At 42.6% G+C, this 139047-nt stretch overlaps 1 protein-coding gene across 1 annotated transcript; it reads left to right on the forward strand.

The window, feature by feature from the left end:
• The first annotated feature begins 7422 nt into the window (after positions 1–7422).
• On the forward strand, positions 7423–87102 carry LAPTM4B (lysosomal protein transmembrane 4 beta). Its single transcript, XM_075828043.1, has 7 exons — positions 7423–7734; positions 35356–35467; positions 40184–40257; positions 44318–44440; positions 62218–62316; positions 68664–68759; positions 85999–87102. Exons 1-7 carry the CDS (start codon positions 7636–7638, stop codon positions 86071–86073), a joined length of 678 nt encoding a protein of 225 aa, XP_075684158.1. The 5' UTR covers positions 7423–7635; the 3' UTR covers positions 86074–87102.
• The last annotated feature ends 51945 nt before the right edge of the window (positions 87103–139047 follow it).

Genomic DNA, 139047 nt, shown 5'->3' on the forward strand with positions numbered 1-139047 from the left:
GATCTAGCGAATGTATGACCAGTTCCTATTCCACTTTTTTATTTTTTTCTCGGCTTAACTAGGATCGTCCTCTTCTACTTTTGTATTAGGTTTAGCTTTATATGGCGTGACCGTGCATTGGTTTTGTCTCCCTTTTTTCATCATCCTGTTCTGTCACTTTTTCATCATTCTGTTTGTCCCATGTAACAATTGCACTCTAGCCATAGCGTGGCTAATAATGGTGTTTTCAAGGATGGCTGTCGCTGTGGGTAACAAAGCAGTATCATTTTAGGGCTACCATTGGTAATTGACGAAGCCGCCATTTCTGACCAATGACGTGAAATATACTGGATTATACGTATGGGCATGGTGGCCTAAGACAGCTTTAATTGACGTTGTCAAGTCCTCCAATAATCAGGAATGTTTTTTTTACTGCCTTAACCTGTAGTGTTTAGAGTTCATGAACAGAATTTAGTGTTTTTATAATACAATAATAATAAAAATGATACTTCCGTAGTCCTGAAAGTGCCCCCCCCCCCCCCCCCCCCCCCAGCTTACAACCTGTCAAATCGTGTGGATTTCAAAAAAGACGTGTGTAGGTTTTATCACCATTTGCAGGCAATGTACAACTACATTTATTACAATTGACAGCTAACTTTGCATCTATACATTGTGCATGGTAAGTTGGACATTGTATATCGAATTACCAAACAGGACATGATACTACAAGACCAGTATGGATCAAAAAAGCCATGTAATATTTATGACACCTGATCGTACAATGGAAACTGCAGCAGAACAGATTTAACCCATGCTGCTGATCAACTGCTCAATATAATCCGGTTTTATAGGGTTCTGCATGGTAAGCCCCTCCGGCTTCCTGGAGAACTTTTATCTGTGGGCTTTTTAGATTCTGAATCGTTTCAATACATATTTTGTAGGGTGAAGAAGATGCTCCCTTTTTAAATGCGTTGTATAGGATTAGAAAAAAGGGTCCAATTCCTTTCCAGGAACAGCACCACTCTTGTTTATAGATTGTCTGGTATTGTAGCTATTGACTTGAATGGAGCGGAGCTGCAATAACATGCACAACCTATGTCCGTTTTTATAATGAAATCAGACCCTATTTTCTGATCCCGAGCAACTCCTTTAAGAAGGTGGACCTGATAATAGTACAGTGAGAATGACGCCTGCCTGTTCACTGGCTCAAAGCCAGAAGTGCTTAGTGCCACATTGATACGACTAGTTCCCAGTGAATAGACTGGCTGCAAAGATGACTTTACTGATAATTGGATCAACTTCAATATTTTTGCAATTTTTTTTCTGGGTGGGAGGGGGTTATTTCCTGAAGAACTATTCCTAATTTTTACACAAATGTATTAAGTAGAAAAAAAATTCCAGTTGCAGGAACATGTCAAATAAGTTTACATGTTCAAAACATTTTGTTTAATTCAGTGATATTTCTAAGTTGATTTTGTTTAAATAAATCTTGCAAATCCAGCATGTCTCAACTGTTGTAGTGGATTTCAGCTTTTTATTTTAGCTCGACAATTCTTACTGACAATGTATGCAGTATTAGGGGTTGTAGTAGACTAGAAAAAGGAACAGCGCCACTCTTGTCCACATGGCTGTGTCTGGTATTGCAGCTACTTTTAAGGTTACGAATAACAAAAAAAATATTTGTAGAATGGTGTAGTCGAATGGAATGTAGTTTTGTATTTAAGTCCACATTATACAAAGTTTTAATATTTCTGGAGGGTCCCATTGTACCTATTTAGCTAATCACATGAAAATATAAGCAACCCTCTGTATTTTACTGAAAAAACAGCAAGTGTGAACTAGGGTCGGACTTCTTTTCCTGGGATCTGACTCCAATATAGAGCAGCTTATAAAATAAAGTTAACCCCTGGCAATGGTGAGTGTTTATACACCGCACTTTGTCTACTTCATTATAAAAGTGATGTCTGACGTTTTTAAACTGGGTGCCTGATCCGTTATGGTCCCACCCTCACCATGACGTCCATTTGGATTCTCTTCAAGAGACAGCCCCTTTAAGCAATTAAAAAAGTTTTAGGTCTTACTTTTTATGTGTCTGTTATTAATGTGAGGCCTGGAACAAGAAATGACTGATTATTTTTAGGTAATTTATCGCCAATGTCTACTGACTTGTCTATCGTCCCCATTCTGTAAGGAGATTCTGATCAGATCTTCCTACTCCTCCAAATCACCAACTAAAATGTTTACTGTAAATTCTCTGTATTTCTCGGATATGTACAAGATGAAGATAAAGTAAGGATGTCAGAAGTGTGGATCCCGAGAATTTTACCGATCCTTAGAATGAAGGGGCTGCAGAAGTCTGACTGTTGTGACGCCACTCCTGACGACGTGCCAAAAAGCATTGGTGCCGACCTAAAGACAAGATTGTATCCAACCGTATAAGGGATAGCACACGCACACGCACACGCACACGCACACGCACACGCACACGCACACAATGAGAATTTACAATTGACTACAAAGAAACCAGCACAACACTAAAGCAGATTATGCCTTTAATCTCCAGACAGTTTAAAATCAGCCACAGTATATTATTGGATTAGTGTGTTTATAGACAAGATCACAATACACACTGGCATAGTAGGTCAGGGCTGGGCAAAATATGGTCACCATAGCAACTAGAAAAATCAGCCCTGGCGAACATGTTTTCTTTGCTGCCCTTCATGTATTTTCCAGCCATGTGCTGCCAACTGGTGCTAAATGTATGGAGCCTGGCGATCACCGTCTGCATCAAGCTCCATGTTTCATGGCAGAAAGTCACAGTCCACTCTTGTAGGGCAGAGAAAAAAAAAATAAGTATCTGAAAGCTATGTACAGCAGCCGGCAGGGGTAGATCTTATATCCCCCATCCCCTCTAAGGGTATGTTCACACGCAGAGTTTTCAAGCCTATTTTGGGGTGTAAATGCCTCGAAATACGCCTGAAAAAATTGTAGCTCAACGCCAATGAACATCTGTCTGTTGAATTCAATGGGGAAAAACTGCGTTTTGTTCAGGCGGAGCTTTTTTTGCGTCACAGGTTTAAAAAAACCGCACGTAAAAGGGAGAATGTCTCTTTTTGAGCCATTTTTTTTTAGCTGCTTTTCATAGTGTCAATAGAAAAACTGCTGAAAAAAACGCCTCAAGAAACGTTTTCAAAACAGCTCCGTAATGCTCGTCCGTTTTTTATTTTTCGTGTGAACATACCCTAGGCACCAGAATGGAGAGCTGCTCTGTGGACTCCAGCAGTATTACAGGGACAGCAATTCATTTGAATGGCTACAATATAATACTACATTTCTCCTGAAGCGGGGTCATGTATACATGTGTACATATGACATCCCTGGCGTTATATCCAGGGATGTCATGTTCTTTCAATACCAATACTGTTAAGAATTGTATCAAGCAAAACGCCTGCGACTGTCCCTTTGTCAAGTTTAAGGGCTGGAGATTACAGTTACTAACAGGACTTTCATGTAGGACCCGATACTTTAAGGTCTATACTTCAACCCCTGAGCTCTGCTTTGGCAGACCAATGAATCCACATACACAAAAGTACACCTTTTTAATCATTGAATTCAGGTGTTTCATTGAGTCCCATTGCCACATATGTATAAAATCCAGCACCTCATCATATAGTCGCCTTTACAGACATTTGTGATAGAATGGGTCGTCCAAAAGGTCTCACTGAATCCCAGCGTGGTCCTGTAATAGGATGCCAGCGTTGTAACAAGTCAGTTCGTGAATTTTCTTTCCTCCTTGGTATTCCCCAATCAACTGTGAGTGATATTATTGCAAAGTGGAAGTGTTTAGGAACTACAACAACTCGGACACAAAGTGACAGACCACGTAACGTTACAGAGCGGGCTCGCCGAGTGCTGAGGCGCATAGTGCAAAAAAGTGACCAACGATCTGCTGACTCAACTGCAGAGATTTAAACCTCTGACATTAACATCAACAAAAAAACTGCCCTGGGAGCTTCATGGCATGGGTTTCCATGGCCGGATGGCTGCACGCAAGTCTTACATCACCAAGCACAATGCCACGCGTCGGCTGGAGTGGTGTAAAGCAGCCACTGGACTGGAGCAGTGGAAACGTGTTCTGTGGAGGGATGAATCACGCTTCTCTATCTGCCAGTCTCATGGACGAGTCTGGGTTTGGTGAATGCCAAGAGAACGTTACCCGCCTGACTGCATTGTGCCAACTGTAAAGTTTGGAGGAGGGTTAACGCTATGGGGTTGTTTTTCAGGGGTCGGCGTAGGACCTTTAGTTCCAGTGAAGGGAAATCTTAATGCTTCACCATACTAAGACATTTTGGACAATTTTATGCTTCCAACTTTGTGGGAATAGTTTGGGGTTCAGCCCTTTTCTGTTCCAGCATGACTATGCCCCAGTGTTCAAGATCCATAAAGACATGGTTGGTGATTTTGGTGTGGAAGAACTTGACTGGCCGCACAGATCCCCGACCTCAAACACCTTTGGGATGAACTAGAACGGAGATTGTGAGCCCGGCCCTCTCCTCCAACATCAGTGTCTGACCTCACAAATGCTCTTCTGGATGAATGGGCAAAAATTCCCACAGACACGATACAAAATCTTGTAGAACGTCTTCCCAGAAGAGTGGAATCTGTTTTGGTTGCAAATGGGGAACTTACTCTATTGCCTGTGAATTTAGAATGGGATTTCATAAAAGCTCCTGTAGGTGTAATGTGTAGATGTAATGTGCAGGTGTCCCAATACTTTTGTCCACATAATGTATGTGAGGTTTTCCATTTTGTTTCACTGCAATCTTTGAGGGAAAATTAGTTGTCCTCCTTTATCCCTCTGATCTTTGCCATTTTGGAGGCCCTTCATCACCGATGTCTTTACCAAAATAGTTTTATCCTAGTCTTGTGTCTTATAACAAAAACTCTCACGAAACTGCCAGGATGTAGATCCACCCTATAGAGTATGTTCCTGTTGCTGATCACCACCATGTTTTTTCCCCCCTCATAGGCCTTAGATAAGTTTCCCTTGCTTTTTATTTGCTAAATAGCATATACTCCCCTGCCACACACCAATACGCATACTATTTATAATACACAAAATTTGACATTTACACTTTTTATTTGTTCCTCTATTCCATACCATTCTCTTCCCATCATCCTTCTTTGCTGGTTTTACCCTTTTCTCCCAACTATAAAATGGGAGGGTCTAGCCATATTTGCCCACGATGTCAATGGGGCGATATGTAACACAGCCTATGTTCCTCAGTGTGTTTTACTGTTACTTTTTTTTACCCATTTACTTGCTATAATTGTTGTCCATTTATACTCCATCTTTGGCAAACATTGCATTGTACACATTTATATCCAGTTCATCTTTTTTTGCACGCTTCTTATTTACTTTTTGACTGTATTTGTCCTTGTAACTAACAAATAATTGCCTAATGTTTTTTGTGGCTTTGTTCTTTTTATTTTGTCAAAACCCAATAAAAGAATTGAAAAAGGATCAAAATAAAAAAACATTACTGCAATACATTGCCTGTCATAAAGCGCTCAAAAAACGTTGCTATACAGTGCATGAATAATGCCGTCATATAGTGCCAAAATAATACAGTGTCCAAATAATTCCACCATGCAGAATTTAATCAATAGTAACCTTTATAACCCAACCAATACCACATACAGTGCCCAGGATAGAGTGCCATACAATGTATCAGAGCACAAAAAATACTGCCACAAAGTGCACAAATAGTTTTGCCATGTAGAATAAAAAAAATATCCTACATTACGCCAATGACACCCAATACACTGCCTATATAAGTGTCATACTGTACTCAACTATCTGAATACGGAGCCCACAATGTCCAGATAGGAAATGGAGGCATAAGTATGGGGAGGATGGGACTTGAGCAATGGGATCATTGAGGCAAGGGGGAAGAAGCATGTAGGGACTTACTTAAAGAGGCTCTGTCACCAGATTTTGCAGCCCCTATCTCCTATTGCAGCAGATAGGCGCTGCAATGTAGATTACAGTAACGTTTTTATTTTTTAAAAACGAGCATTTTTGGCCAAGTTATGACCATTTTTGTATTTATGCAAATGAGGCTTGCTAAAGTCTAACTGGGCGTGTATTATGTGCGTACATCGGGGCGTGTTTACTTCTTTTACTAGCTGGGCGCTCTGATGAGAAGTATCATCCACTTCTCTTCACAACGCCCAGCTTCTGGCAGTGCACAGACACAGCGTGTTCTCCAGAGATCACGCTGTGACGTCACTCACTTCCTGCCCCAGGTCCTGCATCGTGTCGGACGAGCGAGGACACATCGGCACCAGAGGCTACAGTTGATTCTGCATCAGCATCAGCGTTTGCAGGTAAGTCGATGTAGCTACTTACCTGCAAACGCTGATGCTGCTGCAGAATCAACTGTAGCCTCTGGTGCCGATGTTTCCTCGCTCGTCCGACACGATGCAGGACCTGGGGCAGGAAGTGAGTGACGACACAGCGTGATCTCTCGAGAACACGCTGTGTCTGTGCACTGCCAGAAGCTGGGCGTTGTGAAGAGAAGTGGATGATACTTCTCGTCAGAACGCCCAGCTAGTAAAAGAAGTAAAAACGCCCCGATGTACGCACATAATACACGCCCACTTGGACTTTTGCAAGCCTCATTTGCATAAATACAAAAATGGTCATAACTTGGCCAAAAATGCTCGTTTTTAAAAAAATAAAAACTTTACTGTAATCTACATTGCAGCGCCGATCTGCTGCAATAGGAGATAGGGGTTGCAAAATCTGGTGACAGAGCCTCTTTAATGTAACTCACTAGATGTAACTAGAATTTGAGGGCCCAATAGCAAAATCAAGAATGGGCCCCCACCTTGTTGACAGTAAGCTCAATTGTAATAAAGTAAAGAGCGGCATGACTACTTTTACTTGCGCAACAACCAAAAGATGGACAGAAATCTTATATATCAACTTTTTTCCACAAAGAAGAAGCCAAATAGTGGATCTGCACAGGAGAAAGACACCTCTGTGTTTTTTATCCCATAACGGGATGATTGTACACCTGAATGGGGCCCCTAAACCTCGGGCCCTATAATAGCTGCAAGGGCTGCTACAGCTGTATTGACACTCCTAGTGTACCTTCTTATAAGGTATGAATTAAATTCCAATTTTGGCTAAAAAAAAATGAACTGTATGAAGAAGGCCTTATGATGGAAGACCAGCCCTGATCTGCAAAACACCATTAGACAAGTTCTTCATATCCTAACACATTTTAGTCCATGTTTTTTTAGTTGAAGGTCTACTACTACAGTGTGTTATCAGCGTAATGCACCATCATATACCCTCCTCTCCACTAGGGGGTGCTAGCACACAGCTTTCAGGAGATCCTTATGATCTGCTAATCTCTTCTTATAGACTGTAGTGGCAGTCTGGATGGGAAAAGCCTGCAGTCCTGACTAGTGATGCTTTCTGTCTATGTTATCCTTGTCTGTGGTGCTGAAGCTTTGCTGATCATTCCCATGCATTGAAGGAGCCTGGATCTCTGCTACTCAGCAAGAAATAGCTGTAGTCTTTCCTCTGCAATATTAAAGACTATACTTCCTGGCAGTGAGTTCGGTTTATTAAAATCTCAAGACATGAAGATGCATTCACCATGGGCTCGATTTTACTCAAACAGCTGTTGCTTGTGTTGCCATGTCCGCACCGGAACAATTATCCTTGGTGTGTGGTACCTGGTAAGTAGCATCTCATTTACCTACCCCTTAATCCGCATCGTGTAATGGATGCAGATTTTGGAATTACCTGTACTGTGACAAGACAAAATTTCCATGTATTTTCTTTAACCATTTGCAATGGACATCATTAAGCCGGGCATCTTTATATGGCTATTTTATTTGATTTGCTTTTGCATTGACTTTTGGCATTTATTGTATATTATATAGGTCTGTCCATGTTTAAGGTGGATTGTACCTAAAAATGAACATTAAGTCTGTATAATAACTTAATACTGAAGGTTACTACTATGGGATCTAAAGAAGGATTCAAAGCTGAGGTCAATGTAGATTTGTTGAGATGTGCACATTTGCTGGTATTGCATGCTTCCCTTCATTATAGTCATTGCTATTATAGTCACTGTCAGTATATATACAATTATACTCAATTAGGTCCAAAAAAGTCTCATATATTGTTGGTCTGATGTATTGTGTTATTGAAGGCCTAATAATGTTTTCTAGATGGTTCTCTATAGAAGTGTTTTCCAACCACGGTTCTGGTTAGGGGTTCCCCAGAAGACAGGAACATCAGCTGTGGTCACTTTACCAGTACACACGGAAGGCAATATTCTTTAGGGGTTCCAACATGGCAAAAAGGTTGGGAATTACTGCTATCTAGGCTCCTAAGTAAAGTCATTCACTACATTATCGGCCATGACAGATTATGGACTGTTTCCAACGGAGGAACCTGTCAGGTGCACATGATCAGAAGAAAGACCTTACACCATCTCAGTGATCGGGAATAACTGTAATGCCTCATGCATACGACAGTGTGCGCCGTCCGAGTCCCGTCAGTGATCCGTGGAATGATAGGACATGTTCTATCTTTCCACGGATCGGAGAATCAGGTCAGTTTTCACTGACCCGATTCATCCGCTGAAGTGAATGGGTCCGTGAAGACTACCGGGTGCCACTTGGATGCCATTAAAAACGGCCCAAGTGGCACATCGGTCGTGTGCAACTGGCTTTAATATTACTGTATGCCACAATTACTGATATACCAGGAAACCAATGGACTATTCTCCAGGTAATTGCTACCAAAGTGGAATAGATTTAAGCTAAGTGCTGATTTGCTGCTATGGTTGCTCATAAAAATGGGTATATTTGGAGAATTAGAAAGTTAGGTGATGAGGAGCAGCCATATTAGTAGTCACCCAGCTGTCCTAAAAATGAAGAAATTATTAAATAACCGGACAGAAGAGGACGACCCAAGGATCTATATTAATGAGTACATCTCATCCAAGTGTTTCACCCTGTCAACCTCAGGTGACATCCTTTATAACTGGTAAATCGGCTTTAGTCCTAATATAGAACCATGCACCGTTTCCTAACAGATAATAGTTCACTACCACTAAACAAGTAATGTACAATGAGAAAAACAATGCATTATACTTTATATCAGGACATATTACACTACATGTGGCTTCATCGTCATACTTGTTTCATTCATACCAGGGACAATATGCACAGTTGGCTAACAGGTCAGTGCCCAAGGTCCCAACTGCTGAGAGTGCCCACATAGAGGAGCACCTTTTAAAATTGGTGATTACTTTCCACTTTAGCCATCGTATTTGACACCTGGCCAGTCGATTATCTGAGCATCTTACATCACCCCATGACTTGACCCACTCCGGCCCAGTGTAATCTCAGTTCATCTCTCCAAAGGATATTTCTACCTTGGGCATTATTTAACACGTGTGGTCCTGAAATTATTGGTGTATTACGATCCTCATCATGGCATTCTTATTAAAAAATATTACTGATAAATGTTTAACGTCTTGAATGTTGTTTCTAATAAGTACTTATAGAACAGGAAAGATAATGAATAATATAAGTATATGACCCCCTTAGAAAGGGCTGTGCTCAAAATAATCATATTATTGCTGCATTTCAGAAGAATGAATCATATACTCAGTAATGAGTCAAAGGGACAGCATGAGATTAAAAAAAAGGGTGTACTTATTTATTTATTTTCTCCGCAGAAACAGGCCCACGCTTTTCTATGGGCAGTGCCTGGTATTATATTTCAGCCTCATTCATGTGAATGAGGCAGGAGCTACAATTCCAGACAAAGCCAATGACCAAAAGAGGCGCTGTATATGGCGGGAAAAAAAATAGACCCTTGTTTTTCTCATTTCTTATCTGGAATTTGGAAAAGGAAGTTTTCTTTTCTTTTGACTTTACAGGGACTTGCTCTTTAAATATTATTTTTTCTGGTTTAGAACCTATGTTAAAATAGGTCATTCTGAATTTATAGAGGGTATCCACAATTCAGAATCTTCATCTATTAGCCAGAGTGGAGAACAACTACAGTGTCTTTCTCGCTGGAGGACCCATCCTGTCCATGCATTTATATGGACAACCCATTGTATTTCTTCATTTCCCCTGTGGTGGCGCTGCAGGGGAAAGAAACACTTGCTGCTGAATTTACCTAAAGATTGCAGCTGATCGCTGGTGGTCCCAGCGGCAAGGTACCCTGTGATCAGCTTATTTTTGGAGGACCCTTTTATTAAAATGGGATAGTCCAAAGAGGAAAGGGAATAAATGTTTAACGAAGTATTCTATAAAAAAAAAAAATGCACTCTCTAATGTCAGATTTTGTTTAAACTTGTATTCACCCTGAATTGTAAAGTGCTGTAAAATGTATATATAATAATACATTTATAAATCGAGATTACTATTCTAATTTTTATTATTATCTATATCCAGTACTGAGATCAGACTTGTGGTGCTTATGTATACTGTATGGCATCTCTCTTTTTTTGTTGTTTTTGAATGATTTGACACATCCTCCAGCTAAATTGTTTCTGTAATTGCATTTCTTAAGGTTTAGACCTCATGCTGCCTCTAATCTTTATCTGCTTTGTTGTGATCAGCTTTATGAGATCTGTCCCCTGTGATGTAATATCTAGAAATACTCTTATTGGACCATTACACAGTGTCATCTCTGCTATAGGGATGCACGACGCATCGAAACTTCAATACTGTTTCGATGCTGTGCATCCCCAAACGGTTCGATACCGTTATTTGATGTATTTCGATACTTAGCTGTGCGTCTTCACAGCTCGGTATAGTAACACATGAATGTATGAGAGCGGGGCTGCAGCTTTGTAATGCAGTCATTGCCCTGCTCCTGAGTCCTGATATGTGCGCGCTGTCAGGATGATTTGATGTGGCCGGCGCTGCACTAATGAGCGCCGGCACTAAAGGCAGAACATGTCGTGCGCACTGCAAAACACCCCCTGTTCTGTCCTCAGTGCCTGCGCCGCCGCTTATTATAGTGCAGCGCCGGCCGCATCACCTCAGGCTGACCGCGCGTGCACTTCCTGTCAGGAATGACTGTATTACACAGCCACAGCCCTGCTCTATAACGGCGGAGATCAGAGAAACCTCTCCTCTCCGCCGCTATTCCCCTGAATGCTGCAATCAAAGCTGACTGCAGCATTCAAGAGGAAGTGAGAAGTGGGGATGCCCGTTGGATCGCGTCACAGAAATTCCCTATGACGCGATTGAGGGACATACCATATATGGGCAGACAGCCCAGGGTCCATTGAAGGCCCCCAGGGCTGTCCTACCTTATTTCCTGTTGTTAGGGCATACTTAGGTCTGTCCTAACAACTACCTGTGTACTATCATTACACAGGCTAATGTACTGGCATATAGATATATGTCAGTACATTAAAGTTTAAAAATAAAGTACAAACATAAAGTCATGTTAAATTAAAAAAAAATACACATACACCTTTTTACAATAAACATTAAAATAAGTCTCAATACATAAAATATTCACATATTGGGTATTGGCGCGGCCGTAATAACCTGCACAACGTTTTTTTTTCCATCATTTATGATTTGTACGCTGTAAAAAAATAAAATAAAAACTGCTTTCTTTCACTTATTGTGGGGCACGAGGTGCGATGATGAATTTAACCTCCATGTGCCTCACATTAATAGTAATTAACCCCATCATGTACCTCACACATTAACCCATTATGACTGAGAAACATGATGGGATTAATTACTATTAATGTGAGGCAAATGGAGGTTAAATTCATCATCACACCACGCGCCTCACATCAGAAAATGGAAGAACTTTTTTTTCTATTACTGTTGGCAAAGTATCGAATTGGTATAGAAATCGCAATACTAAACTAAGTATCGGTATCGAAGTCCAAATTCTGGTATCGTGACATCCCTACTCTGCTAAATGCTGAATTTTCTTTTTTAGATAGATCAATGGTAAAGACGTTTTTTTTGTGTTTTGTTTTTTTAAATCAAATACTTTTTATTGCACATTTTCAACAATTACAACAACAGTCCAGAAATAGGACCCCCACCCACCCCACACAAAATTTTGACCATACACCATACAGGAAAATTAACGTATACATTTGTTATACAGAAAATTCGCCACACAGGGCAGAAACCGTTTCTTTTTGTTTTTAAACGTCCGCTATCAGACATAATCTACACGTCATACACACAGTTGTAGCAGAGGATATTATGACCCACTCCCCACCCAGGTAAGCATTACCCCAGAAACACAGACTCAAATCAAATATGCAAGAAGTTATTTAACTCCGAATCCCAACAGCCCCAACCCCCTAGAATTCCGGCACTTGCCAACCCAGCAGTATTTAACCATGGAAACCACAGTTTGTCAAACCTGGCAGACGCACCTCTTTTAATAAATATCGCCTTTTCATTAATGAGCAACTGGTTCACTCTATCCACAAACTCCTGAACCTTTGGGGGAGAAGGCTGAATCCAATGCTGCGCTATGAGCTTCTGGGCCGCATATAGCACTCTCCCCACTGCCAGTTTCCCATTAGAGTCCACAGGCAGACCATCTACAAAACCCAATAGACACACCTACGGATGCCGAGGCACAGATATAGGGAACACTTTCCCCCACAGTCGCAAGGAGGCCAGACCAGTATATATCAAGTTGCGGACAATCCCACAGCATATGGAGGAGGTCGGCAGGCTCCAAACCGCATCTTGGACAAGTAGCATCAGGCCGAATTCCCATCCGATGTAACACCTCAGGGGTTTTATACACCCGGTGGAGTATATAGAGCTGTGAGAGCCTGCCGCCCTCACTCAGAGAAACACCCGGAACAGCTTCCATTATAGTGGACCACTGGTCTTCATCAATCCCTGGTATATCCCTATCCCATTTACGCATAGCTACCAAAGGATAATCATCCAAAAATTTAGTCAGCAGGAGTTGGTATGCCCACGATATAACCACTTTCGTAGCCCCAGAAGGGCCAAGAGTTTGGACAATAGTGTCGTGTTGTATATTCACTTGAACCTGTGGGAACTGCGCCTGAAACGCATTCCTCAATTGTAAATACCTATAAAACCCTCTATGCGGAACATAGAGTTCCTCTTGGAAATGCTGAAAGGATTTAAAGGTAGACCCACTTGTCAGTTGAGATACCCTCGTAAGCCCCGCCACCATCCAGTACTCCGAACTATCTAGGCCCACGAATTCAGGAAGCAGTCTGTTTCCCCATATGGGTGTATATTCCGTGTATCCTGTCACCCCTCTCAACTGCTTAACTTTCCCCCAGGTTCTATGATAAGATCTAATGTTGGAAACAAAGATCGCCTGCCCGAGAGACGCCCACTCTCAACAGCCTCCAATAAAATGTCACATTTCAAATGATACTGCAATATAATCGCAGAAGCATTATCCCCAGAACGAGCTCCCCATCCTTTAAGGTGCTGACACGGAGCTGCCAAAAAATAAATTGATGGATTCAGGAGAGCCAGTCCCCCTTCAGTTTTGGGCCTTTGGAAACTTTCCAGCCGCAGTCTAGGGCGATTCCTTCGCCAAATAAGGTCTCGGAAAAGAGCGCTTATCTTGTGGAACCTAGTGAGCGGGATCCACACTGGTGCATTATCTATCAGGTAAAGCAATTGCGGCATCAGAATCATTTTAATAAGATTCACCCGGCCTACGACAGAAAGAGACAGTTTACACCACGCACCTATTTTACGTTTAAATCATGGTAAAGACGTTTAATTAACCAATGGGAAATCTTTCAGCATGTGAAACTCATGAAACCTAAAAAGGCAAACCAAATTCCACCATTTGTTAAGATCTTGGCTTGCTGTTAGTGAATTCTGGTTTTCATCGAGACGAGGCTACAATGTATCAGAGTTAGGGCTTATTCAACGGGATAATCGGCTTGTGACTGCCGTTTTTTTAATGGCCGTCACACGGCTGCATTAAAATCAATGTGGTTTTATGGGGCTATTCACACGACCGTTTTTTTAACGGACCGTGTGAATGGCCTGTGAAAAAATAAAAGGACATGTCCTATTTTTGCCCGTTTTCACGGATCCCTCAATAAGGGATCTGTGAGCTCGGGTCCCACATGGGTGCAAATTGGCTGTGAAAAATGTTTGCTTTGACATGCATTCCTGTGACCTAATGGGTCACAGCAAGGTTCTGTGACAAACTGAAATGTCGCTCTCTTGCGGTGAATAAATCCACCCTGTTTCATCTACTCTGAAGTCCTGGTGCCGTTACTTTGTTCTATGGTTGTTTTATATTGAAGCCTGGGAACTGATTCATCCCCTGGTAACGAGCACATGGCCTAATTTATGGTATGTTGGAGTGCTATGTTTATCTGTTTTTGGACTGTATATACATATATATTCGACCATATATATGTCGGCCGGCCTTAAATATGTTCGACCAGTGCGGTCGCACAGGGCACCAGCCGCCACACTGCAAGAGGGGCGCCAGTGAGTGTGTGTATCCCTGCGTCGTTGCAACTACCAGCGGGGATACACACACTAACTGCAGTCGCCTTTCCACCCGGGCGCTTCTTCACTTAGTGGCCGTCGCTACCGCTGTAGCAGCCATAGCGGCGACACCTGGCATGGGGGCGGTGGCGCTGCTGCGGCTGCTATAGCGGTAGCGACGGCACTATAGCTGTATCTCCCTGCTCTGCTGTCTACTAGCGCCACTGTAGCTCCCTGAAGGAGCGGAATCCCCGTGTGGCCGAGGATTGCGCTCCTGGACCACTGCTTGATGTTTCTGTCCATATATGGACAGTGACATCAGGGGAAACTCCTGAAGCGTTGCAGACTCTATGACCGGGTATTCCACTCCAGGAGAAGCCAATGACGTCATGGACACAGACGACAGGAGCTTCTCCTGGAGTGGAAGTTTTCCCTGATGTCACTGTCCATATATGGACAGAGGCATCAAGCAGCGCTCCAGGAGCGGAATCCCCGGCCACACGGGGATTCCGCTCCTTCAGGGAGCTACAGTGGCACTATCTATACTGGAAGGGGGGTTGCTATCTACAGGGGCGCTGTGGGCTGTGTGGCACTACCTACAAAAAAGGACAACTGTGCAGGAGCACACAAAATACCCAGCGTTCCCGGGTATCAAAAAAAAGTGTGGAAATAAACTAAGATATAACTTTTATTTAATCTAGCTAAAAGGATTGATCCTTTACTCAGACTAAATGAAAGTTATATCTTAGTTTATTTCCACACATTTATTTAATAGCTGGTTAACAGCAGGGTATTTTGTGTGGTCCTGCACAGTTGTCCTTTTTTTAATGTCTATTGCCCGCCAGCTATCAGGGTCATGTCGTAGTCCTTGCACTACCTACAAGGGGGCTGTGGGCAGTGTGGCACTACATACCAGGGGGCTGTGGGCTGTGGGGCACTACCAACCAGGGGGCTGTGGGGCACTCTCTATCAGGGGGCTGTGGGCTGTGGGGCACTCCCTACAGGGGGCTGTGGGGCACTCCCTACAGGGGGCTGTGCGGCGCACTCTACAGGGGGCTGTGCGGCGCACTCTACAGGGGGCTGTGCGGCGCACTCTACAGGGGGCTGTGCGGCGCACTCTACAGGGGGCTGTGCGGCGTTATCTACAGGGGGCTGTGCGGCGCACTCTACAGGGGGCTGTGCGGCGTTATCTACAAGGGGGCTGTGCGGAGCTACCTACAAGGGGGCTGTGTGGCGCTACCTACAATGGGGCTGTCTGGCGCTACCCACAAGGGGGCTGTGTGGCGCTACCAACAATGGGGCTGTCTGGCGCTACCCACAAGGGGGCTGTGTGGCGCTACCTACAAGGGGCTGTGTGGTGCTACCCACAAGGGGGCTGTGGGGCGCTACCCACAAGGGGCTGTGTGGCGCTACCCACAAGGGGCTGTGTGGCGCTACCTACAAGGGGGCTGTCTGGCGCTACCTACAAGGGGCTGTGTGGCGCTACCCACAAGGGGCTGTGTGGCGCTACCCACAAGGGGCTGTGTGGCGCTACCTACAAGGGGCTGTGTGGCGCTACCTACAGGGGGAATCTGTGAGTGGGGGGCTGATGGTCATTTTACTGTGAGTGGGGGGCTGATGGTCATTTTACTGTGAGTAGGGGGCTGATGGTCATTTTACTGTGAGTAGGGGGCTGATGGTCTTCAAGTTGTTTCCGCCTCTGACCTCCAATTGAAATTAATAGGAGGCAGAAAATACCTGCGGCGCCCGTTTGGAGCTTTTTTTCCTGCGTCTTTTGCATTCGCTTCAACAGCTTAAGAAAAAACACAAAAAAAAGGTCACACAACGCTGTCAGTTGCTGAAGGAATTTTGAGGCAGATTTTTTTTGCCTTACAAAAAACCTGTGTGAACATACCCTACGAGTGGAGTGCTTGTTCTTAGCCGTTTTCTGTCTTTCTCCAAAAAATTTTGGTAGGGGGGCCCTGAGGAAATTTTGTTTTTCCAGTGCTGCCTCGAGTCCAAAAAGGTTGGGAAACTCTGTACTAGGCTACAGGTTCCCGTCATGGAGCAGATCAGTTCGTCGTGGGAACGGGGCCTAGGTGAGTAAGATTTTTGTTTTTGTTTGGGGGCACTGTCTACAAGGGGGAGGTGCGGGGACTGTATGGCACTGTCTACAAGGGGGAGGTGGGGCACTGTATGGCACTGTCTACAAGGGGGAGGTGGGGGGGCTGTATGGCACGATCTAAAAGGGGGAGGTGGGGGACTGTATGGCACTGTCTACAAGGGGGAGGTGGGGGACTGTATGGCACGATCTACAAAAAGGAGGTGGGGGATTATGGCACTGGCTACAGGGAGGCAGTATGGCAAAATCTACAGGGGGGCACTATATTGTGTGGGGGCCACTAAGCGGACATTATACTGTGTAGGGGTACTACAGGTGGCATAATACTGTGGGCACAATTAGAGGACAAAATACTGTGTCCTTGAAGGCGTTGTAATATATTATTAAATATTATTATTATACTGTATGGGGGCACTAAAGGGGCATTATAATTTTTTTATGGGGCATTTTTTTTAATGATGGGGTGGGGCGCCGAAAGATCATTTCGCACAGGGTGCCATCTATCCTAGGGCCGGCCCTGGGTACGTTCACACGACTATGTATTTTCAGCCGTTTTTTGTTAAGCGTGTGCACATACCCTACGGGGCCACCAATGACCTAATTTCCTAGGTTTTCCATATTACTTGGTAGTTTTGCCATCCAGAAATCCAAAAGTCTGGACAAGCTGGCTGTCAAAACCTGAGGGATATATAATGTTGTTTGGTACCCAGCTTTCCCAGAGCCAGATAACTGGTAAAAGATTGAAGCGAGGACAACTCAGTAACTTATATTTATTGGTGTTTTTTAATTATTATTTTAAGGTGAAATTATTTTGACGTATTTTCGAAATAACTTCATACATATTTGCCTAAATATACAAAAAGGATAAGATGTTCAAAGTGCAAAACCTTCCTATATAAAAGTCTAATAGTGGGCGACACTTTATCCCTTGTCTTTCCTGGATCGGGTTTTATACTGAGCTTCTAGAATTACTAAACAGCCATTGTTCAGTTGTTGCCACTGACTACAGAGTATGACATTACACTTAACCCTGTCTCATTTTCAGTCTTATATATAGTGTCACCAGGGAAATGAGCACAGAAAGCACTCACATGACAAAGATAAAGAGAATCTGCGCTTTTCTAGGCCTGCAGCAAACATTTGTCATGTTCTACCATTCACTTTAGATAATTTTTTTGTTTTTAAGGTACTTAACCTGCTTAGGGCACCGTGGGCACCTCATGTGGCGTTGTATGGCGCCCCAGCCCGGCACAGTATTATGCAAGTATTCTCCCATATAAACAATTCTTCAAAGGCAGAATAGCTCCATAATACGGCATAATATAGAGCAAGCAACAATTGTTTTTCTTTTGGTTTAATATGGAATGAATAAAAAAAAATACCTCTGAATACCTTAGTATGAAATTGGAGGAATAGGGTGGTACAGTATGACCCAATAGACTTCTCAGAGCACTACGGGGCCGTAATACAGTCATGTACATGAACCCTTAAAATGAAACTCCACTATAGGAGCTAGCTTTATGACTTCTATACAAATAATTGCTCCTCAGAATTGTTTCACTTGGAAACGGGGACAGCTCGGCTGAATGGGTTCGGGGGAATTGGCTTGGGGGTGTTTTGCAGTCAGCCTACTATGGGGAACAGGTCTAAAGTCCACCCCGAGTTCACACAGGAGTCCCTTTTTGCGGCCCCTTTAAATCTGGAAGCAAACCACAGACACAGTGATGCAGGAAATCGCCCGTAATCCGGAACTGCCCCCCTGGATCTGGGAGGTATGTGTATCCTCAGAAGGACAGGCCTGGGGAGGACAAGTCTAATCTGCTCACCAATTTTCAGCCCCATATATAATATTTGATAAGGCTCCACCTCCCTTACTCGAGACGTGTTGTCGTGCCTGTGAGTCTCAGGGCTTCAGTACTAGGGAAATAAGTACCTAACCCAAAATGGTGCCCGGGACTATCCCTACCTGGGGCCCAAAACACTCAAAGTGCACATGTCTCTAAACAAAATAGGTAGCCCCGAACCCCTTGGTGTCACGCCTAACTCAGGCTACTGAGCGTACCTCCTTCCTCCCCCAAAACCACACCATATGGGGTCCCAGTCAGACTAATTTCCTAGGAATACATTACAACAAAACTCACCAACCCCAGGGAAACTCATCGCCACATTACATAAAGGAAGACACATTATCAAATACACAGTATGTACCCTACTGTTTCCCCCTCTTACACACCGAGCTCTGTTAGACTCTATTTACACACAGCGTCTACTTTGTTTTCGGTGATGTTTTTCCTGATGTTTATTGGTGGTTTTTGGGCTAAAAAACACTGTGGGCAGATGCTACTTTAAAGTAAAAGCCTCCATGCCTAACGTTTTGGTTTGTGGCGTTTTTTTAATGGAAACAATAGCGTAGTAGACTATACTATTGTTTCCATGAAAATAACAGAAACTTTACGTAACGGAAACCAACTTGAATGGAAGCATTACCATTGAAGTCAATTGGAAATGCACACAGAAGCTATAGTATCCATTAGGCTTTCTGTTCATCTGTTCCTCTGACGGAATGGATGAACGGAATCTCCAAACGGAACCCAACACTGATGTGAATAGGCTCAGCTTAGGTCAGGCTTTTAGCAACAAAATGTTACACTTTGATTCAATATTGCATGAAGGTGTCCATGAGCTGGGTGACGTTTTCACAATGTGCCAGGTGTCTACATTCACAAAATATATTTGTATGGAGATATAATATTATTATTTTTATTTTATTAATGCAAAACTAAGTGAGAGGTAACAAAACATTGGGGAAATTATTCTTTTTCAGTGGACGTACCTTTTAAGAATTCACAGGAAACGACTTCCATCACTTTTGTGCTCCATGCCTCATTGATGGTATCTGACTAGCTGCAGAGCAATAGCTAGGCTTTCCTTCACCTGGTGCAAAGTTTCAGTTTGTTGCCCCTATCTCTGTATCTAAATATATTGGCCAAGGCAAAATGGCTTGTTGGCACCCAGCAGCCAGGGCACATGCCCCGGTAACCCTCCACAGCTACACTCCTAATAGAATTAATAGTTGTTTGGTCCAGAAGATAGCCGTCTCAGGTTTTTACAGGTTATGATTTGCCTAGTACTTTCTACTCCTTTGTTGTAGATCACTTATTTTTATAAAGCAATTTAAAAATGAGGTGATTAATTCTAGTTTTATGCTTTTTAATAAAAATTTTGATTCTGCTGCCCAGATTTGCTTAATGCCCAAGGTTCTCCGTGTCACATTATAGTATAATTTACTTATATCCCATATCATTACGCCAATTTGTCCTGACTTGCTGTTTCATCCCTACTCCAAAAAGTGCTGATTTTCAGGAATTCCTTGTCTCCGCAATTGATTCAGTGATATATTCAGGAGAATAATATGAAGTCATCCGGGATGCAATTAAGTTAATTATCTCTGTAGATACCGGAACTAAATAGTTTTTTTGGCAGCTCGAAACTTACTGGAAGCGTTTTTGAGGAATTCACACAAGGTAATAAGTTATCGTGTAAATATTGTTTCTGCAAATGTCTGGATTAGGGATTCACAACCTTTTCTGGACATTGTCAGATTATATTGCTCCCAAGGACCGCAAAAAAACTCAAAGAAGGATCCTCATTTGGGATACATAAGTTTATGCCATAATTGTCTGACGGATCTGACTATTGGGCTTCCACCTATTGGAAAAAAACTGAAACGGCCAAGCATTTAACTCCCATATGCTAAATTTTAGCCAGCATCATGCATGCATAGCCTATTTTAAAGGATCCTCTTTTAAAGGATCACTGCTTTATTCCTAATGCAGAACCTGAGGGGGCGGTGCATGACCCAAGGATTCAAAGAGCACCAACAGTTGCCTGAATTGCTTCTTTAAAGGGTTATTCCTATCTCACACATTTATGGGATGTCCAAGTATATTCCATAAATATCTGAGATCGGGATAACCCTTTAAGTTGCTTAAAATACAACTCATAAAAGCCACACAAGTACCCCCATTACAGTAATAATAGGAATACCTATTGTTACACAAAAAAAATCTGAATAACTCCTTAGGCTAGATGTGTATTAGGCATATTGCAGCCCGAAATATTGTGTCTAACTTACATATTCAACCAGATGTCTTATCCGCCTGCTCCCCCCTCCCTCTCACAGCATGCAGTCTCACAGGCACACTTAGGAAGTAAGAAACTGCAGCTGCATCCCTCACCTCCTTGTCTCCTATTTCCGGTATTATAGTTATGGTGACCAAGGAAGTTTCTGAACATCTACAGAGAGTCTGCAGAAAAAGGGGCACTACAGGCTGCTGGTAACTATAGGTAATTATTGGCACAGTTAAACCCCCAATAGCTTTTCTTAGGTATACGTTTTATTGTCACAATAAAACGTGTACCTAAGTAAAACATGCTTCTTTTGGAATAATTACCTGCCAGGCGCTGTATCCCGAATGCTGCACTTTTTCTCCTATCTATTGATGTGGTTACTTTAAGCATTAATGTCTGGCTAATGCGACTATGATTTGTTTGGCACCAGGTGAAATGGCCCAGACTCCATGTTGGTTAGTATAGTCGCACCATAACAGCAGGGAGAACGAGACCAGCGTGGCTACATTGCGCCCTCGCACTGGGGGTGCTGCTTAGTTAATCAAAGGTGGACAAAGTCGTAACAGATTCCCTCTAAACTCTGTGAAGTGACCTTTTGGCTTGTCTTGTGTAACACTGAGGTGACAAAATCCCTAAGGAGATTACTGCACTTCTCAGATTTCCTGTACAGGTCTTTGTGAATAAGGCCATCAGTCCATGTGGATGGATGGATGGATGGATGGATGGATGGATGGATAGATAGGATATAAAAAGTCTACACACCCCTGTTAAAATGCCAGGTTTTTGTCATGTTACAAAATAAGCCCAAGATGGATCATTTCAGAACTTTTTCCACCTTTAATGTCACCTATAATCTGTACAATTGTATTGAAAAACAAACTGAAATCTTTTAGGATGGAAAAATAAAAATAAAGAACAAAAATAATGTGTTTGCATAAATATGCACACCCTTAAACTAATACTTTGTTGAATTACCCTTTGACTTTATGACAGCTTTCAGTCTTTTTGGGTAGATGTCTATCAGCATGGCACATCTGTACTTGCCAATTGTTGCCCACTTTTCCTTGCAAAAGCGCTCCAAATCTGTCAGATTGTGAGGGCATCTCCTGTGTACAGCCCTCTTCAGGTCACCCCACAGATTTTCAATGGGATTCAGGTCTGGGCTCCGGCTGGGCCATTAGAAAACTTTGATCTTCTGGGGGAAGCCATTCTTTTGTTGATTTGCAGGTTCTGCTTTGGGTCGTTGTCATGCTGAAAGGTAAAATTCCTCTTCATCTTCAGCTTTTTAGCAGAGGCCTGCAGGTTTTGTGCCAATATTGACTGATATTTGGAACTGTTAATAATTCCCTCCACCTTGACTAAAGCCCCAGTTCCAGCTGCAGAAAAACTGCCCCAAAGCATAATGCTGCCTCCACCATGCTCCATAATGCTCCCCCACCATGCTCCATAATGCTGCCTCCACCATGCTCCATAATGCTGCCTCCACCATGCTCCATAATGCTCCCCCACCATGCTCCATAATGCTGCCTCCACCATGCTCCATAATGCTGCCTCCACCATGCTCCATAATGCTGCCTCCACCATGCTCCATAATGCTGCCTCCACCATGCTCCATAATGCTGCCTCCACCATGCTCCATAATGCTGCCTCCACCATGCTCCATAATGCTGCCTCCACCATGCTCCATAATGTTGCCTCCACCATGCTCCATAATGCTGCCCCCACCATGCTTCCCTGTGGGTATGGTGTTCTTTTGGTGATGTGCATGGTTGGCTTTGCACCAAACCTAGCTTTTGGAATTATGGCCAAAAAGTTCAACCTTGGTCTCATCAGTCCATAACACGTTTTCCCACATGCTTTTGGTAGACTTGATGTAGGTCTTTGCAAAACATAGCCGGGCTTGAATATTTTTCTTTGTTAGAAAAAGCTTTCGTCTTGCCATCCTACCCCACAGCCCAGAAATATGAAGAATACGGGAGATTGTTGTCACATGCACTAAATAACCAGTACCTGCCAGAAAGCTCCTTTAATGTTGCTGTAGGCCTCTTGGTAGCCTCCCAGACCAATTTTCGTCTTGTCTTTTCATCGAGTTTTGAGGGACGTCCAGTTCTTGGTAATGTCACTGTTGCATTAAATGTAATCCACTTCTTGATGACCGTCTTCACTGTGTTCCATGTTATATCTAATGCTTTGGAAATTCTTTGGTACCCTTCTCCTGACTGACGCCTTTCAACAATCAGATCCTTTTGATGTGTTGTAAGCGCTTTACGGACAATGGCTTTTGCTGTCACATGCAACAAATAAAATGTCAGGAAAATCCTAATAGAACAGCTGAACTTTATATGGGGTTACTCAGAATCACTTTAAATAATGGCAGCTGTTTACGGACTACTATTTATGAGTTTAAATGTGATTGGCTAATTCTGAACACAACCACATCCCCAATTATAAGAGGGTGTTCACACTTATGCAACCACTTTATTGTAGTTTTGTTATTTTTCTTTTTCCCCTCTAAATGATTTCAGTTTGTTTTTCAATACAATTGTACAGATTATAGGTGACATTAAAGGTGGAAAAAGTTCTTAAATGATTAATCTTGTACTGATTTTTTGACATGACAAAAACCTGGCACTTTAACAGGGGTGTGTAGACTTTTTATATCCACTGTAAATAGTAAGCCTGAGGCTGGGAAACCACTGGTGGGGAGGTATTTTTACCGGGCGGGTTAAATTTGGTGAGATGAGGAAAGTTAAGGCCCTTTTTGTGTAAACAAGGCAACGATCAGCCAATGAACGAGCAAAAGCTAGTTCATTGGCTGATTGCTCCGTTTTAAATGGCAAAACTATTATCGGTGTCGGCAGCATATCTTCCTGTGTAAACAGGTAGACGTGCTGCAGACATGATAGAAATGTATGAGGACGATCGATCGTAGTAACAAGCGCTCCTTTCCATACTAGTTCCTTGTGAATGTAGCAAACGAGAGCCGATCAACATGCTGTCTCGATGATAAGTGCTCGTTTACCCCGCCCACGTCGGGCCGTGTAATATCATCTTTAGGTTCCTTGCTGAGGCTTTTGTTAAGTCTGTTCTCCGGGCCTGGATGTCTATGGAATGACAAATAGGATTGACAGGAAACCTGCTGTCTAGTTAGTGCCAAGACAGGCCAGGTTTGTATTGTTTGTATGCTGCCAGTCTTGTATGCAGGATAAGCCCTTTTTGAACTGCAATAAAGCCAGTGTCGTACTGGAGTACCTTGGGCTCACCAGAGGAAATAATCCTTAGGGTCCACCCATCAGCTATATAGAAATAATGCGACCACTCTTAATTGTGTAGTAAAATGTGTGTAGTAAACCAAAGACCAATATTACCACCACCACCACCACATAGTGACCATATAGTGGTAGACACCAGTCCTACACTAGCGCTCTGCAGACCATATAACTTAAAGGAGTTTTCCCATCTTAGACATTTATGTCATATACACAGGAAATGGCAAAAATGTCTGATAGATGCAGGTCCCAGCTCTTGGACCCGCACCTATATCTAGAACTGACCACAGAATCCAGGCAGAGACCAGTAGAGAGAGGGTCACGCATGCCACACAGCCCCCTCCCAGTAAATAGTGCCACACAGCCCCCCCAGTAGATAGTGCCACACAGCTCCCCCAGTAGATATTGACACAGCCCCCCAGTAGATATTGACACACAGCCCCCTGTAGATAGTGCTCCCCAGCCCCCCAGTAGATAGTGCCACACAGCACCCCCAGTAGATAGTGCCACACAGCACCCCCAGTAGATAGTGCCACACAGCACCCCCCAGTAGATAGTGCCACACAGCCCCCCCAGTAGATAGTGCCACACAGCCCCCCCCAGTAGATAGTGACACACAGCCCCCCAGTAGATAATGCCACACAGGCCCCCCAGTAGATAATGCCAGACCGCCCCTCCTAGTAGATAGTGCCTCACAGCCCCCTAGTAGATAGTGCCCTACAGCCCTCCAGTAGATAGTGCCACACCACCCCTTGTATATAGCGCCACACAGCCAGCCCCCCCAACTAAAAGATTTGTGCTTACCTAGCCCTGTTCCCACGACGGACGGAGAGCTCCACCATCTCAAACGGGACCCTTGCATAGGCCAGCGGGATGCAATGACTTCATCACACCGGCCTGCGCAGGGATTCCGTCACAGCGTATTATAGACTGCAGGCCTAACGTGGCCTGCAGCCTATACTTTTCCATTGTATCTGTGTCCGGAGGACACAGATACAAGTGAATGTGGCAGTCGCTAGCACCGGGGCCCCCTCCAGTGCTTGCGATGCCACCGGGCATGAGGGGGACCGTGCCGCCCGGCACATAACATTTATGTGCCGGGCATTGTGGGTCTCCTCATGCTATGGGGCCCATAGCAGCCGCTATGGCTGCTATAGTCGGCAGTGGGCCCTAACGCCGGCCCTGTCTACAAGAGTAAGCAGTGGGGCAGGGAGACAATGTCTCTCTACTCCGCTGCTGAATAAAAGCAACTCGTTGCCTGGGCCCACCGGAGGATCCTCCGGTCCTCCGTTGGGTCAGACCGACGCTGAATAAAGCCAAGCACAGATCCCAACAATATATATATAATGCAAGAGACAAAGTTTTTCCTCCTAACAAATTAAAACATATGGGCATAGTCTCTTTGAATGTTCGTCCCTTACAGAGGACCTTTCATTGAGAGAGAGATATATATATATATATATATATATATATATATATATATACACACACACACACACACACACACACACCATAGAAAAACAGCCACACTCACCCCACGACAAGGTATATGTATATGTAAAAGACTGGGTGCTCAGCAAGTAGCCCTGATCCTTGGATTAAATACAGGTACCTTTCTCAAGCATGAGATGCTTGAGAAAAGGTCCTATTGCAGGACTGAAACATTGCACTTTTTTTTATGTGGATTGAATAAATCACACCTTTTTGCCTATTGGAGTGCTGCAAGATCTTCTTTTTTTAAATACCTATATATATATATATATATATATATATATATACACACACATTTTCTCTGCAGTCACCTCTGGGCCTACTATTATTTCTTGAGGTAGGTCTGATACATTTTTTCTGCAATACTTAGACTGGGTTCACACAAGCGTTCGGCTTTTTGTTGTTCTGCATTGTCAGAAGAACAGAACCCCGGAAAAATTGGAAGCGCAGGTTCTGTTGCATAATGGACACCACCAGCGGCCAATGGAACCCATTGACTTTAATGGGTTCCGTCGAGTTTCCGTCAGGGTGTCTGTGGTTTTAGCAGAAACAATAGCGCAGCATGCTGCGCTATTGTTTCCAGTATTCTCAGCCGAGTCAGCGACGGAGGCCCCTAACAGAGCCTTAAACGCAGATGTGAACGAGGCCTTATAGTGAGCCTATACTATTCAGGGGTAAGACAAGCTCCATGTGTGCCTAAGGCAGAAATTTTAGACTGCACCTATCCTAACCAACCTTAGTCCCTGGTGTTTAGCATGCTAGCTGTCATTCATTCATTCAATAGGCTTATGTGCCCCCCTTCAATGAGCAGTAGTTTTTTAAAATAAATTAATAGCGCCCCTCTCCTTTAACAGCAAACTAGATGACAGTCTACTCCGCATACCCCTCCTCCCAGCCCTGCTGCCTAGCCCTTAGAAAAATCGGCATGATCTGCCAACAAAAATCTAATGTCTATATTATATATGTCCTACATCACATGCTTTACAACCTCACAAAGTTGCATGGTTGAATGATAATAAATACTTGCCTACTTTTTCTACAATCTCACATCTTACGTTATGTACAGAGACTTGCGCAGTTGGTCATCACTTTGTTGTCCAGCTAGAATAAAGTTGCAAAATTAGAAGGCTTGCACATTCTCCCAGAGACTCCCAGAAAATAGGGAGTCCTCCCGGACCAGCCAAAAGTTCTCCTACTTGCAGGTAGTGCTGTTATAGACTATTATATAAACTTAGTAGGGAAGAGTATGTAGTATGGTCGGATTAACTCTGATTGTAAAAATACATTATTGGTTATATAAGAATGAAAAAGAAATACTTCTACATTCAAGTCAACCTTATCGCAGCTTCATTGCCTAAACTGCAACCCAACCCATTTGCAGTTTTTTGCTTGTGCCACCTTTGGGGTGTGTGACCTATGCGGTCATACTGGGCGTATCGGCTCTCCCAGATGAATCTTGTCACGGCGCGGGGTGTGGACCCACTGGGCAGTAACGCGTAGCGGGATAGCAGCTGGCCAACTAGGTACAATACAATGTCTATAGTCCAGAAAGGGTACCTGAGGCAATGTAGACAGTAGCGGTGACACAACTTGACTTTCACTGTAGATGGCACAGTAGATGCAGCGGAAGACACGACTTGACTTTCACTGTAGATGGCACAGAGGCATGGTAGCACGGGATACAGAGTACAGGCAGCAGGAACGGGTAACACTGCGAACTTTAAAACACTACTAGACCATTTGCAAGACAAATTTAGGTATACAAAAACGCTCAGGCAAAGATCAAGTGGGCAGATCCTTTTTTATAGTCCAGCAGCATTCTGGGCTAATTACCGATTTTTAACAACTGGACGCGTACTGGCCCTTTAAGGCAGTGCGCGCACACTTTGGGAAACAGTCTCAGAACCTGGAAGTGAGTGCCGGCGTCTCCCTGGAGGGAGATGCCGCCGAGAACACAGACGTCCATGGCCGCGGCCGTCAGAGTGTAAGTCTGAACGACGGTCCGCGGCCATAGACGTTACAGTATCCCCCTCTTATGTCCCCTCTTCTTGGGGCCAGAGCGGGAGAGAAATCTCTTCACGAGGACAGGGGCATTCATGTTCTCCTCTGGTTCCCAAGACCTCTCTTCTGGACCAAATCCCCTCCAACCCACCAAATAAAACATCCTTCCTCCCACTTTCTTGGTGGAAAGGATATCCCTGTACGGCGCCACAACTGATGTCCTCCGTGCCAGAACAGATCCCATAGAAACTATGGGATCCATTCTAGCATCAGTTTGCCTCTGGCTTTTCTTCAAAACACCGGAGGTACACTGAAGCTGACGCCGGACATATGTGAACGGCCCCTTACACATGGCCAACATCTAAAGTGTATGGCCACCTTTAGGGTAAGTTTACACCTAGCACAAATACTGCGGATTTTCTGCAATGTATGTCGTTGCGCAAAATCCGCAGCATAATTCAGTTGCAGCAGAGTGGATGAGATTTGAACAAATATCATCCACATGCGGCGTGATTGATAAGCGGATAAACCGCTCAGAAATTGACCTACGGTGCGTTTTTTTAATCCGCAGCATGTCAACTGTATTTGCATAATCGCTGCTTTTTTGTTGCGAGTTTTTCCCCATTGAATTCAAAGGGGAGGCAGAACAAGCCACAATTAGCAGTTGTTGAGATTTTTGCGGCGGAAAAGCTGCGATTCTCGCAACTCAGGAAAAAAAGATTATACTTACCCAGAATTCTTTGCTCCTGCATCCAGCCCGGCCTCCAGGGGTGACATTTCATCCCATGTGACTGCTGCAACCAATCACGATATATAGCGACCTCTCCAGGACACCACAAGCCAGTGTATCTAAACAGCAGTTATTTAAGAGAATGCATTCTGAATTTAATGGCTTTTGATTCACCTTCTAGATTACTATTCATACAGTGTCTAATGGACTGCTGTGTCAGCTCCAGGCTTTTGTTTGTCCTCTGGATGTCTCTTGTACCTTTCCATTTATCCTTACATCAAAGAGATAACCTATAAAAAGCAAAACCCCCAAGAGAGCTCTTGAACACCCCCCCCCCCCTCCGCTCTATGTCGCTTACTGTGGCGCAGAAGGAGAACATCTTTCTGTGTATTCATTATCAATGTGACATTCTATAAAAGAGCAAAGTCATGTTTTTTGTATATATCCATGAGGGAAATAAATCATCTGCTTTATGCTTTATTTTTGTAAATTTTATGAAACAATTTGTTCCGTGTCTTTGGTTGGGATTGTGATACAAGCTGGATACACTTAATCATTTGTTCAGTGCTTGTTTTTGGGGATCACTTTATATAACTTTAAGATGCTTTGTGCTTGGACAAGACTTGTCATACTTTAAGGATACTGAAGGCCTGAAACTGTGCTGCACTACTTAATATGGTTGGGGGCCCAATAAAAAAAAATTAACAGTAAGGATCGGTACACACGTGCTACAAGCCTTGCTCGGGGGTTCTGTCGAGGTTTCTGTCACTTTTGATGGCAAAAGGAGCTCAACATGCAGAGCTGTTCTTGCTGTCAAAATCCTCAACTGAACCCAGACACACTCTATTATGCCAATGGGGTCTGTCGGTCGTCGTTTGGATCCGTCGTACAACGGATCCGGCACAGCACCATGTCTTCCATCATAAATGGAAGCCATGATGCCAGTGTGCACAGAGCCTTAGATGAATACAGTTGCTGCATCCATGACTCCAATCTAGTCATTCTTGCTTGGTAGCGAGCTCTAGTACATACAGTAGATCTGTAAAATCCTTTCACTTGTAGTCAATTCCCCTTGAGAAATACTCAGTGATGGCCATAAATAACTGGTAAATATCACTTTGTGCTGTCCTTGTCCTATACACACTTTCTAGACAGTTTTCATTAGCAATAAGTACCTATTGGCCGTCAGTGCAGTTCCATTAGTTCTGCTGAACACAATTTAATGCACACTTCTCATTAACAAAGCTGGGAAACCGTAAATCTTACTTACTGCAAGATCCCGAAACCTGCATTTATAAGGAAAGATGAAGGTGATAAATTTCTATGAATAAGGGTAGGATCTGTGCTATAAAAAGTTCCACGCTTTCTTTCTATTGAACGGAGACACTGTAGTTTCTGCTGGTGTGTCGCTAGGTTAGGGTGCAACACATAGCGGAGACATTTTCCATTCATCGTGAATATATTAAAGCTACTGAATGCCAGCTAGTCATTCAGTGACCCCAAAGGTTGTTTCCGGTTACTGCTGGACCATAGACTGGACCATGGACAATTTGAATTTTCACTAGATGCTCTGCCAAACTACCACCTAGTTGCGAGTGCAATATCCAAGGACATAAAGGCAGCCCATGAGGCTGCTATGGGGTCCCTAGGGCATACCTCCCAACTTTCAAGTATCACAAAGAGGGACAACTGATGCGCGTGCGCAGCGCGTCGCGTCAATTTGTTTTTCTTTTAAGCCAGGCCTCTAATCCTACCTGATCCCTGCACATACACACCTGATTCAACCCACATAGTATCATACGCCCATAGTGCCTCCCACACAGTAGAATACCAAATAGCTGCCCCCACACAGTATAATGCCCTCTAGCTGCCACCATACAGTATAATGCCCCATAGATGCACCCATACAATATACTGCCCCATAGATGCACCTGTACAGTATAATGCCCACACAGATTCTCCCATGCAGTATAATGCCCATACAGATGCCCCCATGATTTATAACGCCCAAACAAATTCTCCTATACTGCATAATGCCCCCATAGCTGCCCCATACAGCATAATGCCCCCATAGCTGCCCCATACAGTATAATGCCCCCTTAGCTTCCCCTTGTAATGACGGGGTAGGGAGACAGACAGGTGAGCCCTAATCTACCCGCCACTCAGTCCCTGCCTACTTGCAATGGCCCGTCCTAGGCGACGGCGTACAACTGGGCGACGGTCCCTACTCTCACTATGTGCACGACAGACAGACAGACAAGGGTACAAAGAAGCTAAGGGAAAAGGGGCAGATGCCCACGGCAACACCGTGAGCTACAAGAGTAGTGAATGAGCCGAGTCAAACCAGGAGTGTACGAGGTACCAAACGCCGAGCAAGAGAGTAGTCAGTAAAGCCAGGGTCAATATGAAGCAGAGGACAAATAGTACAAGAAGCAGCAGCAGAGCCAGGAAACAAGCAGAATCACAGGCAAAGGAGAAGCAGGAAATTAAGGTATAAATAGACAGAGGGCGGGAGCTAGCTCCGTCTGGCCAGGCTGTGATAGGCTCTCTCACTCCTCAGCCTCCCAGCCTGGGTGGTAGAAGAAGGAGTCACTCTATCAGACTTAGGAGCAGGTGCAGACTGACTAACCACGGGCATCGACACAGAAGCTGTGTCTGGCAGATCCTTTACACCCCTAGTGCCAGTGCCCTTGTAGATAGTGACAAAGTGCTCCTAGAGGGAATCCCTGAAGTCACTGTCCAAATATATACAGTGACGTCAGTGGCTACTCCTTGAGCGAAATCCCCATTGCCGACTCTGGCCAGGGATTCCGCTCCAAGAGGAGCCCCTGAATTCAATGTCCATATATGGACAGACAAAAATGTGGTTGTCACAGCACCGGAGAAAGATGTAAAAAATGCTGGGTGCAAGCCTCAGAGGGACCCAATCCAAAGTCCCACAGCAGGTATCCACAGACAAAATAGAGACGAGGTAGCACTTCCAAAATACATAGGGATTTATTCAGCCACCAGTGCGGTGTTTCAGTCCAGTGGGACCTTACTCAAGGTCCAACTGGACTGAAACGTCGCACTGGTGGGTGAATAAATCCCTATGTATTTTGGAAGTGCTGCATAGTCTCTATTTTGTCTGTGCATATATGGACAGTGATCTCAGGGGTGTCCTCTAGGAGCGGAATCCCCGGCCAGATAATTGGCACTGGTACATTAAGCGCTGTGCTTGGGGAAGCCCTTAACGGTACTGTCAATATATGGACAGTGACGTCAGTGGCTAATCCTTGAGCGGAATCCCCGTTGCTGACTCTGGCCAGGGATTCCGCTCCAGGAGTAGCCACTGAAGTCACTGTCCATATATGGACAGTAACGTCAAGGGCTTCCCGAGCACAGCGCTTAAAGTAGCGCTGTGCCCAGGGATTCCTCGGCGAGCGGTAAAGCTCCCTCTGCTCCTCCGCTCTGAACTTATTCTGAAGCAGGGAGCTGATGGCTCCCTGCTTCAGAATTAGGTTTACAGCGTGACATACTCCCAGCCGCTCGGGACAGCGGGACACCGCCCGGAATCCGGGACAGTTGGGAGCTATGCCCTAGGGAGAGAGAGCCCATTCCCTGTTGGACATGTTCCCAATTGAATAGGTGGTAAGACCAAGGGAGTGGTGATAAGACCAGAACCTTCTGTTTTATGAGTATAGTGGTGTCAAGCAGCACCTGAAAGCAACATCTTTTTTTATCATTGCTACGGGCCCCCGTCCGCCACTGTCTATATACTTAGTCAGTGGGTACGTACTGGGTTGACCCCCTTAGAGATTACTATATTGTTTGCAGGTATCCCACAAGGATAAGCTGCCAGTCCTTCTAGGTGTATGTATACCCTAAGACTATAGAGTGTATTTCACCGTCATGCTTCATGCCTCAATGCTGCAGTATATTTGTCCTTTAACAGGCAGAAATTCTACTGTTATTTGTCATCTATGGAATGAGCAATTTGTTTACAAGCGCGGTGAGTGAGATTAATGCTACTGATTCATCTGAAAGGTGACAGTTCAGCGTTTCTTAGTATCACGAGACGGTCTTGTCTCACTATCATGGAATCACATTCTGGGCTTAATTAACTACCGCTAATGGTGTGATTTTTCTTGCTGATGTGATGCTGCTGACAAAACAATGCTTGAGATTGAGACTCTGGTATAGATACATATACAGTATATGTTCACAATTAAATATAAATATATATATATAGCAGGTTAAGTAGACGACGATAGACTTTATTTGAATGAACAATTTTCAGAAACATCAAAGAACGATCAGAGCGCCATATGATGATAAATAGGTTGCACGATGCATCAAATACTATTTTAGATACCATGACCCCGCAAACGGTTCAGTAATGTGAATTCATGTATTACAATACTAAGCTGTGCAGTCGCACAGCTTAGTATTGTAATACATGAATTTAGTCACTAGTATGATAGAGAACATGTCACGTGCACAGCACAGCGCCCACAATGTTCTCTAATGAGCCGCCGCTCATTAATGCTGCACCGGCCGCATCACATCATGTTGATCACACAATCACAGCAATTGTGATCAGGAGCAGGGCAACGGCTGTAATATAAAGCCGCAGCCCTGCTCTAACCTCTGATCCCTTGACTGCCAAGATCAAAGCTGATTGAGGCATTCAAAGGGAAAATGAGAAGGGTAAGTGGCCAGTGTAACCATACCTTAAATTAGGGAAAGATCTTTTTTTAGAGATATCTAATGTGATTCTTGAAATCCTATGTGCTCCTTTTTTGAGACTTTTCTATCTATCTATCTATCTATCTATCTATCTATCTATCTATCTATCTATCTATCTATCTATCTATCTATCTATCTATCTATCTATCTATCTATCTATCTATCTATCTATCTATCTATCTATCTATCTATCTAACCTATCTATCTGCACCCAAACAATAAAACCTATATGTACTCATAAATGTTTCTTTTCACTTCTTCCCTAAGTCTACACAGTATTTCACTTGTTAGGCTGGGTTCACACGACCTATTTTCAGGCGTAAACGAGGCGTATTATGCCTCAATTTACGCCTGAAAATACGGCTCCAATACGTCGGCAAACATCTGCCCATTCATTTGAATGGGTTTGCCGACGTACTGTGCCGATGACCTGTCATTTACGCGTCGTCGTTTGACAGCTGTCAAAAGACGACGCGTAAAACGACTGCCTCGGCAAAGAAGTGCAGGAAACTTCTTTGCAACGTAATTTGAGCCGTTCTTCATTGAAGTCATTGAAGAGCAGCTCAAGATTTACGAGCGTCAAAGACGCCTCGCATAATGCGAGGAGGAGCTTTTACGTATGAAACGACGCAGCCGTTTTCTCCTGAAAACAGTCTGTCTTTTCAGACGTAAAAGCCACTTATCGTGTGCACGTACCCTTAGGCTTTATTCAGACGAACGGGAATTACGTCCGTGCAACGCGCGTGATTTTCACGCGCGTCGCACGGACCTATATTAGTCTATGGGGCTGTGCGGACATGTGCGTGATTTTTACTCAGCGTGAGTCCGCTAAAAAAAAGTCACGACATGTCCGTTCTTTCGGCGTTTTGTGCGAGTCACGCACCCATTGAAGTCAATGGGTGCGTGAAAACCACGCATGCCGCACGGAAGCACTTCCGTGGGACGCGCGTGATTCACGCAACAGCTGTCAAAAGGATGAATGTAAACAGAAAAGCCCCACGTGCTTTTCTGTTTACAAACATCCAAATGGAGTGTCATAATGATGGCGGCTGCACGAAAATCACGCAGCCGCGCATCATATGCTGCTGCCACACGGAGCTGGTAAGTGGTTTTTGCGCACGCAAAATGCTGCGTTTTTGCGTGCGCAAAAACTCCACGCTCGTGTGAATCCAGCCTTAGAGTAGCAGTTTGTGCTTCAGAGCAGGGTCGGACGGCCCACCAGTGTACCATAGTATCCTCTCGTGGGCCCCAAAAGTCCATCTGAAGACAGTCCAATGTGGAGGTAACTCTGGAGCCAATTACTCGCCACTAGGATCTATTTCTTATGGGATGATTCACAAATATCCTATTAGACCTTACGGATAATATATACTGCAAGGTGATAGGGGCAAAACATGGCAGTAGCCCATACCCAGACTGACAGAAAACCAAGCAGGGTACAGGTTACCACCTTACATCTTGTAAATATGGGTAAAATCATTTATAAGACTAATGGGGAAGGGAGGTGCTGACACTCAGTTTTGTTTTTCTTTATTCATTGTAATAACTGAGTAAAAAAGTTTGGCCAAATGAAAAACTCAGCGATATTTTATTGTCAAATCCACCTCTGCTGCATCAGTAACTAAACTACTAATTCCTATATCTTCTATTGTTTTCCATTCTTTTTTCACTTTACTGATTTTAATTCGGATTTATTCAATTAGTTCATTTGTGTATTTGCTCCTTTTCTGATGCGTTCTCCTTGTGGGATAAAATTCCTGAATCCTCTCCTTGGTTCTAGAAGTGGATAATTTCTTATTGGCACTAACATCCTCTCTCCTTTGCTGCCCTGCAGATTATATTGACTTGCTAAAATTTAAAATAACAAGAACAATGAAATATTTTATACACTTGATTCTGATTTGCTGAAAAATGACTCGATTGTATTACTGGCCATTATCTACAATGCCGTAAAACCTCCGAAATTATTTATAGCTTAATTTTCTGAAATGTCCCAACCATGAAGATGTTTATCTTGTTTTATAATCTGAAAGAGGATTAATAACCTGGATTGGAGCGGTGACCTCTGTGGGGCGGGTTACATGTATTTATCTGGACGCTGGCCAAGTTTAATCTTGTATACATAGTATTACCAGATAGTATGGTATGTGGATATTACAGGACGCATATAATGTAGTGCTGTAACTTGATCACATTCAGGTATATTGAATAAAAACATGTGTTATGATGACTTTAAAAAAAAAAAAATATATATATATATATATATATATATATATACTTAGTTACTTGGTTATTGGAATTTCTTCAAAAAACTTTCTTATATAAGAATATATATCCAGACTGTACATTATAACACAGTTTTTTGTTGACAGATAATAAATTCTGTGGTCCTTCTTATACTGCTGAGTGCCCTTGCTAACCCGGACCTGTACCACCTTCCAAACAGCGAGCTGAGGAATGACTTTGACTTCATGGATGATGCCAGTAAGTAAATGACCATAAGCTGTCATATGTGTTGGTGATGAAGTTCAGTAGAAGAGGACCGGTCATCTCTCCTGACATATATTTGACAAAATACATGTTTTCCTCATTATTCCCCTTCCCGACATTTGCCTTCTATGTACAACAAAAGTCGTAGGGGGAAGTATGGAGCAGGCTTAGGAGTAGAGGTGACTCCATACGTAATGGGTGTCAGGTGTATATTACAGCTAACACCCTGCTCTAACAGCCGGGATCAGTGATATCCCTAACTCCAGCTGTTTAACTGCTTAGATGCCGCAATTAATAATAAACGTGACATCTTAACTGTTAGGGTATGTGCACACACACTAATTACGTCCGTAATTGACGGACGTATTTCGGCCGCAAGTACCGGACCGAACTCAGTGCAGGGAGCCGGGCTCCTAGCATCATAGTTATGTACGATGCTAGGAGTCCCTGCCTCGCTGCAGGACAACTGTCCCGTACTGTAATCATGTTTTCAGTACGGGACAGTTGTCCTGAAGCGAGGCAGGGACTCCTAGCATCGTACATAAGTATGATGCTTGGAGCCCGGCTCCCTGCACTGTGTTCGGTCCACTACTTGCGGCCGAAATACGTCCGTAAATTACGGACGTAATTAGTGTGTGTGCACATACCCTTAGCTTGGAGAGAAGGCCCCCTCTGTCAGGAGGGCTAATGAAAGCCCCCAGGTTTACCATTTTGGTCCTCCTATTAAACTTTATTTAGGGGTTGCTCGGTTTCAGCAAATTTTTATTATTATTTTTTGTATAATTAAATAGTTATAATTTTTTCCAATATACTTTCTCTATTAATTCCTCATGGTTTTCAAGATCTCTGCTTGCTGTTATTCCGTAAGAACATTCAGTGTTTACTTCCAGTAAATAAAATTCTGTCCATGGTCATGTGATGGACACACAGGTGCTCAGCTCATTACAATATGTATGGGGTGTTGAACGTCCGTCCCGCGGGCCGTATAAGGCCCGTGGGATCATTTGGTCTGGCCCGACCTCACTCTGACCGCCGCTGCCATGTGAGCCCCCCTACTCACTCACATTTAGGGCAGATTCACACGAACGTTGCGTTTTTGCGCGCGCAAACAACGCAACGTTTTGCGAGCGCAAAAAACATTTGACAGCTGCGTGTGTCATGCGTGTCTGATGCGCGGCTGCGTGATTTTCACGCAGCCGGCATCATAGAGATGAGGCTTGTCGACGCCCGTCACTGTCCAAGGTGCTGAAAGAGCTAAATCTTTCAGCACCCTCGACAGTGAATGCCGAACACAACAGCGAAAAACCTGTAAAAAAAAAAAGATAAAGTTCGTACTTACCGAGAACTTCCCGGCCGTTGCCTTGGTGACGCGTCCTTGGTGACACGCCTCTCTTGACATCGGGCCCCACCTCCCTGGATGACGCGGCAGTCCAAGTGACTGCTGCAGCCTGTGATTGGCTGCAGCCTGTGCTTGCCCTGTGATTGGCTGGAGCTGTCACTTGAACTGAAGTGTCATCCTGGGAGGTCGGACTGCAGGAAGGAGACAGGAGTAATCGGTAAGTTAGAACTTCGTTTTTTTTTACAGGTTCATGTATTTTGGGATCGCAAGTCACTGTCCATGGTGCTGAAACAGTTTAACTCTTTCAGCACCATGCACAGTGAATGTCTCCCGACGTCGCGGACCGGAATTTTTTTTGCCGGGTTCGGCCAAAACGAGTTTGGCCGAACCCGGTGAAGTTAGCTTCGGTTGTCGGGGTTCGCTCCTCGCAAAGACACTCCGTTTGGATGCTTGGGAACAGAAAAGCACATGGTGCTTTTCTGTTTCCATTCATCCTTTTGACAGCTCGTGCGCTGTTTCAGTCGGTTCGCACGGAAGAGTTCCGTGCGACCTGCCTGGTTTTCACGCACCCATTGACTTCAATGGGTGCGTGATGCGTGAAATACGCAGAGTTATTGAACCTGTCGCGTATTTTGCGCAGCGAATAAACGCTGCGCAAAATACACGGACTGTGTGTACTGCCCCATAGACTTCTATAGGGCATTGCGTGCCGCGCGAAAACCACGCGGCCTACACGCTGCCAAATCACGCTCGTGTGAATCCCCCCTTAGGAGAACGGCGGACGGAGCCAATTATGGCGGCGGCCTGAGTGAGGTCGGTATGTGTCGGCCCAAGAGTGGATCCGTCCGGTCACCTGACCTGAGTCAGTGACGGCACTGGTCCCGCTGCCAACTGAGTCTGCTTCCGAAGGACGCAAATTTATTTGGGTTCAAATTCACTGTACCGCGAGCGGCTCGGCGCAGGCAGCCGCGATGTAGTGACGTCATCGCGCCTGTCTGCGCCGAGTCACTCACAGCACAGTGCAGAGGAGGAGAAGGATCTCCTCACCTGTCTTGGGAACAGGGATAGGTAAGTAATTATGTTATTATTTTTCTATTAGGTACATGTGGGGGCATTATACTGGGTATGGGAGGGGCTCATATGGTAGCTGCTGAGGGGGCATTATACTGTATGGAGGGCATTATACTGGGTATGGGACAGCTAAGAGGGGCATTATACTGTATGGGGGCATTATACTGTATGGGGCAGCTATGGAGGGCATTATACAGTATGGGGCAGCTATAGGGGGCAATTATACTGTAATGGCAGCTATGGAGGGCATTATCCTTTATGGGGGCATTATACTGTATGGTGCAGCTATGGGGGGCATTATACTGTAAGTGGCAGATATGGAGAGAATTATACTGTATGGGGGCATGATACTGTATGGGGCAGCTATGGGGGGGGCATTATACTGTAAGTGGCAGATATGGAGGGCATTATACTATATGAGAGGCATTATACTGTATGGGGCAGCTATGGGGGGGCATTATACTGTAAGTGGCAGATATGGAGGGCATTGTACTGTATGGGGCATTATGGTATATGGGGCAGTTATGGGGGCATTATACTGTATGGGGCATTATAGTGCATGGGGCAGCTATGAGGGGTATTATACTGTATGGGAGTATTATAATGTATGTGGCAGCTATGGGTGGCAATATACTGTGGGGGCAGCTATAGGGGCATTATACTGTGGGGCATTATACTGTGGGGGCAGCTATGGGGCATTATACTGTAATGGTCAGCTATGGGGGCATTATACTGTGTGGGGGGCATTATACTGTGTGGTGGCTTTATACTATGGGGGGCATTATACTGTGGGGGCATTCATGGGGTCTGTCAGGCAAGGCAGCTGGGCATAGGCGTGCGCAGGTGTCTGGTGGTGTTGGGGATGGGTAGGGGGGCCAAAGCTGAATTCTTTCACCAGGGCCCATGAGCCTTTAGCTATGCCCCTGTGGGCCGGCACAGTCCAGTCACCTGACCTCAAAAAGGACAGCAGTCCTGGCTCCTAATTGGATGTGAAATCTAAAGGCCTATTAGTTTATTATTATTTACAGTGTATTTAAATGAGTGTTTTTTTTCTTAAGTTTTTATTTTGCTTTTTCAAAACAAAAAGTGACCTAAAAAAAAAACGAGAAAAAAAAAACAACCAACTCATATATATACACACCCATACCCATATAGGAGTGGTCTAACCATACGGGCATTAACACCCAGGGATGTCGGGGCCAGAAGGGGCAAATGGCCGCTGAGCCGCATGCATTAAAGTTTATGTGAAAAGGCTGCAAAAAAAGAAAGAAAAAAAACAAGCGATAAATGCAGCTCAGTTAATGGCTCATATTTATTGAAAATGTATTTTGGGCCAATGAAATTGGAAAGGCGCACACCTCATAATTTATTTGATCGTTTGGTCGACAGCCATTCCTCCCCACTCCCCTAAACAGATGCACCCGAGGCTCAGCTGAGCATGTATATGTGTTCAACAGGTAGAAGGGAGAGCCACTGCCAGACTTCTCTGACAACGGCTTGTCTACTAAGGAAGAAAAGGATCGGGCATGTTGAAATTTAACATGCCCGACAATTCTCTCCCCAACATCCGCCGTTGAGGAAGAGTCGGGAAGCCGCTGTACACGTTAGTTGGTCAGCCATTCCTGCTGAAGTTGGTGAATTCGGCGGACATACTGTACATCTAATGTCTTTAACCAGCTTAAAAAATGAAAAGTTGCTGACCTCTTCAAAACAAAAGCGACTGTCTAAAAGTGTGTTCAAGTTCTTTCATTATTCTTATAACTTGTGCTGTTAAAACTCACGCACATGACAGAGCTCTGTGCATAAAGCCTGTATGAGTCCTTAGTACAGAGCCATACAGCATCTATACACTGCCGTACAGGCCCCTGACACTGCGGTACAGCCTCTGTACACTGCCAAACAGCCTCTATACACTGCCATACAGCTGCCATACACTGCTACAGAAAATACCTCCGGACATATGGAGTCCAATAGAGCGTGCCAGAATTTTTGCAACAATCCGACAGAAAAAACCCTGTATGCCCCCGTATGAAATTGGAGGTATACAGAGGCACAGCAGATGCCTCATGTACTTCTACGGCAGTCCTAAAACAGAATATATACATAATATAGACGTGCGCATGAGACCTTAGTCTCATTTTATTGCTTTGTTGCTTTTTTACATTACATACCGATTATATAATATCACATACAGATTATATAATATCACATACAGATTATATAATATCACATACAGATTATATAATATCACATACAGATATTGTTAATCTTGTCTGTTCTGCTTTTTATCTTTCTTCCAGATATGTGCATCGCTACTTCAATTTCACTCTTAATGATTCTTATCTGTGCAATGGCCACATATGGCGCCTACAAGGTAAATTAAAGGTTTCGTTTTGCCTCATCTGAATGCTACCTTAACTCTTCTACGTCACACCACTCTCCTTGGGCCTTCTTAGGGCCCATTCACACACACGTTTAGTAGCACTTTTTGCTGTTTTTTAGGGGCTAAAACTTTGTGGCCAGATATTTATCAGGAGTTTATAGCAAAATATAAGAATGTCTATATACACAGAGTTTTGGTTTGTGGCGTTTTGGGGACCAGTGGTGTTTTTATCAAAATGCAGCTTGCTCAAGGTATTCAAAAACACCTGGAAATATCCAGCTGTATCGATCACATCTAAGTTCATCGATAAAAACTGGATCCTGCGTGTTAGAGATACGCAGGACCCGCTAGCACCGAAGCCGTCAGTCCTGCTGACTTGACAGATTCGGGTTTCAATGTAAGATACAGCTTCTATGTATCCAGGATACATAGAAGCTGTATCTCAAAAAGTAAACATTTTTTAATAAAAAACAAAGTTGCATTAAACACTATAATACATTGTTTTAGTAAAAAAAAAAAAGTCTTCAAAAGTTTAGCCTTTAAGAATATATTATATTCTTGTACATTTCTGGAGATATTGGGCACATAGTGATAGATTATTAGGTCTCTTTAGTTTAGCACTTGCGGTTAGTTTCATAATAGCAGTTTATGAGATAGATAATCTTATAATTCTTTTGGTAATTCATAAATTTGCATAGAAGCTGCAGACACAAAACGGTTGAATATTTGTAATCAAGACGGTTTGTAAAGTAGCTTCTTTCAAGAATGCAAAGATGGACAACATTTTTAAAATGATACAGAAACGGGGTTTCTAGATTTAGGTAAATACAGTTTATACATTCTATAATGAAAAATGATTACATTTTCTAATTAACTTTGCATGTAAATTCCTCACCATTGTCAAAATTTATGCTTGCTGTCAGTGAATCAAAACATTCTTGTCTACATTCAGAGGCTTTAAACCCATCCTGATCATGTCTCACACAGGTGCACATCTTTTCACTGGCAGCAAGCAGAAATCTTGAAAATGGCGAGGAGTTGAATTACAAAGTTCACTGAAAAATGGCAAAACCACGGAAACCCCGACAGAACCCATTATAATTCAATGCGTTCATCAGGGGCCGCTGGGATTCGTTGTATAATTGTGAACGGAAGTCAGATGTGAACAGATCCTTATACATAATGCCAAATTACCCTTTATAAGTAGGCAAACTAGATTGACAAACTCCATGTAAACAAATTCCTGTAGCTATGGGATTCTCCATACACTAAACCAATAAAGCGCCATACGTACGCATTTTTACACTCATATTACGCTCGTCTGAAAACGGCCTTAGATAAGACATACACTGAGGTTACAAGATGTTATACAAAACAATTTTTTTTTTTTTATAAAAATGTAAATTCTAGAGGTATTCCAGCCATTAAAGGAGTTTTCACAGAGTTTTAATATTGATGAAGGCCTATCCCTGGGATAGGTCAGCAATATCAGATCGGCTGGAGTCTGACTCCTGGCATCCCTTACTTGAATGGGACTGGAGCTGTAATTCAAGGCAAAACCGCTACGGATGTGCACGGCGATGTTTCGGGTACAATATGAATAGGCCGCAGTATTCGTCACTGTGGACCCTTCAGTCAGCTGATCGGTGGGGGTACGAGGAATTTTTTTTTAAATCAAACCAGTTTTTATTAATAATACAACATATATCATACATCTCATGTACATTAACTTGGTTCCAACCGTCAATACATTTTCAGTTTTGTACAACATATACAGTTATATGTATCATAACTCCCACTTCCCTCCATCCCAACTCCCCCCCCCCCCCCCCCGCAGTACCTCCTCCTTTCCCTGACTCCTATAACCATTCTCTCTCCTGCCTCCTACTGATATATCCATACTTGCCTCCTGATCATTCCACCTTAAGGTGTATTCTACCTCCCTGCAGTGCCATAATTGTGTTCCCATTTTGCCCATTGCTTATCGTATTTGTGTATTGCCCCACGTTTTAGGTATATCCGATGTTCCAATGCCACCGTGTGATTAACGTATTCCACTAGCTCAGACCCCTCCGGGGGATCCGCATTCAACCAATATTTTGCTATTAGTTTCCTAGCATGATACAAAACCTTTTTTATGGCCAGTAATTCAGCTCCATCACCTCCCTCCTCCCCCATGCAGCCCAACACATAGATCTTAGGTTCCAACGGAAAATCTCTCCCAAATACCCTCGCTACCATGCCTCCAACCTCCTTCCAGTAATCATTCAGCTTCGGACAACTCCAGAACATATGCTTCATGTCTGCCCCCTCAAACAAACACCTGGGACACTCCTACGTTGGTCTGAGTCTCATTTGCATTAACACCTTAGGTGTCCTGTACACTCTATGTAGGAGAAAAAGTTGTGACCTCCTGTGTGCTACATTAATGGAGAGCATTTTGGGCGATTCCAGTATCTCCTCCCACTCATCATCAGTTATATTCCCCACATCCTCTTCCCATTTGCATCTGATCACCCCCATCGGGTCTCCAAGGAATTTGGAAAGTAATGTACCATAAATCACAGAAATAATCCCTTTAGTGTCTTTTGCTCCCAATACCTGCTCCATCACTCCCATAGTAGAGCAGCCCAAGTCCACCAATCTACCCTGGGCCTGCGCCGCATGCCGCAACTGGAGGTATTGATAAAACATCCGATGTGGGAGTCCAAACTCCTCCTGTAACTGTGAGAACAATTTGAGACTTCCCCCCTCATATACCTGGTATACATATCTGACCCCAGCTTGTTCCCACTCCTGAAAGCCGTCCAAGATATGGAATTCCCATAAGTATGGATTATCCCATAGAGGCATATAATTGGAGCACCCAGTAACGCCCAGCATTTTTTTGCATTCCCACCAGACCCTATGTATCAATAGCAAAGTCGGTTTCCCTTTCGCCTCCCTCCTCAGTTTATGAGACTCCATTGCCTCTAGTATATCCTCGCCCCGACTCAAATGATGCACCAGTTTCCCACTAGAGTCCCACTCTTCCCTATTCTTCCAACCTTTAAAATGTTGTGCTTGGGCTGCTAAGTAATATATCCACGCATTTGGAATAGCTAATCCTCCCTTTTCCGTTGGTAATTGTAATTTTTCCAATTTAATCCTGGGGATCCCCCTTTTCCACACTAAGTCCCTAAACAGATTATGTATTCTCCTGAACCAATATTTAGGCAACCACACTGGGGCATTATGCACCACATAAAGAACCTGAGGCATCAGAATCATTTTAATCAGGTTTGCTCTTCCTAGCCCTGAAAGTGGTAGTCCAAGCCATATTCTGGTCTTATCTTTTAGTTTGTCCAATAATGGTTTCACATTCAGCGCAACAAAATCCTGCACCCTCCCCGAGACCTTAATCCCCAGATATTTAAATTCCTTAACACAAGGTACAGCAATTCCCCCCACCACCAGTGGCCCCTCCAATGGTTTGAGTGGCAGCAATGTCAACTTACTCCAATTAATTTGAAAGGGGTACGAGGAATTTGATCCCCACCAATCTGATATTGATGACCCATCCTAAGGATAGGCCATCAATATAAAAGTCCTGAAAAACCGCTTAAGGACTGTTTTTATCTTCATTGTGGCTTTACGTTTATAACCGGAATCTGTCATACGATAAATTCCAACAATGCCCCATGGACTCCATTGACTAATGGGATCTGTCTGAGTTCTGTTCGGGTCTCCGTCATTTGGACAGCAAGAATAGCGACAGAACCGCAGACGGAGGCTTCGACCGCAGGTGTGAAAAGAGCCTTACATCAATGGATGTTTTGACTGCTCTACAAATGTATGAGAGGTATAGAAACAGATGCGCATGCTCAGCTACCACTCCATACAACTCCTCCCAACCGCAGCCATCATTGAGAGAAGGATGGAGTGGAGCTCCCCATTTCAGCGATCTACAGAATTATATTTAACACTTATTCCATGGATAGGGGATAAATGTAACTGGCTGGAAAACAGTGAATTTGTGAGATTTTAACTGCTTTTCTCTTATTCCATGTAGCAACACGCAGCTTGGATTATCCCATTTTTTTGTTACCAAATATTTGACTTTGCTCTCAATTCTCTGGTTGCTGTCAGTGTGCTTGTCTACCCTAACACCATTCAGGACTACCTGCGACAACTGGTAAATATGTCCTTTTCTGCATTCTTATTTGCTAAGTGCTGTTGACTGTTCCTGATCTGCCCAGAAAGTTAAAGCGTGCCTACTGTTATATTATTTGTGCATAAATCAGTAGTAACATGTGAATGTATAAAACTTTAAGGCAAAGTCACATCTTCCATATGTTCCATACACTCAACCCTGTGTTTAGTCTGATCCTGCGGTAGTGTGTTCCTCTCCCCCCTTTTCTTGCTAACCTACAGACAGTAAAAGAGGAGGGGATAGACGGAAATAACACATGACTTCAGGATCAGACTACACACTTGGTTTGTTTGTAGTCTGTAGCCATGGATTCACATAATAGGAGCATAGGAGCTGTAAACCCAGGAGTGGCTTTTTTTTTTTTGATGCGTTGGAGCAATAAAACATGGGCTGCAAAAGTGGACAAATTATAACACTCACAGATATATATGTAAAAAGACATTTTGTGAAAGTGATTCTTACTTTTTACAACGTAAAAGTCCAAGCCTCCAGGGAAAACATCCGCTGTACTCAGTACCTGAACACGGGGGGAATCCAATTGAAGACTGTACAGAGAGGTCTCCAGCATTCTGCTAAATGGGCAGGAGCTGTAGATATAGCCGATAGCTACAGAGCACTGACTGAGGTGGGGTGTGGCTTTGACAACTTCTGCTGCTTCAGAGCTGTGCAGCAGCAGTTTTTTTCCCCCTGGGGGGCCTGGACTTCTGCTGGACTAACGCCCCTAGTAAATGGGCATTTGGGTTGATTTTTGTGTCAAACTGAGGAACAATGTATGTTAAGTGACCCATGTGGGACTATCAGTGCATGTTGGGAGTTGTAGTTTAAAAGCGCTTGAGAGCCACGTGTTGAAGACCCCTGCATTAAGCTATGAAAATATTTCTCTGTAGTTCAGATGTTTCTCTATATGATATGTAAGACCATGAATTCTGATTCCTCTTGCTTTGGCGATCTTTGTGACCAAGTATCATGTGTCAGATGTATGGATATCTAGACAGTCACTTAACCTTGAAACATGTCTCCATAACATGACTCGCAGGTTAAAAGCGGTTCTCTGTCTCAATGACCATCACAAATGTGAAAGCTTTGCTGTTTTACAGATCTGCAAGAATCCGATTTTATTGCTATTTTTGTAATGGGTTTTTGTTTAATTCATTTCCACATGGATCTCGGCCAACATTCTCCTCTGCGGTGTCTGGTTTTCATAAATCGTGTTTGTTAAGGTTTGGATGTCTTCCCAAGCAGGATCTTTAATATCTCCTGCAATCACACAGTCCCCTTCTGCTTCACCTACAAATGGTAGCAAAGAATGAGTTTTATGTCATTTAAGTATTCTCGTGTGTCACCGGGTGTTCTCCAGCTACTCGCTTTTAAATTCGTGTTTGATGAAGGTTTTTCCCAGAAATAGGTTGACACAGTTTTATTAAAGGGGTTAAATGAGATTACAAGAAAGGCGTACTTTTTTCCCCCATAAACAGTGCCACTCATGTCCATGGTCCGTGTCTGATTTTGCAGCTTAGAACCATTTCACCTGAATGTAGTTGAGTTGCAATACCAAACACAACCCGTGGACAAGAGTGCCATTGTTTCAGAAAAAAGAGAGAGAAGAAAAACGAAGACTTGTTTTTAGTTCTCTACAACCCCATGAGCCCTCATTTCTGGACCCTCATCCATGAGTGGATACAAAGAGCATCTCTCTCTGGAGGACCCATCCCATCTGTGCATTACATGGACAACCCATTATTTTAATTGGAAATTGTGTAATGCTTAATTTCCCCTGGTGGTGGAACTTCAGGGGATTTGAACAATTGCTGCCAAGATCCCTCACAGATTTCAGCTGATTACAAGGGATCAATACAGCAGAAAGGGATTGTCCAAAGCATAGAAACCCGTTTAAAGGGACAACTGATGACCTGTGGGGGTCCGCAACCCGCACCCCGCACCGATCAGCCACTCTTGCAGCCTTCGAGCACCAGAAGTCCATGCCGGAAGCAGATGGCCCCGGTCACAGAATAGCGGCCGAGCTGCAGCACTATGCAATGTACAGCGCCAACTGCTTCCGGCTCCGTACATTGCATACTGTGCAATGATATCTGGTGCCTTCAGGCAGCCAGAACAGCTGATCAGTTTGGGGTCCAGGTGTCGGACCCACACCGATCATATACTGATGACCTATCCGGTGGATAGGTCATCAGTTGTCCGGTAGTGGTCACCTATTTCACATATTAAACCAGCAATACCTGGTGGTAGTGGGTGAAAAATCATTTCTATATAACATATAATTGTCTTCTTAGTCGGCTCTGTAGCTTTAGTATTCAGTTTTTTGTGTTCCCACACCATTTGCTAATGAGCGTAAAAGGTTCATACCTTCGTTTGAAAAGAGTCATATCTTCATTCCTCAAGTCTTTCCGAGTTTACCGGCCTCCTTACTTTTGATTGACAGCTCCTCGCCTTCCCACAGCATACAAAATCCCGCGCTTGTGCATTGATGTCCTCTTCTGGTATGTGCGCCCAAAGGGACACCGGATTATTACAATAAAAAGCGCAAAATGTTTGCAGACCGTTATTTACAGTCGGAGGAGGAGTTTAGGAGAGGGGATAACGCAGAGGCATAGCTAAATCTCATGGGCCCCGATTCAAAAGTTCTTATTGGGTCCCCCCCCCCCGCCCCGCAAACTTCTCGTGGCCGACGGTCCTCAGCTTTCAGCTGCATTGCTGGGTCTCCTAAGTGACCCAACAATGCAGCACTAGCAGCCAGGGGCGTCACTAAGGTCTTAAAATGTCAGGGGAAATAGCCCCAATACATATGTGTCCGCCCAAAAAAAATGTGTGTATAGGAGACAGCATAGCATATCTATAGCACTACGACCCTATAAACTATTGATAGGATTAGATACAGTGGCTCAGCAGACAGTATCACACATGATAGGATTAGATACAGTGGCTCAGCAGACAGTATCACACATTATAGGATTAGATACAGTGGCCCAGCAGACAGTATCACACATGATAGGATTAGATATAAGGCCCAGCAGACAGTATCACACATGATAGGATTAGATACACTGCCTCAGCAGACAGTATCACACATGATAGGATTAGATACAATGGCTCAGCAGACAGTTTCACACATGATAGGATTAGATATAGGGCCCAGCAGATAGTATCACACATGATAGGATTAGATACAGTGGCTCAGCAGACAGTATCACACATGATAGGATTAGATACAGTGGCTCAGCAGACAGTATCACACATGATAGGATTAGATACAGTGGCTCAGCAGATAGTATCACACATGATAGGATTAGATACAGTAGCTCAGCAGACAGTATCACACATAATAGGATTAGATATAGGGCCCAGCAGACAGTATCACACATGATCGGATTAGATACAGGACTCAGCTCGCTGACATTGCGGCTCCAGTGCTGGACCCAGGAAAGGTAAGAATAATAATTTTTCTTCTTTATGTGTTACTGATTATTTTTGTGTGTTTGTGTTTTTTTTACAGGTTCGGTTGTTGGACTTCGGATACGAGGACTTCAATGTCAGCGTTTTTTTATTTTTTATTTCAATAAAATATTTTTTGTATGTGCTTGTATCTTTTTAAACTTTATTATCACTGCCTTAGTAATGTCCGCTGGCTGATTAACAACCTCCATTACTAAGGTGGGGCTTAATGTGTGTCGGTGCAAAGGCCAACACTAGCCCCCATTATTACCCCGGTACCCACCGCCACCAGGGGTACTGGGAAGAGCCGGGTACGAACCAGTACCCGACCATCTGTAGTGACGGGCAGGCACCGTGGCGGCTGCAGGCTGGTAGTATTCGGCTGGGGAAGGCCAAAAACAGTGGCACCTACCACCCTGGTAATGCTGCCTGCTGCTGCTGTGTTGTATCTGGCTGGTTATGAAAATTGGGTGGACCCCACATCGTTCTTTCCAATTATTTTTTATTTTATTTTTTTTAAATGACGTGGGGTCCCCCACATTTTTCATAACCAGCCAGATACAATAAAGCAGCAGCAGCCTAGCATCATCAGGGTGGGAAGGGCCACTGTTTTTGGCCTTTCCCCTCCTGATAATACCAGCCTGCGGCCGCCCCAGTGGCCGACCATCACTACAGATGGTCAAGTACTGGATGGTACCCGGCTCTTCCCAGCACCCCTGGTGGCGGTGGGTACCGGGGTAATAAAGGGGGTTAGTGTTAGCCTCTGCACCGGCTAACACTAAGCCCCGCCTTAGCAATGGATGCTGTCAATCAGCCGGTGGCCATTACTAAAGCGGTAGTAATATAGTTTAAAAAAAAACCACAAAGACATAGAAAAAATATTTTATTGAAATAAAAAAACCCACACAACCCTCATTAACCATTTTATTGATAATAAAAAAAAAGCCGTAATCGAAGTAGTCCTGGAATCCGACGTAGTGCAACGACCGAACCTGTAAGAAAACACACAAAAAAAAGATTAGTAACACATGTGTTAGGCTTAGATACAGGGCCCATTTGTGATACTGTCTGTGGGACCCTGTATCTAAGCCTACCACAAGGTAGGCTTAGATACAGAGTCCAGCAGACAGTAATCTTATACAGTATAAGATTACTGTATGCTGGGGCCCTGTATCTAAACCTACAGTGTGGTAGCCTTATATACAGGGCCCATCAGACAGGATCACACATGGGCCATGTATCTGAGCCTACCATGTGATTGGCTTAGATACAGGGCCCAGCAGACAGGATCCTACATCGTAGGCTTAAAGGGGTTGTCCAGTCCCTAAACATTGATGGCCTATCCTCAGGATAGGCCATCAATAGCTGATGTGTCGGGGTCCGTCTCCCGGGACCCAAAAATCACCTGTTTTGAAGTGGCCGCAGCACTCGTACGAGAGCTGCTTCCCCTTCATTTCGCTACTCGCTCACACTGTGAATCGCCGACTCCGATTCACAGTGTGACCGGGATGAAGTGACCGGAATGAAGGGGAAGCAGCTCTCGTACGAGTGCTGCGGCCCCTTCAAAACAGCTGATTGGCGGGTCCTGGGAGTCGGACCCCGCCAATCAGCTTTAGCAGTCAGGGATACTAATCTTACCTTCCTCTTTAGCCGCGGCGGAAGTTCTGTCCTCTCGATGTTGTGTGCGGCGCATAGCGCTTGACGTCAGGACCTCCGCTGCGATCCGGAACCAGGATGGTAAGTACAGTCTGTTACTATAGTAACGGACCCGCGGCCCGAGTTACTATAGTAACTTTTTATTGATGTGGTGCGGGGGGCCGTGGGCAATTGCGACCGCTGCGACCCCTATAGCTACGCCACTGGGATAACGGTAATGAACTTTTGATAGCAGCGGCCAGTGAGGGATAAGTTCAATAGGTGAAATGCTGGTGAAAGGTTCCCTTTAAGTAATAAAAAAAAGTGTATTTTATTATAATTATCATTTCGAGCCGTTCCTTTCACCAATACTTTGTACATCACATTGCCAGGAACCACGAATACAGGTAGAGGTCTGTACTTGTTTATATGTAAAATATTTATGAAAGAGAAATGTGCCAAATTAAAGCCCATAAAAATCCATTTAAAAGCAAGCACCTAAAAATTAACAGGTATTATGAAGCATGTAAACAAATGTGTCAAGCCTTTCTCCATTTGTTACATAACGTGGGTGACATTGCAAAATTACAAAAAGTCAGACTTTCTTAGGCTGGGTGCACATGGTGCGTTTTTGTTGCCTTTTTAGCACTATGTGAACGAAACCTGAGGCTTTTTGGAAGTCATCCATAAAGTCATGTTGTGGTAATGTCACTAGTTTATTAACGCCCTATCTCCTAACTAATCTAATAGGCGCTATGATGCTGATAACTACAGTGTGATTTTTATTTATTTTTTTAAAACTTTTATCATTTGCAAAGTTATGATAAAATATGCTAATGTGGCTCTAAGAGCGAAATGGGAAGTGACTTTCTTTTTACTTTGGGTGGTGTAATGTTTTCTGTATGACGCTGTCCAATCAGCAAACAGCTTCTTCCCCTTCCCTGCCGAGCAACACAGCGTGATCATATAGTATACAGCTTCCATTCCTGACTGTGTATTCAACTGGCAATATCTCCAGTTGTGTCACAGCTAGAACTGCGATCCTGGTGATATATGAAAGATTAGAATCTCATCTTTCATATGCCACCAGAACTGTTTTAGGTGGACCACAGTCTGAGATATGGCTGTTTAAAGTGTCCCCTTTCCCTCCAGCCTCAGTCTCTCACACTGTGTGAAGCAGCTTCATGCTGATAGGACAGATCAGAGGCTGTGAGGTATCTCCACCTATAGGAAAATCGCTGGTGTTGACACCCACTTTTATAGTATGCCCTCATTTGCATACTTAGAAAAAAGCTCATAACTTTTATAATAATAAACTTTTTGGGACACAATTTTCACTAGTATTATCAGTGTGACATCGCCTATTAGGTTAGCTGGGAGATTGGGCATTACTAAAGTAGTGACAGCCTCTTTAACGGTGACTTGTGCGCCAACAAATGTTGCAGTGCAGCATCAACCTTAGGGCGGATTTACACGAACGTGATTTACGTCCGTGCAACCCACGTGGTTTTCACGCGGGTCGCACGGACCTATGCTAGTCTATGGGGTAATGCAGACTGTCCGTGATTTTTGCGCAGCGTGAGTGCACATCACGCACTCATTGAAGTCAATGGGTGCGTGAAAATCACGCACGCCACACGGAAGCACTTCCGTGGGACGCGCGTGATTCGCGCAACAGCAGTAAAAGAATGAATGTAAACAGAAAAGCACCACATGCTTTTCTGTTTACAAACATCCAAACGGAGTGTCATAATGATGGCGGCTGCGTGAAAAGCACGCAGCCACGCATCATATGATGATGACACACGGAGCTGACAAGTGCCTTTTGCGCACGCAAAACGCCGCGTTTTTTGCGTGCGCAAAACGCACACGTTCGTGTAAATCCACCCTTAAAGCGAATGTCCACGCTTGAATACCATTTTGTTTTTTGTTTTTTCTTTCATCTAAAAATTCTAATTACTGTTCTGATTAATTTCTTAGTATATCTTTATTTGTTTTAAGCCCAGATAACACACTGCTTTTTAGCAGTATTTATCTCATGTGAGTTGCTGTTTTTTTTTTGTTTGTTTTTGGAATGTTTCTTTTTTTTTTTGAGCCAGAGAACAGAGCAAAACACACACACAAAAAGTAAATAAAAAAATGTCACATCAATTTCTGTTTCTATAACAGATCCGCTTAAGACAAAAACAGTGCGTTTAGTATCCTTTCCAACACTAAGGCTATGTTCACACGGAGTATTTTGCCGAGTTTTTTGACGCGGAAACCGCGTCGCAAAAGTCGGCAAAAACGGCCCGAAAACGCCTCCCATTGATTTCAATGGGAGGCGTCGCCGTCTTTTTCCCGCGAGCAGTAAAACTTCCTCGTGGGAAAAAGAAGCGACATGCCCTATCTTCGGGCGTTTACGCCTCTGACCTCCCATTGACTTCAATGGGAGGCAGAGAAAGCGTATTTCACGGTGTTTTATGCCCGCGGCGCTCAATGGCCGCGGGCGAAAAACGGCACGAAAATCGCAGCGAAAATCGGCGTGCAGGGAGAGGAAAATCTGCCTCAAAGTTCCAAACTGAATTTTGAGGCAGATATTCCTCCTCCAAAATACTCCCTGTGAACATAGCCTAAGGCCGGTTTCACACAGAGTTTTTTGCAGGCAGAAAATTCTGCCTCAAAATTCCGTCTGGAATTTTGAGGCAGATTTTGATCTGCCTGCACATCGTTTGCCGCGGTTTTCGCCCGCATCCATTGAGCGCTGCAACAAAAAACGCCACAAAATACGCTTTCTCTGCCTCCCATTGATGTCAATGGGAGGTCAGAGACGTAAACGCCCGAAGATAGGGCATATCGCTTCTTTTTCCTGCGGGACAGTTTTTCCGCTCGCGGGAAAAAAACGCCTCCGCCTCCCATTGAAATCAATGGGAGGCATTTTTGGAAGTCTTTTGGCACATTTTGTGGCGTGTTTTCCGACGAAGTTTCCGCGTCAAAAAGCTCAGTGTGTACTGGCCCTTATGCTGTTATATTTTGGGGCATTAACATTGATGGCCTACCCTTCGTATAGGCCATAAATGTTTGATCAGCGGGGGATTCGACCTTTGCCAATCAGCCAGTGGAGGGGCTATGGTACTTGCATGTCCCCTTCATTGTTTACAGAGGCACAGTGCCTCCCGGAGGCTGGACCCCAACAGATCAAACATTGATGATCTATTCTAAGGATAGGCTTTTAATGTTAATGTCCCTGAGAACCACATTTACGTCTTCTTAACTGAATGCCTATAAGATGTACCAATAATTATTTGATGTTATAATGTCATCTCATCTGCCTACTGTTCCCCACGGATTCGAGACTATCTATGATCTTGGTACTCCATGGGGGGTAATTTATCAATACTTTTACGCCAGTCTTCTGATATTGAAAATTCGCAAAATTCGCAAAATTCGCAAAAGGACCAAAAAGTTGCAATTTGCAGTACAAATTGAAACTTTTGTCCTTTCCGCTACCCTCGCCACTTTTGTGAGAAGGGGTCGTGGCCTCGGGGATGGTGGCGTGGCCACCGAGGCCCGACAAACTTATTATGATTTATGGCCGAAAACTGGTGTAAATTATAGAGGAAATCTATGCCAGCTCCTAGCTGGCGTAGATTCCACTCTATGGGGCATAGCAAGGTAGATGCCCGAGCTTGGATCCTACCTTGCTCCTGCTCAATTAGGCTATGTTCACACGGGGTATTTTGCCGAGTTTTTTGACGCGGAAACCGCGTCGCAAAACTCGGCAAAAACCGCCCGAGAACGCCTCCCATTGATTTCAATGGGAGGCGTCGGCGTCTTTTTCCCGCGAGCAGTAAAAAGAAAGAAGCGACATGCCCTATCTTCGGGCGCTTCCGCCTCTGACCTCCCATTGACTTCAATGGGAAGCAGGAGAAAGCGTATCTCTCGCTGTTTTATGCCCGCGGCGCTCAATGGCCGCGGGCGAAAAACGGCGCGATAATTGTCGCGAAAATCGGCGTGCAGGGAGAGGAATATCTGCCTCAAAGTTCCAAACGGAATTTTGAGGCAGATATTCCTCCCTCAAAATACTCCGTGTGAACATAGCCTTAGACTACCTCTTCCCCCATTGGACAAAAAAAAAATTCTCCCCTCCGGCTTTCTTATCAATTCAGCGTGGCTCATACAATGTAATAACGCCGGGCAGCATCAGAACATTGTATGTGACACAGCTCTAAAGATGTTGAAGTGCTGCATTTAATATAAGTCCCTGACGCTGCTCAGAAATTGTTCCACATTTATTAAGAGGCTTTCACTTATTTATAAATGGGTAGAAAATGGGTATGAAGCACCAGTCTTAATAAATTCCCCCCGTGTGTCCAATTTATCTTAGGCATTACTTTTCTATTACAGTTATTTTGCAGTTAATATCATACTCTGGTAACTGAATATTTATAGGCCGTATCCAGCAGTAATTTGTTGTTCTTATATGCACAATGTTGTCTAACATTGAAAAAAGTGCCCAATTTTGACATCACATAAGCAATGTCCTAACTATCAGACACAGAATGGGCAGAGATTCTAGGACATTAAGCTGTTCCCTGGAGCTGCTGTTCAGTGTGGTCTGAGCATGGCGTCACTTGTTCCAAATTTTTACTCAGAAATGCTGAGCACAGATGTTCAATTCTACTCACAGTGAAATGCAGCACAAGTTATAACTGATGTATAAACCAAAAATATCATGTTTTACAGCCTCGAAGACAGCTTATATTCCACAAAGCCTAGGTAAAATGGACTCATCGTCCCCAAACACTGATCTGTGTGTGTGTCGGGGGGGGGGGGGGGGGGGGGGATTGGATCAGTATTTAGTTATATATACCTATTCACAGGGCCGGCCTTAGGTTGAATGGCACCCTTTGGGGGACTCTCTATCGTTGCCCTCTACAAACCAAAAATTAACCACATATAAAGACACGCACATACTGGTACATATATACTGTACATACATAAAGGCACATATTTAGACAAACAGGCAAATATATATACACACATTCTGGAATATATACACACATAAATGTAAATATATATATATAGACATGCAGACACATATACACACACACAGGCACATAAACACACAGACAGGAACATATAAAAATACATAAAGGCACATAAATAGACATACAGGCACATAAATACTGTACAAGCACAAACACATACTCATATACAGACCCATATATACCCACACAGTCACATATATACAGATAATGTAGTAGTGTTACCTGCAGTCCTATGTAACACCACAGATAACACACAGTGATACCTCTCTGAGTACAGATAATGTAGGGGATGTTACCTCCTGCAGTCCCATGTAACACCACAGATAACATAGTGACAACTCTCTGAGTACAGATAATTTAGAACTTACCTGCAGACCATGTAACACCACAGATAACACATTCTGATAACTATACCCACACAGGCACATATAAAGACACACAGAGGCGTGTATATATATATATATATATATATATATATATATATATATACATATATATATATATATATATATATATGTATATATATATATATATATATATACACACTACCATTCAAAAGTTTCGGGTCACCCAGACAATTTTGTGTTTTCCATGAAAACTCACACTTATATTTATCAAATGAGTTGCAAAATGACTAGAAAATATAGTCAAGACATTGACAAGGTTAGAAATAATGATTTTTATTTGAAATAATTTTCTCCTTCAAACTTTGCTTTCGTCAAAGAATGCTCCATTTGCAGCAATTACAGCATTGCAGACCTTTGGCATTCTAGCTGTTAATTTGCTGAGGTAATCGGGAGAAATTTCACCCCATGCTTCCAGAAGCCCCTCCCACAAGTTGGATTGGCTTGATGGGCACTTCTTGTGTACCATACGGTCAAGCTGCTCCCACAACAGCTCTATGGGGTTGAGATCTGGTGACTGCGCTGGCCACTCCATTACAGATAGAATACCAGCTGCCTGCTTCTTCCCTAAATAGTTCTTGCATAATTTGGAGGTGTGCTTTGGGTCATTGTCCTGTTGTAGGATGAAATTGGCTCCAATCAAGAACTGTCCACAGGGTATGGCATGATGCAAAATGGAGTGATAGCCTTCCTTATTCAAAATCCCTTTTACCTTGTACAAATCTCCCACTTTACCCACACCAAAGCAACCCCAGACCATCACATTACCTCCACCATGCTTGACAGATGGCGTCAGGCACTCTTCCAGCATCTTTTCAGTTGTTCTGCGTCTCACAAATGTTCTTCTGTGTGATCCAAACACCTCAAACTTCGATTCGTCTGTCCATAACACTTTTTTCCAATCTTCCTCTGTCCAATGTCTGTGTGCTTTTGCCCATATTAATCTTTTCCTTTTATTAGCCAGTCTCAGATATGGCTTTTTCTTTGCCACTCTGCCCTGAAGGCCAGCATCCCGGAGTCGCCTCTTCACTGAAGACGTTGACACTGGCGTTTTGCGGGTACTATTTAATGAAGCTGCCAGTTGAGGACCTGTGAGGTGTCTATTTCCCAAACTAGAGACTCTAATGTACTTGTCTTGTTGCTCAGTTGTGCAGCGGGGCCTCCCACTTCTCTTTCTACTCTGGTTAGAGCCTGTGTGTGCTGTCCTCTGAAGGGAGTAGTACACACCGTTGTAGGAAATCTTCAGTTTCTTGGCAATTTCTCGCATGGAATAGCCTTCATTTCTAAGAACAAGAATAGACTGTCGAGTTTCACATGAAAGCTCTCTTTTTCTAGCCATTTTGAGAGTTTTTTCGAACCCACAAATGTAATGCTCCAGATTCTCAACTAGCTCAAAGGAAGGTCAGTTTTATAGCTCCTCTAAACAGAAAAACTGTTTACAGTGGTGCTAACATAATTGCACAAGGGTTTTCAAGTGTTTTCTAATCATCCATTAGCCTTCTAACATAGTTAGCAAACACAATGTACCATTAGAACACTGGAGTGATGGTTGCTGGAAATGGGCCTCTATACACCTATGTAGATATTGCATTAAAAACCAGACGTTTGCAGCTAGAATAGTCATTTAACACATTAACAATGTATAGAATATATTTCTGATTAATTTGATGTTATCTTCATTGAAAAAAACTTTGCTTTTCTTTCAAAAATAAGGAAATTTCTAAGTGACCCTAAACTTTTGAACGGTAGTGTATATATATATATATATATATATATATATATATATATATATATATATATATATTTACAGATACCAGCATAGAACGTAGTAACGGCACCAGGACTTCAAGGCAGATGAAAAACAGGGTGGATTTATTTACCTCAACAAATAACACCTGTTATTTGTTGAGGTAAATAAATCCACCCTGTTTTTCATCTGCCTTGAAGTCCTGGTGCCGTTACTACGTTCTATGCTGGTATCTATCTAAAAAGAAGGGGAATTGATTCATCCCCAGGTGACGAGCACATGGCCTGATTTTCTTGATCTGTGGAGTGCTGTGTTTATCTGCTCTTGGACTGTGTATATATATATATATATATATATATATATATATACATATATATATATATATATACATATATATACACACACACACACACACACACACACACACACACAGAAACACACACTTACACACACACAGACACACACACACAGAAGCACACACTTACACACACACACACACACACAGGCACATAAGTACACATGTAGACACATATATAGACACACAGGCACACATATACACACACATACTGGAACATATACACATACGAACACAGGCACATATAGACACACATATAAACACATGAGCACTTACCATCACTCCTTGCTGACAGGCTCACAGGTTTCTTGCAGGGGCAGGCTGTGAGCTGAGCATCCTCCTCTTCTCTTCATTCCTCTGCTCTTGTTTTTTCCGTGTGTGTGTAACCAAGGGCAGAGGCAGAGCCCAGTGGGGCCCCCTACATGCTGGGAGGGTGCAGCGCCCTGTGCACTGGCACAGGTCACACACCCCTAAAACCGGCCCTGCCTGTTCATATAAGTGGCTATATCAAACTTTTGTGTAGTGATATCATGGGAAATTACATGAAACGTATCAAAATCAATTCAGACCCAAGACTCAGATCCCAAAATGAACAATGACCTCAAACCCCAAAGTGTATTCAGACCCGGATCCCAAAATAAATTCAAACACTAGACGCCAAAATAAATTTAGACCTCAAACCAGACCCCCAAATAAATTCAGAGCCTAGACCAGATCCCCAAAATAAATTCAGACCCCAAAATAAATAAAGCCTTAAAAATAAAAAGCAAACTCCATACCCAAAAATAAATTTAGACACCATACTCCAAATTGTTTTGCGACTGCATACTAGACCCCCCAGGTTACCTCTCCTTGCCCCTATAGCATGCAGTGCTTTTCACTCCTGGGAACCATCACACACTTCCAGATGATGGGGCCAATGAAGGAAGTGCTCATCAGTCCCGGTGTCTCAGCGCCTGATAGACTTGGCTGCTGTTCCAGGAGAGTAGTATGTAGCTATATGGACATGATATAAACATAAATTTTTGTGCACATAGCCCATCCATACATCCATATACAGAATATATGGAAGTATAAGTAAAAACATTCCTCCCTCCGCAGCTGTGGCCCTGATATCAGCGCACAGAGGGACCGAACTATAACATGTAGTGTATTACATATGTAAAGCATACAGTATGTAATGCTCTGTACAGTTAGCTTATTTTCTCTGCTGACCCTCTGTAACATTAGAATATTGTGCTTTTTCCAACAGTAACATTGTATCTATGCTACAGTTTATGTTTAGATGACATCATCAGGTCACATGACCACTCGGTGAGTCTCAGGGTGTGACTGAGGCATACTGTATTTTGGCAGAATAAAACAGAAAATCCTGGCACATTTTTTTACTTTAATTGACTGAAGAACCTCCAAGGTATTTTAGCAGACGTCCATAGGAAGGACAAGGAGAAGAAAAAAGCAAAGACTGTGAAAGTGTTTTTCTCACCAGCTGTTCCTTTCTGATGATGTTCCTGCTTTGCTAATGAATTGTTCTCTCAAGTCTTCGAAAGAGCATCTGCAGATTGTGCTGGCCAGTAACTGTTCTTTATTGCAATAGATAGTCTGTGTCGTACAAGTAATGTGAACCTCTTGGCTGTTCTTCCAAAACTTCTCTAGAGTGCTGGCAGAGATCTTTGTAGGAATAAAATAATTGTAATATTACTGCTTAGCTTGCAGAGTTATAGAGTAAACACTATAGACAAAATAAAAATTGTGGGATTTTTTCATTCTTTTACTCTGACACATCTTATTCCAAGGTCAAAAAATATTTTAGGTTAAATAGTTATAAAAATCAGAAGCTGATTTCCTTGTCAGTTCCCATTATGTTGCCAAGATCAGGTAATACTCAAAAAGCTCTTTCAAGGGGGGCGAAGAGATGGTAATAGTGGGAGGGTGAGAGGATCCAGGGTACTCATCACCCCAAACCCAGGTGACCCATTACATTAATTATTTTCCACATCCCACGTTTCATTGTCTCCTAATAAAAATGTATCACCTATACACAGGATAGGGGATAATGTCTAATTGTCGGGGGTCTGACTGGTGGGGGATGCATCAAACATATATCACCTATCCTGTGTATAGGTGATAAATTGTTGGAATAGCCAAATTATTCATTATTCCCCTTTGTATTCTTTTACATTAAACTACAGCTTCTATTCATTTGACCATTTGCATAAGTTAACCAAGTCCAGGGCAAGGTTTTCCATTTGGCACACAAAGGCCATGCCTATTGACAACCCTGTGGGACTAATCACCAACCATAGTTACCAGATTCTACTATACTACCCTTCTTGTGAATAGGTATAATATTAGCTTATCATGAACATCTATTAGAACTCTGGGATGAGCACCATGACGTCCCATTGCTTCATTCATTGTTTACAGAGTTTGCTTTCATGTAGCCCCCGTGATTGAAATCACTGAAATAGTACATGTACCACTAAACGTGACATAACATCCAAGTCCTGAGGTTTAGTGAAAACTTGAAAATGCTCCTAATTGCATGTGTGAAGTAACTGTGGGCACACCCTCTAATATGAGTCCAGCTGTTTGTGCTTTACATGTCTTCTGCCTTCAGTTTCCTACACAGGAAGTAGCTGTCTGACCACTACCATTACCATCCCTATTAGTTCTTATGGTGTTATTTTCTGTGTTATCCAATCACCAATCAACCAGTGGATAATCCCCACCACTCATTTACTAACTCACTCTCTCTCTCAGTTGATGTGTCAGAGAAACCACATCCTTTACCTTAATTTATAGCCTGTAAACGTAGAAAACAGAAATGCTACGAAGTGCAGTTCAATGGCGACATCATTGATAGAGGAAGTAGCTAGCTGCTCCTCTTATTTAGCTTTTAATTGAAATCAATATAGATGGCAGCCTGAGAAATAACTGCACGAAAAGAAAATACATGTATTTTTTTGGTTGTTTTTTTTTTTTCTTAATCTACAAACAAATGTAGACTTTTTAATGTACATTCTAAGAGATACTGGGACCTGCTTGAGTCTGTGCAATCGTAAGAGACAATATAAGAGCCATGTTGGCACTACTGAGTCCCCTTAGTGGGTGTGTTGGCACCTTCTAGCTTACCTTTATAAGAGCGCCCTATAGATACCCAGAAATAAAAGTCAAAGTAATCATGAATTCTATATATACTATACTTTTTACTTTACCATTAAAGTCAATATGGATATAATTGAAACAGAAATTGCAAACCAATATTTGTAAGGAGGTAAAGCTTAAAGCTTCTGGACCCAATCCGAAATCTGTAACAGGGCCCCCACCTACTGTGTGATGTGCCATTTATAATACTGGTGTCTTCTTTGGCCCCTCTCAGGTACCAGGACCCAGGTGTGATTCCTACTTCACAATCCAACAAAATACCTATCACAAAAATACAAATGGGATCAAAGTCTTACAGAAATGTTAAATGTGACTCTCCATCATCATTGTCATTATTATGTGATTTTTGCCGGTTTTAATTTACTGTATTGTTTCGTTCTGCTTTATGACATTTCCTATGTTCAGTTTTTGTGCATCAGTTTAATGTCAGATGATATCATAGAGCAGGCCTGTGCATATAAATACCAACTCTCTTCAGTAATGGGGCGGATAACTGCCATCGTTTTCTGTGCGTGCATTGAACAAAATGTAGTCATTCGCATTGGACTTATATAAAGTGTGTTCTTAGTTGTTGCATATGCACCTGTAATGAGACTGGTGCCCTATAAACAGGGGCATCTACATGATGCACCAAGAAAGTTAAATTAATGGGTACTAAGAGGGTTAGTTTACATCTCCCTGAACCAGAATTAATTTAGGAGCTGATTGCGCCATCAATCTGAATTGGGAAGGTTGGGCGGTGTCAGCTTTTAAGGGTTACCTCATGATAATATAAAATGACCCAGTGTTCAGTTGATCACCGCAAGTCCCATTTTTCAAACTGTAAAGAAACCGTAAATCTGCATCTGCAGATGAAATGTAGTAATATATGCCAGACATTCAAATAAATGACCGACCATGTAATATATGGATTGGTCATGTCCAACAGAGCGAGTACCGCTCTTTGTGGCTTATAATGCGGGGTCTCGAGTAGGGGACCCTCCTTTAAGAAGGCCATTTGCACTGGGCAGATGTAAGGGGATTGTCTTCATGAGATGCATGTGATGAAACACCCTAATTTATGGAATCATTGAGGGTCCCAGATAGTTAATCCCATCGATCTCCCTTTTATGGTATGTCTAGCGCTGCAATTTGGCTGTATTTCATTGGACCTGCGGTGCCGTTTTTTAATCCGCAGCATGTTAATTGTATCTTTGTAATCGCTGCTTATTCGTTGCGGGTTTTCCCCCCTTGAATTTAATGGGAGGTAAAACCCGCAAGAAATAGCAGTTGTTGCTTTTTTTGTGGTGGAAAAGCAGCGATTCTGCCTCAATAAATATGGCACCCAGGAAAAAGAAATTCTATACTTACCCCAGAATTGTTTGTTTCTTCGTCCAGGCCGGCCTCCTGGGATGACGTTTGACTGGCTGAAGCAGTTACATGGGATGAAACGTCATCCCAGGAGGCGGGGCTGCAGGACAGCGGAGGGATGCGTCTCCATGGCTACGTAAGTATGAACTCTTTTTTTTTTATGTGCAGACATTCCACAGTTTGGTGCCGTTTTTCGTCCAGAATTCCCTGTGGCGCACAGGGCGGATACGCTGTGTGCTTTGATGCAGCGTATCAACCCTGTGTGAACATAGCCTTAAGGTTCCTTTCCTATATTTTTCTTAAAAAATATATGCAAAGTCTGCATTCAATTTGTGAACAATGACAAAGATGTCAGTCGTGAACATCTCTATTCGGTGCCAGCATGAGGCTTCAAAGTTTTCATTTTACATAAATGTAATAAAACTGAACATGTCCTCTAACTCTGCTTTTCCTTATGTAATTCTGGCCTCTAACAGACCTTTACAGCATTAATGTCTTATATTGTGAAGGATCGCAGCTGGAAACACTCTTCTCGAGTGCAAGAATGGTTGACACGTGTGATTTATTACTGAGTATTTTCTGATCGTCCCTGCTTTAACAGCGTTGTGTTTATCTTCCAGCCATCCAATTTTCCATACAAGGAGGAGATCCTTTCTGTAAATCCGACATGCCTTGTTGTGATCATTCTTTTCTTTATTAGTGTCGTCCTGGCTTTTAAGGTAAGTGCTTTGACCTCTGCGCTGTGTTATAGAGGAGAGCTGGGATGTAACTACAGTCTTTATTTTTATTGAAAATAATTCTTTATTTTTTATGCTTAAAGGGGCTCTCTGCACCTACTAGGACATGTTAAGTAGAGATGAGCGAATTGATTCTAATCTAATTTCCCAAAAGTTTTGGATTTGGCAAAATCCAAAACTTTTGGGGTTCGCATCGAACAAATCGGCAAAATAGCCATTTTACAGATAATAAAAATGGAGGGGAGAAGAGGAGAGAAAAAAATACTATACTCCTCTGGTGTCCCGTAGCGACGTGTCTCTGCCAGCCTCTGGAGATGACTTTCTTTTGTACCATGTGATTGATGCTGTGACGCGTTCCTGGCGGCCTCCTGAAATTACGTCATTTTATCCCATGTTTCCGCTCCAACCAATCACAGGCTGCAGCGGTCACATGGGACAAAATTACGTCATCTCAGGAGTCTGGCAGGGATATGTCACTACAAGAGACCAGAGGAGGTGAGTATGGAATTTTTTTCCTAGAAGACATCAGAGAGTCAGACTGTCAGAAATCGGGCCACTTGCGATTCGCAGAGAATTTATTCGGACGGAATCTAATTTAATTGACCCTGACACTAATTTCAGGGAATTCACTCATCTCTAATGTTGAGCTGATAGTGGGGCTCCGCTACAAGTATTTTATTAAAAGCAGGGGAGTCCCATTGCCTCCAGTGTTGACAACAGCAACCTTACTAGTTAATATTGATTAATAAGAATCCCTGTCATGATCAAGCAGTGAGGAAATCATAGCGGTATGTGTAGAGGGTATGCCAGGGTGCCCAGGCACATCAAAACACGCACTACATTGAACACTGCAGAACATTTACCCAACCTCTTAACACTCTTCACCATCCAAGGTGCATGTTGCCCAAGTGAGAGTTCACTGGCACTAGGGGATGGCTGCCACCTGCCATGCTGCTTGTTTTTTTGCGACATGCAGTGATAACAGGCACAGATTCTGTGTGTCTTAAGCCTTCTGTCATGGGCCTTGTAACCTGCCCTTCCTGAATGACAATGTGAGATAAACTTTGCCGTCCACTTGGATTAAAGAAACAGCGCCTCCCTTGTACAATGACTCTGTCTGATATTACAGCTCAGCCCCATTCACTTGAATGTGAATGACCTGCAAAACCAAACACAGTCATTGTACGTACGAGTGAGGAGCTGTATCTGGAAAAAAAAGCAGTCATGTTTTTCTAAACTTATAAAATACCTATAACATAACTGTTATTATTTTTATAACTTATGTTAATACAATTTCTGCTCTCAATGTCCATGTTAGCATTGTATTCTAGATAGATGTTTCATTCTACCCTACCCCTTGCCCAAGGTTAAGAAAGCGTCACTTCTAGTTGTAAGCAATGACCTACAAAAAAATGTCTTCAAAGCTATTTGCACCAATTTATATTTGTAACGGCCATTGTCGCTTCAGCTGCTCCCCGCCACTGTATACTTACTTCTGCATGGCGTCCTCTAGCTTCTGGCCAACACCACGTTCCTGCCTCCCTCTCTGCTGTTTGCTTTCCCAGGGTATAAAAAGAACCTCGCCCTGTCCACCATTGCCTGAGCAATTAGGTTTATCCTAGTTAATCTAGTGATACCCTGCGTTATACCTTATTGGATTTCCTGTCATTGACCTCAGTTTGTACCTTTGACTATCCACCTGCTCTGACCTCTTGCTTGTGTCCCGTGACAAACCTCTGCCGCCTTCTCTGACCATTTCCTCTACCAACCGGGAGTGTCTGCCTGCCGCCTGCCCTGATCTTTGCTATACTTGACTTTGCATTCTGTCTGCTGATTTTGTACTTTGTCTGTTTACATTGGCCATTTCCAAGAGAGACTACTCTGGAGGTAGCAACCTGGGGTTCCCTAGCAGCAAAGTCCAGATCCCTGTATAGGAGTTAAAGGGTAATTAACTGGGGTCCCCTCAGACTCCCGTTTTAACCCCACCTGAAATTTCTTGGTGACACCAGTGGGTTCACAGCGGCCAGCCGCTATCAGTACCACAAGCGCTCGTCTATGCAGTTTTTCCAGCACGGATCAGTGCCTGATGAAGGTCGCTTAGACCGAAACGTCGCACTTTGCTACTGGCATTAAAAACAAAATAAAATTACCTTTTGTTTCGAAATTGGTGTGCTGGATACTCTTTTATACCAGTGGGTTCACATCACACCATCCTCTGCAGGCCCCGTGACACTTTCATTTCTCAAGGGCCGCGTGACATTAATTCACATCTCTAAACTAAAGACATTCACTAGCTCGATCTGACTAGTAGAAAAATAGATCCCTTTTGGAAGTTATTTTTCTTTGGAGATGTCTTTCAGACTCCCTTAAAAATAGTAACAGATGAAAGGTATTGTCCAGTTTCCAGAAACAGAGCCATGGTTTTTCCTGGGATGTGTCTGGTACTGCAGCTCAGCCTCATTGACTTGAACGAAGATGAGCTGCAATACCAGACGCAGTCCATGGACAAGAGTGTAGCTGTTTCTGGGGTAAAAAGGCATACCCAGTTGTATAATCTTGGACAACCACTTTAAAGAGGCTCTGTCACCAGATTTTGCAACCCCTATCTGCTATTGCAGCAGATCGGCGCTGCAATGTAGATTACAGTAACGTTTTTATTTTTTAAAAACGAGCATTTTTGGCCAAGTTATGCCCATTTTTGTAGTTATGCAAATGAGGCTTGCTAAAGTCCAACTGGGCGTGTTTAAAAGTAAAAGTCCAAGTGGGCGTGTATTATGTGCGTACATCGGGGCGTTTTTAATACTTTTACTAGCTGGGCGTTCTGATGAGAAGTATCATCCACTTCTCTTCAGAACGCCCAGCTTCTGCCAGATCACGCTGTGACGTCACTCACAGGTCCTGCATCGTGTCAGACGAGCGAGGACACATCGGCACCAGAGGCTTCAGTTGATTCTGCAGCAGCATCGGCGTTAGCAGGTAAGTCGATGCAGCTACTTACCTGCAAACGCTGATGCTGCTGCAGAATCAACTGTAGCCTCTGGTGCCGGTGTCCTCGCTCGTCTGACACGATGCAGGACCTGTGAGTGACGTCACAGCGTGATCTCTCGAGAACACGGCTGTGTCTGCACTGCCAGAAGCTGGGCGTTCTGAAGAGAAGTGGATGATACTTCTCATCAGAACGCCCAGCTAGTAAAAGTATTAAAAACGCCCCGATGTACACACATAATACACGCCCACTTGGACTTTTACTTTTAAACACACCCACTTGGACTTTTGCAAGCCTCATTTGCATAACTACAAAAATGGTCATAACTTGGCCAAAAATGCTCGTTTATTATAAATAAAAACGTTATTGTAATCTACGTTGCAGCGCCGATCTGCTGCAATAGCAGATAGGGGTTGCAAAATCTGGTGACAGAGCCTCTTTAAGTACAGGTTGCTGCCTTGCAACAGGTGCCATTGTTATCCGGTGACACCACTCGATCTACACAGTTCTGTAGAGACTGAGCGGTGCAAACTCCGCATAACATAGGAGGACTGGTTATTCTTCTGGCACTTTCCAGGGGGGAAGGGCTGTAGAATGTATTGATATGTGTAACTAGAACTTCACAGAGCAAAGATGGCTACCCGTCCCCACAATTGGAGCATTGTTTCTCATTTTTAAAACATTTTCATGAGTTTGGCTAGGAGGTAAAGACAATAGACATAGTATCCCTGGTGGAGCATCTCTTGAACAAGAAGAACTCCAACAGTTTTAGTATAGAGTTTATTGTTGATTGTGCTAATTTTCCATTCATTTTGTGAAATATACTTAACAAAACAGTTATTTAATTGTCTTCTATGTTATTGGCTCACATCTAGAACTGTTATTTCATTAATTTCTATGGAAGTTTGGATGCAGTCCTGAAGTTATACATCTGTTCAGGCAACACTTGTATAAACATTATTATGGCACAATTCTTGACTTGGAGCTCTGTTTATGAGGCTCACACTAATATCACCGTGTTATGGCTCTATTAGCTTTTCTATCACATACATTTAGAAAATAATTCCCATGATGAATCTGGGACTTTCTCGATCAAGTGAAGTACTTTATTTGAACCTGCGAATGCAAAATGTAACCAAAGGTGGCCTTGTTTACATTGACCATTTTTTTTTCACACTTTTCCATTGGATGTCCCATAAAAGTCTGGTCAGTGGGGGCTCGACTGATGGACCCTAACTTGTCCCGATAACATCGCTGCTTGGTCCCTTTCCTGCAGGAGAGGTGACAGCTCTGCTTTTAAGTGAATGAGACAAACAGTTTCATATCTATCATTCATTTTAATGGAGAGTGGTCATGCATGCTTTGTGGAGATCAGTGGAGGTACCAGCAGTCAGACCCACCCCATCAATTATACTTTTATAGCATATCTACAATAATACAGTAACCCTCACCAATGGAGGACTGCTATGTGCTAATGTATTCAGGAGTTTATAACTAAACATGGACTAAACTGGGTATAGATGTCTCTAGTGTAACCGTTTTAAACAGAATATATCATTAGAAAAGAACATATTATTAAAATCAGATTTTTATTAAAAAAAAAAATTTTAAATGTGTTTTTACGTTTTTGTTTACCTTTTTGAGTCTATCTACATGGAAAAAAAATCTTTATATTCCAGTTATCACACTGGCCATTTGAGCAGTCACAATATGCTGACATTTCCTTTTTTCTGCTGCTCAATTGTCAGCTTTTCTGTACAGATCGGGACAAAATAAGCGGAGTCAGTTCATTATCATTAGATGGCAAGTCAATGAATCACAGCTCTATTGTACTCTTGGAGGCCTAGAAAAGGCAAAATAGCAACACTATACACACAGAATGCATCTCCCGTCACACCCTGATCTCTGGCGAAGGGTACTGTTCTTAATTACTTCCTGAAAACTGTAAAAAATCTTTGAGATTTCCCTGTCAATTGACTCTCATTCATGGCAGTGGCCATGAAAAAAACAATCCCTCTAAACAGACAGCACAGAAAGAAAGTGTGTGCCTCCAACATGGCCGCCCTTGGGAAGTTTTTGATAATTAAAACGAAATAGCTACCAAATCCATAAAAAGAACAAAACATATTTGTGATCTATATGTAAATATAGTTAGTCAAACTAAAATTAAATTAAAAAAAGACATTCCCCAAAACATAAAGGGCCCTGAATTAGACTGTTGTCTGTGCCACAAGGAATCTTTATTGAGTATATACATTTATTGTTTATTTATTTGGGTATCTTTTGGATACTCCAGTTTGCTCATATCCACATATCCTAAAAACATAAATGCATTGACGTTTGATAAAATTGTCCCTAGGGTATGTATGAGTGCCTGTGGTACATAAATTAGATTTGGAGCTAATCTTCTCACAGGGACTGAAATATAAGGTTCTGTTCATATCTGCGTTGTACAACAGATCCCAATGGTGTCCAATGGACCCAACTGACTTAAAATGGGGTCTATCAGACAAGAGTAGAGTACGTCCGTGTGACGGCCATTAAAACAACGGCCGTCACACGGACGCATGTATTTCAATGGGGACGTTCACACGCCCGTTGTTTCAATGGACTGATGTGAAGGGTCCGTCGAAAAATAGAACATGTCCTATTTTGTTCAGTTTTCATGGATCCCTCCATAGACACAAGTCTATGGGAATCCGTGAAAACGGAACTCGCACGGGGGCACCTCGGATATGAAAAACATCGCGTTTTTCACGTTTGAGTTTCCCCACATTCGTGTAGATGTAAGGGTGAGTTCACAAAGAGTTTTTTGGCACTGATTTTGATATGGAAACTGTGTCCGAATCAGCGCCAAAAAATGTCTGAAATTGTTCCCAATTGATTTCAATGGGAGGCAGAAGCATTTTTTTTCCTGGGTGGTTTTTGGCTGCTTGTGGAAAAAAAAAAGTGCCATGTCCATTCTTGATGCGGTTTCAACCACTGACCTCCCATTAGAAACAATGGGAGGCAGAAAAACCCTGCGGTGCTCTTTTCTGAGCATTTTTCTCTGCGTTTTTTTGCCTGCGGTCCTTGCATAGAGCTTCAATGGCCGTGGGCGAGAAATATGTGCAGGCAGTTCAAAATCTGCCTGAAAAAAAACCTCTGTGTGAACAGGGCCTAAGGGCAATGGGTAATGACTGATGGTTCCAGCATGGTGCATAAGGTTGTGTTTGTATCTAATTGTATACATTTACAAAGGAAGCAGAGGCTTTATATAATTCCTTTGTAGACAGTTTTGTAATAATGTCACGTGTCACTGCATCAACTAAATGAAATAAATGAGACCTGTGTTTGCACCTAGGCTTACTTGATCAGCTGCGTGTGGAACTGCTATCGGTACATTAACAACCGTAACTCCTCAGATGTCCTCGTCTACGTAACCACCAATGATACAACAGTGAGTCCATGTTTTCTTTACTACTGAATTCTCGAATATGTGTATATTTTGACCGATGTAAATATTTTTTGGGAAACCTCAAGATTAAAATGTAAGAGTGATAATAGATATTCCGAGTAGAGTTAATTTTCAAAGAAGAAACATTTCTTAAAGCCCGTTTTCAAATACCCTATAAAGGAATTCCTGAATAATAGATGGATGTCATCTGTTCAGCATCCTCATCTATTATCCAGAGAGGACAGCGGCAACAAAGAACAGCTCTCGCTTTGTAAGACCCAGCACATTCATTGCATTACATAGACTGCCCATTCATGTAAATAAGAAATGTGTAATACTTTATTTCCCCTGTGGTGGCGCTGCAGGGGAATGAAACACTTGCTGGCAAATTTTCTAACCGATTCCAGCTGATTGCTGGGGATCTGTGCAGCGAGATATCCTGTGATCAGCTTATCATCGAGGAACGATTCTATCAAAAAGTAATTGTTCAAAATAGACAACCTCTTTAACCCCTTAAGGACGCAGCCTAGTTTGGGCCTTAAGGCTCAGAGCCTATTTTTTAAATCTTACATATTTCACTTTATGTGGTAATAACGTCGGAATGCTTAAACCTATCCAAGCGATTCTGAGATTGTTTTCTCGTGAGACATTGGGCTTTATGTTAGTGGTAAAATTTGGTCGATATATTCAGTGTTTATTTGTAAAAAATTGCAAAATTTAGAGAAAATTTTGAAAAAATAGCATTTTTCCGAATTTAAATGCATGTGCTTGTAAAACAAATGGTTATACCAGCCAAAATAGTTACTAGTTCACATTTCCCATAAGTCTACTTTAGATCTGCATAGTTTTTAGAGCATTATTTTATTTTTCTTGGACGTTACAAGGTTTAGAACATGAACGGCAATTTCTCATATTTTTAAGAAAATTTCAAAAGCCTTTTTTTTAAGGTACCTGTTCAGTTCTGAAGAGGCTTTGAGGGGCCTATGTATTAGAAACCCCCATAAAACACCCCATTTTAAAAACTAGACCCCTCAAAGTATTCAAAATAGCATTTAGAAAGTTTTTTAACCCTTCAGGCATTTCACAGGACTTAAAGCAAAGTGGAGGTGAAATTTGCAAATTTCATTTTTCTTGCTGAATTTCAATTTTATTCTATTTTTTTTCTGTAACAAAGAAGGTTTTACCAGAGAAATACTACTAAATATGTATTGTCCAGATTCTGCAGTTTTTAGAAATGTCCCACATGTGGCTCTAGTGTTCTCGTGGACTAAAACACAAGCCCCAGAAGCAAAGAAGCACCTAGTGCATTTTGGTGCTTCTTTTCTATTAGCATATATTTTAGGCAGTATGCCAGGTTTGGAGAGGTGTTGAGGTGCCAAAACAGTAGGAATCCCCCAAAAATGACCCCATTTTGGAAACTGCACCCCTCAAGGAATTCATTTATGGTTATTGCTACCATCTTGACCCCGTAGTTTTTTCACAGCACGTATTTGAATTGGGCTGTGAAATTAAAAGAATGACAATTTTTCCAATAAGATGTCATTTTTGATCAGAATTTCTTATTTTCACAGGGAACAAAATGCCACATTTTGTTGCCCAATTTGTCCTGAGTGCGGCAATACCCCATTTGTGGTGATAAACGGCCGTTTGGGCCCATGAGAGGCCTCAGAAGGGAAGGAGCGCTGTGTGTTCTTAGGAGTCAAGATTTTGCTGGATTGGTTTTCGGGTGCCATGTCGCATTTGCAGAGCCTCAGAGGTATCAAAGCAATGGAAACCCACCAAAAGTGACCCCATTTTGGAAACAAAACCCCTCAAGGAATTTATTTATGGGTAATGTGACCATTTAGACCCCACAGTTTTTTCACAGAACTTATTTGAATTGGGCTGTGAATTTATAAAAATGTAATTTTTTCCAATAAGAGGTAGTTTTGGCTAAAAATTTCTTATTTTCACAAGGAATAAAATACCCCAATCTGTTGCCCAATTTGTCCTGAGTTCGGCAATACCCCATTTGTGGTGATAAACTGCCGTTTGGGCCCATGGGAGGCCTCAGAACGAATGGAGCGCTATGTGTTCTTTGGAGCCCAGATTTTGCTGGATTGGTTTTCGGGTGCCATGTTGCATTTGCAGAGCCCCAGACATATCAAAGCAATGGAAACCCACCAGAAGTGACCCCATTTTGGAAACTACACCCCTCAAAGAATTTATTTATGGGTGTTGTGATCATTTAGACCCCACAGTTTTTTCACAGAATTTATTTGAATTGGGCTGTGAATTAAAAAAAAATTTTTTTTTTCCAATAAGAGGTAGTTTTGGCTCAAAATTTCTTATTTTCACAAGGAATAAAATACCCCATTTTGTTGCCCAATTTGTCCTGAGTGTGGCAATACCCTATTCGTGGTGATAAACTGCCGTTTGGGCCCATGGGAGGGCTCAGAAGGAAAGGACCACCATGTGGCCTACTGGGAATTTTCTGGTGCTAAGTCATGTGTGCAGAAGCCCCTGAGGTATCAGTACAGTTGAAACCCCCGAGAAGTGACCCCGTTTTAAAAACGACACCCCTTAAGGAATTCATCTAGAGGTGTAGTGAGCATTTTGACCCCACAGGTATTGTGTAAAAGATAATGCGCAGCAGATGGTGCAGAGTGAGATTTGCAATTTTCTATATATATGCCATGTCAGTGTCCGATATATTGTGCCCAGCATGTGCCACCGGAGATATACACCCCATAAACTGTAATGTGGGTTCTCCCAGGTACGGCAATACCCTACATGTGGCTGTTATTAGCTGCCTGGGCACACGGCAGGGCTCAGAAGGAAAGGACCACCATTTGGCCTACTGAAGCTTTTCTGGTGCTAAGTCTTGTACGCAGAAGCCCCTAAGGTACCGGTACAGTTGAAACCCCCGAGAAGTGACCCTGTTTTAAAATCTACACCCCTTAAGGCATTCATCTAGAGGTGTAGTGAGCATTTTGACCCCACAGGTATTGTGTAAAAGATAATGTGCAGCAGTTGGTGCAGAGTGAAATTTGCAATTTTCTATACATATATGCCAATTCAGTGTCCGATATATTGTGCCCAGCATGCGCCACCGGAGATATACACCTCATAAACTGTAATGTTGGTTCTCCCGGGTACGGCAATACCCTACATGTGGCTGTTATCAGCTGCCTGGGCACACAGCAGGGCTCAGAGGGGAAAGATGAGGAGGGGTAAGCTGTGCGAAGTGGATCAGAGCGAGTAAAACTGGGGTAAATTAAAATAAAGGGATGGATGATAAATTTTTAAACACTCTTTCATACAGAGCTCTGGTTTTTCGGGACACGCGTCACATTGATATATTGTGTCCTTCCTTATCCCCCTCTTATAGCAGACTCTGCACCTCTTTTGACTTTTTCCCTTCTTGCCAGTTTGGGGAACTTCTCCTAAAAAGTGTTGCCCTGGTACGATGCCTGTGGCCTCGCTTCCAGAAGTACTGTAGGGCTTCAGGACTTGATCTGACAAGTCCACCCCTCCCATGTACCTATTGTAGTCCAGGATGCAGTCTGGTTTGGGGGTCTCTGTACTGGTACCTCGTACAGGTACATGGGTACTGGTGTGGCATCTCCCTGGTCTTGTACTTGACACACAATATGTTGCTGCTAGAATGTGCCCTGCTCTCACCCCTTCTTGTTTGCCCAAGCAGAGTCTTAGGGAGGCCTCTCAGGTTTATTCTAGCAGTGCCGCATGCCGCAGGACTTCTGGAAGCGAGGCAATTGAAGAGTGGGAAGCTGGTATAAAAATTATCCAGGTAGAGTAGGTAACCCTGGTCCAGCAGTGGGTGCACCAAATCCCACACAATTTTTGCATTAACTCCCAGTAAGTGGGGGGGGGGGCATTCTGGGGGCTGAATACTGGTGTCCTTCCCTTCATATATCCTAAATCTGTAGGTATACCCTGATGCACTCTCGCACAGCTTATACATCTTCACGCCATACCTTGCCCTCTTACCCGGCAGGTACTGGCGGAATTGAAGCCTCCCTTTAAAATGTACCAGGGACTCATCAACAGAAATACACTTCTCGGGGGTGTATGCTTGGGAAAACAGGGCACTGAAACGGTCTAATGGGGGTCTCCGTTTATACAAACGGTCAAAACTGGGGTCATCTCGGGGTGGGCACGGCTCATTATCAGTATAATGTAAGAAGCGAAGTATTGCCTCATTTTTATTTTATTTTTTAGTTTCCAGCTCAGTTCTGAAGTTGCTTTGAGAGGCCCATATATTAGACACCCCTATGACACACCCCATTTCAGAAACTAGACCCCTCAAAGTATTCACAACAGCATTTAGAAAGTTTATTAACCCTTTAGGTGTTTCACAGGAATTTAGAGCAAAGTAGAGGTGACATTTAATTAATTTAATTTAATTTATTAGGCACCATGTCCGGTTTGAATAGGTCTTGTGGTGCTAAAACAGTGGAAACCCCCAAAAGTGACCCCTTTTTGGAAACCAGAGACCTTGAGGAATTCATTGTAGTTTTCTTTGGGTGCATGCGACTTTTTGATCAGTTTTTATTCTATTTTTAAGTGGCGTGGTGACTAAAAAAACAGCAATTTTACTATTGTTTTTTATTCTATTTTTTTTACAGCGTTCACCATGCGCTATAAATGACATATTCACTTTATTCTGCGGGGCGATACGATTACGGCGATACCAGATGTTTATAGTTTTATTTTATGTCTTATGGCGTTTGCACAATAAAATACATTTTGTAAAATATAATTTATTTTTTGTGTTGCCTTATTCTAAGAGCCATAACTGTTTTATTTTTCCATCAGGAAAGTCGTGCGAGGACTTATTTTTTGCGTAACGAATTGTAGTTTCGATCAGTACCATTTTTAGGTACATGCGACTTTTTGATCTCTTTTTATTCCATTTTTTGGGAGGTGAAGTGACCAAACAATTGTGATTGTGGTACGGTTTATTATTATTTTCTCTTACGGCGTTCACCGCGCGTGATAAATAACGACATCGTTTTGTAGTTCAGGCCGTTACGGACGCGGCGATACCAATTATGTATAGTTTATTTGTTTATTTATATATTTCTATTAATAATAAAGGACTGATAAGGGAAAATGGGGGACTTTTACTTTTATTACTTTTAAATCTTTTATTTTCTTATTTTTACACAACTTTTTTTTACTTTTTTACACTTTTTTTACTTTGTCCCACTAGGGGACATGAGGGCAGGAGGCTCTGATCGCTATTCTAATACACTGCACTACATGCGTAGTGCAGTGTATTAGAGCTGTCAGCTGTTCGCTGACAGCAAGCATAGTGGGTCCTGACTTTGTCAGGACCCACTAGGCTTCCGTCGATGGCGTAGCCAGAGTCCATTGTTAGGATTCTGGTTGCCATAGTAGCCATCGCGGCCCGCTATCGTGTAGCAGGCCGGCGATGGCAGCTTAACCCCTAAGAAGCCGCGATCGCTATTGAACGCGGCTTCTAAGGGGTCAATCGGCGGGGACCACCGCGATCCGTCCCTGCACACTAAGCTGTGATAGCCTGCTGTCGGAAACAGCAGGTATCACAGCTCAGACACGCGCCGGGGAAAGATGGCGCCGTGTTAACTCAGGTCAGTACTATTACTGACCCGAGCGCGAACGATGCGCTCAGCAGGACGTAATAGTACTGACCTGAGCGCGAAGGGGTTAAAGTAGGTCCCCTTAAGGCCATGTTCAGACGTGGCGGAATGTTTCTGCTTATAATGTTGGTGCAGATACGCAACTAATCTGCACCAACATTTGCATATTTGACAGGTAATTCAGACGTTGCAAATATCACAGCGGACTTGCCACAGATTTCAGTTTTTGCATTGCATACTCTCATTTGCATATTTAGAAAAAAGCTCAAAACTTTTAAAATAATAATCATTTTGGGACACAATTTTCACTAGTATCAGTATGACAGCGCCTATTAGATTAGCTGGGAGACTGGGCATTACTAAACTAGTGACAGCTTATTTAAATGATAAAATTCTGTCTACCTGCAGCCACCACTAGGGAGAGCTTAGTAGTTTACCGCATACTGTTTTATTATTATATTTACTGTAATTGTACTTAGCAGAAAAATGGAGCCCTACAAAAATATATTAAGAATTTATCAACACAGATTTTTGTATCTATTTCGTATGTACTTTATAAGAACAGTTGGTTAAGGTTTTTTCTTTTCTTTTTTTTTTTTTTTTTTTTTTTAAGTCTAGTGATTATTAAATCTCTAATCAGAGGACCTTTTCCTCGACCTCTGTGATGTTTTTACTGAAATTTAGGATAAAATGAATATACATTTGTAGTTAGAACAATAGCACCAGCATTTGTTTCTTTTTATTAAAGGGTAACTAAACGTTTGACAAACTCATAGTAACATGTCAAGTTTGGATGGTGGGGGTCCGAGCACTGAGACCCCCACCAATTGCTAGAACGAGTGAGCGCTCAGCCACTTCGTTTCTGTTCGGCTTTTTCCGGAAAGCTGATGTATCGGAGTACGGGCTCATAGAGTTTCTATTGATCCCGTACTCCAATACATTGATTTCCGGAAAAAGCCGAACACTATGACATGTCCGAAGTTTATCAAACGTTTAGTAACCCTTTAAACCACAAGTGTAAAATACTACCATAAACTGAAGAACTCATCACTAGACTCGAATGCTTGTATAAATACTGACACCTAAATGAGTATTTTCCACACTGCCTGTTAATGGCCCTGTCATAATATATTCAGTGAGGGGAAGGGTGCACATGGCAGACGTTTAGCTACTCTGCGTACTATATAGCACGAAAAAAATCTAAACATGAACATCAGTGATTTATTCCATGAAGTTTTATTTTAAGAATTGCATTTCACAACGTTTTAAATAACATGCAACTATTGGTAAATTGTATTATTATTTCTGGAAGGCTTTCATTACATTTAAAAGGTCTAATATTTATATCTGCCAATTGAAAATAAGAATAGAATCCTAGTTACCCTAGTTGATCCAAAGTAACAAACTAAAAACCCTATAAGACATGGACTAATTGCCCTGCAAGGGAAAAAGTTATTTACTGACCCTCTGTAGTGATCAGACCATTTGTTTTAAGAGAAACCTGTTTTAAAAACTTTCGCAGGGATAAGAAATCAGCGCCACTCTTGTCGATTTACTGGTACTGCAGCTCAACGCCATTCAAGAGAATACCAAACCCAGCCTATGGACAAGACTGGTGCTATTCCTGGAAAACAATCGGACTTTTGGATTTAGGTATCTTCTACGTTACCGCCTGACGAAGACCAAATAAACACTCCTGGCCTCCTTCGGTATAATGGGAGCTTTGGGTACACTTTACATATGCGATGGGAGATTTTCAATGAAATATGTTAAGTGTACAGGGAAAACGCTGTGTGAAAGAGCCCTAAGTCCATTTGGCATATATGACAACTCCTCTTAGTTATGCCTCCAGCATCAAAGGACCCCAGGAAATATTGTGGGAGGTTGGCCAATCTCTAGGAAAACAGACCTCTCAACTGTAGGTTTCTGTAAGGCCTCATACAGATGGCTGATTTACAGCTGTGTACAACCTCCGGCTACTCTACCTCTCCATGCCTCGTATTTCATACGGAGGCATAAAGAAGTTTTTTATGTGCCGTCTACATGATGCCTAAATTCCATTGATTTCAATGGAGACAAAGCCATTAACTGTTGGAGTCGCAGCTTCATGACCGTCACTACTATTAACCCTTCTGACATTTTAGATTGGCATGTCCAAAAGTCATATTTAGACCTCATTCAAACGGGTGCATTCCAGCCAGTAATACAATGTGCAAAACAAAACGGTATTGTAATTGTATAGTTGACGGTGGCGTGCCATATATAGGACCAAGTTTTTGGTGCAGACTCCACATTAAGTGTAAGGTCACACAGCGTAAATACTGCATATTTTCCGCAACGGATTTTGTGGTGGAAAATCCGCAGTATAATACAGAAGCAGCAGAGTGGATGAGATTTGAACAAGTCTCATCCACATGCTGCGTAAATGATGACTGGAAGAACCGCTCAGAAATTGACTTGTGGTGCGGTTTTTTAATCCGCAGCATGTCAATTGTAACGCTGCTTTTTTTGTTGCGGGTATTCCCCATTGAATTTAATGGGGAGGTAAAACCTGCAACAAATAGCAGATGTTGCATTTTCTTGCGGTGGAATCGCAGCGATTCCGCCGCCAAAAATGTAACTCAGAAAATAAAAAATACTGTATACTTACCCAGTATTCTGTGTTTCTCCGTCCAGGCCGGCCTCCTGGGATGACGTTTCATCCCATGTAACCGCTGTAGTCAATCACATGAAAACGTCAGCCATGATGAAACGTCAGCTGCAGCGTTCACATGGGGTTAAATGTCATCCCACGGCTGCAGAACGTCTGGACGTCGGAGGGACGCGTCGCCATGGTAAGTATCCATATATTTTTTTTTTAAGTCCAGGACTTCCGCAGCGGATATTCCGGTCGAAAAACTGCACCACAATTTGGTTCGGCTTTTAGCTGGAATTCCCTGCGGATACGCTTTGTGCCTTTACGCAGCGTATCCGCCCTGTGTGAACATATCCTAAAAATGTCTGTGTAACAGAACGCATGGCATCGCAGAGGCTGAAATCGACAGTGAAAATCTGCGGCTTCTCTATAACAGACAGCATACTGCAGATTTTTTTTTCCCGCTACACGTAAATGGGGTTTTGAAAGCCACATCCACTTGTATGGTACTGTAAATTGCTGCGGATTTGTGATGTGGAATCTGCACTACAAATCCGCCGCAAATGCGCCCCGTCTGAACATCCCCTAAGAGACCAGGTTGGGTTCTTTTCTGGAGACCCCTATCTGTATTCCAAACATAGCCGGCCTTTGAAGTTGTTGCTCGCTTGTAAATAACAAGTGCAGTGCAGGAAAATGATCTCATTTTGGCAGAATATGACATCATCAAGAAGCTTCTCAGTAAAATGGTTCTATCTAATCAAAGCTCTGTTCATGTGGATGCTCATGGTCTGCCTGCAAATTAAACACTGTGTATTTTCCATCAAGCACAAATGCATTATTCAGAAGAGGATTCAATTTCATTAATGTGACATTCCTCCGGGAGAAGCCCTCAATGGAATCATTAGCCTTTTGTATATAGACGCTGCATAACATATCTCAGTCTTCATGTGTCGTCTTAGTCCTGCCACTGCTCTTTTCTCATCAGTTTTTCTTTATCTACCTCAGTATTATAAAGGTTGTTTTTTTTTTTCTTATTGTTAGCAGTACATTTTCTTAATATAATAATACAACAGAGCATTCAAAGAGAATCTGTCTCCTCTCCTGACATGCCTGCTTCCCCATGAAATCTGGAGTATCTTTTCTTAGAAATCTACTTTGTGACATTCCTCTGCTGTTCCTCCTAGAAATGTATCAATAAATTAAGAACTGGGTGTTACCAATTGGGGGGGCATGTCACTATACAGACTGACAAAGTGTAATCAGTGCGGACAGTATTAGAATGTGTACGGACATGCTCCTTCGACAAGAGGAATGGCAAAACCCAGTTGTCAATTTATTTATAAATTTCTAGGAGGAACAACCGGAACGGCACCACATAGAGTTCTAAGAAAATATGTTCCAGAATTGTTAGTTCATGGGAAATACAAGTATTTACTAAAATAGACATGTCATGAGAGGTGGCCGGTGCTCTTTAAAGCGGTTGTGTCACCACAAACATCTTCTTTCATATAGGAGCCATGATCACCGCAGGTCTTGCTTTCGACACAGCCGGCAAACAGTTAAATTTGCTGAGGGAAGCCGCAGCCAGTTAGACAACGTTGTATTACATGCCAGCCATTCAGATAAAAGGCTAGCTCTGGGTCCGCCTTCTAGAACCTCCCTATGCCCTAATAGGGCATATGGACAAGGGTTGTCCTAATGAAACAGACACTAAAATGCGCCATATTAAAGGGGTTTTCCACATTCTGACAACGCATGACCTATTCACCGGATAGGTCATCAGTACATGATCTGTGGGAGTCCAACATCCGGAACCTGCACCGATCAGCTGGTCCGTTACGTCCGTGCACTGGATGTACATGCCGGAAGCAGTTGGCTCTGGCCACGGAATTGAATAGGAGCAGACCTGCAGTTCTGCAGCACAGCCGCTATGCTATGTACGGAGTCAATTGCTTCCGGCTCCGTACATTGCATAAAGGGCCACAACATCCGGTGCCCACAGGCCACCGCAGCGGCTGACTCGTTCGGGGTCGGCGTGTCAGACCGGCACCGATCATATACTGATGACCTATTCGGGGAATGGGTCATCAGTTGTTAGAACATGGAAAACCCCCTTAAGTCCGTTAGAATGTGAGCCTTATTATAAGCCTTTAGGCGTTTAGTGAGTTTTGTAGGATGAAAGAGGCGATAAACAGGAAAATGTTCCGTTTTCAAATTCCAATTCACAGGTTATCGTGATGTGCAGTAATGGGTTTGTGAACGGCTTGTGAAGTCTCATCTAGTCCTGATAAGTCACACTAACCTGTGGAGCGCTATGTTCTTAGTGAAACAGAATCCTGGCGTAACATACTGGGCTCCAGCAGATGTGGTGTACCGACTGGTTGATATTCCAGCTACTGATTCATAGACGCTCTGTCCAAGGGCAGCCAAGGACATCATTACTAACCTCGGTGGGAAAACCAAATTCCTGTCTGCAGACTATACCATGCTGTGATGATTTGGCCCTCAAAGAGAGAGGTTGAGTGCGGTACAGGGAAATGTGTTGTCATAGACCCCAAAACACATCAATTACAAAGTAGAAGTTATTCCTGGTCATTGCACAGAAGCAGTAGCCACAGTAATTCATGATGATATAATCACAATAAAGGGCTCATTTATACATATAAGTTCTGTTTTTCTTTTTTTGTCAACCAGAATTTATTACCATTATTTATTATTAATAATACATTTGAAAGGAATAAACATTGTAAAAATAGAAAGAACTAAGGAATTGTTCAGGTTTAAAACCTTATTCCCCAATAGGAAGATCATGTAGGGATATAAATAAATAAAATAAATAAATAAATGTCAGAACGGGGGTCGCGTACCAAGATGCGGTTGAGCATGCGCCGGGTGCTTCATTCACTTTCTATGACAATGACAAAAACGGCCGAGCACTGTACTCAGCTTTTTCCGTCATTCCCATAGACTTTTAATTGAGCAGCAGCGTGCATGCTCGACCAACGCTCCATTCAATGTCCCCCTCACTGCGGTCAAGCAGGATCTAGGGGTTCGCGACCCTTGTTCTTAGGATTGGTAGGTGTCCCAGCGTTGGGGCCCTCAGAGATTAGAAAATGATTTTGGAAATACCCTTTAACTGGACAACCACATTTCTAAATGCAGCCACACGGGTTATCAGCTGAAACCCCTAGCGATTATCTGATATCACTGGGGCTCACAGAGGATTGTCCCAAGCAGGGCACCTCCCTCTAATCGGGCCTAGATGGGGGTTGTCCAGGTGGGCCAACCTCTTTAAAAACCCCTACAAATATTTAGGCCTGGGGATATGGTATTTTGATAGTCTGTAAAAAATAGATGAACGTGGTTTCAATGGGTTTTTTGTGCATAGTATTAAGCACAAATTCTCTTCTGATGGGAGTTATTAGGTGAGCAAACCTTACTTTCATCTTTTAATTAATCAGATTTCTATAAAACTTTATTTTGGTGATAAAACCCTTTAAAACCTTTTCAAACCCATTTTCATATGCTGAGTTAATAGAGGGTTCCTCATTTCTTAGCCAGAGTGGAGAGCGGTTACAAGCATCTCTCGCTGTGGAGGACCAGTCCTGTCCTGCATTACACAGACAACCCATTGAATATGCACTGTGTAATGATTAATTTTTACCTGTGGTGGCGCTGCAGGGAAATTGAGTACTTACTACTAGGTTTCCACCCAGGGTACAGCTGATTGCTTCGGTCCTAACAGGGGGACACTTTGTGATCAGCTTATTGACAAGGGAACCTTTTTACAATTAGAGATTACAAGAAAAGATTGTCCAATGTGGGGTTAGGCCCCATGCACACGGCCGTGCCCGTAATCACTGGCTGGCGGCCGCGGACAGACACTTGCATTTTCGGCCCGTGCTCCCATACAAAGTATCTATATAGTGTCCTATCTTTTGTGGTACATTTCTACAGCCCGGACACCTACCCGCAAATATACTGGAAGGTGTCCGGGAAGGTGTCCGTGGTCAATAGAAGTGAATGGGTGTGTAATTGCAGACCGCGATTATGGTCCGCAATTACGAACTATTTTTACGGACGTGTGCATGGGGCCTTACCCTTAGAATATGGAGACACATTTACATTAAATGGGGACATAACAAGTAACAATGGGGCCCATATCAAATATCAAAACTTGGAGTGAGGCCCATCTCCACCGTAACCACTTTGGGAAGTGTTTTCAGAACATGAAAAGCTAATAATTGTTTTTGTCTCCACTATGTGCCAAGCTTCTTTTCTAAATGCACAGGTATAATACACAAAATGATTTCACAGTACACGGTTAATGCGCACAGTGATGTCACAGCACACAGATAACATACATGTAAAGGGAAATTAACTCAATGAAGTTACACCACAGGAATAATGTGCATAGTGATGTCACATGTTGATTTCATAACACAGGAATAATGCACACAAAAATGTCATCATGCACACAGTGACTTCACAGCATAGGAAGAAAACACATAATGACGTTACAGTGTAGGTAAAATGCCCACAATTATGCCACAGTACAGCAATAATGCAAAAAAAGTCATGCTGCAGTAGAATGATATTGGACACTGCAGCGGAACAGCTGCTAACCAACAGGCTTCATAAAAAAAACTTGGAATGGATACAGATGTGACCCACCTAAATTGTTCGGCCCCATAGCTATGTCTTCTACCCTGGTAGTTACTCCCTTGCTTTATAGCAATACTCTGCTCAATTACTCAACATCTGCCGATCTGTACAGGACCCAAATTCTGTCCAGCAGGTAGGATCATAGTAATTGTATTGATAGGAGGTATCTTATTTATTTAATAGGCTAACAGATTGTGCCCTACTATTTTTTCGTATAGAAGAGAAACACAAGTAAAACAGGTCAGAGATGGTACAGAGCTTGTTTAATAGGGATGCTTGATTTAGAAAACTAATTTTCCAATAGGTAAGACTGAGTTAATAGAGTGGGGTCTTCCATTCAGGACCTTCACCTTTTAGCCAGGGTGGAGAGCAGCTACAAAGAGCGTCTCTTGGTCTGGAGGACCTAAAACATCCATGGATTACAGTCATAGCCCATTGATTTCAATAGACAATGTGTAGTGCTTTATTTCCCCTGCGGTGGAGCTGTAGGGGAATTAAACACTTGCTGCAAGGCTCCCCTTACAGGGTACAGCTGATCGCTGTAGATCCTAGCAGCAGGATACCCTGTGATTAGCTTTCCCGTCTAACAAAATGCGATAGTCCAAAGCAGACAACCTCTTTAAAAACTGTCTTTAGTATTTTTGATAGTTATCACGAGCCATGCAACTTTTTAAAAACGTAAGAGAGTCCTGAAAACTGTCTCAGATGACTTGCTCTAGACATTGCTCATGTTAATGGCAGCTGAGAGCCAGAACTTGTCCATGTAATATTTCTAATAAATTTATCCCAGTATTTCACGTTAAATGACTCAGCATCTCAGAGGACTTTGCTTGCTCAAAATCTAATAAATGTTTTTCCTACTTTCACAAATACAGTCATCCAGGAAAAAAATGGAACTTAGGAATTAGGACAAGAGCTAACGTACTGTAATATAAATGACGTCCCACCGCAGTCTGACATTTACTCCCCGATGCATTACAAACTTGTCTCAAATGAATCTGCTGCATCAGAGACATGGACAATGATAATGTAGCCAAATTTCTGGAAAATCTCAGCAATAGTAATGGTGTTTTGCAGGCAGCAGCTGCAGTTGTATCCTCCCTTGCAGTTTCCACATTAATCAGGATATGTCTATATTTCAAACAGCATATCCTACGCTCCGCAATACCAGCAGCTCTCCGGAGAGGCAATAAAAGTAATATAATAGAAAATTGTATATCTAGCTACAGTTTAGACAGCCAAAGAGGGACACTTACGACATGATGTATAAAAGACTCGTTTGTTTATCTGTTTACAGAATCAGCAAGCATTGTACATAGCTGTATAAAAAGCAACTAAAACACAAAATAAGGATGGAAGGATGCAAAAACAAATTAAGGCTATGTTCACACGGAGTATTTTGGGGGAGGAATATCTGCCTCAAAATTCCGTTTGGAACTTTGAGGCAGATATTCCTCTCCCTGCAAGCCGATTTTCGCGGCAATTATCGCGCCGTTTTCGCCCGCGGCCATTGAGCGCCGCGGGCATAAAACAGCGAGAAATACGCTTTCTCCTGCCTCCCATTGAAGTCAATGGGAGGTCAGAGGCGGAAGCGCCCGAAGATAGGGCATGTCGCTTCTTATTGAAATCAATGGGAGGCGTTCTCGGGCCGTTTTTGCCGAGTTTTGCGACGCGGTTTCCGCGTCAAAAAATTCGGCAAAATACCCCGTGTGAACATAGCCTAAGAGGATAAATTCTTTCTAAGCCAGTTACTGAGATTTTTAATATTGGTTTATAGTTAGGGTATGTTCACATGCTTAGCAAAAAACGCCTGAAAATACAGAGCTGTTTTCAAGGGAAAACAGCTCCTGATTTTCGGACGGTTTTTTAGCAACTCGCGTTTTTTGCTGCGTTTTTTACGGACGTTTATGGAGCTGACTTTCTATAGAGTCAATGAAAAACGGCTCCAAAAATGGCTCAAGAAGTGACAGCTGCGTAAAAAAATGGCCCTTCGGAACAGAACGCCATTTTCCCATTGAAATCAATGGGCAGATGTTTGGAGACGTTCTGCTTCCAATTCTATGGCCGTTTTTCAGCCGCATACGCCCTGAAAAATGGCCGAAAATAAGCCGTGTGAACATACCCTTAATGCGAAAAGAGGTACAGAAGCATGGGGGTCAAATAAAAGGTTTGGACCTCAAAAGATGGACTACTTGGGAAAGGTGCAATTGCTCTGTGCCCCCAGGACAGGGGTAGGGGGCAGTTGCAATTTTAGTAGTATGTAATTAGCTATGGGTGAAAATTGGCGCAGTTAATTCTCTTCTTGGGGCAGAAAAGCAGGAGTGTGGAAAAGGTAAGTGCTGCGCTGACTGGATGTATGGTGGCTGGTGATTGGAATTCACTGGCTGGTACTGGTAACATATATTAGAATGTTAACTACATACAGTGCCTTGCAAAAGTATTCGGCTCCTTTTACTGTTTTGTTGCATTACAACCTGGAATTAAAATAGATTTTAAATTTGATTTTATGTAATAGACCTGACAAAATAGTCCAAATTGATATAAATTTAAAGAAAAACATTGTTTAGTAAGAAATAAAAAATAAAATAATTAAAAATTGAAACCATGTGAGTGCATATGTATTCACCCCCTTTGTTGTGAAACCCCTAAATAAGTTCTGGTCAAAGTTATTAACTTCAGAAGTCAGATCATTAGCGGAATAAGAAACCACTGTGTGTAATCTAAGTGTCACATGACCTGTCACATGATGTCAGTATAAATACACCTGTTCTGAAAGACCCCGGAGTCTACAACATCACTAAGCAAGAAACATGGAGACCAAGGAGCTCTCCGGACAGGTCAGAGACAAAGTGGTGGTGACTATATATCAGGGTTGGGTTATAAAAAAAAATATCCCAATCTTTGAACGTCCCACGAAGCACCATTAAATCCATTATAACAAAATGACAAATATATGGCACAACTACAAGAGAAGGCAGCCCACAAAAACTCACAGACTGGGCAAGGAGGGCATTAATCAGAGATTCAACAAAGACCCCAACGATAACGCTGAAAGAGCAACAAAGATCCACAGCGGAGATGGAAGTATCTGTCCATAGGACCACTAGAAGGTATACACTCCACAGAGCGGGGCTTTATGGTAGAGTGGCCAGAAAAAAGCCATTGCTTAAAGAAAAACATACGTTATTGTACTTTTTATGCACATTCAAGATCTCTGGTTTTTGTCTACAGTTTTGATTGTATCACAGTAGAAATATTTAGTCACTTCAAAGTGGTAGGCATGTTGTGTAATTCAAATGGTACAAACCCCCCAAAATCCAATTATAATTCAAAGTTGTAATGGAACAAAATAGGAAAAGCACAAGGGGGGAATACTTCACAAGGCAATGTAGTTTGCAGGAAAGTACAAGGATTCTTCTGTCTCTAACATTGCAAATATCCAATATGACATACTGTAGTTAAAGAAGTATGAAGTAAGAGTACTGAAAGAAGACAAATGTTCATTAAGGTAAACCCATCATACTTCTAAACTTCAGTTAATCCAGGGGCAAAAACCACCTTTGGCATAGACCAATTTGGAAATCTATAACTTGCAAACAGAATAATTTATCACAAATTTTAAAGGGATGATTTTATAATTTTCAGGTCCTCTGCTTTCTGTCAGCAAATGTAACCCATACAGGCCTAAGGCTTGATTCAAACGTAGTTTTTGATGCCATTTTTGTAGTCAAAGCCAGAAGTGGATAGACCAAATGCTCCTTTTATACCTTTCTAGCCTAATACGTCTTACAGCTGAGAGGTGAATACATCAAAAGTCTCAATTTGCGGAAAAAATTGTGAGTTGAGCTGACCACGTCACTTTACTGATAAACAGTGGGTGTGGTTTATCATAATGGGGTGTGGCCTCCTGCAGCCCAACACATTTTCTGTAATTTACACCAGAAACTGTTGTCAATTATAACAAAAAATCTGCTCCAGCTCATACCTGGAGTAGATTTAACTTTCTAGTGCACGGACAACCAGGAATGCGCCTAATTTATTAACCTATAACTCTTGACAAATGGCTTGCTAATGATATTCTATGGGCACTTTGCTGGCATATACATTTGAGTGTATAAACAGGGTGAAAATTTAGTCTTATTTGATATAGCCTGGTTACTAAGGAGCTGCTTGACATCCACATATGAAAGGCTGTAGTTAGGCAGTTTATCCCTAGCAACCAATGTTTCAAATAACTTGGGGAAGGATATTCGGCAATATGTCTATTAGGATATCCAGAATCGTTATTTTTATTGACAGGAATCTTCTTTTTCCTCAGGTCCTCCTACCTCATTATGAAGACAAAGTGGCGGGAGAAGCAAAAGAACCTCCTCCACCGTACGTTTCCGCCTGATGATAGACACAGCGTCCAGCATCAGAATGAATCTTCACACAGCAGCTTTCTACATGGCCGAGACACTGGGGCAATAGTAGATTTCATTCACAGGATATACCCTACTGAACAGCAGCACTACCAAATATATTGTCAGTGAGCATAATATGGGGTAGCTGTACTACGCGCCGCTCACAAGTAGACAACTCGGTCTCATGAAGTCTCGAGTTGGGTCCACTTGTAAGGAAGGAGCCCAGTACATCTCACCCAGTATTTTACCTTGGCTTTGTTCTGTGAAACCTCTCGAGACGTGTGTATTTGTGCAATCTGTATACTGTAGCCTCTGCATCCTTACCTACTGGTTGTGCCCAAAACGACATTTACCTTTTTCCATTGCTTTTTAATAGAGGAATAAAACATGGAATCGATGTTGATATTGTATATAGGATAAAACGCAGCGTTCAATGTCCACTGTATTTTTGTCTCTTCACATTTACAGTGTTCTAGTCAGCAAGATTTAAATAACATATAGCTCTAGAAAAAGTGTTTAATAATAAAAAAAAATAGTAAATATAATCAGGGTGCATGATTTAACATCAAGATTTCTATTGTAAAAATTATTAATTATATCTTGTGAAAATATGAACATTATTCTACATATGACTGCCATATTTAAAGAGGTATTCCTGTGTTATGTAAATAAAGCTTATTTTTTGTATAATGGAACGTTACTAATATACTTTATTATTATACAAGGAGTTAAGTTTATTTACAAAAAAAAAAATGGGAAAACCCCTTTAAGTAAGCTATAGGTAAAAACTGCATGTTCAATCTAAGTAAAAATCTAATTTGTTTGCATGCTCATTAATATAACTCAAATTACTGTTTACAATGCATTGAAAAATGTTGATACAGTTGTTTCTAAAAATCGTTTTTTATGGTGTCATAGACATAAAATAGAATTTACTTAAAGTGGCTCTGTCACCAGATTCTCTAACCCCTATCTCCTATTGCATGTGATCGGCGCTGCAATGTAGAGAACAGTAACGTGTTTTTTTTTTAAAAACTTTCATTTTTGGCCAAGTTATGAGCTATTTTATATATATGCAAATGAGGTTTGAAATGGACAACTGGGCGTTTTCTTTTCGTCATGTCCAACTGGGCGTGTATTGTGTTTTTAACTGGGCGTGTTTACGTGTATGACGCTGACCAATCAGTGACCAGTCAGCATCATTTCACTTGGTGGAAATCTCACAGAAAAGATTCAGAAGTGTCAGGATTCTGAGTACACATGACGTCCAGGCTGGATTTCATGTGTATTCATTATCAGGACACTTGATTAACGTTAATCTCTGTTTATGTGGCTGCACATCGCTGCTGTGTAAATCAATGGAGATGAGTGTATGACGCTGACTGGTCACTGATTGGTCAGCGTCATACACGTAAACACGCCAAGTTAAAAACACAATACTCACCCAGTTGGACATAACGAAAAAAAAACGCCTAGTTGTCCATTTCAAACCCCATTTGCATATATATAAAAATGCTCATAACTTGGCCAAAAATGAAAGTTTTTTAAAAACGTTCCTGTTATCTACATTGCAGCGCCGATGACATGCAATAGGAGATAGGGATTTGAGAATCTGGTGACAGAGCCTCTTTAAATAATTGTCTATAGGACGTAGTAATCAACAATTGTAAAAATAGGGATGAGGACAGCACCACTGTCACTTTAAATGGGGATATGAGAATGCAACAGACCGTCTTTTTGGGCCATCTCCAGCCCGCTTAAGGATTCACAGGAAGAAGCGATGACGTCAGTATTCCAAAAAAGTTAATCTTTTTATTGTCCCATAGTACAGATACCAGCAATATTTCTGCTCTAAGTGAGTCTTTTTTAAGCTAGGAATCAACAATTTAGGATAGATAGATAGATAGATAGATAGATAGATAGATAGATAGATACTGATTGTTGGAAATTTAGTAATACCCATACTATCCTGAGCAGGGGTCCTCCTCTATGACATCCATATGCCCTAATAGTCTTAAGTGGACAATCCCTTTAAGATTTTATGTATCAGCTGTTTCTTAGTTACATCTGTTTCTGGAAAAACCATTGCAGCTCCCACAGAGGTTGTCACTCATCCTTCATCGATGGCAAGTGTGGGCAATTATGTCATTCAGCAGCGATTGCTGGTTGACAACCCTGTATAATTTTTCATGGCAACCATATTGGTTCAAATTGGGTTCTTATTCTGGGTCTTTTGGGCTCTGTTGTATTGGGGCCCATTATTGTGTCAGAGCCTGGTCCACTGGAAGATTTTCTAGACCGACCCTGTGTTTCATATAATATTTCTTTCCCATAATTGATTAGTCCACTTTATTGTTAATATACAGCACTACATAGGTCATTGTATTTTTTTGCTCATTTTCAAATATTGTTAATTATTATGAGGTATTTATTGATTTTTATAGAAAAAATAATAATGATAATTTAAGTAGTAGTGATTAAAAGTTCCATTAACCCGGAACTTCCTAGTCTAAAATTCCTGACCACTCAGCAATCTTTATGCTGGATTAGAAATTATCCTGCGGCATGAAAGTTTTGGCAGTCACCGTCTAATGATCTGTGCAGAGGAACGGTCTGTAGACAGAGCAAAGGGAATGTTGAGTGCCTAAAATCAGACACATCCCCGTTTAAAGATCCTTTTATATTGGCCAATATGGGCTGTGAAAAGGAGCACCGATCAACTGCACAGCTGATTGATCAGCGCTCGTTGCTCCTTTCAGGAGCAATGATTGGTTATGCATGGGGACGAGCACTTGTTACTACAATCGTCGTTCGCTCCCACACATTTCCATTATGTCGGCAGCACATCTCCATCTTGACACAGGGAAATATGATGCCAACAACGATAATTTTTTTTCAAGAATAAACAATACAATCAGCCAATAAATGAGCGTTTCCCCGTTCGTCGTCTAAACAGCTCAATGATCGGGAACAACCGTTGATATGAATGCTCGTTTGCCCAATCATTGGCCCATGTGAAAGGGCCTTAAGCCACTGATGCCCCAGGGCAACCACTAGCAGTTCATATTTTCCAATAACCTGGCACCACGGTGCCAGATTATTTACATTTTACTGTAGTATTAACAGCTATAGTTTATGTATACAATTAGAGCGTTTATTTGCATTGAAAGTATATTCAAATTTATTCAAATTTACACTTTGCCACTAAGGCTCATACAGATCAACCATAATTAATTCTGCAGATTGAGTCCATAATGTACAACTAAATCTAAAATTGAAATTGTGAAGCATTTTACGGGACAGATTCTGTCACTGTCTTGTTATCTGTATAATTTTCTGCAGTGTTTGGTTTTGATTGATATGAATCTCCTGTTTTTCTCCCTCATTAAATCTTCAGAACATTGTACTAACATTTTAATTTATTCTAATAGATGTATGAAATAAAGGCAGATTTCTATAAAGAATATTTACAGATTTTTCATTAAGATTTGACTCTATTTCTCCATTAATTCTATTTAAAGACATGTCTCCACTTTATTCCACTACGAGAAAGACATGGAGGAGTGTACCGGTGGACAGGTCCAGTTATCAATGTTAATGACCCTCTTCCCACTGCCTATGCCAATTATCAGAACCAGGACGATGTAACAAAACCATTCCCCCTATTTTCTGGATCACATCTCTTATTTATATATTTTTGCATTTTTTTGCGGAATCAGCCGACTGGTCCTGACGGCAGAAGTTAGAGGAAGTTACATTCCCTATCCCTTCTTCCCACAGGAGTTGCTGTCAGAAGGATCTGGCAGCAGCTTATTCCCCTCTACCCATACAAATGCATGCATGTTTATAGCGGAGTCGGGAGAAATAACTATCAGCTAAAGTTTATCTCCTCCCTGCAAAATGATGTACAAGTACATAATTGATTGTCTTTAGTTAAGGCAAAATTTTGCATCAAAGGGGTTTTCCCATCAGAGACATTTATGGCATATCCACAGCATATGTCATAAATGTCAGATGGATGCGGTTCCCACCTCTGGGACTCACACCTATCTCTAGAACGGGGCCCCCTCTGCTGCAGCTGCCTCCCGGCCACTTCCTGACTATATGGTAGGGAGTACGAAAAACAGCATACCTCGCTGAGTTACGCTGTTTCCGTAAGTCTGATAGAAAAGAATGGTAGTTACGGAAACAGCGTAGTTCGCATGCTACGCTGCTTCCGTAGCTGCCATTCACTACTATGGGAGAAACTAAAACAGCATAGCTCAGCAAGCTACGCTGTTTTCCTAACACCCGGCCATATAGTCAGGAAGTGGCCGGGAGGCAGCTGCAGCAGAAAAGGGTAGAATGGGGTTTATGGGGCCCCGTTCTAGGGATAGGTGTGGATCTCAGAGGTGGGAACTGCATCTATCTGACATTTATGACATATCCTGTGGATATGTCATAAATGTCCCTGATGGGAAAACCAGTTTAAGTCCTGTGCAGCATTGGGTTTTCAATTTTAGCCTGGTTCTTAACCTATACGTAAATTGGATAAATTAATAAAATTCATAACCAAATACGTGCTTATAATACAGCTTGATAATACATGAAAAAAAATAAGCTGAACAGTACTGAGGTGAGGCACATGACCTCCACCCCCCCCCCAAATCCCTCTCATTCACACACTAAATAAACAAATGAAACCATAACTAAAAGTAGAATTTTGCAGTGTCAGACACAATATACATAAACATCATACAGTTCGGTAGCCAGACTGATCGCTGCACCTCACACATTGCACTGGGTCATATCTGCCCCTGGCCTAACTATTCTCCTGCGTTCATCCTGCCTCCTGCCTGGCCTACCCTGTCCAACTATCGTGACTGCCGTGGCCCGTCTAACCAGGAACTCGCTGAACAGTCTATATATCCCCACTGTTGGTCAAACATATCATAAACTGGTTACTCGCCAGGGCCCACAAATACTGAAAATGTGTGTACAGTGCCTCAGTCCACCCTCGCAACCCAAAAAATGTGGACGGGTGATTGTCTCTTCATCCTGTAAAACAGCTAAACAACTAAAGGTAAGCCATACACTGCTTTTATAAACCCGTTTCAGTCCTGCCCTACTTTAAACCCTTAAACCGAATCTATAATTACATAGTTACATAGTTTGTACTGTTGAAAAAAGACACATGTCCATCAAGTTCAACCAAGGGATGGGAAAGGGGAAGTAAAAAATTTCTACACATAGCAGTTAATATTTTTTTGTTCTAGGAAATTATCTAACCCTTTTTTAAAGCCATCTACTGTCCCTGCTGTGACCAGCTCCTGCGGTAGGCTATTCCATAGATTCACAGTTCTCACTGTAAAGAAGGCTTGTCGCCTCTGCAGGTTGAACCTTTTTTTCTCCAGACGGAGGGAGTGCCCCCTTGTTTTTTGAGGGGGTTTTACATGGAACAGGATTTCACCATATTTTTTGTATGCGCCATTAATATATTTATATAAGTTAATCATGTCCCCCCTTAGTCGTCTTTTCTCAAGGCTAAATAGGTTCAGTTCTTTTAATCTTTCCTCATAACTTAGATTCTCCATGCCCCTTATTAGCTTCGTTGCTCTTCTTTGTATTTTTTCCAACTCCAGGGCATCCTTTCTATGAACTGGAGCCCAGAACTGAACTGCATATTCTAGATGAGGCCTCACTAATGCTTTGTAAAGTGGTAATATTACATCCCTGTCCCGCGAGTCCATGCCTCTTTTGATACACGACAATATTTTGCTGGCCTTTGAAGCAGAAGATTGACACTGCATGCTGAAATTTAGTTTATGATTTACAAGTACACCCAGATCCTTCTCAACAATTGACTCCCCCAGTGTAGCTCCCCCTAGGACATATGATGCTTGCAGGTTTTTCGTACCCAGATGCATAACTTTACATTTATCTACATTAAACTTCATTTGCCAAGTGGACGCCCAAACACTTAGTTTGTTTAAATCTGCCTGCAATTCACAAACATCTTCCATAGTCTGAACTATATTGCATAGCTTGGTGTCATCTGCAAAAATAGAAATAGTGCTATTAATCCCATCTTCTATATCATTAACCCCTTAAGGACGCAGCCTAGTTTTGGCCTTAAAGAGGCTCTGTCACCAGATTTTGCAACCCCTATCTGCTATTGCAGCAGATCGGCGCTGCAATGTAGATTACAGTAACGTTTTTATTTTTTAAAAACGAGCATTTTTGGCCAAGTTATGACCATTTTTGTAGTTATGCAAATGAGGCTTGCAAAAGTCCAAGTGGGTGTGTTTAAAAGTAAAAGTCCAAGTGGGCGTGTATTAGGTGCGTACATCGGGGCGTTTTTAATACTTTTACTAGCTGGGCGCTCTGAAGAGAAGTAACATCCTCTTCTCTTCAGAACGCCCAGCTTCTGACAGTGCAGATCTGTGACGTCACTCACAGGTCCTGCATCGTGACGGCCACATCGGCACCAGAGGCTACAGTTGATTCTGCAGCAGCATCAGCGTTTGCAGGTAAGATCGACTTACCTGCAAACGCTGATGCTGCTGCAGAATCAGCTGTAGCCTCTGGTGCCGATGTGGCCGTCACGATGCAGGACCTGTGAGTGACGTCACAGATCTGCACTGTCAGAAGCTGGGCGTTCTGAAGAGAAGAGGATGCTACTTCTCTTCAGAGCGCCCAGCTAGTAAAAGTATTAAAAACGCCCCGATGTACGCACCTAATACACGCCCACTTGGACTTTTACTTTTAAACACACCCACTTGGACTTTTGCAAGCCTCATTTGCATAACTACAAAAATGGTCATAACTTGGCCAAAAATGCTCGTTTTTTAAAAATAAAAACGTTACTGTAATCTACATTGCAGCGCCTATCTGCTGCAATAGCAGATAGGGGTTGCAAAATCTGGTGACAGAGCCTCTTTAAGGCTCAGAGCCCATTTTTCAAATCTGACATATTTCACTTTATGTGGTAATAACGTCGGAATGCTTAAACCTACCCAAGCGATTCTGAGATTGTTTTCTCGTGACACATTGGGCTTCATGTTCATGGTAAAATTTGGTCGATATATTCAGTGTTTATTGGTGAAAAATTGCAAAATGTAGAGAAAATTTTGAAAAAATTGCATTTTTCAGAATTTAAATGCATCTGCTTGTAAAACAGACGGTTATACCACCCAAAATAGTTACTAGTTCACATTTCCCATATGTCTACTTTAGATTGGCATCATTTTTTGAACATTCTTTTATTTTTCTTGGACGTTACAAGGCTTAGAACATAAACAGCAATTTCTCATATTTTTAAGAAAATTTCAAAAGCCTTTTTTTTAAGGTACCTCTTGAGTTCTGAAGTGGCTTTGTGGGGCCTATGTATTAGAAACCCTGATAAAACACCCCATTTTAAAAACTAGACCCCTCAAAGTATTCAAAACAGCAGTTAGAAAGTTTTTTAACCCTTCAGGCATTTCACAGGAATTAAAGCAAAGTGGAGGTGAAATTTGCAAATTTCATTTTTCTTGCTGAATTTCAATTTTATTCATTTTTTTTTCTGTAACACAGAAGGTTTTACCAGAGAAACACTACTAAATATGTATTGTCCAGATTCTGCAGTTTTTAGAAATGTCCCACATGTGGCCCTACTGCGCTCGTGGACTAAAACACAAGCCCTAGAAGCAAAGAAGCACCTAGTGCATTTTGAGTCCTCTTTTTTATTAGAATATATTTTAGGCAGCATGCCAGGTTTGAAGAGGTGTTGAGGTGTCAAAACAGTAGGAATCCCCCAATAGTGACCCCATTTTGGAAACTACACCCCTCAAGGAATTCATTTAGGGTTGTTGTTACCATTTTGACCGCACAGTTTTTTCACAGCACGTATTTGAATTGGGCTCTGAAATGAAAAAAATGTAATTTTTTCCAATAAAATGTCATTTGTGATCAAAATTTCTTATTTTCACAGGGAACAAAATACCCAATTTTGTTGCCCAATTTGTCCTTAGTGTGGCAATACCCCATTTGTGGTGATAAACTGCCGTTTGGGCCCATGGGAGGGCTCAGAAGGAAAGGAGCGCTATATGTTTGTTGGAGTTCAGATTTTGTTGGATTGCTTTTCGGGTGCCATGTCGCATTTGCAGAGCCTCAGAGGTATCAAAGCAATGGAAACCCACCAAAAGTGACCCCATTTTGGAAACTACACCCCTCAAGGAATTCATTTATGGTTGTTGTTAGCATTTTGACCACACAGTTTTTTCACAGCACCTATTTCAATTGGGCTGCGACATTAAAAAAAATGTCATTTTTTCCAATAAGATGTAATTTTTTACCAAAATTTCTTATTTTCACAGGGAACAAAATACTCAATTTTGTTGCCCAATTTCTCCTGAGTGCATCAATTCCCCATTTGTGGCAATAAACTGCTGTTTGGGCCCATGGGAGGCCTCAGAAGGGAAGGAGCGCTGTGTGTTCTTTGGAGTACAGATTTTGCTGGTTTGGTTTTCGGGTGCCATGTAGCATTTGCAGAGCCCCAGAGGTATCAAAGCAATGGAAACCCACCAGAAGTGACCCCATTTTGGAAACTACACCCCTCAAGGAATTCATTTATGGGTAATGTGACCATTTAGACTCCATAGTTTCTTCACAGAACTTATTTGAATTGGGCTGGGAATTAAAAAAATATATATTTTTTCCAATAATATGTCATTTTAGCTCAAAAATTCTTATTTTCACAAGAAATAAAATACTCCATTTTGTTGCCCAATTTGTCTTGAGTGCGGCAATACCCCATTTGTGGTGATAAACTGCCGTTTGGGCCCATGGGAGGGCTCAGAAGGAAAGGAGCGCTGTGTGTTCTTTGGAGTACAGATTTTGCTGGATTGGTTTTCGGGTGCCATGTCGCATTTGCAGAGCCCCAGAGGTATCAAAGCAATAGAAACCCACCACAAATGACCCCATTTTGGAAACTACACCCCTCAAGGAATTCATTTATGGGTGTTGTGACCATTTCGACCCCATAGTTTTTTTCACAGAACTTATTTGAATTGGGCTGGGAATGAAAACAAAATTATTTTTTTCAAATAATATGTAGTTTTGGCTGAAAATGTCTTATTTTCACAAGAAACAAAATACCCCATTCTGTTGCGCAATTTGTTCTGAGTGCCGCAATACCCCATTTGTTGTGATAAACTGCCGTTTGGGCCCATGGGAGGGCTCAGAAGGAAAGGACCACCATTTGGCCTACTGGGGATTTTCTAGTGCGAAGTCATGTATGCAGAAGCCCCTGAGGTACCAGTACAGTTGAAACCCGCAAGAAGTGACCCCGTTTTAAAAACTACACCCTTAAGGCATTCATCTAGAGGTGTAGTGAGCATTTTGACCGGAGACCTACACCCCATAAACTGTAATGTGGGTTCTCCCGGGTATGGCAATACCCTACATGTGGCTGTTATCAGCTGCCTGGACACACAGCAGGGCCCAGAGGGGAAAGACGAGGGGGGATAAGCTGTGTGGAGTGCATCAGGGTAAGTAAAATTGGGGTAAATTATAAACCAAGGGATGTATGATAAATTTTAAAACACTTTCATACAGAGCTCTGGTTATTCGGGACACGTGTCACATTGATATATTGCGTCATGCATTATCGCCCTCTTATAGCAGACTTTGCACCTCTTTTGACTTTTTCCCTTCTTGCCAGTTTGGGGAACTTCTCCTGGAAAGTGTTGCCCTGGTACGATGCGTGTGGGCTCGCTTCCAGAAGTACTGGGTGCCCCCCCTTCTTGGTCCCTAAAGATTAGGTTCTTGATAATCACTTCTTGAAATTCCAGGAAAGTTCCCGTCTGGCCTGCACATCGACGTAGCATGTACGCATTGTACAATGCCATCTGTATGATGTGCCCGGCCAGCTTCTTATACCAGACCGCATGGCGCTGTAGGGCTTCAGGGCTTGATCTGACAAGTCCACCCCTCCCATGTACCTATTGTAGTCCAGGATGCAGTCTGGTTTGGGGGTGGCCTTTCCTTCATATATCCTAAACCTGTAGGTATACCCTGATGCACTCTCACAGCTTATACATCTTCACGCCATACCTTGCCCTCTTACCCGGCAGGTACTGGCGGAATTGAACCCTCCCTTTAAAATGTACCAGGGACTCATCAATAGAAATACACTTCTCGGGGGTGTATGCTTGGGAAAACCGGGCACTGGAACGGTCTAATAGGGGTCTCCGTTTATACAAACGGTCAAAACTGGGGTCATCTCGGGGTGGGCACGGCTCATTATCAGTATAATGTGAGAAGCGAAGTATTGCCTCATTTATTTATTTTTTTAGGTTCCAGTTCAGTTCTGAAGTTGCTTTGAGGGGCCCATATATTAGAAACCCCTATCAAACACCCCATTTTAGAAACTAGACCCCTCAAATTATTCACAACAGCATTTAGAAAGTTTATGAACCCTTTAGGTGTTTCACAAAAATTTAGAGCAAAGTAGAGGTGAAATTTACATTTTTTTTTTGTCAGAAAATCCTCTTTATACCATTTTTTTTATAACACAAAAGGATTTATCAGTGAAACGCAACTTAATACGTATTGCACAGATTCTGCAGTTTTGAGAAATATCCCACATGTGGCCCTAGTGCGGTAATGGACTGAAGCACCGGCCTCCGAAGCAAAAGGAGCACCTAGTGGATTTTGAAGCCTCTTTTTTATTAGGCACCATGTCCGGTTTGAAGAGGTCTTGTGGTGCCAAAACATTGGGAACCCCCCAAAAGTGACCCCAATTTGAAACTAGACCCCTTGAGGAATCCATTGTAGTTTTCTTGGGGTGCATGCGGCTTTTTGATCAGTTTTTATTCTATTTTTAGGTGGCGTGGTGACTAACAAACAGCAATTGTACGATTGATTTTTTTTCTTTTTTTTTTACAGCGTTCACCGTGCGCTATAAATGACATATTCACTTTATTCTGCGGGGCGATACGATTACGGCGATACCAGATGTTTATAGTTTTTTTTTATGTCTTATGGCGTTTGCACAATAAAATACGTTTTGTAAACAATCATTCACTTTTTGTGTTACCTTATTCTAAGAGCCATAATGTTTTTATTTTTCAATCAATAAAGTCGTGCGAGGACTTATTTTTTGCGTAACGAACTGTAGTTTCGATCAGTACCATTTTTAGGTACATGCGACTTTTTGATCTCTTTTTATTCCATTTTTTGGGAGGTGAAGTGACCAAAGAATTGTGATTGTGGTTCGGTTTATTATTATTTTATTTTACGGCGTTCACCGTGCGGGATAAATAATGAAATAATTTTGTAGTTCAGGCCGTTACGGACGCGGCGATACCAATTATGTATAGTTTATTTGTTTGTTTATATATTTTTATTAATAATAAAGGACTGATAAGGGAAAAAGGGGGATTTTTACTTTTAATACTTTTAAATCTTTTATTTTCTTATTTTTACACATCTTTTTTTAACTTTTTTTTTACTTTATTACTTTGTCCCACTAGGGGACATGAGGGCAGGAGGCCCTGATCGCTATTCTAATACACTGCACTACATGTGTAGTGCAGTGTATTAGAACTGTCAGCTACTCACTGACAGCAAGCATAGTGGGTCCTGACGTTGTCAGGACCCACTAGGCTTCCGTCTATGGCATAGCCGGACGCCATTGTTTGGTGTCCGGTTGCCATAGTCACCATCGCCGGCCGCTATTGCGTAGCAGGCCGGCGATGGCAGCTTAACCCCTAAAAAGCTGCGATCTCTATAGAACGCGGCTTTTAAGGGGTTAATCAGCGGGGACACAGCGATCGGTCCCCGCTGTAGGAGCTGTGACAGCTGCTGAACAAGACAGCAACGTCACATCTCCTGTATGTGTCGGGAGGACGGCCGAAACGGCCGTTACTCCCGAGACGTACTATTATGGCATGGAGCGTGAACGATACAGCTGCCATGACGTAATAGTACGTCAAGGAGCGGGAAGGGGTTAATAAATAAGTTGAATGTTAGTGGTCCCAGCACTGAACCCTGGGGTACACCACTTATTACCGGGGACCATTCAGAGTAGGAATCATTGACCACAACTCTCTGGATACGGTCCTTGAGCCAATTCTCAATCCAATTACAAACTATATTTTCTAAACCTATAGTCCTTAATTTACCCATGAGGCGTCTATGGGGGACAGTGTCAAATGCCTTTGCAAAGTCCAAAAACACTAAATCCACAGCGGCCCCTCTGTCTAGACTTCTGCTTACCTCTTCATAAAAACAAATCAGGTTGGTTTGACAGCTTCTGTCCTTTGTAAAACCGTGCTGGCTGTCACTTATAATACTATTTATTGTCACATAATTCTGTATATAGTCCCTCAATAGCCCCTCAAACATTTTCCCCACAATTGATGTTAAGCTTACTGGTCTATAATTAGACCTAGAGCCCTTTTTGAAAATAGGCACCACATTTGCCCTGCGCCAGTCCCTTGGCACTATACCACTCATGAGAGACTCTCTAAATATTATGAAGAGGGGAAATTCTTGCGCCATTCCACCCTCTATTGTTCCCCTTACAATCACCCTTGCAGACACTGCCATATTCTACCTAGCAACAACCTATCCCTATATTAATCCCATACGAAGCCTTAACTATTGCTATTAGGGAGTACATGGCCCCCTCATGGATTTACATAGGCATCTTAGCCTGCTCATCACACTTAAAGAGGTTGTACAGGATTAGAAAAACATAGCTGCTTTCTTCCAGAAAATGCACCACACGGCCACAGGCTGTATGTGGTATCGCAGCTCAGCCCCATTCACTTCAATGGAGCGGTGCTGCAATACCAGACACAACCCATGGACAAGTGTGGCGCTGTTTCTAGAAGAAAGTAGTCATGTTTTTCTAATCCAGTACAACCTCTTTAACAAGTATTAGTGACAGATATACTATCATCTGATTTTTATCTATGGAGATTAAAATGTTATGTACTCCATATCACACATTATAAATCTATATTAATAAAGTAGATGCAGTTTTCTTATTGTTAATTATTTTATATTTACATTGATTGCTGACAGTTATATCTAATAATTGTGTCAATGTTCTGATGCCACAACTGTCTTTAAAAGATTATTAATTACTGCATGTTTTTTTTTTTTGCATTCTTTTAACATCCTTTTTCATGTTTTTCTCAAAAATCATATAATCCAGAACTAGGTATTTGTGTTGCTATGACACAGCTCAGCAATCTCTGGTTATAGCACGCAGAGCCGTTCTATGCAACAGAAATAATTAGCTCTTTAGATGAAAAACATGTCGAAGGAAGGGATCACGATAAACAAACATAGTATAACGTTCCCTGTATGCATCCAAACCTATGGATTATTGGATATTGGATTATAATTTCACTGTAATACAGAACATTATAGACAATATCCAGAAATATTTATCCCTAGAAAAGTCTATTTACATATCTACTAAATGCATAACATTCTACACAGTCGTAACGTGCGGCTCCCTGACCCCAATGTAAAATCTGTAACAGGGTTCTTCCACCTACCATGAGGCATTTATAATACTGGTATCTTCTTATCTGGTTGAGGTGTCTATGAGTCCCCTCGGGCACCAGTGTCCGGGTGCAACTACTACCTGACTTCCATGAAATGTGTTACTTTTAGTAGTAAATACAGTACATTTTGTAATACTAATTGTTTTTTTGTAAGCACAAAATTAATTTTGTACAAATTCAACACAAAAAAAATAATATTATGTGCTACTAAACATTAATTTATGCAAAATAAAACACCGGTGGCACGAAAATGTTTAATCTACAAGAAAATACTATTCTATGTGACAAAGTTCTAATATAATTTAATACAGAGAATATAAGCAAATTGACCATCTATCACAAACCCCCCTTTTTCTCATATTAAATTACAGAGATTATATATTATTATTATAAACCTCAAACAATATAATCAATAGGACCACAACTTAATAGTATAATGCTATTACCAATCTCATGCATTTCCCCTCAGGTTTTGGGTCCCATCAGTGCATTGACAATTATGGAGTCAGACTGTACGGTGGTGTCCAGTGGGGAATTTATTATTACCCACCTCCTGGTCACTTACTGATCTTCCGCTGTAAAACACTTGGCTGTTGCTGACAGGTTCACTCAGGTCTTTAGCCTTTACTTCACCTTGACGATGTCAGCCGGATTTGATTTGGTCCCCCTCATCTGTTAGTCACTGTCTCTTGTTAGTGTAGGTCACCGGGCTGTACATAGCACCTCATACTATGAGCCTGGGGTGAGTTCCCTCGTACGCGGATTAGTGGAGTTTTATTCTAACTGCCACAAAACTCTCTACATCTGTCTATTCCTCCGACAAGTTACTTGTCTGCATGGCTGCTTAGAATTGTGACACTGCCTTCAGTTTATGACAAGCGCGTTGTATTGGCTCAGACTGTGCCTGCCGCATCTCAGTGATGGAGTTCATCATATTAAAGTCTTTGATTTAAAGAGTCTCTGTCACCACATTATAAGTGGCCTATCTTCTACATGAAGTGATCGGCGCTGTAATGTAGATCACAGCAGTGTTTTTTATTTAGAAAAACGATCTATTTTCACCAAGTTATGACCTATTTTAGCTTTATGCTAATGACTTTCTTAATGCCAAACTGGGCGTGTTTTTACTTTTGACCAAGTGGGCGTTGTGGAGAGAAGTGTATGACGCTGAACAATCAGTGACCAATCAGCGTCATACACTTCTCTCCATTCATTTACTCTGCACATAGTGATCTTGCTAGATCATGATGTACAGTCACATACTCACAGATTAACGTTACTGAAGTGTCTTGACAGTAAATAGATATCACTTCCAGCCAGGGCGCGATGTCTATTCACAATCCCGACACTTCGGTAACGTTTGTGTGGGACTTACAGCACAGCAAGCGTGATCTCATGAGATTACGCTTGCTGTGCTGTAAATCCCACACAAACGTTACCGAAGTGTCAGGATTGTGAATAGAAATGGCGTCCTAGCTAGAAGTGATGTCTATTTACTGTCAAGACACTTCAGTAACGTTAATCTGTGAGTATGTGACAGCACATTGTGAACAACGCAGGATCACTATGTGCAGAGTAAATGAATGGAGAGAAGTGTATGATGCTGATTGGTCACTGATTGATCAGCGTCATACACTTCTCTCCACAACGCCCACTTGGTCAAAAGTAAAGACACGCCCAGTTGTCTATTAAGAAAGTCATTAGCATAAAGCTAACTTGGTGAAGATAGATCGTTTTTATAAATAAAAGCACTGCTGTCACCTACATTACAGCGCTGATCACATTATGTAGAAGATAGGGCACTTATAATGTGGTGACAGAGCCTCTTTAAATTTGTTGGCACTTGCTGGGGACCCAACCTTTATCAATTGTTAAAATAAATACTCATCTGGTTATAACAACATCTACATACTCTATAAAAGTTGTTCTAAGTACATACAATAACAATGTCAGGCCCTTAACCCTTTCTCACTTTGGCTACTTTTGACCTTCCTGACAGAGCCTTATTTTTCAAATCTGACATGTGTCACTTTATGTGGTAATAACTTTGGAATGCTTTTACCTATCTAAGCAATTCTGAGATTGTTTTCTTGTGACATATTGGACTTTATGTTAGTGAAACAATTTAGTCGATAAATTCAATAATTATTTGTGAAAAACACCAAAATTTAGAGAAAATCTGCAAATTTAGCTTTTTTATAAATTTGAATGTATCTCCTTGTAAAACTGATACCACACCAAATAGTTACTAGTTTACATTTCTCATATGTCTACTTTATGTTTGCATCATTTTTTCTAACGTCCTTTCATTTTTCTAGGACGTTACAAGGCTTAGAACTTTAGCAGCAATTTCTCACATTTTCAAGAAAATTTCAAAAGGCTATTTTTTCAGGGAACAGTTCAGATGTGAAGTGGTTTTCAGGGCCCTATATAGTAGAAATCCCACATAAATCACCCAATTTTAAAAACTGCACCCCTCAAAGTATTCAAAACAGCATTTAGAAAGTTTCTTAGCCCTTTAGGCATTTTACAAGAATTAAAGCAATGTGGAGGTGAAATTTACAGATTTAATTTTTTTGCAGAAATTCATTAGAATTCATATTTTTCTGTAACAGAGAAAGTTTTACCAGAAAAACACAACTCAATATTTATTGCCCAGATTCTCAAGATTTTTAGAAATACCCCACATGTGGCGCTAGTATGCTAATGGACTGAAACGCATCCCTCAAAAGCGCCTAGTGGATTTTGGGTTTTTATTAGATTATATTTTAAGCACCATGTCAGGTGTGGAGAGGTCTCGTGATGCCAAAACAAGGGAAATACCCCCAAAAATACACCATTTTGGAAACTACACCCCACAAGGAATTCATCTAGGGGTGTAGTGAGCATTTTGAACCCACAGGTGTTTCATGGATTTTATTAGAATTTGGACGTGAATATAATTTTTTTTACAATAATGTAGTTTTAGCTAATAAAAATCTATTTCCACAAGGAGTAAAGAATAAAAAGCGCCCCAACATTTGTAAAGCAAGTTCTCCAGAGTATGTAAATACCCCATATGTGGTCATAAACTGCTGTTTGGGCAAACGGCAAGGCTTAGAAGGGAAGGAGCACCATTTGACTTTCGGAGTGCAGATTTTGCTGGATTGGTGACTTTTCACCATGTCGCTTTTGCAAAGCCCCTGTGGGACCAAAACAGTGGAACCTCCCCAAAAGTGACTCCATATGGGAAACTACACACCTTGAGGAATTCATCTAGGGGTGTAGTGAGCCTTTTGAGTTCACAGGTGTTTCATAGATTTTATTAGAATTGGGCAGTGAAAATAAAAATATATTTTTTTCCAATAAGACATAGCTTTAGCTCAACATTTTTCATTTTCTCAACAAATAAAAGAAGAAAAAGCACCCCAAAATTTTTAAAGCAATTTCTCCTGAGTACGGCAATACCTCATATGTGGTCATAAACTGCTGTTTGGGCACACAGTAGTGCTCAGAAGGGAAGGAGCGCCATTTGGCTTTTGTAATGCAAATATTGCTGGAAACCCCCCAGAAGTGACAGCATTTTGGAAACTACACCCCTCAAGGTATTCACATAAGGGTGTAGTGAGCATGTTAACCCCGCAGGTGTTTTGCAGAAATTAGTGTGCACTCGATGTTGCAGAGTGAAAATGGGAATTTTTCCATAGATATGCCAATATCTGGTGCCCAGCTCAGGATTCAAAGAGCACCATGCGAAATTGAGGCCTAATTTGGCGACTTACAAAGTATTGATTTACAATTGCAGAGGCTCTGATGTGAAATAATAAAAGAAACCCATGAGAAGTGACCTCATTTTGGAAACTACAACCCTCAAGGCATTTATTAGTGAGAATTTTCACCCCACAGGTCTTTTGCATAAATGAATGCGCTGCGGATGGTGCAAAGTAAAAATAGCAATTTTTCCCTATATATGCCATTTCAGTGGCAAATATGTCGAGCCCAGCTTGTGCCACTGGAGACACACACCCCAAAAATTGTTAAAAAGGTTCTCCAGGGTATGGCGATGCCATATATGTGGAAGTAAACTGCTGTTTGGGCATGCTGTAGGGTTCAGAGGGGAGGGAGCGCCGTTTGGCTTTTGGTGCGTGCATTTTGCTTGGTAGTAGTTTTGTTTGGAGTTTTACTGGTATTTTAGTTTATAATGTGGGGGTACATTTAAGCTGGGCAGAGTACATCAGGGGCATAGTTAGGTGGTATAATAATGGGGTAAAATAATCTATAGATGTGTTACGTTGTGAAGCAATCCTTTATGCACAGGCCGGTGACGCACTGATAAATGGTATCCTTACTTATCTGCGTTTTGGTCCACAATCCGCACCTTTGCAGTTTGGGGAATTTTGCTGGGAAAGTGTTGTCCTGGTATAATACGGGCACCCTCGCCTTCAGCAGATATGTTTGGGCCCTACCCTTCCAGGTTCCCTAATTTTAGGGCCTTGATAAATCACCTCCTGAAACACCTCCAAAAACAATTCTGGCATCGTTCTTTAGGGGTTTTTTTTATACAGTGTTCACCATGTGTTATAAATTACATGTTAATGTTATTCTGCGGGTCAGTACGATTCCGGCGATGCCAAATTTATAGCACTTTTTTATATTTTACAACTTTTTGTACAATATAATTACTTTTTGTAAAAAGAATGTATTTTTTTCTGTCGCCATGTTGTAAGAGCCATAACTTTTTAATTTTTGTCATCGACTGAGCTGTATGAGGGCTTGTTTTTTGCAAGACGTGCTATAGTTTTTATACGTACCATTTTTGGATACATGCGACTTTTTGATCACTTTATATTTACATTTTTGGAAGACAAAGTGACCAAACAAACTGCAATTCTGGCAATGTTTTTTAGTTTTGTTTTTGCGGCGTTCACTACGCTTGATAAATAACATAATATTTTTATAGTTCAGGTTGTTATGGACGCGGCGATACCAAATATGTATGGTTTATTTATTTATTTCAATAATAAATGACTTGATAAGCGAAAAAGGGCGATTGTGTTTTATTTTATTACTTGAAAATTTTATTTGATTTTTTACAACTTTTATTGTTAATTTTTTGACACTTTTTTTAGTCCCACTAGGGGACTTGAAGGTTCAACTGTTTGATTGCTACCTATGTAGTGCAATGTACTAGAACGGTCAGTTGTTTACTGACAGCAAGCCGATTAGGCTCCACCTCCGGGCAAGGCCTAATCGCCTTCTGTAATGACAGACCAGGAGGCTATTGTTAGGCCTCCTGTTGCCATAGTAGCAGTCGGCAGCCCTGCCATCACATGGCAGGGCTGCCGATTTGCTACAAACCACTAAGATGCAGCGATAGCTTTCGATCGCCGCATCTACAGGGTAATTGCGGGTATTGGAGCTTGCTCCTGTTCCTGCCGTTACAGCAGGATGTCCGCTGTAACATACAGTGGATATCCACTGCTGATGGCGAGTCAGAAGTTGAGCCGGCACCATCTTGCCGTTGGTACCAGAAGCCTTTTAGGCCCGCCTCCAAGTGGGCCATAGGAGGCTTCCGTCGCTGGCAGACCGGGAGGCCAGTATTAGGACTCCGGCTGCCATTGCAGCCACCGGCACCCCAGTGATCACGTTGCTGGGGTGTCGGTGGCTAAAAACCCCTCAGATGCTGTGATTTCTATTGAACGCAGCATCTGAGGGGTTACTTGGCCGGATCGGAGGCTAGCTCTGGTCCTGGCCGTTACATTAGGGTGTCAGCTGTAACATACAGCTGGCACCCGGCGGTGATGGTGCGGGCTCAGCTCCTGAGCCCGCACTATCACTGCGACGTAACTGTACTGCGGTTTGCGGGAACTCCTGCCCGACAGCGCCAAATATATACGGCGGATGTCGGGAAGGGGTTAAACTAAATCAAACAAACACCTATATATAAGAAAAACCTCTCAGTCCCAATGGACAGGGCACCTAGAAAATGTGTAGCTACTGGGTACATTTTATTTAGCTCTTGGTGTTACACTTTTTCAGCAGGATTTGTACCTTGTTCTGAACTGATTACCTGTAACAGCTCCTACCCACCAAAATATTCACAGGTACCATATGTTTATCTGACAAGTGTCTCAAACTAATTTTTTCTCTTACCTGCTCTAAGATTTAAATGAATACCCTTATACATATACCTATATCTTAGGAATCTAAAAACAACTTGTATTACCTGGGAAGGCCTCTTAAGGTCTCTTCATGGGAGGCGGGTATGATGATACGGTTGGCACCAGTCTGCCAGGACTATTCTGTAGGCAAATCAAACATCTCTAACAGAATTTACCAGCAATAGCTGGAAAACCTGGGACATACCAATTAGACCTTACCAAATCGATCCTTGCAGTCTTGGGGGCATATGTGAGGCCACACACCATCAATGCAAGTGCCATCAAGAGTGCCTTGGGTTTACTTTCCTTATCCATCCACATTCTGTTAGAATCTGGTTTTCAAGCCTTCTGCTCCCTGTTGAACACTTCCTGTGAAGAACAATCTTTTCTTCCCATAATCATTAATTGATCTTAATCAGGTAATTCAGTTGAAGAAAAACATTAATGACATCTTTATATTAAACATTCACATTGGGCAGTAACTAAAAGTGATACATAGAAACGGATTTTCTTCTTTTTATATATACTGCACATAATTTTATTATCAAACAGCTGGTTCAGACTTTAGCAAAACTAAATAATATTATGGGAACCTACTTCCACTGAGAAGTTATCATTTTTTTTTTTTTTAATCAGACAAGTTTTTATTGAAAATACAACATGAATTATACATCCTTTTCATTTCTGATAAAGTACAAAGAAATCAGTCAACAGGAGAAAAAGCAAAGTAACAGCATAACATCTTGTGCTTAGAACAAAATTCCTGTAATTTACATTACACTTTGCATTTCATCATCATTAGTTGTACCAGTATATATATCCCCATCCCTAACCCTAACACCCAAACTCCCCCCCCCCTTCGCAGTACCTCCTCTGTTCCTTGATTCGCCAAGTCTCTCCACCTCTTCCCTCCTTCCTGTATGCCAGACAGTGATCCCACCATACCTTAAACATATATATGCATCCGTCCACCTTCAAATCTCATCTAATGTGCCTCATTACTATAGGTGTTCACCCATTTACTCCATTGCTTCTCATATTTATGTATTGCCCCTCTTTTTAGATATATTCGGTGTTCCAGTGATACCGTGTGATTAACATATCCAACTAGCTCAGCCACCTCCGGGGGGTCCGCCTGCAGCCAATATTTTGAAATTAATTTCCTAGCATGGTACAGAACCTTTTTTATAGCCAGTAATTCCACTCCATCTCCTCCTTCCTCCCCCATACAACCCAATAAAAAGATCTTAGGTTCCAGTGGGAAATCTCTACCATACACTCTAGATACCATTCCCTTAACTGCTTTCCAATATACATTCAGCCTCGGGCAACTCCAAAACATATGTGTTATATCTGCTCCATCAAACATACATCTGGGACACTCTTTTGTTGTTCTAATTCGCATTTGCCACATCACCTTAGGTGTCCTATACACCCTATGCAGCAGAAAGAGTTTCGACCTTCTGTGTGCTATACTAATAGAGATTATTTTGGGCGATCCGATTAATTCCTCCCATTCTTCATCCGCTATCGTCCCTACATCCTCTTCCCATTTACGTCTAGTCTCCACCAACGGATCCCCTAGGAATTTGGTAAGTAGCATACTATATAGCACCGAAATAAGCCCCTTAGTGTCTTGGGCCTCCAGCACCCGTTCCATCCCTCCCATAGTGGAGCAACTCAAATCCACCCTCCTCTCTTGTGTCTGCATCGCATGCCTGAGCTGAAGATATTGATAGAACCGCCGATGTGAGAGTCCAAACTCTTCCTGTAGCTGCGCAAAAAGCTTAAGAGTACCTCCTTCATATATCTGGTGCACATATCTGATCCCTGCTTGTTCCCAATCCTGAAATCCTTCCAAAATATTAACCTCCCATAGATATGGATTATCCCATAAAGGCATATAATTGGAGCATCCTGCAATCCCCAGTATCTCCTTACTTTCCCACCAAACTTTATGTAATAGTAACAGAGTCGGTTTCCCTCTCGCCTCTCTCCGTAATTTATGCGACTCCATGGCGCTTCTAATAGATTCGTTCTTTGACCCAGATAGTATACCAGTTTCCCACTAGAGTTCCACTCCTCCCTATTCTTCCATCCTTTAAAGTGTTGTATTTGGGCTGCTAGATAGTATATCCACGCATTTGGAATAGCTAACCCCCCCTGTTCTGCTGGTAATTGTAGCTTTTCCATTTTTATCCTGGGGACCCCCCTTTTCCACACTAAGTCCCTAAACAAATTATGTATTCTCCTGAACCAGTGTTTAGGCAACCACACTGGGGCATTGTGCATAATATAGAGAACCTGGGGCATCAGAATCATTTTGATGAGATTTGCTCGTCCCAGTGCTGACAGCGGCAACCCAAGCCAGACTTTGGTCCTATCTGTTAATTTATTCATTAATGGTATCACATTCAACTCGACAAAGTCCTGCACCCTTGCTGATACCGTAATCCCCAAGTATTTAAATTTCCGTACACACGGTACTTCAGTTCCTCCAATCATCAATGGTGTACTCACTGGCTGGAGTGGTAACAACGCCGACTTACTCCAATTAATTTTTAACCCCGAAAACCTGCCAAACCTCTCCAATATCGTCATTATCACTGGCAGTGAATGATCTATCTCCCCCAGGTACAGCAATATATCGTCCGCGTATAGTGCTATACGCTCCTCCAACTCTCCACAACGAAACCCTTCTATCCCCGGATGTTGTCTTACCATATTTGCTAGGGGCTCAATCGCTAGCGCAAACAGTAGCGGAGAAAGTGGGCACCCCTGTCTCGTCCCCCTCTCCAACCTAAAAGAGTCCGACATCCTTCCATTTGCTCTGATCCGAGCTACCGGTTCCTTATACAATATTTGTACCCATTTAATAAAATTCCGTCCAAAGCCAATCCGCTCCAATACAGCCCATAAGTAGCTCCATTCCACACTATCAAACGCCTTGGCGGCATCTAACGACAACACCGCTCTACACCGCATATCCGGAGCATCTGTCTGCAAATTTAAGAAAAGTCTACGTAAGTTAACTGCTGTAGAACGTGCTGGCATAAATCCCGACTGATCCATCCCTACTATTGTAGTCACTACTCGCGACAACCTATTAGCTAATACTTTGGCTAAAATCTTTATGTCTGTGGTCAACAGAGATATCGGTCTGTAAGAGTCAGGTTGCGTCCGATCTTTCCCATCTTTAGGAATCACAACTATAGCAGCTTCATACATTGTCTGCGGTAATCGCCCTCTGGCGAAACTATCCCGGAACACCTCCAATAACTCTGGCAGAACCGTCTCTCCATATGTCTTATACAGTTCAGTGGGTATACCATCTATCCCTGGGGCCTTTTCATTCGCCATAGAACTCACCGCCTCCTGTATTTCCTCTAAAGTAATTGATTCCTCCAACCCCTCCTTCTCTTCCTCTCCCAAAGTAACCCATGTCATTTCTGCCAGATATTCTGACAGAAGATCCTCCGGATAGTCCACCCTAGTGCGATATAATTCCTTATAAAATGATGTCAACACACCTAATATATCTCCTGTTTCCTCCACCAGAACCCCACTTGCTGTCCTTAACTGATGTATAAACGCACTCTCCCGCGCCGGCCGTGCAATATTTGCTAGCAATCTACCCGCCATTTCACCCACCTCATAGTATTTTTGTTGCAAAAACAATCTTTTATTAGCTGCCTGCTCCATCTGATGTTTCCTAAGCAATTTTTGAGCCGCCTTCCATTGGGCTAAAGTTTCCGCATTGTTATTGGTAACGTGACTCACCTCCGTTATTGTCACCCTATCCATCAAATGTTGCCCCATTTGCCTTGTCTTAGTTTTAATGTGGGTAATCTCCCTTATATACACCCCTCTTATATTCGCCTTCATAGCATCCCACAGAATGTCTGTAGGAACCGTACCCTTATTAAATTCTCTCAAGCTCATGGTTATGGTCTCCTCCCCCACCAAGCGTATCCAAAATGGGTTGAGCCTCCAGTGCATTCTCAGCCCCCCCGTCTGTAAACCTGTTCGGAGCTTTAGCAACATTGGAGAATGATCAGACAGCGATCGTGGCAAATATTCCACCCCCTCCACACATTCCATCCCTATTCCATTATTAAACATTAGGTCTATTCGGGACAGTGATCCATATGTAGATGATACACACGAGTATTGCGTAGTAGATGGCCACTTTGCCCGCCAGATATCCGTGAGCCCAACTTCCGTCATGTATTTACCAAACCTTGTCAGACAAACATCTCTCCCCCCCTTTATCCCACCCTTTATCCATTATATTATTAAAATCTCCCATCAATATGGTCGGTATCATAGGCCAGCCAGCCAGTTTCTCCAACACCTCTCTCATTGGTACCACAGAGTACGGGGGAGGCACATACATCACCACAAGTATACATTCCCAATTAAACAATTTACAATGCACCCCAACATATCTCCCATCCCTATCTTTAAAGGAATCTAAACAGCTAAACAGCTAAACGGTACATCTCTATGCACTAGGAGGCTAACCCCCCTCGAGTATGTAGAATGAAAAGAGTGAAAGCTGTGCCGTATCCATGCCCTATGTATCTGTTGCACCGTATCAGCAGTAAGATGAGTTTCCTGTAGGCCTATCACTCCAGCGGACTGCCCTTTCAAATAATCAAATATAGCCCTCCTTTTAGCTATCTCCCCCATACCTCTCACATTCCAGGACAACAGATTTACCCTACCCCCCATCTGGACATTTCTCGCTTTGTACAGTGGCCATTCCCATTACCTCCAGTGGCTATCTGAATGTACTGCGTTTCAAACTCCCTTTCCCTCCAAAACCCCTCCCCTCCCCCCACCCCAACCCCCCCAACTATCCATAAACATACCCTCCTAAAAGGGCCCGGGCTGGTGAAGAAAACTTCACCTCTATGACCATACAGCTTCTCCCTCACTTTGTAAAGACACATTCTTTTTCCCTTTACAGTGTTAACCTCAAAACCAAGAGCTTCCCGCTACCTCCTCCTCAATAAACAATTAGTATTTTTAATGACTCCAGCATCTCAGTCTGCCCCTGAACTGACAGCACTTTCCTCACCTCCAACTATCAATGACACATGAACTGCAGCCTAACCTTAGACCAACATAAAACTGCATAAAAACAAGGCCTTATGCCCTCATGTAACTCATCTTTCTCCTTTCATAGCAGAGTCCCTTCTTTAACCAGCCGCCTGTTGATCACGCCGCCGCTTCCTCTCAATCATGCCTCAGGCGATCCTCATGACTGTCCAGCCATCTGAGTGCATCTTTCGGATTTTCAAAGAATTGCACGGATCCCAACGCCGCCACCCGAAGCTTTGCAGGATACAGCATAGAATATGGAACCCCATGATTCCTCAGCCGCCTTTTTATGTCCAGAAATTGCATCCTCCGCTTCTGGACTTCTGCAGAGAAATCCGGATAAAAAGACACCTTCACACCGTTCACCCGAATATCTTGCCTTTCCCGGGCCTGTCGAAGAATTATGTCTCTATCTTTATAATGAAGCAGCTTTACCAGAACAGGTCGCGGTGGCCGCCCAGGTGGACCAGGACGTGTGGGTACTCTATGGGCTCTTTCCACTGCAAATAATGGGGTCAGTGCCTCTTTTCCAAAAACTTCCAATAGCCATTTTTCAAAAAAGGAATCCGGATTGGACCCTTCCACTTTTTCAGGGATTCCCACCATCCTCACATTATTTCGTCTTAAACGATTCTCCAAATCATCAGCTTTAGATAAGAGATACTTTACATCCTCCGCCACCGCATTTACATCCCGTCTCATGGGCAGCATGCCATCTTCTAAGTTGCTGACTCGACCCTCCACCGCTGTTGTGCGCTCTGACACCTTCTGCAAATCATGGCGTATGATAGACAAATCCTCCTTAATTCCCCCCACCTGGCAAGTAAGCGTAGCCAGCGTAGTATTACTCAGGCTTACCGCCGAAAAAACATCTGCCAGCGTGGGGCCCGGCTTGTCCAAGTTCTGCATGCCTCCATTCAATCCTCGTCCTGAACCGCCTGGAGCGTCTCCTCCATTTTCCTCCTCCTCCTCTAACTCCATCTGTGCTCGCAGCGGCTCATATCTCGAGCCTGAGCTGCCAGCCTGCTCCTTCCCTCCATCCGACATTCCTCCAGCTGCCTCAGGTTTCATAGGGGCCTTCCTGGCAAAGCGTTCCAGCCTGGATGCTGCCGCCCCTCTCACATCTCTGCTCTCTGTATACGAGCACATGTCGGCGCCATCTTGCAGCCCCAGCTCACCGTCCTCTGCCGCCTTAGATTTCCTGGACCGGGTCATAACAGCCTCAATCAGCTCCAGAATTGTATCTGGAGGATCACCGTCTTCTCCCCTGTCACCACAGGTATGTCCGCGTTAGTATAGTGGAGTCTCAGGATGATTTCCAGGGTATCGGCAGCGGGAGCTCCGGTACCTGCTTCCTCTCACATACACCGCTAAGCCACGCCCCTGAGAAGTTATCATTTTAATTATAACACTGACACATGCCTCCAATAGTCCAATGCTAAGGCATGCTTATCTAGAACTTTATATAAAACTTATCCTCAGTATTTAATATTCCCACAACACTTGAATATTATTATCAAACAAACTAACTTTGGAATAACATCTGGAAAACTGCTGATATCTTAGTCATTGTACAAACACGAGTTCAATTCTTGGGGTAAAAACTATTCCCATGTCACTAAACAAAACTTCTGCAGTGGGGAAGATACTGGCCAGGCTTCAGACCACCCTGAGAACAGGTCTACACATATGAGCACCTTTCCTTACACACCTACCTCGAGTAGTTGTACATTCTGCAGTCGCTGGAACAGGTAATCCGATCGTGGTGCACTTCTCATAGGTACCTTTGCTGTTTTACCTATGTCATGTCGTGCGCATATCATGCCGGCTGCTACAAACCTAGTGGTGGCATTATTGAATCCAGGACAAGCCAATTTGCTGACACCTGGCTGCACATCCTCTCCTTGCCAGGTGTGTCATCTCTTACGCTCTCAATTGGCTTACCCGATGATCCAACTAAGTTCCTACTACCAATTGGCCCATAATCGTGGGAGATGACAAAAGCGTACCTAGAGTCAGTGTAAGTGTCGGCCGTCTTACCTTTTGCCAGGTTACAAGCCTCAGCGAGCACCTCCAGCTCCGCTTCTTGAGATGAACAAGAAGGTGAGAGTGGTTTCTGGATGATTTACTTTGTGCATCGTGACTACCGTGTATCCTGTCTTGTACATACTGTATATGATGAAGTATCTCTACATTACAAATTTACATTGGAAAACACATGATGCATATAGATAAACTATCTGAAAAGGGTGGAGTTTTATTTTTCCACATTCATCTGATAATCCAGAACATTTGTAAATCCCACGCCCATCAATAAATACCTGATTAATACAAAAACCAAGAAAAATAATTTTTGCTAAAATCTGGCATAAAACGAACAATGTTAAGACAATTTTCACCTCCTTCCCATCTAAATCTGTAAAGACTCATCTGTGAATGACGTCACCTCGGCCTCCTGTGCAGATTTGCTGGAGGGGGATGGTCTGTTACACAATACCTCATATTGGGTGGTGACTACAGCACAGCATACCCGGTGCCATATTTGCCGTTCTGGAAGGATCTGGAACCATCTACACGAAAAAAACTCAAAATCTGGGTTACTCATTGGGGCCTCATACACGTTTTGTAGACCTCCTAGCTCTAAATTAATTAAAAACAAAACAAAATTGTCCGTTGTCACTGAGATGTACCTGATCAGTCTCATCTGATCAGTCTCATCACTACTTTTGGGTTCAAAACTACATAACTTAACATATTGAGTTTGAGCACTCTATCTGGGAGCACTAGTTTAGCCACCTGTAATACGAACCTGCAGTCATTTGCTTTTAAAAACATCATATATTTTCAAAATGACATTTAGGCAGTACTGTACCACTTGCCTGTATGTGTAAAAACAAAAACTAACAATTATAATTCTTTATCCAATAAAACAGAGAATAATATATTTGCTATTGTTATTTACTGCAAAACAATAAACTGTGTGTGGGAGTAGGGAACAGTAGGGGTACATACATTTTCAAGACCCCGTGTCTCACAATATCTGTATTTTAATTCATTTGAATTAACTTCAAAACATTACAACTTCAAATCATATCTTATCACAACACATGAACATTCCAAAAAGTCCATATTTTGTAACTTGCTTCACTATGCAGCTGTAATATTTTATTCCCTGTGCACTCACGGACAACAGCTCATTTGTAGAGATAAGACATTCCTTTGCACAGAGGAGAGGAACTGATTACATTTATAACTCTAATTATTTAATCCCATACATAAGACACTAAAAATGTTAAACAATACTGCTGTTAAGAATGAGAGCATGGAATATAGATCTAAAATAAATGCTATATTGTGGCCACTGGTCTCATCATACTTCACACTGCACACATGTTACATCACACACATGTCTCACACATCACACAGATGTCAAATTACACCAGTTCACATTACTCCCCTCCCCCACCCCCCCGTTCTGACCCACATTAGTCACTGCAATGTACCTGGCTGCTCTGTATTCTTCACTCTTCCTATCAAAATTTACACCTTTATTCACATATCTCTCACACATCAACACTTGTAACCCCCTGTAATCACTTACTTTGCCATTTTAAACTACGCCTAGTTAACTCAGTTAACTCCTGGTCATCCACCATCCCTTGTTCATCTCTCCATAAACCATTCTATTTATCACATGCAAACAAACATCCTTTTTAAACAATTTTTTACAGTGTGTTATTTTGCCTTCACGTTCTTCCAACGTCACAAGATCCAACTCCCATCACTTTTTCAACATTCTTTACAATTACAGCCTCAGCTCCTTTTGCTCTTTCCACTATATGGAAAGAGCAAAAGGAGCCCCAAGGCTGTTCCGCATTTTCGTCTCACTTTCTCCTGACCCTATGGTTGGAGGGCATAGGGTAATTTACAGAAAATTCCCCAGCTCCAGGCAAACCAGCCTTGTCTGCCGACATATCTCAGGCTAGCCTATCTTACTAACTTCGGACTAGGCTATCTTAACAATACGATATCAAAGTCGTTCCTCCCAGCATTCTAGCAGTGGGGTATCCTTTTCTCTGATCCCTCACTGTTTTGAACATTAAGAACAGACAAAATGCTGCCAATCAACAAATTACGAGAGCAAATTCTTCAACACAATCGACATTCGTGAACCTCCATTGACTCAAGCTGGAATTGGTCATATTCATTTCAAACGTCTACAAACCCCTCGCTGCCGGGGTAAAGCTTTTTGTTCATACAGCCTGAGATGTATATTGGTGATGATTTCTTGGAGCAAGCCAATATCAGTTCTCCTTTCACTGCAATTTGTGTAGGTAGTTATACTACTACGACACACATAGCACTTGGGGGTGTCAGGGTCATTCATTAAACACAGGTTGTTATTTTACAACGGTATTCGAGCCAGACGGCCTGATGTTATACTACTACAGACGTACTTGGATGTTAAACTACGACAAAGTCTATATATCGAATTATCAAATGTGTGCTAGAAATCAGTCCATACTGATTCCTACCTTATGCCAGTCTGACAATGCATACAACTGGCGTGTTTTTTTAAGGACCCTTACACACAATATTACAAGCTGACAGTGGTCTAGGAGCGTATCAATGGTTACTTAATACAAAATTCAAAGTTTTCCCTATTGCACTTGGTTCTCCATTATCAGGACTTAACCGCAGGGCCGCCATCAGGGGGGTAGTAGGGGTACTGATGTGAGGGGCCCGGCCAAACCTAATTGAAAGGGGGGCTCGGCAACTGCCGCGACTTGCCTTTGGTAGAAAAAAAACAGGCCCCTGCAATGGGGCCCGTTTTTTTCACCAAAAGAATGTCGTGAGCTGCGGGCCCCCCCTCTTGTCATGGGGGCCGTCAAACACCGTCCGCCCCGCGCGCGACCAATCGCGCGCACCCGCGAACTCCCGCACGAGCGCACTCGCGAGCGTCCGCGAGCGCCCACCCGCGAACGCTTGCTCTCGCGACCGCCCGCGCGTGCACCCGCGAAAGCCCGGAAGCGCGCACTAGCTTCAGCACGCGCGCACCCGCAACTGCCCTCGCGCGCGCGCCCGGGCGTGCAACCGCGAACGAAGCGCGTGCAGCCGCGGACACACATGGACACAACTTACCTGGAGCCTGGCTGGAGGTGAAGGACTGGACGTCTGGACCGAAGACATCGCCTGGAAGACATCGCCTGGAAGACATCGCCTGACGAGGACTGGAGTGGGAGCCAGCAGCTCTTCTGACACAGTGAGTAAAGTGTCTCAAAGTGCTGTTTAAGTATGGCCCTGTTCACACAGAGTATTTTGCAGGCAGAAAAAAATCTGACTCAAAATTCCTTAAAGAATTTTGAGGCAGATTTTGACCTGCCCACACTATCTTGCCGCGTTTTTTTGCTGCGTTTTTTGCCTGCGGCGATTGAGGACAGCAGATTTCGATGGGAGGTCAGAGGCGGTACAGCGGCAAGAAAGGACGTGCTGCTTTTTCTTTTTTCCGCGACTGGCTCCCATTGATTTCAGATTAAATCAATGGGAGGCGGTTTTGGAAGTTTTTTGTTGCTGATTCTGACGCAGTGTCCGAGTCAATATCAAGGCCCAAAAACTAGGCCTTATTGTTAGGGCTTATTCAGACGAACGTGTAATACATCCATGCAACGCACGTGATTTTCACGCGCCTCACACGGACCTATGTTACTCTATGGTGCCGTGCAGATTGTCATTGATTTTCACGCAGCTTGTGTCCGCTGCGTAAAACTCACGACATGTCCTATATTTGTGCATTGTTCGCGCATCACGCACCCATTGAAGTCAATGGGTGCGTGAAAATCACGCCCAGCACTTCCGCAGCAGTATAAACTATAAATGAGTGTCATACAAACCGAGTGTCATAATGATGGCGGCTGCGCGAAAATCACGCAGCCACGCATCATACGCTGCTGCCACACGGAGCTGTTATGGACCTTTTGCATGCGCAAAACACCACGTTTTTTTCGCGCGCAAAAAGCACACGCTTGTGTAAATCCGGCCTTAGGGTAGGAACACACTAGGCATGAAAACTGCGGATTTTATGCAACACATTTTATTGTGGAAAATCCGTAGCGTATTACAGTCGCAGCAGTTAACGGTAACTCCGTCCAGCACTATATCATGCTACCAAGGGCTGCCATCAGGGGGGGTATTAGGGGTACTGAGGTGAGGGGCCCGGCCAAACCTAATTGAAAGGGGGGCCCGGCAACTGCGGTAGCGGTTCAGGACCACGGGCTTCCGCAAGGAGACATGGAAGGAGTTAGGGATCTTGAGGGTAGGAGGCAGCCGAAGCTTGTAAGACACAGGATTAATTTGTAGCAGAATCTTGAAGGGTTCGAGCAACCTGGGAGCAAACTTGCAAGACGGCACCCTCAGCCGGATATTCCTGGAAGACAGCCAGACCTTCGTACCTGGAAGAAACTGGGGAAGTTCTCCTCTTCTAGTGTCTGCCTTTCTCTTCATGCGGTCCACCATCAGCAGAAGATCGGGTCTGTTGCCATATCTGCAGAAAGTCCATGAAGGTAGAGTCAGCTGCAGGCACCTGGGACATAGTAGAGACAGGAAGAGGTATACGAGGATGTTGGCCGTAGACGATGAAGAACGGACTGGAGGTGGTGGACTCACTAGTATGGTTATTATAGGAGAACTCAGCCCACGGGAGCAGCTGCACCCAGTCATTATGCCATCTGGAGACAAAGTGCCGCAGATTGTTCTCCATAATCTGGTTAACCCTTTCGACTTGTTCATTGGACTGAGGATGATAAGCCAAGGAGAAGTCCAACTTTACACCGAGGAGGCCGCAGAGTGCTCTCCAGAACTTCGAGGTGAACTGAACCCCTTGATCCGAGACAATATGCAGAGGCAAGCCGTGCAGACGGAAGATGTGTTGAACGAAGAGGTTGGCCAGTCGAGCAGCAGAAGGCAGGCCAGTCAGGGGAACAAAATGATCCATTTTAGAAAATCGATCCACCACCACCCAGATCACACTACATCCCGCAGAGAGAGGCAGATCTGTGACAAAGTCCATAGCAACATGCTGCCAGGGGGCATCGGGCACAGGCAGTGGTTGGAGCAGATCGGCTGTAGATGGCCCAGAGGCATGGTAGCACGGGATACAGGGTACAGGCAGCAGGAACGGGTAACACTGGGAACTGGAAAACACTGGTAGACCATTTTCAAGACAAACTTTAGGTATACAACAACGCTCAGGCAATGATCAAGTGAGCAGAAACCTATTTATAGTCCAGCAGCATTCTGGGCTAATTACTGATTATTAACAACTATACGCGTACTGGACCTTTAAGGCTGTGCACGTGCGGATGAGCGCGCCCTGTGGGAAACAGTCTCAGAACCCGGAAGTGAGTGCCGGCGTCTGTTCTTTAAACAGAGGGAGAAAGTCTGTAGGTGGAATACATATTATATCTCTGCAGAATTCGGCATCCTGCTTGATAATTCACAATGTAATTTAATACAGACAATGTAAGCAAATTGTCCACCCATCACAATACCCTAACAGTTTGTGTAACAAAATGGAATTTTGCTTCACAGATTAACAATATCCAGTAGTGTGTCCATGCATTAAATGCCAATGGTCAAATAATTATTTATATATAGCACATATAAAGTTCCACCTCGCAATGAGGGAGAAGCAAATCAGTTCAGTAGAAGCAGTCTAATGCCATGTTCACACGGCACAAATTTGAAAATCGGATTTGTTCCGCATTTTGCTAGTGGATCCACACGCAAGTTAGCCCCATTGTGATTCAATGTGATTTTCCCCTCTCCAGACTTCATCTCTAATTATCATTTTTTTGTAGATATTATGTCTCCCACAACCAAAAAGATTACAGGCTTCCAACCCTTGTACAGGTAATGTAAATCAATAACTACTAACATCCAAGTAGTCATTTGGTATCTTGCTCCCATTTACTTGTTACATTTTGTGCATATATATATAGATGTTTGTAACAAACAGAGAACACTGTGGTATCCTTCACAGAGATCCCCCATTATGCGACGTTTCGTGGGAACAAAACATCTTCATCATTTCAGTACATTAAAAGGGATTGTTTAACCAAGAGAACCCCAAAATGAAGCTGGTGTGCTGATCAGCTGATCACCACGGGGCCTGCTTCTCTAACCCTCAATGATCAACTGTTATCGAATGGGCACCTGCATCTGGCTACTCATTTCATTGCTGCTCATGAAAATTTAAATGAATGGCTGACCATGTAATGTATGGACAGCTGAGTCTGTTAGAGCTTGTTCAGGATTATAAAGGGGGTCCCTATCCTCTATAAAGTCTATATCCCCTAATAGGCTGACATTATAAACCCTTTAATTCCTCTTAGATGTCATGGTTTTTCAGTGAGTGCAGAGCTCCTGAACAGTTACAAACAGTGCAATAACAGATATAGGGGGAAAGAGGCTTATGCATAAGAAGAGAACGAGGCATTTTTCTTTAACAATATGTATTATCTTTGCATACACTATTGATTGATGGAGAAAAAAAAATGCTTTAAGGGGGCAGCTACTGCTCTAAAGGGGCAACTACTTATTCCACGTGGTGGTGTGGGTGCTAAATAACATTGCGCTTTAAAGGAGTTTTCCAACTTATTAAAAATGTGGCCATGGAAGAAGGGATGCAATAAAAAAAAAAAAAGAAGTATTACTCACCTCATAGATCACCCGGCGTCCCAGCGCGGCCACTCCGGACCTCCCTGCCGCCGTTTATTGACATGGCTACAGCAGTCCTGTGATGTATGCCCACTGAGACCAGTGATTGGCTGCAGCGATCACGTGGGTATACAAGCAAGTCATTGCTGCAGCCATGTCAATAAACAGCGGTGGGGAGGACCGGAGCTGCATCACTGGAACACCGAAGGAACTGCCGGTTGAGTTACGCCCCTTTTTTTAATTTTATTGCATTCCCCCCCCCCCCCCCTTGGCCGCTAATTTTAATAAAGTCGTAAAACCCCATTTAAATAAATGCAGTAATAATTCACAAACTGTGCAAATTGTTTTATTTACACAACCAAGATAGGAAAAAAAAGAGTCATGCAACTTATTTGACATGATAAAATAAGTAATGGATCACCAAAAGAGACCAATACACACACTGAATTTATAGTTAAGAACCACAATGACACTAGAATAAGGCGCTATTGTATAGTAGAATGACAGTATATAACAAGTCTCTGTCGAAACAGTGAACCAGCCGCAGAATAACTATCAAATTTGTGTGATGAAATTATAAATTGAATCCCAGTTTAGGATATAGTGAAAAGATGATGCACTATCTAGGAGATACAGCAATATACAAACAATGTAAAACTTAGGAAATGGATATAGTAGAATTAACAAGTAATAACATAAGAACGCAAATAGCTCACCTAGGTGAATAGTCAGGAGTGTGTCTGGTCCCCTCGCCTCAATGCACGTTTCTAATTAGTTTTCCTCAGGAGGCCTGTATATTGCTGTATATTGGTCTCTTTTGCCGATCCATTACTTATTTTATCATGTGAAACATTTTTTTATGGATTTCAATAGAATTTAGATTTTTTTATTGGCATAAATAGTTTCATAGTTACATAGTTAGTACGGCTGAAAAAAGACACATGTCCATCAAGTTCAACCAAGGGACGGGAAAAGGGAAGGTAAAATTTCATAGTTATGTTTGCATGACTCTTTTTTCCTATCTTGGTTGTATAGTTGCATGTAGTTGCAGCCACGTTCAATTATTGGTTTGGTCTATATATACATATGCATAAATTGTTTTATTTGCCTAATATAAAAAAAATTAAGAAGAAAAAACATACACTACTATGCAATGATAGACAACTCTGAAATGAGACAAATAATTTTTCACAGCACTGAGGCTGGAGTGGAAGCATTTCTGCTTCATCTGCCTCCACATAGACATACCCTAAGTGGTTAAACCTTAACAAAGCTTTGTCAGTAGAAAAGCCTTTTGAGTGATGAATTCACAGATCAGGCGTGAACTTTCAATGCACTGTGACATGAGGAAAACAGCTCTATGTAATAGAAAAATTTCCATAGTAATGATAAAGAAGATGCGCTCACTGCACATCTCAATGCATCTATTGACACTTTCACTGAGTGTTTATTGTGGTTTCACAAAGACTTTTTTATTTTCTTCCATATAACTCCCACACATGCAAAAATGCAAATATCCTGCCCTTTTTCAAATGAATAGTAAACTAGCTAACTTAAAGGGATTGTCCGATTTCAGCAAATTAATTATATATTTTTTGTATAATTAAAAATTATACAATTTTCCAATATATTATCTGTATAGTATATGACTCCCTTTGTGCTTATTTTAATGTTACACTCGGTTCAGGACAAACAAATAAAAGATAAATATAGATAAATTTTACATTTTGGCATGGAAATCGACCAATGGTGAAAACCAGGCATGACCATGTTTTGGTTGGTGAGGCCCCAATAGAAAAAGTTTGAGTAGGCCTTTATTAAAGAACCTCTCAGGTAGGTAACGTTCAACAATTGTTTTCATTATACTAAACTACATCAATATCTAAATATACTGTATACATTTGGGGTGTGTTACCCTTTAAGTAAAATATTAACAGTAAATATTGGCATGACCAATAAATGGCTAGGTTGGCTAATAATTCCACAGCATTTTATCTAGTAAAGGCAATAAACGTGTTTTGGTAGATAATTGTTATGAAGAGGTTGTCACCATCTTCTTCTCAATTCGGCGATGGGCCAGGGATGTGATCTCTAGTCAATCATTTTTTATGTATTGCAACCCAACACACAATGCAATGCATTGAAAAAGAAACTTTGCACAGTCATAAAATTGTGATTAACATCCACCATTAATTTCATGAAGCAGAACAAACATTAAATTCTATTTCTCTAAAACATTTTTCGGAGCATTGATTTTATCTTTGGAGCAGGAGAAAGAAGGGGGTGGGGTTCTGAAACAGACAGATCTGTATAATGAAGAAAACTGGATTGTATGTTACTTGTGCCATTTTCAGAAGAATAAGAAGGAAATTACAGGAAAATAGCTGCCAACATGCAAATAATTTTAGAGTGAAATTTAATTAACCATGTTAGCATGGCGTATAATAAAATGAGTAGATGGATTCCTATACAAATGCATAGTCCATATATAATCTGAACAGCGCATATTGTACAGTGGTCATGTGAACTTATCATGGCACCCTTGTGCCAATGGCTGTTTTGTGTGAGCAATATATAGTGATGTTATGTGGGCATTTACGACTTATGACTAGAAAAGGGGTTGTTCTCGTACACTGGCACCTCTAGTGGTGGCACTGGGGAGAGCAGCCATGGGGAATTTGTTGTCACCTCACCTGCTTTTCCCTAAATTCCAAACCGTTCAAGTTCAATTATGTAAAATCATTTCTTTAAAGTCAAAGTACTAAACTGTAGTATAAAAAGTAACAAAATACAAGTGGTAGATAAACTACATAACAACACGGTAGTATAAACCAGACTTCTTTACAATGCACCAACTTATTTGTACAGATTTAGTTTCACTTAAAGAGATTGGGTGCTCTATGTAATATTGCACCTTCTGTTTGATGTAATACAATATACGTCTACGGCGTGTAACAGATACCACGTACAAGAGGCTGCCATTGGGACAATGCATGCAATAATTATTGATTAGTTTGGGAAATACGGTGCTTCACATAGAGATATTATCTGAGACTAGAATTCATACAGCTCATTGGAATTCCTCCGGTGTAGGCTTTGTACTGATACAGTTTGTACATTTCATTGATCCCAGAACAGAATTGAGAATTCAGCACCTTTTAGAGCTAAATTTTTGATAATTCCACATGGAACAACAACAGTCCACTGCTAATTGAGTCATGGTGGGACAAACCCTTTAATCCACATAAAAACTTGTATTACTTATTTGGTACTAATCCTCCGTTACAGCCTGTATTATACTTCAGAGCTGTATTCATAGTTCTGTCATCAGACACTCTGCTAATTTAGCTAAGCTCCTATAATACAGTGGTAAGGTTAGTTTTTCATTACATCAGGTAACTGTGCAGTGACTGGTATAAAGGACTATACTTCCCATGTGGGTCAGATAACATTGGTGGAGGCTCCTGGGACAGAAATTTGGTGGGGATCGCACTAATTTTGGTGGGAGCTTATTCTTTTTGGAAGAAAGTAAACACAGAATATAAACACAAGTAATTTGGGCCAAGGAAGTGTTGGTGTGGCTACCATAGAGAGTTGCCGAGCCAATGCTAAACTCTCAATGCTGTCTGTGAGATGTGGCTAGAAATTATTGCATATTTCAATATTGTCAGTTAATAGACTATTTTGATTGATAATGTTAAATATTTAGGGGATGGTGGAGGTCCACTAAAAACCCCAGATGATGGATGTTCAAGGTCAATTTCCTCATTTGCCCTCTCCATAATGCAAATCATCAAAGCAGGCTCTGTACAGTCACTGAACCAGCAAGGAATGCTCGGAGATCTGAAGCCAGCTGAGAACTAAAATAGAGGCCTTAACTCAAGATCAGTACCAGATAACTATGCACTTTATATGGAAAGATAACAGCTACACTGTGATTGGTTTCTGTGGGCGAAAAGGCCCTTTTTATGTTACAGAGTTTTGATACATTAGGCCCATTTTCCCAATTACAGCCCTTTGTTACGCACCAATATGGGTTATTGCTTGCTGTGAAGCTGGGGAATACTCTCCCACAGGAACAGGTTCTATTCAGATTCTACATTACTAAGGATTCTGCATTATTATAGACATTTAGCTCCTACCTCATGGAATACTTGGTATCTAAAGTACAATTTTCCAATTTCCTGAGCAGCATGGCTGTTAGCCTCAGTCACTTGGATTATTTCTCTATGTGCGACCTTGTGGCAGGATCCTCTTTCTGGCTTGTCTTCACATATTTAAAACATGATGAGATTAGATGTACAAAATGTTGGCTGGAAAAGAAAGGATCTTCCTAATATATTGACAAGACGCGGCTGTATAGTTCTGTTTAGTGTTGTCATCTGGTAAGGCCAAGTTGTTGAGCTCATCGTTGACTGCCCTGTATGGGGCTTTGTAAGCAATTAAACAAAGATCTTGACCCCTAAATACAGACGCCAGCCCAGACCCCTAAACTAATACAGACCCCAGACCTGACACCCTAAACTAATGTAGACTCCAGACCCCTATATAGACCCCAGACCAGACCCCCTAAACTAATACAGACCCCAGAAATACAGACCCCTAAACTAATAAAGACCCCAGTCGTGATTTCCTAAACTAATACAGACGCCAGACCAGAACCCCCTAAATAGACCCCAGACTTGACCAACTAAACTAATACAGACCCCAGACCCCTAAATACAGACTCCAGACCAGACCCCCTAAATACAGACCCCTTAAACTAATACAGACCCCAGACTAGACCCCCTAAATACAGACCCCAGAACAGACCCCATAAATACAGACCCCTTAAAATAATACAGACCCCAGAACAAACCCTCTAAATACAGACCCCTTAATCTAATCCATCCCCTTATACTCACATAGCAGCTCATTCTTCTCTCTTGCTGCTGTTCTAGGACCTGTGGTCATGTGACCTTATGTCTGCAGGTCCTTTTACAGGACACAGACAATGCAGTTCTGTCGCGATTATTGTGACAAAACTGCAATGTACTTTGGAGGGCAATGGGCCCCCCTGGAGAGTCAGGCCCCGGCTGCCCAAAACACCCCTATTATGATGTGCCATTGATGATAATTACAATCACAATAATCTGTACAAGCTTCTCCAACTTCTTAAAAAAAAATCACGGATGCATCATTGCTGCAGATCTCAAGAGAACAATTGTATTAACCTTTAACCCTCCCACAAGGAGGTCTGGACTTTGGTATTCCCAGGTTACGGACCCCAAAGTATAAATGTGGTTTTAATGATTTTTAGTTGGGAAATGGTGAAGGCCACCTCAGGCCCCAGGTGCTGGACACCCAGGGCAATTACCCTGTAGATGTTTTAGTTAGTAATTACCATGAAAATATAAGTAGTTCATAAAATATTTATTTTGTGAAGCTTCAAAAAAGTATACAGTGAATTCAGAAAGTATTCAGACCCCTTAAACTTTTTCCATATTTTGTGATGTACCAGTTTTATTCTATAATGGATACAATTCTTTTTTTTTCTGATCAATCTACACACAATACACCAATCTACACACAATAGCCCATAATAACAAAGCAAAATCCAGTTTGTAGAAATCTGTGCAAATTTATAAAAACTGAAATATCACATTTACATAAGTATTCATGCCCTTTGCTGTGACCCTGAGTTGAGCTCAGGTGAATCGTGTTTCCATTGATTATTCTTGAGATGTGTGAGTGCAACAGGCCTGAGTACAACCACCGTAGAGTAAGCCGGGGGGCTGTGGACAGAGATAGAGCCAAGTCTGAGTGGAGTGGTGCAGCGTGGTCCAGTGGAGCCTCTGTGAGACTGTTGGTGGGCCCGAGGGATAGCCCAGTGGTTATAGAGTTTCTAAAGGGTTCTGCACCCGTTGGACTGAGTGTTGACCCTGGGAGAGAAACTGCTCTGATTTGGGAGACATAGCTGGGTGAGGGTGAGGGTGAGCTGTGGAAGCCCCAGCCCTGAGTTTAAGAGAGTGACCAGCGGTTAGTGAGAAATTGGCTCTGAGGACTCATGGAGGCACAGGGCACCTAAGTGGTTGGTGCACTGTGAACCCGTTGGAGTATTTTACGGTCCCTGGGCCTGGAGTAAGGACCGCACAGTTGACAGTGCATTACAAAATAAAAACAATGGAAGAAGTTTGGGACCACCAGGGCTTCCTAAATTGAACAATCGTGTAAGAAGGTCCTTGGTCAGGCAGAAGCAATGGTGTAACTATAGGGGGTGTAGAGGTTGCAGTCGCACCTAGGCCCTGGAGCCTGAGGGGGCCCTAAAGCCCTTCAACCGCATAAGAAGACACCAGTATTATAAATGATATATGGCAGGTGGGGGCCTTGTGATAAATTTTGCATTGGCACCTCGGAGATTGAAGTTACGCCTCTGGGCAGAAGACTGTAGTATGATGATCTATATATATCAATGGTGACTCCTTCCATTTTTAGGAGTATGCTAATACACTCTAAGTAAAAAATAAAGTTGTAAATAAAGTTATCCCTTCATGCGATTAAATAAAAAAAAGGTTAAAAAAATTGTACATTTCGGCCAGATTGGGAGGAAGTTGGCATGTTCCTCTGAGATACACAATTTTATATGACCTTATTAAGTTTTTCTCTTGAGTTTTTCAAAAGGTTTTAAAGTATTGTAAGTATTTACTTACACCAACTTGTTACATAACGATTGTCTGATTTATCAGCGATGAGTAATTGACTAATGGTTAGAAATATTTACCCCCTGACTTGTAACAGCAGTTGTTTCTTAGAGAATCGTTCATAGGGTCTTGTTCTGAAGGCTTTCTTGCTGTTTAGTTGGCCTGTGTACAAGATCTGCTTGGCTTTCTCTGAATAATATAACGTAAATAAGTACAAACTTGCAAAAATGAACTCAATTGACCTGCATATCCTAAAACTTGTATAAACTTAGCCAGAGAAAAAATGTCAACAGATTTATACATAAACTTCACTAGGAGAACTGACAATCTCTACGTGACAAAGCTTTTTTTTTTTTTAAGCTCATCTCATTATCATTAGAGGGGGAATAAGTCAATGATTGCTCTATTCTATAGGACATCGTTGATCGGCGTTCGTTTGCTCCTGTCACACGGAGCTATGGATGGGGACGAGCAGTCGTTACTCTGATCGCTCGTTCCCATACGTTGTCATGTCGCTAGCGTTTCTTCCTGTTTACACACGGAGATGTGCAGCCGACAACGATAATATTTTACTTTTTTAAAACGATACGAACAGCAGATGACAGAGCAATTATCGGCAACGAGCGTTATATGAACACTTGTCTGCCAGATAATCGCCCAGTGTAAAACCCAATTATTACTGGAGACCTAGATGAGACACGATAGCGATGCTTTACACATAGAAAAATGATTCATATGTAGATCCCATGTCACTTTCTGGTCCTGAGGGGGGGAGCTGTACCCCATAACTTCCTGAAGACTATAGAAAAATAATAGAAGTAATAATCTAATAATCTATAGGGAAAAAATTCAGTCGACACTTAAAGGTTTCTGTTTCAAGGTTTATTCCAACAGTATCAGATAAACATATTGTGGCGCTTTTTGGCTCTGAGCCTTTTCCAAACATATATAGGGGGTAATATATCAACATTTCTATGCCAGTTTGCAAGCGTAGAAATGTCGCAAAAAAGCCAAAAAGATCACAGTGTGTGGTGGGAGGGGGCGTGGTCTCAGGGAAATAGGCGTGGCCATTGAGGCTTGACAAATTTATAATAGTTTACGCTAAAAGGCTGACATAAATTATATTGGAGATCTACTATAGATGGATAGAAAGATTTTATGTGACTTCAACTTTCTTATCCCCAATGTTTTCAGATTTTTGGAAACTGATTAAAGGGGGATTCGTTAGGATGTTCAGCATACGAACCCACCGCTGTTGCCAATATGTGTCCTGAAACAAAAATACTTCTCATCAAGTATGATTGTTAGTAAATCCACAAAAAACTTGATTTCTAATTATTCCAATGAATAGGCACTGTAATGACTATTTTACTGGCCCTTATCCATGTAAGAATAACAGAGGAACGGCCCACGCCAGTTATCTGCAGTATTTTTCCCTCATTTTGAGTGGGGTACACTAACTAAGCAGGCTGGATCTCTGACTCACTGCTTTTCAGCTACTAATAATCTCCATAATAAAAAATAATAGAGCCTTAAATGCTACAACAATTTTTTTAATTTAAATAATAGGGTCAATCCTTATTTCAGGATAATGGGCAGAGATGTTAAAACTGTTCCTTTGTGCCATAGTGTCCAACTACACGTTGACAACTAGTGGTTTATTACACATACAGTATATAGGCCCACATTTCTTAGGCTGTTTTCACCAGATTTTGACATAAACTGCAACAAAAAAGTTGCAAGTGGTGATGCGTGACAAAATTTGCAGTAAAATTTGCTTCTTTTCTTGTGGCTCACCAAATTTGGAAACTGTCTAGAAAAAGGTGCATCGTGGTCTCCAAGGAGACATAGTTTAGACTACACAGATTTAGAAAAATTGGCAAAAATGTCAAAAATGTTGAAGTAGATTTTGTTTTTTATCAGTAAGGTTCTAAATGCTCCAGATTTATTAAGAGGTATGCGCCTTATAATAAATTTGGCACTATTCGCACCAAATCATCTCCTTTACAGTTTAAAATACGCCACTCTTAGCAAATGTGGGCCATTTTTTTCAAAGTATGTTCATACTATGTAGTTAGTATTGGTCAATAAACATGAAAAAAAAACAATAAACATGTCCCTGATAATAGGCTCATCAAAAGGTGTGTGGCGATCATCTGTAATCTATGGGGAAACCCAGCAACAAGTGTTCAATTTTCCTACAGCGCCACCGCGTTAAACATTTCCCATTGAAATCAATAGAGTGCCTGTGTAAAACATGTTCCTACTGGGTCCTGCAGAGATAGACATGCTCTTTGTACCGGTTTATCTCTTTAGCTAATAGATGAGGGTCATGAATCGGAATTTCAAAATGGTTTTCCTAAACTATACACGTTAATATTGATCTAGCTTGGTTTATAATACATGAGAACACCATCAATTTTCTGGATTTTAACATTTCTTTGGATGCTGGTGGTAGTGTCCTTACAGACATCTTTCATAAGCCTACCGCCATCAATGGCTTTCTACACTGTAATAGTTACCACCCTCTGACACTCGAAGGGAATTCCAATAGGAGAGTATCCAAGGGCTAAAATAAATTGTTCAGATGAAGCAACTGTTCAGACAGAATGCGATAGCTTATATCATTAATTTATAGCACGAGTCTACCCTAAAAAAAGCTTACACAGAGCATATGCCAGGCCCTGGGCGACAAATAGAAGTGACCTTTTGAGCAACCAGAACAAAAACCCAAAGGAGGCCACTAGTAAGATTAGGTGTATTGGGATATATGATGCTTGTTCCAATCAGGTCACTAATATTTTACGCAAATATTGGCCAATTTTGCATGCTGATCCCAATCTATGTAACGTTATATCAATAACACCAAGTATAATATACTGCAGGGGCAAGAACCTCAGGGAGATCCTTGTCCATAGCCAGGGGCGTAACTAGGCAAGACTGGGCCCCATAGCAAACTTTTGGCTGGGACCCCCCTCTCCTTCCCTGGGTGCCACACACAGCCCCCCTTGTAGATAGTGACACCCTGTAGGTTTTGGCATACAGCCTCCCTGTAGATTGTGTCATACTGCCCCCCCCCCCCTTTACCATACAGGCCCCTCTGTAGATAGTGCCATAGAGCCCCCTCTGTAGATAGTGCCATACAGCCCCCCTGTAGATAGTGCCATACAGCCCCCCTAGATTATGCTATGCAGCCCCCCCATAGATTCTGCCATACAGTCCCCGTGTAAATTCTGCCATACAGCCCCCCTGTAGACCCTGCCATACAGTCCCCCTTGTAGACAGTGCTATACAGTCCCCCATGTCCCGATCTATGTAACGTTATATCAATGACACCAAGTATAGTATACTGCTGGGGCAAGAACCCCAGAGAGTTCCTTGTCCATAGCCAGGGGCGTAACTAGGAAAGACTGGGCCCCATAGCAAACTTTTGACTGGGCCCCCTTTCCCTTCCCTGGGTGCCACACACAGCCCCCTTGTAGATAGTGCCCCCTGTATATTTTGGCATACAGCTCCCCTGTAGATAGTGCCATAAGGCCCCTCTGTAGATAGTGCCCTTCTCCCCATGTAGACAGTGCTATACAGCCTCCCTTTGTAGATAGTGCCCCCCACCTCCCCCTTGTAGATAGTGCCATACAGCCCCCTGTACATAGTGCCATACAGCCTCCCACCTCCCCCATATGGACAGTGCCACCCACCTCCCCCGTGTGGACAGTGCCCCACCAAAAATTTTATTATACTGACCTAGCCCCTGTTCACATGACGAACGGAGCTGCTCCATAACGCCGACAGGATCCTTGCATAGGCTGGCGTGATCCAGTGACATCATCACACCGGCCTGCGCAGAGATCCTGTCCCTGTGCCTGATAAGCTGCAGGCCTGCAGCCTAGTAAATTGCAGAGCAGGGAGAAACCTCCCTGCTCTGCAATAGTGTTCAATAGTATCTGCGTCCATAGCGGCTGCTAGCGGCACCACCGGGCATGGGGGGGCACACCGGCAGGCGGCACAGGCCCCCTCATGCCATGGGCCCTGTAGCAGCTGCTATAGCGGTAGTTACGCCACTGTCCATAGTCATTATTCCAGACAGTCTATACCACAGTGTACATGGCTTCAATCTCACACTTTAGGCTCTCATCCCTGTGGGCGATGTTCCTTTTGCCCTTTGATGCCTAAAACGAAGAACTTTAGTAACCCTACCGATGGTAGGCTCTATGAAATCAGACAGTTTATTAATTGTAACAGCACTGGATACGTCGCCAGTCTGTACCCCAGAAGTGGAAATTTAGACCGTAAGTTATTACAAGAGAGCTTTATTTTTATGGCTTTCCTCTGATACATGTTCAATGACTATCTGTAGCTTGGACAGATTATCCTGCTCATCATTATGGTGAATACGTTCAAATATAAATATATTTATATGTTACATTTCATCTAATTCTTTAACCATGTTTTCCTTTTGGTGATAGCATTTAGCCCCCTATTTTTTGGTTCATATGGGTTCAAATATTGCCTCATGATAAGTTGTCCTGAGTAGGATATTATAATGGATTTGATATACAATATTACTGTTACAGAATAGTCTGCTGCCATGATATGGGAATCATATGTATTAACAAAGAAGTGTTTCAAACCCCCTTTCCTTTTCTTATACGACAGTTCTTTTCCTTTTGGAATAACTGCCGAGAATGAAAAATATTGCTTTGTAAACATCAGAATGAAGAATATTTATAACACTATCGGTTTATTATTACTGAATAGTGAGCTATCTAATTGGATCCAATAAAAATACAATCTTATTTTTACTATAAAGTATAATTAGGGTCCTCTTATATGGCCCGATGTGGGCCATGTAAACGAGCGCTGATCAACGAGACAGCTCGTGGGTTCAGTGCTCGTGGCTTCAGCGCTTTCACAAGGGGACTCATTAGTACGATCGCTCATCCCCCTACATTTCTATCATGTCGACAGCTTATCTCCCTGTTTACACAGGGAGATATACTGCCGACAAAGATTATATTTAAAGGGAATGTGTCGCTAGAAAATTGTTAATTTTTTTATTTTTTGTTAAACAGTTAGTGTATAGGTGATTAAACATTGTTCTAATTTTTAAAATTTTTTCACGAGTCAGGAAATATTATAAATTAGATTCTAATTTATAACATTTCCCAGCGCTGGTCACTAGATGGAGCAATTCCCAAAATTGCAGCATTGCATGTGGTAAAGCAACCACATTGCTTTATGCTGCAAAATTTGAGAAAACTCACTCGCTCTAGTGAGCTCTCAGAATCCCCCCTCCTTTATCCTGGCTAGTGCCGGGAGAAACGAGGGGATTGAACGGTCAAACCTCCTACACTGTGTGTCGCCATTTTTTGAGCTAACAGACAGTGTAGTAGGTTAACATACAGTAGTAACCACACAGTAAAACACGTACATACACAGACATAACTTACCTGCTCCTGCCGCCGCCGCTCCCTCCGGTCCGTCCGCTCCATCTGCTCCCTCCGCTCCAAGTGCACAAGTCCGGAAGCTGCGACCGGAAATAGTAATCTTACTGTCCGGCCGCGACTTCCGGTTCACAAGAAAATGGCGCCGTTCCCACACAGACGGCGTACAGCATAGTGGATGGAACGGGCCCCGTTTGCATTCACTATGGGACTGTATGTGCCGTATTCCATGTCTGTATGTGTCATTAATCGACACATACAGAGATGGAAAAAGAAATGGCAGCCCCCATGGATAAGAAAAAGTGAAAAAATAAAAAAAAGTAAAACACAAACACACAAATAAATAAATTTTTTTAAATAAAACACTAAAAGCAAATTGATCTAAAAAAATTTTTTTTCGTGACACTGGTCCTTTAAGGCTGCATAAATTATACCATCAGCCAATGAACGCTCGTTTACTCGTTCATTGGGTGATCGTTGCCTTGTTTACACAGAGCAATTATCGGAAAATAAGCGTACTGTGGAAGCTTGTTTTCCCAATAATTGGCCCTTGTAAAAGGACCTTTACTAAAAGTAGTTGTAAAGTTCTGATAAAAGTAGTTGTAAAGTTATGATATAACATCAATGTGGTATTTGACCTTCTGCTCTTTTGTTATCTAATAAATCCTACCCATTTTAAATGAAGTCAAATGACATGTAATCCTGCTTATAACCACTAGAAACGAACACTCTGCGGTTGCGCACTGTGATTCCCTGCGAATCTCCGGATGTGTAATATGGTAGATGTCTCGTCTGTGTCACAATCTGTGGGTATGTGGACCCACTGGGCTGTACCGCCATAGCGGTATAGTAGCTGGCCAAACAGGGTACAAAGTCAATGTCTATTGTTCGGATAAAGGTACCTGTGGCAATTCACACAGTAGCGATGGTTTAGACTCGGATGGAACTCTGGCAGCAGGCAGACAACAGGTGCAGAGAAACACAGCAGGTGTAGTAGGCGATACAACACGACTCCAGCTCAGTATAGCACAGGAACACGGTAGCACGGGAAACAGGGTACAGGTAGCAGGTACTGGAACACTGGAACTGGAAAACACTCAAGGAACCATTTGCAAAAACAGACACGGGTAGATACAAACACGCTCAGGCAAGTCCAGAGTGATCTGGGAGCAAACAGCTCAATCTCACACATGTGTGCACTCCCACTTGGAGCTTCAGTGGTTTGGTCACAGCTACAATAGGGTCTGGCAGAGGCAGTCCATTCACTGAGGCAACAATCAAAGGCCTCTCCAGGTGGGGTGTGGGCAAGTGGAGAAGATCCACCAGGTCTCTCCGAATGAAGTTAGCTGTGGATCCAGAGTCCAGATAGGCAGAGACCCGGTGCGTTTTCTCCCCGGACACTATGGTCACGGGGATGGACAACTTGGAAGAAAGTCCCTCCTCACCCAGAGTTGTCTCTCCAACCAAACCTAGGTTCTGGGGCTTTTGGGGGCACAAGATGGCCTCCAAGGCCACAATATAGACAGAGTCCCGAGGTGCATCTGCGTTGTCTCTCCTGGATAGAGAGTTTGAGATGGTCCGCCTTTAAAGACTCCTTAGGTGGAACAGCAGATGAGGACAGCAGGGGTTGCTGAAAAGTGAGAGCCAGACAAGGGAGTCCTCTCTCGCAACGAGCCTCTCGGAACTGTTCTCGGATCCTTATGTCAATCCGGGCGGCCAGAAGAATGAGATCGTCCAGGGTAGACGGGAGATCCCGGGCGGCAAGCTCATCCTTTATCACGGGGGACAGTCCCTGCCAAAATGTTGCCACAAAGGCCTAGTTGTTCCATAACAACTCTCCCGCTAGGGTGCGGAAGTGAATGGGGTACTCGCCCACAAAAGTGTCTCCCTGGCGAAGTTTCAGCAAGGAGGCGGCTGCCGACAAGACTCGTCCAGGTTACTCAAATACCATACAAAATGTCCGTAGGAACCCCTAGAAATCACGGGTCTCTGGCCCTTGTCGTTCCCAGATGGAGTTCGCCCATGCTAGGGCCCTGCCAGTGAGGAGAGAGACGATGAAAGCGACCCTTTGTGCCGTCAGTGGAAAATGCTTTGGCATACAGGCTGAAGTGGATCTGGCACTGGTTCAGAAATCCCTTGTAGGTCCTCGCGTCTCCATCATAGTGATGAGGAAGTGGCAGAGAAAATCGGGGGTCAGCACTACCAGGAGGTGTAGTCGGAGGATCCGTACTGCCAGGAGGTGTAGTAGGAGGTACAACAGAGGCAACAGGAGCAGGTGCTGGGGGAACTGCAGCTTGTGCATCCAGTCGCTCTGTAATGGAGTTCACTGCCTGGAGGAGTTGATCCTGTCGTAATTGGCAAACTAGCATATCCGACTGCATGGCTTGTGATGTTGTCACGGTCTTGAGTTGAGTCCATGGCCTGAGCGTATATTGTCACGATCTGTAGGTATGTGGACCCACTGGGCTACACCGCCGTAGCGGTATAGCTGCTGGCCAAACAGGGTACAAAGTCAATGTCTATTTTTCGGATAAAGGTACCTGTGACAATTCAGACAGTAGCGATGGTTTAGGCTTGGATGGAACTCTGGCAGCAGGCAGACAACAGGTGCGGAGAAACACAGCGGGTGTAGTAGGCGACACAACACGACTCCAACTCAGTATAGCACAGGAACACGGTAGCAGGAACGGGAACACTGGAACTGGAAAACACTCAAGGAACCATTTGCAAAGACAAACATGGGTAGATACAAACACGCTCAGGCAATGCAGGGAGGGGCAGAGCCCTTCTTATAGTCCATTGTTGTCTGGGAGCAATCAGCTCAATCTCACACATGTGTGCGCTCTGGCTCCTTAAGGCTGGACTGAGCTCGTGAGTGCATCCTAGTGGTCACTGTGGAACAGGACAGCCATATGTGCAGACATCTCTGGAGAGAAGGGCATCGACAGGATGGGAGCAGTTCGTGGTCAGCGATCATGGACGTTACAGTCTGAGACTAAGTCCAATGACACGTGAAGTGGATCAGATCTGGCACTTGCTATTTTATTTTGCATCCTAAGCAACACTACGCATGCGCATGGATTAGCTAGCGATTAGCCACTCACAGAATTCTCCGATTGGCTTGTCATCAAGCGAGGAGGTGGGCTTGGCTGGGTTCAGTGGATATGATTGGACTCTAGCACTGACTAGCCCACCTGACCAGTAATAAAACTATAGGGGTCGCAGCGGTCGCAACCGGGGCCCGAAGCCAGGCACCGTGCACCACGTCTATAAAAATGTACTATAGTAACTGGGGCCTATGTAATAAACTACATAGGCCCCTGTTACTATAATTACTGACAGTATACTTATCCTCCTTGTTCCGGAGCACAGCGGAGGTTGTGATGTCCCTTTGCGTCATGATGTCACAACGTTGTGCGCCGTGCACAACGTCCCAACGCTGGATGGGAAGCTGAAGAGTAGGGTAAGTATGTTATTACTGTCTGCTGGGGCCACCCCTGTGCCTGACCATCACTACAGATGGTCGGGTACTGGATTACACCTTAATCTTCCAGGTTCCCCTGGTGGCGGTGCATACCGGGGTAATAATGGGGGTTGGTGTCAACCTTTTCACCGGCTAACATTAAGCCCCGCCTTAGTAATGGTCGTTGTAAATCAGCTAGCGGCCATTACTAAAGCGGTAATAATAACGTTTCAAAAAATACAAGGACATAGAAAAAATATTTTATTGAAATAAAAAAAACACACAACCCTTATTAACCATTTTATTGAGAATAAAAAAAAACGCCATCATCGAAGTAGTCCTCGAATCCGAAGAAGTCCAAAAACCGAACCTTTCCTGGGTCCAGTGCTGGAGCCGCAATGTCAGTGAGCTGGCCCTAACATTTTAAGATCTTAGTGACCCCCCAGGACAATAGTGCTGCATCGTTGGGTTATTTAAGAGACCCAGTGATACAGCTGAAAGCTGCGGGCCGTCGGCCATGAGAAGTATTGGGAGGGGCCCAAGAATAACTTTTGCACCGGGACCCATGAGCCTTTAGCTTTGGCACATGACGTTACTGTAATGGTTATAAATAGGGGAAGTGAAGTGTCGAAACACGTGTGGGGGGGTCCTTTGCATTTTAAAACACTGCAGTTATCGGATATCAACATATTCAACGCGGATTGCAGCTACAAGTTTAAATAATAAACAATGGAGACACTAGACTAATCTTGCAACAGTTGTTGCCAAATTCAGATCGAATCACTATTCATGTTATCAGACCACAGTGGTATGTTTAAATAAGTGAGTTATTATTATTATTATTGAATAAAAGTTATGTTTTATTTTTACATCTACTAGCTAATAGGTACCTGGGGCTTTATATTGCCTTCTGGCAAGTCATTTTAATGTATGCCCGCCAGCTACTTGGGTCTATTATTTGTAACTTGTAGCTTGGTATATAGGACACAGACCATCACCAAATGTTTTTACAAGACGGATTTACTGAGTACAGGAGAAAAATGACCTCCCTCACCTATCTGCATCATTTGATAATGAAAGGAAATTTGGTAACATTCAGAAATCACGGTCTGGACTGCGTTGCATGTCTATGTATAGGCATACGGCTGCCTTAAGCTGTATTTTAATCGCATAGTTTGTTTTATAAAAAAAAAAAAAGTAATGATCCAAAAATCAAATGAGAATGAACATGTTCACCATGTGTGCTGGTCTGCAGTTTATTTGTGTCTAAGCAACCATCATATTATGATCATTGTTGTTACTAGATCATTGTGAGGTTAAATCCCAGTCGAGCAAATCCAACATACAGCAATCCTATGTGATCATCCTAACACCAGGCTACAAATGTATATGAAGTAATTTAAAAGAAATGCTTTTACCACATCACCAGTAAATCTATATGAGAAATAAGCCCTTCAGTTGTTCTCTTCCCTCAAGTTTTTAAACATTCTGTTTGCTCATTTGTTAGTTATAAATGTTTCCTCCCAGGACATGGCCCGGGCTGGTTTTAGGAGGTGGCAAACTGGGCAATAGCAAGATCCCCATATCCTAGGGGACACCAAGAATAAGAAACCCAGGAGAAAAAAATATATAGAGAACCCAGTAATATTTAGTAGCAAATAGTGGTATTATTTTGGAATTGATTTGTAGCATTATGTGAGAACTATATGGCTCTATTATGTGGGCTCTTTAAGGGAGTATTATTTGGATACTGATTATTATTTGTGCACTATATGGTGGTATTATTTTTGGCTGTATATAGCAGTATTATCTTGGCAGTATATGGTGGTATTATATTGGCTGAGATTATAAGAAAAACTGTCTAAAATGGCAAACGGAGGGGCCCTCCCCTCCTTTGCTTGCTGTCCAGGTCTCCAACTGGCCTTGGAAATGACAGCTCCTATAGAGGTTGTCACCTATTTTTCCAATCTCCTAAATGGCTAATCTGTCTAATAATGCTGCAATATAAGGGCAAGCATAATATTGTTAATTAGACAGATTTATCCTACCAGGAGTGAAAATTAGGCAAACACCCACATAGGAGCTGAAATGATTCCCATTTACTGTTGTTACTTTTGATATAGAAGAGAACAGAGTCAGACTGGCCCACCACAGGACCAGAAGATCCTCCGGTAAGCCAAGGATTTGACACAATAATAGGCCTCAGCCGAAACAGAGCAAATATGGACCAGCAAAGTGTTAATTAATCGGAAGCTCGCAGTAGATGACCACTTGCTGCTGGTTTTAAGCAGATATTTGGGTTAATTCACAAATTATCTATTAACCCTTATTGATGCTATGTACAGTATGTGAAATGATTATGACATGTTGTGTATAGATTGGTGGAAGTAAATTTATTTTGATAGTGGGCCCTTGAAACAAATTCCCCTGGTGGGTCCAAATGCCTCAGTCTGACACAGGAAGAGAATGCAAGATTGCAAACTAATATATGCCTCAGTGCGTACTTTAGTTGACAATAAAGGGGGTTTTAGACTGGGCGATTATAGGGCAGACAAGTGTTCATAGAATGCTCGTTGCCGATAATTGTTCGTTCATCTGCTTGTCGTTTTAAAAAAGTTAAATATTATCGTTTTCGGCAGCAAATCTCCCTGTGTAAACAGGGAGACGTGCTGCCTACATGATAGTAATGGATGGGGACGAGCGATCGGAGTATTGACCGCTCGTCCCCATCCATAGCCCCTTGTGACAGGAGCAAACGTGTACCAGCCAAAATCAGCTGGTGTAATAGAGGCTTCAGATCCTTGGATACAGTTATGAAGAATGGTCACTCATAGGAGTTAGTTTATATCAAAGTATATCTTTATAAAAACTAACAGAGATATTTATTATAAGTTATGAATTTTGGAGCTGGTCATGTACAGTACTTCATCAGGTAAAATGCCTATTTTTAATTTTTTTGTATAATTTAATATGAACTAGTTCGTAAGAGTGACTTTTCTATTAAAGAGGTATTTTTCATAACTGCAGGGGCGTAGCTAGGGGGGGGCAGGCGGGGCATGTGCCCCGGGCGCAACCCGGAGGATAGGGAAGGGGGGGCGCCGAAGAGCAGCTGATCGCTGCTGACAGGCGCCCCGTATGTCGGACACCTGCAGCAGCTTAGGAAGAGCCAGGACATTACGGCGTTCTGACTGTGGTCTGTGACGGCCAGGGAGTGGACCAGTCCAGTCAGCTGACCTCACGTCAGTGACATGAGGTCAGATGACTCAGGTCAGGGGCAGGTCCACTCCCGGGCTGCAGCCTCCCTGCATCTGCCTGTGCTCTGCCGAGAAGCAGAGGAGGAAGCTCCGCCCACACACAGCCCATCCTGACCTGTCAGCAAGGAGACATGGTGAGTGTTTGTGAGTGTGTGTCTGTGTGCGTGTGTGTGTGTGTGTGTGTGTGTGTGTGTGTGTGTGTGTGTCTGTGTCTCTGCATGTGTTTGTCTCTTACATCTACTACATTATCTGTACTCAGAAAGTTATCACTGTGTTATCTGTGGTGTTACATAGGACTGCAGATAACACTACTACATTATCTGTACTGTGTGCTAAATTACAAACTCAGCTCTGCTACACAGTACAGATAATGTAGTAGATGTTACCTGCAGTCCTATGTAACACCACAGATAACACAGTGATAACTCTGATTACAGATAATGTAGTAGCTGTTGCCTGCAGTCCTATGTAACACCACAGATAACACAGTGATAACTCTCTGAGTACAGATAATGTAGTAGATGTTACATGCAGTCCTATGTAACACCATAGATAACACAGTGATAACTCTCTAAATACAGATAGTAGTGTTACCTGCAGTCCTATGTAACACCACAG

Source organism: Rhinoderma darwinii, chromosome 5 (genome assembly GCF_050947455.1).
Source record: "Rhinoderma darwinii isolate aRhiDar2 chromosome 5, aRhiDar2.hap1, whole genome shotgun sequence".
Taxonomy (NCBI): Eukaryota; Metazoa; Chordata; class Amphibia; order Anura; family Rhinodermatidae; genus Rhinoderma; species Rhinoderma darwinii.

Bases quoted from the DNA above. Each gene is read 5' to 3' on its own strand.
- LAPTM4B (XM_075828043.1), top strand. From the start codon at position 7,636: ATGAAGATGCATTCACCATGGGCTCGATTTTACTCAAACAGCTGTTGC. The intron at 7,735-35,355 runs GTAAGTAGCATC...TTTTGTTGACAG, and splicing joins TCCTTGGTGTGTGGTACCTG to ATAATAAATTCTGTGGTCCT. The intron at 35,468-40,183 runs GTAAGTAAATGA...TCTTTCTTCCAG, and splicing joins TGACTTCATGGATGATGCCA to ATATGTGCATCGCTACTTCA.